The 116649-nt window shown below is 46.3% G+C and overlaps 1 protein-coding gene and 1 long non-coding RNA gene across 6 annotated transcripts; both read right to left on the reverse strand.

The window, feature by feature from the left end:
* Positions 1-48530: 48530 nt before the first annotated feature.
* On the reverse strand, positions 48531-108381 carry LOC131902032 (POTE ankyrin domain family member A-like). 5 transcript variants are annotated; one of them, XM_059253078.1, is made up of 22 exons: positions 107983-108381; positions 96255-96372; positions 95923-96096; positions 91751-91857; positions 90772-90909; positions 89927-89985; positions 83474-83504; positions 80938-81010; positions 74437-74524; positions 72561-72640; positions 70633-70690; positions 68569-68597; positions 68425-68485; positions 65328-65356; positions 65177-65237; positions 63716-63744; positions 63566-63626; positions 61851-61945; positions 54449-54554; positions 53840-53916; positions 49676-49774; positions 48531-48747 (listed from the first exon to the last, which is right to left on the reverse strand). In XM_059253078.1, exons 1-21 carry the CDS (start codon positions 108231-108233, stop codon positions 49700-49702), a joined length of 1800 nt encoding a protein of 599 aa, XP_059109061.1. In that variant the 5' UTR covers positions 108234-108381; the 3' UTR covers positions 48531-48747; positions 49676-49699. The 5 variants fall into 5 exon arrangements, 4 of the variants coding, with proteins under 4 accessions (XP_059109061.1, XP_059109059.1, XP_059109060.1 ...); XM_059253076.1 differs by having other exon boundaries at positions 72561-72643; XM_059253077.1 differs by having other exon boundaries at positions 48531-48801; positions 72561-72643.
* On the reverse strand, positions 76081-79457 carry LOC131902033 (uncharacterized). The gene is made up of 2 exons (XR_009376983.1): positions 79314-79457; positions 76081-76633 (listed from the first exon to the last, which is right to left on the reverse strand). It is a non-coding gene; the product is annotated as an uncharacterized LOC131902033 (long non-coding RNA).
* Positions 108382-116649: the final 8268 nt, after the last annotated feature.

Raw genomic sequence — 116649 nt, forward strand, 5'->3', positions numbered from 1 at the left:
TGCAGGGGGACCGGCGACACTACAGGGGTATAGGGGACTTGCAGAGCCCAGGACCCTGCGGGGGTACCGGGACGCTGCGGGGGAACAGGGGACTAGCAGAGCCCAGGAAGCTACGGGGGGACCGGCGACGCTGCAGGCAGAAGGGGGGACTAGCAGAGCCCAGGACGCTGCGGGGGAGCCGGGGGCTAGCAGAGCCCAGGACGCTGCGGGGGCACCGGGGACGCTGCGGGGGGACGGGGACTACCGAGCCCAGGACACTGCGAGGGGACCCGGGACTGGCAGAGCCCAGGACGCTGCGGGGAGACCTGGGACTAGCAGAGCACAGGACGCTGCAGGGGGACCTGGGACTGGCAGAGCCCAGGAAGCTGCAGGGGGACCTGGGACTAGCAGAGCCCAGGAAGCTGCAGGGGGACCAGCGATTCTGCAGGGGAACAGGGTCTTGCAGAGCCCAGGACGCTGCAGGGGAGCTGGTGGCTAGCAGAGCCCGGGATGCTGCGGGGGACCGGGGACTGTCAGATCCCAGGACGCTCCGGGGGGACCGGGGACTGGCAGAGCCCAGGACGGTGCCTGAGGACCAGGGAAGCTGCGGGGGAAACCAGGGACTAGCGAGCCTAGGACGCTGAGTGGGAACCTGGGACTGGCAGAGCCCAGGACGCTGCGGGGGACCTGGGACTAGCAGAGCCCAGGAAGCTGCGGGGGGACCGGGGACGCTGCAGGGGGACCTGGGACTAGCAGAGCCCAGGACGCTGCGGGAGGACCAGGGACTGGCAGAGCCCAGGACGCTGCGGGGAGACCTGGGACTAGCAGAGCACAGGACGCTGCAGGGGGACCTGGGACTGGCAGAGCCCAGGAAGCTGCAGGGGGACCTGGGACTAGCAGAGCCCAGGAAGCTGCAGGGGGACCAGCGATTCTGCAGGGGAACAGGGTCTTGCAGAGCCCAGGACGCTGCAGGGGAGCCGGTGGCTAGCAGAGCCCGGGATGCTGCGGGGGACCGGGGACTGTCAGATCCCAGGACGCTCCGGGGGGACCGGGGACTGGCAGAGCCCAGGACGGTGCCTGAGGACCAGGGAAGCTGCGGGGGAAACCAGGGACTAGCGAGCCTAGGACGCTGAGTGGGAACCTGGGACTGGCAGAGCCCAGGACGCTGCGGGGGACCTGGGACTAGCAGAGCCCAGGAAGCTGCGGGGGGACCGGGGACGCTGCAGGGGGACCTGGGACTAGCAGAGCCCAGGACGCTGCGGGAGGACCAGGGACTGGCAGAGCCCAGGACGCTCCCTGGAGACCAGGGACTGGCAGAGCCCAGGATGCTGCGGGGGGGGGGGGACCGGCGACTGGCAGAGCCCAGGACCCGGGGGGGTACCGGGGACGCTGCGGGGGAACAGGGGACTAGCGAGCCCAGGACGCTGCTAGGGGACCAGGGACTGGCAGAGCCCAGGACGCTGAGGGGAGACCTGGGACTAGCAGAGCCCAGGACGCTGCGGGGGGATCGGGGACTGGCAGAGCACAGGAAGCTGCGGGGGGGACAGGGGACTAGCAGAGCCCAGGACGCTGCAGGGGGACCAGGGTCTAGCAGAGCCCAGGACGCTGCGGGGGGGACCGGGGACTAGCAGAGCCCAGGATGCTGCGGGGGGACCACGGACGCTGCGGGGGGACCAGGGACTAGCGAGCCCAGGACGCTGCAAGGGGACCCGGGACTGGCAGAGCCCAGGACGCTGCGGGGAGACCTGGGACTAGCAGAGCCCAGGACGCTGCGGGGGGGCCGGGGGCTAGCAGAGCCCAGGACGCTGCAGGGGAGACCATCGACTGGCAGAGCCCAGGAAGCTGCATGGGGACTGGCGACACTGCAGGGGGACAGGGGACTTGCAGAGCCCAGGACGCTGCAGGGGAGCCGGGGGCTAACAGGGCCCTGGATGCTGCGGGGGCATCTGCGACGCTGCCGGGGAACCGGGGGCTAGCAGGGCCCAGGACCCTGGGGGGGGGGTACCGGTGACGTTGCGGGGGAACTGGGGAATGGCAGAGCCCAGGACGCTGCAGGGGGACCAGGGACTAGCAGAGCCCAGCACGCTGCGGGGGCGACCGGGGACTAGCAGAGCCCAGGATGCTGCGGGGGGACCAGGGACGCTGCGGGGGACCGGGGACTAGCGAGCCCAGGACGCTGCGGGGGGGACCGGCGACTGGCAGAGCCCAGGATGCTGCCGGGGTATCGGGGACTAGCAGAGCCCAGGAAGCTATGGGGGACAGGGGACTAGCAGAGCCCAGGAAGCTGCGGGGGGGACCAGGGACGCTTCGGGGGTCCAGGGACTAGCAGAGCCCAGGAAGCTGCAGGGGGACCGGCGACACTACAGGGGGATAGGGGACTTGCAGAGCCCAGGACCCTGCGGGGGTACCGGGGACGCTGCTGGGGAACAGGGGACTAGCGAGCCCAGGACGCTGCTAGGGGACCAGGGACTGGCAGAGCCCAGGACGCTGAGGGGAGACCGGGGACTAGCAGAGCCCAGGACGCTGTGGGGGGATCGGGGACTGGCAGAGCACAGGAAGCTGCGGGGGGGACAGGGGACTAGCAGAGCCCAGGACGCTGCAGGGGGGACCGGGGACTAGCAGAGCCCAGGAAGCTGCAAGGGGACCCGGGACTGGCAGAGCCCAGGACGCTGCGGGGAGACCGGGGACTAGCAGAGTCCAGGACGCTGCAGGGGGATCGGGGACTGGCAGAGCCCAGGACGCTGCGGGGAGACCGGGGACTAGCAGAGTCCAGGATGCTGCGGGGGGACCAGGGACTAGCAGAGCACAGGACGCTGCAGGGGGATCGGGGACTGGCAGAGCCCAGGAAGCTGCGGGGGGACCGGGGACTAGCAGAGCCCAGGAAGCTGCAGGGGGACCAGCGATTCTGCAGGGGAACAGGGGACTTGCAGAGCCCAGGACGCTGCAGGGGAGCCGGGGGTAGCAGAGCCCGGGATGCTGCGGGGGCACCTGCGACGCTGCCGGGGAACCCGGGGCTAGCAGGGCCCAGGACGCTGGGGGGGGACCGATGACGTTGCGGGGGAACCGGGGACTGGCAGAGCCCAGGAAGCTGCTGGGGGACCAGGGACTAGAAGAGCCCATGACGCTGCAGGGGAGCCAGGGGCTAGCAGAGCGCAGGACGCTGCGGGGGGGGGGGGGAGTGGACCAGGGACTAGCCAGGCCCAGGACGCTGGGGGGGACCAGGGACTAGCAGAGCCCAGGACGCAGCGGGGGACCGGGGACTGGCAGAGCCCAGGACGCTGCGGGGGGGGGGGGGGACAGGGGACGCTGCGGGGGGCCCGGGGACTGGCAGAGCCCAGGATGCTGCCGGGGTACCGGGGGACTAGCAGAGCCCAGGAAGCTATGGGGGACCAGGGACTAGCAGAGCCCAGGACGCTGCCGGGGGACCTGGGACTAGCAGAGCCCAGGAAGCTGCGGGGGGGACCAGGGACGCTTCGGGGGTCCAGGGACTAGCAGAGGCCAGGACGCTGCGGGGGGACCAGGGACTGGCAGAGCCCAGGTCGCTCCGTGGAGACCGGGGACTGGCAGAGCCCAGGACGGTGCGGGGGGGGGGGGGGACCGGCGACTGGCAGAGCCCAGGACGCTGCAGGGGTACCGGGGACTAGCAGAGCCCAGGAAGCTACAGGGGACCGGCGACGCTGTGGGGGTAGCAGGGACGCTGCGGGGGTTTTGGGGACTGGCAGAGCCCAGGACACTGCGGGGGGATCGGGAACGCTGTGGGGGGACCGGGGACTGGCAGAGCCCAGGACGCTGCGGGGAGACTGGGGACTAGCAGACCCCAGGACGCTGCGGGGTGACCTGCGACTAGCTGGGCCCAGGACACTGCTGGGGGACCGGGGACTAGCAGAGCCCAGGAAGCTGCAGGGGGACCGGCGACACTACAGGGGTATAGGGGACTTGCAGAGCCCAGGACCCTGCGGGGGTACCGGGGACGCTGCGGGGGAACAGGGGACTAGCAGAGCCCAGGAAGCTACGGGGGGACCGGCGACGCTGCAGGCAGAAGGGGGACTAGCAGAGCCCAGGACGCTGCGGGGGAGCCGGGGGCTAGCAGAGCCCAGGACGCTGCGGGGGCACCGGGGACGCTGCGGGGGGACGGGGACTACCGAGCCCAGGACACTGCGAGGGGACCCGGGACTGGCAGAGCCCAGGACGCTGCGGGGAGACCTGGGACTAGCAGAGCACAGGACGCTGCAGGGGGACCTGGGACTGGCAGAGCCCAGGAAGCTGCAGGGGGACCTGGGACTAGCAGAGCCCAGGAAGCTGCAGGGGGACCAGCGATTCTGCAGGGGAACAGGGTCTTGCAGAGCCCAGGACGCTGCAGGGGAGCTGGTGGCTAGCAGAGCCCGGGATGCTGCGGGGGACCGGGGACTGTCAGATCCCAGGACGCTCCGGGGGGACCGGGGACTGGCAGAGCCCAGGACGGTGCCTGAGGACCAGGGAAGCTGCGGGGGAAACCAGGGACTAGCGAGCCTAGGACGCTGAGTGGGAACCTGGGACTGGCAGAGCCCAGGACGCTGCGGGGGACCTGGGACTAGCAGAGCCCAGGAAGCTGCGGGGGGACCGGGGACGCTGCAGGGGGACCTGGGACTAGCAGAGCCCAGGACGCTGCGGGAGGACCAGGGACTGGCAGAGCCCAGGACGCTGCGGGGAGACCTGGGACTAGCAGAGCACAGGACGCTGCAGGGGGACCTGGGACTGGCAGAGCCCAGGAAGCTGCAGGGGGACCTGGGACTAGCAGAGCCCAGGAAGCTGCAGGGGGACCAGCGATTCTGCAGGGGAACAGGGTCTTGCAGAGCCCAGGACGCTGCAGGGGAGCCGGTGGCTAGCAGAGCCCGGGATGCTGCGGGGGACCGGGGACTGTCAGATCCCAGGACGCTCCGGGGGGACCGGGGACTGGCAGAGCCCAGGACGGTGCCTGAGGACCAGGGAAGCTGCGGGGGAAACCAGGGACTAGCGAGCCTAGGACGCTGAGTGGGAACCTGGGACTGGCAGAGCCCAGGACGCTGCGGGGGACCTGGGACTAGCAGAGCCCAGGAAGCTGCGGGGGGACCGGGGACGCTGCAGGGGGACCTGGGACTAGCAGAGCCCAGGACGCTGCGGGAGGACCAGGGACTGGCAGAGCCCAGGACGCTCCCTGGAGACCAGGGACTGGCAGAGCCCAGGATGCTGCGGGGGGGGGGGGGACCGGCGACTGGCAGAGCCCAGGACCCGGGGGGGTACCGGGGACGCTGCGGGGGAACAGGGGACTAGCGAGCCCAGGACGCTGCTAGGGGACCAGGGACTGGCAGAGCCCAGGACGCTGAGGGGAGACCTGGGACTAGCAGAGCCCAGGACGCTGCGGGGGGATCGGGGACTGGCAGAGCACAGGAAGCTGCGGGGGGGACAGGGGACTAGCAGAGCCCAGGACGCTGCAGGGGGACCAGGGTCTAGCAGAGCCCAGGACGCTGCGGGGGGGACCGGGGACTAGCAGAGCCCAGGATGCTGCGGGGGGACCACGGACGCTGCGGGGGGACCAGGGACTAGCGAGCCCAGGACGCTGCAAGGGGACCCGGGACTGGCAGAGCCCAGGACGCTGCGGGGAGACCTGGGACTAGCAGAGCCCAGGACGCTGCGGGGGGGCCGGGGGCTAGCAGAGCCCAGGACGCTGCAGGGGAGACCATCGACTGGCAGAGCCCAGGAAGCTGCATGGGGACTGGCGACACTGCAGGGGGACAGGGGACTTGCAGAGCCCAGGACGCTGCAGGGGAGCCGGGGGCTAACAGGGCCCTGGATGCTGCGGGGGCATCTGCGACGGCTGCCGGGGAACCGGGGGCTAGCAGGGCCCAGGACCCTGGGGGGGGGGGTACCGGTGACGTTGCGGGGGAACTGGGGAATGGCAGAGCCCAGGACGCTGCAGGGGGACCAGGGACTAGCAGAGCCCAGCACGCTGCGGGGGCGACCGGGGACTAGCAGAGCCCAGGATGCTGCGGGGGGACCAGGGACGCTGCGGGGGACCGGGGACTAGCGAGCCCAGGACGCTGCGGGGGGGACCGGCGACTGGCAGAGCCCAGGATGCTGCCGGGGTATCGGGGACTAGCAGAGCCCAGGAAGCTATGGGGGACAGGGGACTAGCAGAGCCCAGGAAGCTGCGGGGGGGACCAGGGACGCTTCGGGGGTCCAGGGACTAGCAGAGCCCAGGAAGCTGCAGGGGGACCGGCGACACTACAGGGGGATAGGGGACTTGCAGAGCCCAGGACCCTGCGGGGGTACCGGGGACGCTGCTGGGGAACAGGGGACTAGCGAGCCCAGGACGCTGCTAGGGGACCAGGGACTGGCAGAGCCCAGGACGCTGAGGGGAGACCGGGGACTAGCAGAGCCCAGGACGCTGTGGGGGGATCGGGGACTGGCAGAGCACAGGAAGCTGCGGGGGGGACAGGGGACTAGCAGAGCCCAGGACGCTGCAGGGGGGACCGGGGACTAGCAGAGCCCAGGAAGCTGCAAGGGGACCCGGGACTGGCAGAGCCCAGGACGCTGCGGGGAGACCGGGGACTAGCAGAGTCCAGGACGCTGCAGGGGGATCGGGGACTGGCAGAGCCCAGGACGCTGCGGGGAGACCGGGGACTAGCAGAGTCCAGGATGCTGCGGGGGGACCAGGGACTAGCAGAGCACAGGACGCTGCAGGGGGATCGGGGACTGGCAGAGCCCAGGAAGCTGCGGGGGGACCGGGGACTAGCAGAGCCCAGGAAGCTGCAGGGGGACCAGCGATTCTGCAGGGGAACAGGGGACTTGCAGAGCCCAGGACGCTGCAGGGGAGCCGGGGGTAGCAGAGCCCGGGATGCTGCGGGGGCACCTGCGACGCTGCCGGGGAACCCGGGGCTAGCAGGGCCCAGGACGCTGGGGGGGGACCGATGACGTTGCGGGGGAACCGGGGACTGGCAGAGCCCAGGAAGCTGCTGGGGGACCAGGGACTAGAAGAGCCCATGACGCTGCAGGGGAGCCAGGGGCTAGCAGAGCGCAGGACGCTGCGGGGGGGGGGGGGAGTGGACCAGGGACTAGCCAGGCCCAGGACGCTGGGGGGGACCAGGGACTAGCAGAGCCCAGGACGCAGCGGGGGACCGGGGACTGGCAGAGCCCAGGACGCTGCGGGGGGGGGGGGGGGACAGGGGACGCTGCGGGGGGCCCGGGGACTGGCAGAGCCCAGGATGCTGCCGGGGTACCGGGGGACTAGCAGAGCCCAGGAAGCTATGGGGGACCAGGGACTAGCAGAGCCCAGGACGCTGCCGGGGGACCTGGGACTAGCAGAGCCCAGGAAGCTGCGGGGGGGACCAGGGACGCTTCGGGGGTCCAGGGACTAGCAGAGGCCAGGACGCTGCGGGGGGACCAGGGACTGGCAGAGCCCAGGTCGCTCCGTGGAGACCGGGGACTGGCAGAGCCCAGGACGGTGCGGGGGGGGGGGGGACCGGCGACTGGCAGAGCCCAGGACGCTGCAGGGGTACCGGGGACTAGCAGAGCCCAGGAAGCTACAGGGGACCGGCGACGCTGTGGGGGTAGCAGGGACGCTGCGGGGGTTTTGGGGACTGGCAGAGCCCAGGACACTGCGGGGGGATCGGGAACGCTGTGGGGGGACCGGGGACTGGCAGAGCCCAGGACGCTGCGGGGAGACTGGGGACTAGCAGACCCCAGGACGCTGCGGGGTGACCTGCGACTAGCTGGGCCCAGGACACTGCTGGGGGACCGGGGACTAGCAGAGCCCAGGAAGCTGCAGGGGGACCGGCGACACTACAGGGGTATAGGGGACTTGCAGAGCCCAGGACCCTGCGGGGGTACCGGGGACGCTGCGGGGGAACAGGGGACTAGCAGAGCCCAGGAAGCTACGGGGGGACCGGCGACGCTGCAGGCAGAAGGGGGACTAGCAGAGCCCAGGACGCTGCGGGGGAGCCGGGGGCTAGCAGAGCCCAGGACGCTGCGGGGGCACCGGGGACGCTGCGGGGGGACGGGGACTACCGAGCCCAGGACACTGCGAGGGGACCCGGGACTGGCAGAGCCCAGGACGCTGCGGGGAGACCTGGGACTAGCAGAGCACAGGACGCTGCAGGGGGACCTGGGACTGGCAGAGCCCAGGAAGCTGCAGGGGGACCTGGGACTAGCAGAGCCCAGGAAGCTGCAGGGGGACCAGCGATTCTGCAGGGGAACAGGGTCTTGCAGAGCCCAGGACGCTGCAGGGGAGCTGGTGGCTAGCAGAGCCCGGGATGCTGCGGGGGACCGGGGACTGTCAGATCCCAGGACGCTCCGGGGGGACCGGGGACTGGCAGAGCCCAGGACGGTGCCTGAGGACCAGGGAAGCTGCGGGGGAAACCAGGGACTAGCGAGCCTAGGACGCTGAGTGGGAACCTGGGACTGGCAGAGCCCAGGACGCTGCGGGGGACCTGGGACTAGCAGAGCCCAGGAAGCTGCGGGGGGACCGGGGACGCTGCAGGGGGACCTGGGACTAGCAGAGCCCAGGACGCTGCGGGAGGACCAGGGACTGGCAGAGCCCAGGACGCTGCGGGGAGACCTGGGACTAGCAGAGCACAGGACGCTGCAGGGGGACCTGGGACTGGCAGAGCCCAGGAAGCTGCAGGGGGACCTGGGACTAGCAGAGCCCAGGAAGCTGCAGGGGGACCAGCGATTCTGCAGGGGAACAGGGTCTTGCAGAGCCCAGGACGCTGCAGGGGAGCCGGTGGCTAGCAGAGCCCGGGATGCTGCGGGGGACCGGGGACTGTCAGATCCCAGGACGCTCCGGGGGGACCGGGGACTGGCAGAGCCCAGGACGGTGCCTGAGGACCAGGGAAGCTGCGGGGGAAACCAGGGACTAGCGAGCCTAGGACGCTGAGTGGGAACCTGGGACTGGCAGAGCCCAGGACGCTGCGGGGGACCTGGGACTAGCAGAGCCCAGGAAGCTGCGGGGGGACCGGGGACGCTGCAGGGGGACCTGGGACTAGCAGAGCCCAGGACGCTGCGGGAGGACCAGGGACTGGCAGAGCCCAGGACGCTCCCTGGAGACCAGGGACTGGCAGAGCCCAGGATGCTGCGGGGGTGGGGGGGACCGGCGACTGGCAGAGCCCAGGACCCGGGGGGGTACCGGGGACGCTGCGGGGGAACAGGGGACTAGCGAGCCCAGGACGCTGCTAGGGGACCAGGGACTGGCAGAGCCCAGGACGCTGAGGGGAGACCTGGGACTAGCAGAGCCCAGGACGCTGCGGGGGGATCGGGGACTGGCAGAGCACAGGAAGCTGCGGGGGGGACAGGGGACTAGCAGAGCCCAGGACGCTGCAGGGGGACCAGGGTCTAGCAGAGCCCAGGACGCTGCGGGGGGGACCGGGGACTAGCAGAGCCCAGGATGCTGCGGGGGGACCACGGACGCTGCGGGGGGACCAGGGACTAGCGAGCCCAGGACGCTGCAAGGGGACCCGGGACTGGCAGAGCCCAGGACGCTGCGGGGAGACCTGGGACTAGCAGAGCCCAGGACGCTGCGGGGGGGCCGGGGGCTAGCAGAGCCCAGGACGCTGCAGGGGAGACCATCGACTGGCAGAGCCCAGGAAGCTGCATGGGGACTGGCGACACTGCAGGGGGACAGGGGACTTGCAGAGCCCAGGACGCTGCAGGGGAGCCGGGGGCTAACAGGGCCCTGGATGCTGCGGGGGCATCTGCGACGCTGCCGGGGAACCGGGGGCTAGCAGGGCCCAGGACCCTGGGGGGGGGTACCGGTGACGTTGCGGGGGAACTGGGGAATGGCAGAGCCCAGGACGCTGCAGGGGGACCAGGGACTAGCAGAGCCCAGCACGCTGCGGGGGCGACCGGGGACTAGCAGAGCCCAGGATGCTGCGGGGGGACCAGGGACGCTGCGGGGGACCGGGGACTAGCGAGCCCAGGACGCTGCGGGGGGGACCGGCGACTGGCAGAGCCCAGGATGCTGCCGGGGTATCGGGGACTAGCAGAGCCCAGGAAGCTATGGGGGACAGGGGACTAGCAGAGCCCAGGAAGCTGCGGGGGGGACCAGGGACGCTTCGGGGGTCCAGGGACTAGCAGAGCCCAGGAAGCTGCAGGGGGACCGGCGACACTACAGGGGGATAGGGGACTTGCAGAGCCCAGGACCCTGCGGGGGTACCGGGGACGCTGCTGGGGAACAGGGGACTAGCGAGCCCAGGACGCTGCTAGGGGACCAGGGACTGGCAGAGCCCAGGACGCTGAGGGGAGACCGGGGACTAGCAGAGCCCAGGACGCTGTGGGGGGATCGGGGACTGGCAGAGCACAGGAAGCTGCGGGGGGGACAGGGGACTAGCAGAGCCCAGGACGCTGCAGGGGGGACCGGGGACTAGCAGAGCCCAGGAAGCTGCAAGGGGACCCGGGACTGGCAGAGCCCAGGACGCTGCGGGGAGACCGGGGACTAGCAGAGTCCAGGACGCTGCAGGGGGATCGGGGACTGGCAGAGCCCAGGACGCTGCGGGGAGACCGGGGACTAGCAGAGTCCAGGATGCTGCGGGGGGACCAGGGACTAGCAGAGCACAGGACGCTGCAGGGGGATCGGGGACTGGCAGAGCCCAGGAAGCTGCGGGGGGACCGGGGACTAGCAGAGCCCAGGAAGCTGCAGGGGGACCAGCGATTCTGCAGGGGAACAGGGGACTTGCAGAGCCCAGGACGCTGCAGGGGAGCCGGGGGTAGCAGAGCCCGGGATGCTGCGGGGGCACCTGCGACGCTGCCGGGGAACCCGGGGCTAGCAGGGCCCAGGACGCTGGGGGGGGACCGATGACGTTGCGGGGGAACCGGGGACTGGCAGAGCCCAGGAAGCTGCTGGGGGACCAGGGACTAGAAGAGCCCATGACGCTGCAGGGGAGCCAGGTGCTAGCAGAGCGCAGGACGCTGCGGGGGGGGGGGAGTGGACCAGGGACTAGCCAGGCCCAGGACGCTGGGGGGGACCAGGGACTAGCAGAGCCCAGGACGCAGCGGGGGACCGGGGACTGGCAGAGCCCAGGACGCTGCGGGGGGGGGGGACAGGGGACGCTGCGGGGGGCCCGGGGACTGGCAGAGCCCAGGAAGCTGCGGGGGGGACCAGGGACGCTTCGGGGGTCCAGGGACTAGCAGAGGCCAGGACGCTGCGGGGGGACCAGGGACTGGCAGAGCCCAGGTCGCTCCGTGGAGACCGGGGACTGGCAGAGCCCAGGACGCTGCGGGGGGGGGGGGGGACCAGCGACTGGCAGAGCCCAGGACGCTGCAGGGGTACCGGAGACTAGCAGAGCCCAGGAAGCTACAGGGGACCGGCGACGCTGTGGGGGTAGCAGGGACGCTGCGGGGGTTTTGGGGACTGGCAGAGCCCAGGACGCTGCGGGGGGATCGGGAACGCTGTGGGGGGACCGGGGACTGGCAGAGCCCAGGACGCTGCGGGGAGACTGGGGACTAGCAGACCCCAGGACGCTGAGGGGTGACCTGCGACTAGCTGGGCCCAGGACACTGCTGGGGGACCGGGGACTAGCAGAGCCCAGGAAGCTGCAGGGGGACCGGCGACACTACAGGGGTATAGGGGACTTGCAGAGCCCAGGACCCTGCGGGGGTACCGGGGACGCTGCGGGGGAACAGGGGACTAGCAGAGCCCAGGAAGCTACGGGGGGACCGGCGACGCTGCAGGCAGAAGGGGGACTAGCAGAGCCCAGGACGCTGCGGGGGAGCCGGGGGCTAGCAGAGCCCAGGACGCTGCGGGGGCACCGGGGACGCTGCGGGGGGACGGGGACTACCGAGCCCAGGACGCTGCGGGGAGACCCGGGACTAGCAGAGCACTGGACGCTGCAGGGGGACCTGGGACTGGCAGAGCCCAGGAAGCTGCAGGGGGACCTGGGACTAGCAGAGCCCAGGAAGCTGCAGGGGGACCAGCGATTCTGCAGGGGAACAGGGTCTTGCAGAGCCCAGGACGCTGCAGGGGAGCCGGTGGCTAGCAGAGCCCGGGATGCTGCGGGGGACCGGGGACTGTCAGATCCCAGGACGCTCCGGGGGGACCTGGGACTGGCAGAGCCCAGGACGGTGCCTGAGGACCAGGGAAGCTGAGGGGGAAACCAGGGACTAGCGAGCCTAGGACGCTGAGTGGGAACCTGGGACTGGCAGAGCCCAGGACGCTGCGGGGGACCGGGGACTAGCAGAGCCCAGGAAGCTGCGGGGGGACCGGGGACGCTGCAGGGGGACCTGGGACTAGCAGAGCCCAGGACGCTGCGGGAGGACCAGGGACTGGCAGAGCCCAGGACGCTCAATGGAGACCAGGGACTGGCAGAGCCCAGGATGCTGCGGGGGGGGGGGGGGACCGGCGACTGGCAGAGCCCAGGAAGCTGCGGGGGTACCGGGGACGCTGCGGGGGAACAGGGGACTAGCGAGCCCAGGACGCTGCTAGGGGACCAGGGACTGGCAGAGCCCAGGACGCTGAGGGGAGACCGGGGACTAGCAGAGCCCAGGACGCTGCGGGGGGATCGGGGACTGCCAGAGCACAGGAAGCTGAGGGGGGGACAGGGGACTAGCAGAGCCCAGGACGCTGCAGGGGGACCAGGGACTAGCAGAGCCCAGCACGCTGCGGGGGCGACCGGGGACTAGCAGAGTCCAGGATGCTGCGGGGGGACCACGGACGCTGCGGGGGGACCAGGGACGCTGCGGGGGACCGGGGACTAGCGAGCCCAGGACGCTGCAAGGGGACCCGGGACTGGCAGAGCCCAGGACGCTGCGGGGAGACCGGGGACTAGCAGAGCCCAGGACGCTGCAGGGGCGCCGGGGGCTAGCAGAGCCCAGGACGCTGCAGGGGAGACCATCGACTGGCAGAGCCCAGGAAGCTGCAGGGGGACCGGCGACACTGCAGGGGGACAGGGGACTTGCAGAGCCCAGGATGCTGCAGGGGAGCCGGGCGCTAACAGGGCCCTGGATGCTGCGGGGGGACCAGGGACTAGCGATCCCAGGACACAGCTGGGGGACTTGGGACTAGCAGAGCCCAGGACGCTGCAGGGGGGACTGGGGACTAGCAGAGCCCAGGACGCTGCAGGGGGACCAGGGACTAGCAGAGCCCAGGACGCTGCGGGGGGGGGGGACCGGGGACTAGCAGAGCCCAGGACGCTGTGGGGGGACCAGGGACGCTTCAGGGGTAGCGGGGACTAGCGAGCCCAGGACGCTGCAAGGGGACCCGGGACTGGCAGACCCCAGGACGCTGCAGGGAGACCAGGGACTAGCAGAGTCCAGGACGCTGCGGGGGGACCAGGGACTAGCAGAGCCCAGGACGCTGCAGGGGAGCCAGGGACTAGCAGAGCCCAGGACGATGCAGGGGGACCGGGGACACTGAGGGGTGGCCTGGGACTAGCGAGCCCAGGACGCTGCTGGGGGACTTGGGACTAGCAGATCCCAGGAGGCTGCAGGGGGGGGGGACTGGGGACTAGCAGAGCCCAGGACGCTGCGGGGGGGACAGGGACTAGCAGAGCCCAGGACGCTGCAGGGGGGACCAGGGACTAGCAGAGCCCAGGACGCTGCAGGGGGGACAGGGGACTAGCAGAGCCCAGGAAGCTCAGGGGACCAGGGACTAGAGAGCCCAGGACGCTGCAAGGGGACCTGGGACTGGCAGAGCCCAGGATGCTGCAGGGAGACCGGGGACTATCAGAGCCCAGGACGCTGCAGGGGGATCGGGGACTAGCAGAGCCCAGGAAGCTGCGGGGGGACCGGGGACTGGCAGAGCCCAGGAAGCTGCGGAGGGATTGGGGACTGGCAGAGCCCAGGAAGCTGCGGGGGGACCAGGGGACTAGCAGAGGCCAGGAAGCTGCAGGGGGGACCTTCGACACTGCAGGGGGATAGGGGACTTGCAGAGCCCAGGACGCTGCAGGGGAGCCGGGGGCTAACAGGGCCCTGGATGCTGCGGGGAGACCGGGGGACTAGCAGAGCCCAGGACGCTGCAAGGGGATCCAGGACTGGCAGAGCCCAGGACGCTGCGGGGAGACCGGGACTAGCAGAGCCCAGGACTCTGCGGGGGGATCGGGGACTGGCAGAGCCCAGGAAGCTGCGGGGGGACCGGGGACTAGCAGAGCCCAGGAAGCTGCAGGGGGACCGGCGACACTACAGGGGGATAGGGGACTTGCAGAGCCCAGGACCCTGCGGGGGTACCGGGGACGCTGCGGGGGAACAGCGGACTAGCGAGCCCAGGAAGCTGCTAGGGGACCAGGGACTGGCAGAGCCCAGGACGCTGAGGGGAGTCCTGGGACTAGCAGAGCCCAGGACGCTGCGGGGGGATCGGGGACTGGCAGAGCACAGGAAGCTGAGCGGGGGACAGGGGACTAGCAGAGCCCAGGACGCTGCAGGGGGACCAGGGACTAGCAGAGCCCAGGACGCTGCGGGGGGGGGGGGGGACCGGGGACTAGCAGAGCCCAGGATGCTGCGGGGGACCAGGGACGCTGCGGGGGGACCAGGGACTAGCGAGCCCAGGACGCTGCAAGGGGACCCGGGACTGGCAAAGCCCAGGATGCTGCGGGGAGACCTGGGACTAGCAGAGCCCAGCACGCTGCGGGGGGGCCGGGGGCTAGCAGAGCCCAGGATGCTGCAGGGGAGACCATCGACTGGCAGAGCCCAGGAAGCTGCATGGGGACCGGCGACACTGCAGGGGGACAGGGGACTTGCAGAGCCCAGGACGCTGCAGGGGAGCCGGGAGCTAACAGGGCCCTGGATGCTGCAGGGGCTTCTGCGACGCTGCCGGGGAACCGGGGGCTAGCAGGGCCCAGGACCCTGGGGGGGGGTACCGGTGACGTTGCGGGGGAACTGGGGAATGGCAGAGCCCAGGATGCTGCGGGGGTACCGGGGACTAGCAGAGCCCAGGACGCTGCGGTGGGACCGGGGACTAGGAGGCCAGGACGCTGTGGGGGGACAGGGGACTAGCAGAGCCCAGGACGCTGCGGGGGGGGACCGGGGACTAGCAGAGCCCAGGACGCTGCGGAGGGGGGGACCGGGGACTAGCAGAGTCCAGGACGCTGCGGGGGGACCAGGGACGCTGCGGGGGGACTGGGGACTAGGGAGCCCAGGACGCTGCAAGGGGACCCGGGACTGGCAGAGCCCAGGACTTTGCTGGGAGACCAGGGACTAGCAGAGCCCAGGAAGCTACGGGGGGACCGGCGATGCTGCAGGGGGACTGGGGACTAGCAGAGCCCAGGAAGCTGCGGGGGGACCAGGGACTAGCAGAGCCCAGGACGCTGCAATGGGACCAGGGACTGGCAGAGCCCAGGACGCTCCGGGGGGGAATGGGGACGCTGCGGGGGAACCGGGGACTAGCAGAGCTCAGAACGCTGCGGGGACCGGGGACTGGCAGAGCCCAGGACACTCCGGGGGACCGGGAATGGCAGAGCCCAGGACGCTGTGGGGGTACAGGGGACGCTGCGGGGCGACCGGGGACTAGCGAGTCCAGGACGCTGCGGGGGGACTGGTTACTGGCAGAGCCCAGGACGCTGCGGGGAATCGGGGGCTAGCAGAGCCCGGGATGCTGCAGGGGCACAGGCGACGCTGCCGGGGAAAAGGGGGCTAGCAGGGCCCAGGACGCTGGGGGGGGACCGGTGACATTGCGGGGGAACCTGGGACTGGCAGAGCCCAGGAAGCTGCGGGGTACCGGGGACTAGCAGAGCCCAGGATGCTGCGAGGGGACCCATCACTGGCAGAGCCCAGGACGCTGCGGGGAGACCGGCGACTAGCAGAGCCCAGGACGCTGCGGGGGGATCGGGGACTGGCAGAGCACAGGAAGCTGAGGGGGGGACAGGGGACTAGCAGAGCCCAGGACGCTGCAGGGGGACCAGGGACTAGCAGAGCCCAGGACGCTGCGGGGGAGCCAGGGACTAGCAGAGCCCAGGACGATGCGGGGGGGGACCGGGGACACTGAGGGGTGGCCTGGGACTAGCGAGCCCAGGACGCTGCTGGGGGACTTGGGACTAGCAGAGCCCAGGAGGCTGCGGGGGGGGACCGGGGACTAGCAGAGCCCAGGACGCTGCGGGGGGGACAGGGGACTAGCAGAGCCCAGGACGCTGCAGGGGGACCAGGGACTAGCAGAGCCCAGATCGCTGCGGGGGGACAGGGGACTAGCAGAGCCCAGGAAGCTCAGGGGACCAGGGACTAGCGAGCCCAGGACGCTGCAAGGGGACCCGGGACTGGCAGAGCCCAGGATGCTGCAGGGAGACCGGGGACTATCAGAGCCCAGGACGCTGCGGGGGGATCAGGGACTGGCAGAGCCCAGGAAGCTGCGGGGGGACCGGGGACTAGCAGAGCCCAGGAAGCTGCAGGGGGACCGGCGACACTGCAGGGGGACAGGGGACTTGCAGAGCCCAGGACGCTGCAGGGGAGCCAGGGACTAGCAGAGCCCAGGACGCTGCGGGGGGATCGGGGACTGGCAGAGCCCAGGATGCTGCCGGGGTACCTGGGACTAGCAGAGCCCAGGAAGCTACAGTGGGACCGGCGACGCTGCAGGGGGACCAGGGACTAGCAGTGCCCAGGAAGCTGCAGGGTGACTGGCGATGCTGCAGGGGGACAGGGGACTAGCAGAGCCCAGGACGCTGCGGGGGGACCAGGGACTAGCAGAGCCCAGGACGCTGCGGGGGAGCCGGGGGCTAGCAGAGCCCAGGACGCTGCGGGGGGACTTGGGACTAGCAGAGCCCAGGGCGCTGCGGGGGGACTGAGGACTAGCAGAGCCCAGGACGCTGCAGGGGGACCAGGGACTAGCAGAGCCCAGGACGCTGTGGGGGGGGACCGGGGACTAGCAGAGCCCAGGACGCTGCGGGGGGACCAGGGACGCTTCGGTGGGACCGGGGACTAGCGAGCCCAGGACGCTGCAAGGGGACCCTGGACTGGCAGAGCCCAGGACGCTCCGGGGGGACCGGGGTACTGGCAGAGCCCAGGACGGTGCCTGAGGACCAGGGAAGCTGCGGGGGAAACCGGGGACTAGCAAGCCCAGGAAGCTGCGGAGGGATTGGGGACTGGCAGAGCCCAGGAAGCTGCGGGGGGACCAGGGACTAGCAGAGCCCAGGAAGCTGCAGGGGGACCTGCGACACTGCAGGGGGACAGGGGACTTGCAGAGCCCAGGACGCTGCAGGGGAGCCGGGGGCTAACAGGGCCCTGGATGCTGCGGGGAGACCGGGGACTAGCAGAGCCCAGGACGCTGCAAGGGGACCCAGGACTGGCAGAGCCCAGGACGCTGCGGGGAGACCGGGACTAGCAGAGCCCAGGACTCTGCGGGGGGATCGGGGACTGGCAGAGCCCAGGAAACTGCGGGGGGACCAGGGACTAGCAGAGCCCAGGAAGCTGCAGGGGGACCGGCGACACTACAGGGGGATAGGGGACTTGCAGAGCCCAGGACCCTGCGGGGGTACCGGGGACGCTGCGGGGGAACAGGGGACTAGCGAGCCCAGGACGCTGCTAGGGGACCAGGGACTGGCAGAGCCCAGGACGCTGAGGGGAGACCTGGGACTAGCAGAGCCCAGGACGCTGCGGGGGGATCGGGGACTGGCAGAGCACAGGAAGCTGCGGGGGGGACAGGGGACTAGCAGAGCCCAGGACGCTGCAGGGGGACCAGGGTCTAGCAGAGCCCAGGACGCTGCGGGGGGGACCGGGGACTAGCAGAGCCCAGGATGCTGCGGGGGGACCATGGACGCTGCGGGGGGACCAGGGACTAGCGAGCCCAGGACGCTGCAAGGGGACCCGGGACTGGCAGAGCCCAGGACGCTGCGGGGAGACCTGGGACTAGCAGAGCCCAGGACGCTGCGGGGGGGCCGGGGGCTAGCAGAGCCCAGGACGCTGCAGGGGAGACCATCGACTGGCAGAGCCCAGGAAGCTGCATGGGGACTGGCGACACTGCAGGGGGACAGGGGACTTGCAGAGCCCAGGACGCTGCAGGGGAGCCGGGGGCTAACAGGGCCCTGGATGCTGCGGGGGCATCTGCGACGCTGCCGGGGAACCGGGGGCTAGCAGGGCCCAGGACCCTGGGGGGGGGGTACCGGTGACGTTGCGGGGGAACTGGGGAATGGCAGAGCCCAGGATGCTGCGGGGGTACCGGGGACTAGCAGAGCCCAGGACGCTGCGGTGGGACCGGGGACTAGGAGGCCAGGACGCTGGGGGGGGACAGGGGACTAGCAGAGCCCAGGACGCTGCGGGGGGGACCGGGGACTAGCAGAGCCCAGGACGCTGCGGAGGGGGGGGACCGGGGACTAGCAGAGTCCAGGACACTGCGGGGGGACCAGGGACGCTGCGGGGGGACTGGGGACTAGGGAGCCCAGGACGCTGCAAGGGGACCCGGGACTGGCAGAGCCCAGGGCGTTGCTGGGAGACCAGGGACTGGCAGAGCCCAGGGCGTTGCTGGGAGACCAGGGACTAGCAGAGCCCAGGAAGCTACGGGGGGACCGGCGATGCTGCAGGGGGACTGGGGACTAGCAGAGCCCAGGAAGCTGCGGGGGGACCAGGGACTAGCAGAGCCCAGGACGCTGCAATGGGACCAGGGACTGGCAGAGCCCAGGACGCTCCGGGGGGGAATGGGGACGCTGCGGGGGAACCGGGGACTAGCAGAGCTCAGGACGCTGCGGGGACCGGGGACTGGCAGAGCCCAGGACACTCCGGGGGGACCGGGAATGGCAGAGCCCAGGACGCTGTGGGGGTACAGGGGACGCTGCGGGGCGACCGGGGACTAGCGAGTCCAGGACGCTGCGGGGGGACTGGTTACTGGCAGAGCCCAGGACGCTGCGGGGAATCGGGGGCTAGCAGAGCCCGGGATGCTGCAGGGGCACCGGCGACGCTGCCGGGGAACCAGGGGCTAGCAGGGCCCAGGACGCTGGGGGGGGACCGGTGACATTGCGGGGGAACCTGGGACTGGCAGAGCCCAGGAAGCTGCGGGGTACCGGGGACTAGCAGAGCCCAGGATGCTGCGAGGGGACCCATGACTGGCAGAGCCCAGGACGCTGCAGGGAGACCGGCGACTAGCAGAGCCCAGCGACACTGCAGGGGAACAGGGGACTGGCAGAGCCCAAGACGCTGCGGGGGTCCCGGAAACTAGCAGAGCCCAGGAAGCTACAGGGGGACTGGCGACGCTGCAGGGGGACCAGGGACTAGCAGAGCCCAGGACATTGCCAGGGGACCCGGGACTGGCAGAGCCCAGGACGCTGCGGGGGACCGGGGACTAGCAGAGCCCAGGAAGCTGCAGCGGGGACCGGGGACGCTGGGGGGGACCGGGGACTAGCAGAGCCCAGGACGCTGCGGGGGGACCAGGGACTGGCAGAGCCCAGGACGCTCCCTGGAGACGGGAATGGCAGAGCCCAGGATGCTGCGGGGGGGTGGGGGGGGCCCGGCGACTGGCAGAGCCCAGGACGCTGCGGGGGTACTGGGGACTAGCAGAGCCCAGGAAGCTAAGGGGGACCGGCGACGCTGCAGGTGGACGGGGGACTAGCAGAGCCCAGGATGCTGCGGGGGAGCCGGGGGCTAGCAGAGCCCAGGACGCTGCGGGGGCACCGGGGACTGGCAGATCCCAGGACGGTGCCTGAGGACCAGGGAAGCTGCGGGGGAAACCAGGGACTAGCAGAGCCCAGGAAGCTGAGTGGGAACCTGGGACTGGCAGAGCCCAGGACGCTGCGGGGGACCGGGGACTAGCAGAGCCCAGGACGCTGCGGGGGGATCGGGGACTGGCAGAGCACAGGAAGCTGAGCGGGGGACAGGGGACTAGCAGAGCCCAGGACGCTGCAGGGGGACCAGGGACTAGCAGAGCCCAGGACGCTGCGGGGGCGACCGGGGACTAGCAGAGCCCAGGATGCTGCGGGGGACCAGGGACGCTGCGGGGGGACCGGGGACTAGCGAGCCCAGGACGCTGCAAGGGGACCCGGGACTGGCAGAGCCCAGGACGCTGGGGGGAGACCTGGGACTAGCAGAGCCCAGGACGCTGCGGGGGGGCCGGGGTCTAGCAGAGCCCAGGACGCTGCAGGGGAGACCATCGACTGGCAGAGCCCAGGAAGCTGCATGGGGACCGGCGACACTGCAGGGGGACAGGGGACTTGCAGAGTCCAGGACGCTGCAGGGGAGCCGGGGGCTAACAGGGCCCTGGATGCTGCGGGGAGACCGGGGACTAGCAGAGCCCAGGACGCTGCGGCGGACCAGGGACGCTGCGGGGGGACTTGGGACTAGCAGAGCCCAGGACGCTGCAGGGGGATCGGGGACTGGCAGAGCACAGGAAGCTGCCAGGAGACCAGGGACTAGCAGAGCCCAGGAAGCTGCGGGGGGACCAGGGACTAGCAGAGCCCAGGAAGCTGCAGGGGGACCTGCGACACTGCAGGGGGACAGGGAACTTGCAGAGCCCAGGAAGCTGCAGGGGAGCCGGGGGCTAACAGGGCCCTGGATGCTGCGGGGAGACCGGGGACTAGCAGAGCCCAGGACGCTGCAGGGGGACCGGCGACACTGCAGGGGGACAGGGGACTTGCAGAGCCCAGGAAGCTGCAGGGGAGCCGGGGGCTAACAGGGCCCTGGATGCTGCGGGGAGACCGGGGACTAGCAGAGCCCAGGACGCTGCGGGGGGATCGGGGACTGGCAGAGCACAGGAAGCTGCCAGGAGACCAGGGACTAGCAGAGCCCAGGAAGCTGCAGGGGGACCGGCGACACTGCAGGGGGACAGGGGACTTGCAGAGCCCGGGACGCTGCGGGGAGACCAGGGACTAGCAGAGCCCAGGACGCAGCTGGGGGATTTGGGACTAGCAGAGCCCAGGACGCTGCATGGGAGACCAGGGACTAGCAGAGCCCAGGACTCTCCAGGGAGACTGGGGACTAGCAGAGCCCAGGACGCTGCGGGGGGACCAGGGACTAGCAGAGCCCAGGACGCTGCGGGGGGGACAGGGGACTAGCAGAGCCCAGGACGCTGCAGGTGGATTGGGGACTAGCAGAGCCCAGGAAGCTGCTGGGGACCGGCGACTAGCAGAGCCCAGGAAGCTGCAGGGGGACTGGCGACACTGCAGAATTTATCATTTGAATTTTGGGACTTAAGAAATGAAATGAATAGTAGAGATTTCATTGCAATGGGACAATTTTGAGTTTACTTATAGTAATGACCTAGGAACTGTTTTCTGGAATTGGGTTAAAAATGGAACTGTTTAGCCGGGCGGTGGTGGCGCACGCCTTTAATCCCAGCCCTCGGGAGGCAGAGCCAGGCGGATCTCTGTGAGTTCTAGGCCAGCCTGGGCTACCAAGTGAGTCCCAGGAAAGGCGCAAAGCTACACAGAGAAACCCTGTCTCGAAAAACCAAAAAAAAAAAAAAAAATGGAACTGTTTAAATTAAGAAATTTATTATTTCTACCTAGAATCAAGATACAGTTTTGTGTATGCGTATATGCTGGTTATTCATGTATTCCATGTTAAGAATGCAATTGTTTTGTGGAACTGTTTATGTAAAAATGGAATTACATACAGAACTGGTTTTGTGTTACAAATGGAACTGTTTAAATTGAAAAGTTTGGGTTTTCTAACTAGGCTTGAGATTTTGTTAAATTATAAAGAAAGGGGGAAGAGTTAATATTCCTTAGTCTAATTTCAAAAAGTTGTCCTAAGAATAAGAGTTCTTTTCCTGTTAGGAAAGTAACTATTGGGTTCCCATTGACATACATAGTTAATCACGCCCGTGTCTGATCACAACAACTACAGTTCATTGGATGTAATGTAATCTATGGGTCTTCTCATTTTTGTAAGCAGAGTTGAACTAGGTATAACTCGTGTGTATCGGAATGTGTTTCTGATGTTTCCAGAGCAATGAACTTCCTCAGTAGAAAAGAACAGTGCATCCTAAACACATGGCCATATTAATTCAACTCTTCTTAGGAAATGTAGCACAACTGTAGCTTCTCTCCACCCAATGTGCTGTACTTGCTGGCAAAGGACACGAGTGCCATTTCTTATGTGTATCTCAATGGAAGCCCGATAGTGACTTTCTTCACGCGAGAAGAACTGGTGCTCATAACATAAGAGACTGCATGTGATTCAACCCTGTTTATGAAGGGGAATTCAATACTAGGTTGCCTAATGAGGAACACACTCTGCTTTTGAGAAAGGAGCATTGTTCTACTCTACTGTGTTTCCTATAAAGCCAAAACAGTGAGCTTGCTCAGAACAAAAGAACTGTGCTTCCTAAACACACGGGCCATATCTAGTTCAACTCTGCTTAGGAAACTGAGGACAGCAGTAGTTTCTCTTCCATTCAATGCACTGTACTTTCTGGGAACAGACACTAGTGACATTTCTACTGTGTCTCAAAGGGAGTGCAATAGTGACTTTCCTAACCCAAAAAGAACTGTTGCTAGTAGGATAGGAGACTGCATAAGATTCCATTAGTTTTATGAAGAGGAATTCAACACTGGATTGGCTAACGAGAAACATACTCTGCTCTTAAGAAAAGAGCACTCTTCTATTCTACTGTGTCCCATTGAGGCAGAACATGAGCTTACTAAGAACAAAAGAACTGGGCTTCGTAACCATGGGCCATATCAACTTCAACTCTGCTTAGGAAACTTAGCAAAACTGTAGTTTCTATTCCATACAATATGCTGTACTTGCTGGGAACAGACGCGAGTGCCAATTATACTGTGTATCTCAAAGGGAGCCCAATAGTGACTTTCCTTAACCGAAAAGAACTGTTGCTCATAGGATAAGATACTGCATGTGATTCAACTCTTTTTTGAAGGGGAATTCAACACTGGGTTGAATAATGAGAAACACACTCTGCTTTTGAGAAAAGAGCACTCTTCTACTCTACTGTGTTTCCTATAGCGTCAGAACAGTGAGCTTAATCAGAACAAATGAACTGTGCTTCCTACGTACACAGGTCATATGTAGTTCAAATCTGCTTAGAAACTGAGCACAAATAACTCTCTTCCATCCAATGCACTTTACGTGCTCTGAACAGACGCAAGTGCCATTTCCACTGTCTATCCATCCCAATGGGAGCCCAATGGTCTTTCCTTATTCAAAAAAAATTTGATCATAGGACCAGAGACTGCATGTGATTCAACTCTGTTTATAAAGGGGAATTGAACCCTAGATTGCCTTATGAGAAACACACTCTGATTTTGAGAAAGGAGCAATCTTCTACTCCACTGTGTTTCCTCAACAGACAGAACAGTGAACTTACTCAGAACAAAAGAACTGTGCTTACTACACACACACGGGCCATATCTAGTTCAACTCTGCTTAGGAACCTGAGCACAACACTAGCTTTTCTTCCATCCAATGCAATGTACTTGCTGGGAACAGATGCGAGTGCCTTTTCCACTGTGTATGTCAATTGGAGCCCAATAGTGACTTTCCTTAACCGAAAAGAACTGTGGCTCCTATGATAAGAGACTGCATGTGATACAACTCTGTAGCTAGAGTTTTCCTGCCTGACCCACAGTCAGAACAAATCTCTCTCACCTGCTAGTCCCACAGCCACTCAGACCCAACCAAGTAAACACAGAGACGTATATTGGTTACAAACTGTATGGCCATGGCAGGCTTCTTGCTAACTGTTCCTACAGCTCAAATTAACCCATCTCTTTAAATCTATACCTTGCCACGTGGCTAGTGACTTACCGGCATCTTCACATGCTGTTTGTCATTGTGGCAGCTGTCAGTGTCTCTGATTCAGCCTTCTACTTCCCAGCTTTATTCTCCTCTTTGTCCCGCCTATACTTCCTCCTGCATAGCCAATGGCCCATCAGTGTTTTATTTATTGACCAATCAGCAACACATTTGACATACAGAACATCCCACAGCACAACTCGCTTTATGAAGGGGAATTCAACACCAGGTGCTTAAGGAGAAACACATTCTACTTTTGAGGAAAGAGCACTCTTCTGGCTGTTTAGGAAACACAGTAGAGTAGAACACTGAGCTTACTTAGAACAAAAGAACTGTCCTTCTTACACACACAGGCCATATCTAGTTCAACTCTACTTAGGATGCTGAGCACAATAGTAGCTTCTCCTCCATCCAATGCACTGTACTAGCTGGAAACAGACACAAGTGCCATTTCCACTGTGTATGGCAATGGGAGCCCAAAAGTGACTTCCTTACCCAAAAACAACTGTTGCTCATAGGATAAGAGACTGCATGTGATTCAACTCCTTTTTTGAAGGAAAATTCAACACTGGGTTGCCTAATGAGAAAAACATTCTGCTTTTGACAAAAGAATACTCTTCTACTCCAGTGTTTTTCCTCTACAGCCAGAACAGTGAGACTACTCAGAACAATAGAACTGTGCTTCCTACACACACGGTCCATACATAGTTCAACTCTGCTTACGAAACTGAGCACAATAGTAGCTTCTCTTCTGTTTAATGCACTGTACTTCCTAGGAACAGACACGAATGCCATTTCCCCTGTGTATCTCAAAAAGAGCCCAATAGTGATTTTCCTTACCCAAAGAGAACTGTTGCTCGTAGGATAAGAGACTGCATGTGTTTCAACTTTTTTTTTTGAAGGGGAATTCAACATTGGGTCGTCTAACAAGAAACACATTTTGCTTGTGAGAAAAGAGCACTCTTCTACTCTACTGTGTTTCCTATTGAGGCAGAACAGTGAGTTTTCCCAGAACAGAAGAACTTTGCTTCATAAACACATGGGACATATCTAGTTCAACTCTGCTTAGGATACTGAGCACAACAGTAGCATCTATTCCATCCAATGCACTCTACCTTCTGGAAACAGACACGAGTGCCATTTCAACTCTGTATCTCAATGGGATTCTAATAGTGACTTTACTTACGCGAAAAGGACTGTTGCTGGTAGGATAAGAGATTCCATGTGATTCAACTCCGTTTATGAAGGGTAATTCAAAACTGGGTTTTCTAAGGAGAAACACACTCTGCTTTTGAGAAAAGAGGACTCTTCTACTCTACTGTGTTTCCTATAGAGCCAGAACAGTGAGCTTGCTCAGAACAAATGAACTGTGGGTGCTAAACATACAGACCATATCTAGTTCAACTCTGATTAGGAAACTGAGGACAGCACTAGCTTCTCTTCTATCCAATGCACTGTATTTGCGATTAGCAGACGCGAGTGCCATTTTCTGAGTATCTCAATGGGAGCCCAATAGTGACTTTCCTTACACGAAAAGAACTGTTGCTTTTAGGATAAGAGACTGCATGTGTTTCAACTCCCTTTAAAAAGGGGAATTCACCACTGAGTTGCTTAATGAAAAACAAACTCTGCTTTTCAGAAAAGAGCAATCTTATACTCTTCTGTGTTTCCTATTCAGTCAGAACAGAAAGCTTACTCAGAACAATAGTACTGTGCTTCCTACACACACAGGCCATATCTAGTTCAACTCTTCTCAGGAAACAGCAGAAAAAAGCTTCTCTTCCATCCAGTTCACTGTACTTGCTTGGAACAGACTCGAGTACCATTTCCACTGTGTATCTCCATGGGAGCACAATAGTGACTTTCCTTACCCGAAAAGTAGTGTTGCTCATATGATAGGAGACTGCATGTGATTCAACTCTGTTTATGAAGGGGAATTCAACACTGGGTTGCCTAATGAGAAACACACTCTGCTCTTTAGTAAAGAGCACTCTTCTACTCTACTGTGTTCCCTATAGAGGCAGAAAGTGAGCTTACTCAGAACAAAAGAACTGTGCTTCCTATACAAAGGAGCATATCTTGTTCAACTTTGCTTAAGAAACTCAGAGGAACTGTAGCTTCTCTAACTTCCAATGCACTGTGCATGCTGGGAACAGATGCTGGTACTATTTGTACTGTGAATTTCAATGGGAGCCCAATAGTGAATTTCCGTACCCGAAAAAAACTGTTGATGGTAGGAAAAGAGACAGCATGTGATTCAGCTCCGTTTGTTAAAGGGAAGATAACATAGAGTTCTCTTACAAGAAACTCTAGTGGCTTTTAAGAAAATAGCACTCTTCTACTTAACTGTGTTTCCTATAGAGCCAGAACACTGAGATTTCTCAGAACAAAAGAACTGTGCTTCCAACACACGGACAATGTCTAGTTCAACTCTGCTTAGGAAACTGAGCACAACAGTAGCTTCTCTTCCATTATATGCACTGTATTTGCTGTGAACAACAGGAGTGCCACTTTCACTGTGTATCTCAAAGGGAGCACAGTAGTGACTCTCCTTACTCATAAAGAACTGTTGCTCTTAGGATAAGAGACTGCATGTAATTCAACTCTGTTCATGAAGCTGAATTCAACACTGGGTTGCCTAACAAGAAACCCACTCTGCTTTTGAGAAAAGAGCACTCTTCTACTCTATTGTGTTTCCTATAGAGCCAAAATAGTGAGCTTACTAAGAACAATAGAACTGTGCTTCCTACACACATGGGCCATATCTAGTTCAACTCTGCTATGGAAACTGAGCACAACAGTAGCTTCTCTTCCGTCCAGAGCAATGTAGTTGCTGGGAACAGGTGTGAGTGCCATTTTCGCTAGGTAACTCAATGGGGCCCAATAGTGACTTTCCTTACCCAAAAGGAACTGTTGCTCATAGGTTACATGACTGCATTTGATTCAACTCCTTTTTTGATGGGGAATTCAACACTGGGTTGCCTAACGAGAAACACACTCTGCTTTTGAGAAAAGAGCACTCTTCTATTCTACTTTGTTTCTCTAGAGCCAGAACAGTGAGCTTACTCAGAACAAAAGAACTGGGCTTCAAACACACAAGAGCCATATCTAGTTCTGCTCTGCATAAGAAACTGAGCACAACAGTAGCTTCTCTTCCATCCATTGCACTGGACTTGCTGGGAATAGATGCGAGTGCCATTTCTTCTGGGTATTTCAAAGGGAATCCAATAGTGACTTTCCTTACCCGAAAAGAACTGTTGCTCATAGGAAAAGAGATTGCATGTGATTGATTGCACTCCGTTTATGAAGGGGAATTCAACACTGCATTGCCTAACAAGAAACATACTCTGCATTTGAGCAAACAGTACTCTTCTACTCCAATGTGTTTCTGATGTTTCCAGAGCAATGAACTTCCTCAGTAGAAAAGAACGATGCATCCTAAACACATGGCCATATTAATTCAACTCTTCTTAGGAAATGTAGCACAACTGTAGCTTCTCTCCATCCAATGTGCTGTACTTGCTGGCAAAGGACATGAGTGCCATTTCTTATGTGTATCTCATTGGGAGCCCGATAGTGACTTTCTTCACGCGAGAAGAACTGGTGCTCATAACATAAGAGACTGCATGTGATTCAACCCTGTTTATGAAGGGGAATTCAATACTAGGTTGCCTAATGAGGAACACACTCTGCTTTTGAGAAAGGAGCACTGTTCTACTCTACTGTGTTTCCTATATGTCCAGAAGAGTGAGCTTACTCAGAACAAAAGAACTGTGCTTCCTAAACACACGGGCCATATCTAGTTCAACTCTGCTTAGGAAACTGAGGACAGCAGTAGTTTCTCTTCCATTCAATGCACTGTACTTTCTGGGAACAGACACTAGTGACATTTCTGCTGTGTCTCAAAGGGAGCACAATAGTGACTTTCCTACCCCAAAAAGAACTGTTGCTAGTAGGATAGGAGGCTGCATGAGATTCCATTAGTTTTATGAAGAGGAATTCAACACTGGGTTGGCTAACAAGAAATATACTCTGCTCTTAAGAAAAGAGCACTCTTCTACTCTACTGTGTCCAAATTGAGACAGAACATGAGCTTACTAAGAACAAAAGAACTGGGCTTCGTACACATGGGCCATAATAAGTACACCTCTGCTTAGGAAACTGACAAGAACAGTAGCTTCTCTTCTGTCCAATACACTGCACTGGCTGGGAACAGACGCGAGTGCTATTTGAACTGTGTATGTAAATGGGAACACAATAGTGACTTTCCTTACCGGAAAAGAACTGCTGCTCATAGGACCAGAACCTGCATGTGGTACAACTCCGTTTATGAAGGCGAATTCAACACTACCTCTCCTTACAAGAAACATACTCTGCTTTTGAGAAAAGAGCACTCTTCTTGTCTACTGTGATTCCTATAGAGCCAGAACAGTGAGCTTGCTCAGAACAGAAGAACTGTGCCTCCTACACACATGGGCCAAATCTAGTTCAACAAGAACAGTAGCTTTTATTCCGTCCAATACACTGCACTTGGTGGGAACTGACACGAGTGCTATTTGCCCTGTGTATGGCATTGGGAGTACAATAGTGACTTTCCTTACCAGAAAAGAACTGCTGCCTGAGGACCAGAATATGAATGTGATACAACTCCATTTATGAAGGGGAAACACTCTCTGTTTTTGAGAAAGGAGCACTCTTCTACTCTACTGTGTTAGCTGTAGATCCAGAACAGTGAGCTTGCTCAGAAAAAACGAACTGTACTTGCTACACACACAGGCCATATCTAGTTCAACTCTGATTAGGAAACTGACTAGAACAGTAGGGCCTCTTCCTTCCAATACACTGCACTCGCTTGGAACAGACGTGAGTGCTATTTGAACTGTGTTTGGCAATGGAGCTCAATAGTGACTTTCCTTACCAGAAAGCAACTGCTGCACGTAAGACAGAAACTGCATGGGATTCAACTCTGTTTATGAAGGGGAATTCAACACTAGCTCACCTTATGAGAAACAAACTCTGCTTTTGAGAAAGGAGCACACTTCCACTCTACTGGGTTTCAAATAGAGACAGAACACTGAGTTTCTCAGAACAAAAGAACTGTACTTCCTACACACACGGGCCATATCTTGTTCAATTCTGCTTAGGAAACTGTCAAGAACAGTAGCTTCTCTTCTGTCTAATGTACTGCAATTGCTGGGAACAGACACGAGTGCTATTTGCAGTGTTTATCTCAATAGGACTCAATAGTGACTTTCCTTACCAAAAAGGAACTGTTGCTCGTAGGAACAGAAACTGCATGGGACTCAACTCTGTTTATCAATGGGAATTCAGCACCAGCTAGCTTTATGAGAAACACACTCTGCTTTTGAGAAAGGAGCACTCTTCTACTCTACTGTGTTTCCTATTGGGCCACAATACTGTGCTTTCTCAGAACAAAAGACCTGTGCTTTCTACACACATGGAGCATATCTAGTTCAACTCTGCTTAGGAAACTGACAAGAACAGTAGCTTCTCTTACGTCCAACACACTACTCTTGCTGTGAACAGACACGAGTGCTTTTTGTACTGCGTATGGCAATGGGAGCGCAACAGTGACTTTCCTTACCAGAAAAGAACTGTTGCTCTTAAAATAGAAATTGCATGTGATTGAAATCAGTTCATGTAGGGGAATTCAACACTAGCTTGACTTATGAGAAATACACTCTGCTTTTGAGGAAGGAGCACTCTTTTACTCTACTGTGTTTGCTATATGGCCAGAACAGTGAGCTTACTCAGAACAGAAGAACTGGGCTTCCTCCACACACGGGCCATATCTAGTTCAAATCTGCTTAGGAAACTGACAAAAATAGTTGCTTCTCTTCCGTGCAATACACTGCATTTGATGGGAACAGACACGAGTGCTATTTGCACTGTGTATGGCAATGGGAGCATGATAGTGACTTTCCTTACCAGAAAAGAACTGTTGCTCGTAGGACCAGAAACTGAATGTGACTCAACTCCATATATGAAGGGTTATTCAACACTAGCTCGCCTACAAGATACAAACTCTGCTTTTGATTTAGGAGAACTCTTCTACTCTACTGTGTTTCCTATAGAAACAGAACAGTGAGATTGCTCAGAACAAATGAAGTGTACTTCTGACAAACACGGGCCATATCTACTTCAACTCTAGTTAGGAAACTGACAAGAACAGTATCTGCTCTTCCGTCCAATACACTGCACATGCTGGGAACAGAAGCGAGTGCTAATTGCACTGTGCATGTCAATGGGAGCACAATAGTTTCTTTCCTTACCAGAAAAGAACTGTTGCTCATAGGAAAAGAAACTGCATGTGATTCACCTCCCTTTATGAATGGGAATTCAACACTAGCTCACCTTACAAGATACACACTCTGCTTTTGAGAAAAGAGACTCTTCTATGCTACTCTGTTTCCAGTAGAGCCAGAACAGTGAGCTTGCTCAGAACAAAATACTTAGCTTCCTACACACAAAGGCCATATCTAGTTCAACTCTGCTTAGGAAACTAACAAAAACAGTAGCTTCTCTTCCGTCCAATACACTACACTTGCTGGGAACAGACGCCAGTGCTATTTGCACTGTGTATGGCAATAGGAGCGCAACAGTGACTTTCCTTACCAGAAAGAAACTGTTGCTCACAGCACTAGAAACTGCATGTGATTCAACTCCGTTTATGAAAGGGAATTCAACACTAGCTCGCCTTCTGAGAAACACTCTGCTTTTGAGAAAGGAGCACTCAATTACTCTACTGTGTTTCCTATAGGGCCTGAAAATGAGCTTGCTCAAAACCAAAGACTAGTACTTCCTACACACACGGGCCATATCTATATCAACTCTGCTTAGAAAAATGACAAAAACAGTAGGTTTTCTTCTGTCCAATACACTGCACTTGCTGGGAAGAGACACAAGTGCAATTTGCACTGTGTATGGCAGTGGGAGTGCAATAGTGAATTTCCTTACCAGAAAAGATCTGTTGCTCTTAGGACCTGAAACTACATGCGATTCAACTTCGTTTATGAAGGGGAAACCAAGACTAGCTCACCTTAGTAGAAACACACTCTGCTTTTGAGAACGGAGCAGTCTTCTGCTCTACTGTGTTTCCTACACTACCAGAACAGTGAGCTTGCTCAGAAGAAAAGAACTGTGCTTCTACAAACACGGGCCATATCTAGTTGAACTCTGCTTAGCAAACTGACAAGAGCAGTAGCTTCTCTTCTGTCCAATACATTGCACTTGCTGGGAACAGATGTGAGTGCTATTTGCAGTGTGTATGGCAATTGGAGCGCAATAGTGACTTTCCTTACCACCAAAACAGCTCTTGCTCGTAAGACCAGAAACTGCATGTGATTCAACTCCGTTTATGATGCTGAAACCAACACTAGCTTGCCTTACAAGAAACACACTCTGCTTTTGAAAAAGGAGCACTCTTCTTCTCTACTGTGTTTCTTGTAGAGCCAGAACAATGAGCTTGCTCAGAAAATAAAGAACTGTGCTTCCTACAAACACGGGCCATATCTAGTTCAACTCTGCTTACGAAACTGACAAGAACAGTAGCTTCTCTTCCGTCCAAAACACTGCACTTGCTCGGAACAGACGCGAGTGCTGTTTGCACAGGATATGGCAATGGGAGCACAATAGTGACTCTCCTTACCCGAAAACAACTCTTGCTGTTAGGATCAGAAACGGCATTTGATTAAACTCCATTTATGAAGGGGAAACCAACACTAGCTCGCCTTACAAGAACCATACTCTGCTTTTGAGAAAGGAGCACTATTCTACTCTACTGTGGTTCCTATACAGCCAGAACAGTGAGCTTGCTCAGAACAAACGAACTGTGCTTCCTACACACACGGGCCATATCGAGTCCAACTCTGCTTAGGAAACTGACAAGAACACTAGCTTCTCTTCTGTCCAATACACTGTACTTGCTGGGAAGAGACGCGAGTGCTCTTTGCACTGTTTGTCAATGGGAGAGCAAAAGTGACTTTCCTTACCAGAAAACAACTCTTGCTCGTAGGACCACAAACTACATGTGATTCAAATCTGTTTATGAAAGGGAAACCAACACTAGCTCGCCTTACAAGAAACACACTCTGCTTTTGAGAAAGGAGCACTCTTCCAGTCTACTGTGTTTGGTGTACAGCCAGAACAGTGAGGTTGCTCATAAAAAAAAAAAAAACTGGGCTTCCTACACACACAGGCCATATCTAGTTGAACTCTGCTTAGGAAACTGACAAGAACAGTAGCTTCTCTTCCATTCTATATGCTGCATTTGCTGGTAACAGACGCCAGTGCTATTTGCACTGTGTATGGCAATGGGAGCACAACAGTGACTTTTCTTACTAGAAAACAACTCTTGCTCATTCGACCAGATACTTCTTGTGATTTAACTCAGGATATGAAGGGGAAACCAACACTACCTCGCCTTACAAAAAACACACTCTGCTTTTGAGAAAGGAGCACTCTTCTACTCTACTGTGGTTCCTATACAGCCAGAACAGTGACCTTGCTCAGAACAAAAGAACTGTGTTTCCTACACACACAGGCCATATCGAGTTCAACATTGCTTAGGAAACTGACAAGAACAGTTGCTTCTCTTTCGTCCAATACACTGTACTTGTTGGGAAGAGATGCAAGTGCTCTTTGCACTGTGTGTGTCAATGGGAGCGCAAAAGTGACTTTCCTTACCAGAAAACATCTCTTGTTCGTAGGACCACAAACTGCATGTGATTCATATCCATTTATGAAGGGGAAATCAACACTAGCTCGCCTTACAAGAAACACACTCTGCTTTTGAGAAAGGAGCACTCTTCTACTCTACTGTGTCCTATACAGCCAGAACAGTGAGGTTGCTCATAAAAAAAGAACTGGGCTTCCTACACACACGGGCCATATCTAGTTCAACTTGGCTTAGGAAACTGACAGGAACAGTAGCTTCTCTTTCATCCGAAACACTGCACTTGCTAGGAACATACGTGAGTGTTATTTGCAGTGTGTATGGCAATGGGAGCGCAACAGTGACTCTCCTTACCTGAAAACGACTCTTGCTCGTATGACCAGAAACTTCTTGTGATTTAACTCAAGTTATGAAGGGGAAACCAACACTACCTCGGCTTGCAAGAAACACACTCGGCTTTTGAGAAAGGAGCACTTTCCACTCTACTGTGTTTCATATACAGCCAGAACAGTGACCTTGTTCAGAACAAAAGAACTGTACTTCCTACACACATGGGCCATATCTAGTTCACGTCTGCTTAGGAAACTGACAGGAAGAGTAGCTTCTCTTCCGTCCAAAACACTATATTTGCTGGGAACAGAAGCGAGCGCTATTTGTACTGTGTATGGCAATGGTAGTGCAATAGTGACTTTCCTTACCAGAAAACAACTCTTGGTCTTAGGACCAGAAATTGCACGTGATTCAACTCCGTTTATGAAGCAGAAGCCAACACTAGCTCGCCTTACAAGAAACACATTCTGCTTTTGAGAAAGGAGCACTCTTTCTTGGGTCTCTGAGGGAGTTGAAGATTAGTTAGTTGTAGTTTAAGGTTAGTTAGTTATAGTTGAAGATTGATTAGGATAGAAAGTGAATTAGATACATTTTGGACTTACCAAAATAGGATAGATAATGAAATTATTTTCTCTGAAGTTGTCAAGTACAAATGGACTAGACATTGTTTAGACATTTATTACTTGTATATATTGTATATAGTTCTTGTACTTTTGTATATAGTTTTTCTTTTGTTAGTTATAACCTTTTTCTTTTTTTTCTTTTTATTAAAATAGACAAGGGGAAATATGGTGGTATTTTACTTGTACTGAAATATGATTTTAATTGTATGTTAATAAATAAATTTGCCCAGGGATCAGAGCTATTAGAGCCATATCAAGTATGTGGTGGTAGTGGCACATGCCTTTAATCCCAGCACTTGGTAGACAGAGCTAGGTAGATCTCTTTGTGTAAAAGAATACAACCAGCATTGGAGACACACGCCTTTAATCTCCATCCCAAGCATGGAAGACCTGGAAGTCTTTACAGACAGGCAGGGACGAGGCATGGCTTTACAACCAATGAGAAGGCAGAACAGCTAGATTGTATAAAGACATACACACAGAAAGTAGGTCCCTTTTTCGGAGAGCTCTCTTGGCTGAAGAGGATCGCTGAAGCAGGAAGGGTGAGGCTCTTAGCTCCGACCTCTTGGCTTTCTTCTCTGAATCGGTTCTGTGTTTCTTATTTAATAAGATGGTTGGTTACATCTACACCTGTCCTCCCTCCTCCCACTCCCCAAGCCTTCCATCACAACCCACTCTCCCATTCCCACCTCCTCCAAAGCAAAGTCTCCCCTGGGGAGTCAGTAGAACCTGGTATGTTCAGATGAGGCAGGTCCAAGCTCCTCTTCCCTGCTTAATGTCTTTACAATACAATGTGGAGAAGTTATCCAGCCATGGCTGTTGTGGTTCTAAATGTCTTCTCTAGAGCTGGTTCATAAATTTCCTTAGATATGAGGAAATTTCTGCTATTGTTTCACAGAACTTGATTTTTATGCTCTGATTATCTCCACTCTATCTTCAATGCCAGATATTTATATTTAGTCTCTGAGGTGTTTTTGAACAAGAATGTCCCCCACAGGTTTAGATAATTGAACAATTGGTCCCAGATGGCGGTACTAATTGGGGAGGATGTGGAATATCAGGGAGATGGAGCCTTAGTAGATGACATCTGTCCCTGGAGACAGGCCTTGAATGGTCATAGTGTATGCCCTTGTGTTTGCTCTCTGCTTCCTGAGTGTGGTTGAGATGGAACCTCTAAGCTTCCTTTTCCTGCCCCCATGTGGGCCATTTGTGCGAAGTCTCCCCACCATGATAGACTCCCATGCCTTTGGATCTAGAAGCCCAAATACACTCTTCATTCTGTAAGATGCTTCTGGTCATGGTGTTTTATCACAGAAACAGAAAATTAACAAGTGCAATATCTGAATAGCAGCATTCCAGAGATCTTGAATGATGTGTCCATTACATTTAATTTATTAATGCCTTAATATAATAATATGCCCACCTTGATTCCCAGCCCTGATGTTCTTCTGCTTGATTCTCTCTATTGCTGATGCATTTTAAAGTTTCTATACTTATTGTATAGAGATATCCATGTTATTTTTTCCTTTTATCATTAAGAGACTCATTTGAAACAGGAAACAGAGATACAGCAACATCGAAACTAATACACACTCTTTTGATGAGAAAACTGACCCGACACCCGTCTGATACAAACCCAATCAAAACTGGGCTGGACTAGGTTCACTAGCCATGGACACGGACATGGAGGGCTCAGAGTCACCATCCTGTGTAGAGATCTTCTGAAAGAATTTCCCTAGAACTCCTACTGTGAGAGAAAGAAAGGGCAAAAGGGAGTTTATCACTGGAAAGAGATTTCATAGTCAGGCCAGCGATGACAGTCACCTTGATCAGGATGGGTCACCTTAGCTATGGTCCTCTTCCCCTCTGTTTACACTCAGACCTCACTGAACCTCTTTGTTCCTTCCCCCAATGTGGCTACAAGGAACAAATCCCCTTTTTTCTGCTTTTCGTTATCAACTGTGTTTTTAATGGACTCATTGAGGACAGGTGACTTGTTGGGGCCAACTCCGATGGCCTGAACACAAAGCAGGAACATGATTCAGAAAATGTTTTTAAATTTTATATTTTAATTGCATGTTTTTAAACATCTCTCTGAGAATTTGTTAAAAATAATAAAAGAATAAAATTTCTATGAGAAAATCATACTAGTCACACAAAATTTGAAAATCCAGAATGTCAGCAGCTTTTAAGACACTGGGCAGTTTGGGGAGTCCACTCATCTTTGCCCAACATTATGTTCCATTTGTCGTACAAAAGACGCATCACTGCGAATCTGGAAATGTGCTTAAAGCATTTATTGTAATTCAAAACACTGAATTTTTTCAACATCAGAAACACAAGGAATACTCCAGCTGTGCTTCGTGGGGTGTTCTGTACACACGCTGCTTTTCTTTTGTTCTGTTCATGGCCTCCACTCCTGGGGCAGGAGGCTAGCTTACTCACTGTTTTCTGTCCTTGTCCTTTAGCATTTAAGTCAGACATTCGAGCATCATGGACACCTCTGCCACAGACTTCTCAACACCTGTTTCTTAGGTTTCACCCTTGTCCCAATAGGGGCTTCTGGGGTGATAGCCTGTCAGTTACAGCTTGTAGGCATGTGACAGGAAACTAGAGACCAGGATGAGCTACATCAAGGCTAACATATGAAAGAAGTCAGTTGGCCAAGAAAGCCCGTTTCTGCTGGGTTTCATGTAGAAAGGGAGGGTGCCAGATATGACCATGTAAATGGCCTAACATGGGCTCTGCCTAGTAATTTACCTCGAGCTGAAATATCCCCTCCAGATGGAGAGGGGAGGCTCCTGAGATGTCACACATCTGGGAAATATGAAATCTAGAAGATTCATGAGGTCCTTCCCCTAGGTTAGAGAAAAAGTCAGCTATGGCTGGACTTTGAGCATCTGAGCTTCTGGGAGCCACATCCCAACCTGTTGCCCTGCCTTCTGCTCTCCTACAGCAGGGAAGGCCTCTGGTCTCTGAGCCAGGTATTTGGCGCTGGATATGAAAAAGAAAATTTTCTAGCTTCTCAAGAGGGTGAACTGAGATTCCACAACATTCTGAACAGGAAGTCATTGCTAAAAGTCAGATAATGTTGTATGTGCATGCATGTAATTCTCTGTGTGTCGTTTGCATGCACACATGCATGTACATTTCAGCTGTCTGGTAACAGTATACTAAACATGTGCTGTTCACCTAATTTCCCCTGGGCTGCCTCCCCTTGCTTAGACTCTGAGGATATAATTTCTGGAGGATGCAGATGTCTTACAAAAGCCAATTGTCTGAATGACTGCAAAATGCTCAGAATAACATTTGCCACTTTGATAATATGTTCCACTTCTTACTGATTTCTGTTACCTTTTAGGGTCCGTCCTCTTTTGCAAAGATATTCCATGGAAAGAAATTTTACTGTTGACCTATAAATATTAAGGAACACAGGCTTTGATAATAAAAATTCCACTTTATAGATGAATATTTGCATGTCAATATTAATATGAATTTCATAATACTCCATTTTAAGGACAAAACTCCTCAAATTACCATACTCAAATTTTTGAGTAAAATTACTCAAAAATAACATTTTTATTTTCAAGTAATCACAATGTATAGATTGTAGTGTCCTAATTATGAAACTGATTACTTTTGCCCAGGAATTATGAAATATATTTACAATGTAGCAGTGACCCCCAGTGGTCAGAAAAGGGTGGGCAACTGTTCATAGTTTAAAAGGCAGATAGCCTCTTCCTTCCAAACTGAATTTTTACAAAGAGTTAAACCCACACTCATGTTGTTTGATCCAGACAGGAACTAGTATTTGTAACTCTGTAGTTTACCAAGAACTTTGAATGCATGTAGCCAAGTCATAATCACAAGAATATTAAATTACCGCTCAAAGGCATTTAACTGTGCACGAATCAGGATTTTCTTATAAATTTTAGTAGTGTCCTGAAATTCAGAAGTTCCTCTAAACATCCACCTATGATGGAGGGGAAAGTGAGAAATAGACAAGCCACCTGGCCCCATCATATTTTTTACTTAAAGGTCTGAAGGACTCATATTAGATATTTCACTCAAAAATAAATGTCTGAAAGGAATCACCCTCACATCCATGCCTGGAGCATGCTTCATTCCTGCTTCATTTCCTTGTTCTTTTCTTTGAGAAAGGGTCTCACTGTGTAGCCCTGGCTAGCCTGGAACTTGATATGTAGGTCAGGCTGGCCTTGAACTCACAGAGATCCACTTGCCTCTTCTTGAGGCGTGCTGGAATCAAAGGTGTGTGCCACCTCACACCAGCTCTGACTTTGTTTCTTGAACTGATTCCTGCTCATCACAGTTATCCTCTCTTCTGGTCTAGCAGTGTGGCTGACAGCCTCAATGTCTTCCGGTGTCAAGTTGAAGTTGAGACAACATGTTGACCTTACTGATGACCACAACTCAGAGTTAAACCTATCTCTTGGAATGTTTATATGCCATTGTTCTTGTGTGCAGGCCATTTGTTAATAGTTTTCTTCCTGTGCCTGTTCTAAGTTTAAACACTTCTGCAGGGCAGCACCATGTACTGTGTATCTGAGCTCTTGATGCTTCTGTTAAAACCGTGATTCCCTCTTTCTGTGACGGTCTTCAAAACACAGAGGCAGGGAAGGTCAAATTGACTACTTACTAGGAGAACTACTGGAACATCAAGAACAGCTCCAGAGCAAGTGGACGCCAGAGGGATGATGGACACTCTGAGTGAGGCTCAAGGGTGAGAGGGCTGATGGTTAAGGCAACCTAGAATATAAAACACCACTGATGTAGACTCACTAGCATACTACAGACAGGCAGTGCAGTGGTCAGAGAACCTGGAGACAGGTTCATAGACATGTCCCCAGAGAAAGGATAAGTGATGTGGCATCATATTGCTACTGAAGAATTACACAGGTGTAGGAGAAATGGCAGAGGAGGAGGAAGGAGAAGAGGTATTTGTGGTAACAATGCCTGCAGCTTTCTAGTTTCTGACAGAAACCTAACCCTAGTCTCAGGCTGCTGGTGGCCATGCTATGCTGTCTCCTCCTGCTGCACTAGGTCACTTAAGAACAGAAACAGTAAACACACTGACTTCCTTCTCATAGATTCCTTCTGCCATGCTCGTCCTCTCTGCGAATTTCCACACTGTTTTAGCAGTTGCACCCCACTTTTCTCCTCTGCTTGGCTTCTTCACATTGGTCTGCCTTTTGTCGCTTCTAGATACCTAAGGTGTTTCTCCTCCCTGCATTTGTTTTCAAGGTTTCTTCCAGCGTCTTCAGGTTTTAGGATCTGAAGATGGCACTCAGTCTTGAGTGTGTTTATCTGGCCTGGTGTCCTTGAGCATCCTCAGCCTGCCTTGATGTTCACATGACCCATGTCTAGTCTAAGGGATCTTCTGCAGTCTATTCTAAGTCCTCGCTAACCTCAGCCTTTCTTAATACAGTGAGTCCTAAATCTATCAATGATGCATGAACATCTCAAGATTTCCCCCCAAAGCGCATGTGTGACAGTTTCCTCAGCATCTCCACAGAGACAGCCAATAGCATTCTCAAATGTCACATCTGGTCTTTCCCATGTCACGTAACGTCAACTCACTCCTTTGTGCTCCTCAGTACTGCTAGGTTTCAAACCTGGGACAAATGGCTGAGGTGCCTATACCTATATCAAAATAGACTTGACCACCAGGTTCTCCCTGTATCCCTCAGTCCCTATCTGTTAAAGGGTCTTCCTGGCTGGCATACCAGGCCCCCTACCCTGACCTTCTCCAGCCCTGGGGCTAGGCTGCCCTTCTCCTAGCTACCCTTCCTTAATCCAATCATTTTGGTTGAGTGCTATCTGTGTACCTTTGGGCCTCCTGGCTGCTGCATCTGGTTCCCCTCTTTCCTCTCTCCCTTCCCCTCCTCCATCTCCTCACATGACCCACCTCAGTCTGGTCATGTCCATTCTGGGCTCTCCCGGATGTTCTAGCCTCTGGCTATGCTCTCCCACATATCTACAATAAACCTTCTCCTCCATACATACCTAGGAGCAGTCATGTATCCTTTTCCTTTTTTCCATTCAAGTACATACTTCGTTCAACTTAGATGCTACTCTTTGCCTATCTCTCATTCAACAAACACTCATGCTGGGGTGTCCCTCCTACACGCATGCATTCAAGTCTATACTGAAACTACAGCAGTGAGCAACAACTTGACCAAAAAAGGCTTCACGGGGCTTACATACAAGAAGATAGGCTCAGGCAATATGCAACATCAAAATTTATAGGTGGGGATCAAGAGTGCTGTTGGTGTCATTTGACATTTTTAGTGGCATGATGAAAGCTTCACCAGGAAGGTGGCAGCTGAACCTCTTCTTGGAGGGCATGAGAACCCAGGTGTGTGAATATGTAGAGGGGTTTTCCAGGCAGAGGATATGGTAAATGCAAACACTCTGAGTCACCTGGCCCAGAACGATGAGGCCTGTGTGACTGGAGCCCCATGGGAGCTTCAAGACAGGAGGGTGGGGAAACAGAAACAGAGGCAAGTCAGATCTGGCAGGGACTTGACAACCAGTGAAAGATTGGTTTTTACAAGATGAGACGGGAAGCCCCAGTTCTGGACAGAAGAGTCATGACTTGGCTCCTTTTTTTTTTTTTTTTTAAACCAGGGTTCCATTGCCTTTTCTCTGAGAAACCACCGTTTGAAAGTGAAGGTGTGGTCAGTAAAGGAGGTTGGAAATGATATTGACTTCACAGATTCACAGCTACAGGGCTGTCCTATACACCCTATGAACTAGCAAGCTTAACACTTGGGAAGACTCAGAAATGTTTGAGGAATGCCTTAATGGTCTAGAAACCACCATCCAAACAATGTTACAGCAACCCTGAGAAAAGCAGGAGACTGTCCCAGAAATGGATCAATTTTAAGATGAGCTAAGATTCAGGTGTGGGAAAACCTGGAGTTAATTTCCGCTTCTGGTTTCAAATGGGTATCTCTATTTCATCCTATATGGATTTTAGAGTAATCTGTCGTTTACTCATTTTTATTAAGTATCTTGGGTTTTGTTGTTGTTGAATAAACTATAAAAATGTAAGAGCATACCAATGCAATAAAATAGTCTATTGATGTGGTTTTATAGGGGTTGTCTACTTGACAGGACATAGACTCACCTGTGAGGCAAGCCTCTGCCAGGCCTGTAAGGGATTGTCTAGGTTATGTTAATTGAGAGAGAAGACTCACCCTAGGTGTGGAGGACTATTCCTTGGACTAAGCTCCTGGACTGTGTGGAAAGAAAGCTCTCTGAGCATGAACACTCATCTGTCTTCGACTCTGACTGAGGCCGCATCATGATGAACTGCTTCAAGCTCTGGCCTCCCGATTTCTCCACTGTGATAAACTGCACCCTCCAACTTTGAGAGCAGACAACCCTTTCTTCTTCCATTGGTACACTGTATCACAGGAACAGCAAAAGTCACTGAGTGAAGAGTGCCCCAAACCTCCAGAATGTTCATTTGAAGTCTCTTCATGTACTGTGTGCATAGATATATACACATCTGAGACATTTGAGGCTCCACTGCCCAACCTACATGGGGAATTAAAGGCCATGCCCCTGTCCTGGGACACAGTCCATGCAGCCTTTGGTATTCTTTACCCACCTGATATTTAATGAGAGTAAAGAGATGGAATTGCTTTTAAAAGAATGTCTTGTCTCAGCCACTGAGATGGCTTAGCAAAGAGGCTTGTCAACCAAACCTGATGCCCTGAGTTTGATTCTTTGAGACCCAGATGGTGGAAGGAGAGAACCGACTCCCGCAAATTGTCCTCTGGCCTCCACAAGCATGAACAACACATGCACATACACATAGAAAATCAATTAATATATAATATTTAAAAAATAAAATGTGTTTCATTGCATTCAGCATGAGATTGCAAAGAAACCCTACCTTCTCATGACCATGATGTATAAATCACAAAAGGTTTTTCAAAGTCTTTCAGAGAATGGGAGTCTATCCAGAGGCAGCACTTTCTTGTTCCACCAGATCCCTGAAAGGCGCATGCGCAGGCTGCATCACCGGGCTTGTTTCTACAGGCTGGGACGCCACAGCATACCCTGCTTCATGTTCCCTCTGCTTCTCCTCTGGCCTGGCAGAGAATTCCCATGCCGGCCTTCTTCAGCGGACTCAGTAAATCTTTTAGCATCTCAGGAAAGTTCTCCCAGGAGTACAGGATGGCTGCATGTGATGTGCTACCTCCACGGCAGGGTTTGATCACAAAGCCGAATGCAGCTCTGGGCCTGGTTTGTATCTCAGTCATCAGAGGATACAGAAAACCACCATCCCACAGACCTTCGCCTGCCCTGAGAGCTGTGCCGCTTCTGACACCATCAGGATGCCAGATTCTACTGACTTTTCTTCATCCAGTGGCTTCATCCAGCCCAGCGCTTTGCACCAAAGGAAGGCAAAGAGTTACAATGATACACACCCCACCTGAGACTTAGCCACAGATTTGCCTGGAGATAAAGCCGGCTTCCCAGACACCGTCACTCATAATCTTCTTTTTTCTGTTTAGTGTGTCTTTCTTCAGGTCCCTATAGACCAATGTTAAAGGTTTTGATTAGCATGTGCTCCCCAAGACTCAGTCAGAAATGCTATAATAATATCCACCTCAGCTCTTTGGGGGCCACACTACCCCCAATCTTGACTTTTAAAGTACATGTAAGTCCCAAGGGCTTTTAGCAAGAAAGTGGATTTAGGTAGGGTTCTATAATACAATGGCTAATCTTGATGTCAATTTGACACACCTGGGAAGAGGAAATAACAATGGAGGAATTACCTCCAGATTAGCCTATGGCCATGTCTACAGGGCACTTCTTAATTGCTAATTGGTGTAAGAAAGCCCAACCTGACAGGGCTATACCACACCCCTAGGCCTTGGGTCCTGGGATATATAAAGAAGCCAGCTGACCTAGAGCCTGAGGGTAAGCCTGTCAGCAGCTTTCCTCCACAGCTTCTGCTTCAGTTTTTGCCTCCAATTTCCTGTCCTGGCTTCCCTTGACGACGCACTGTAACCTGCAAGCAGCCAAATAAACTCTTTTCTTCCAAAATTGTGTTTGCTCAGTGTTTCGTCACAGCAACAGGAAACCAAATTAGGTCATAGGCTAATCTGGAAAAATGACCATGACATCTTAAACTTAAAAACTTTTAAAGGAGCATTGGATACAAGTCCTTGAAAAAACAAATGTATACATACACACATGTGTTCATGTGCTTCAATATAGGCACAAAGATAGAGCTCTCTGGAAACATATGATGTCACTGCATTGTTTTTTAATCTTGGTTTTTATAAGTCTGCACCTTCAGCTCTGCGCACAGAGGTTTTTGGAAAAGTTGTAATGAGAGGAAGGGCGCACAAGCACATAATATCCTTTCATTATGAACCTAATTAATTTTAATCTTTATGAAAATCTAATAAAGAACTTCTCAGAAGACAGATGGAATAAATTTACATCAGATTTTTAATTTAATATCTAGTATTAATTCACTGAATTAATGTATATTTTACTCAGAATTTTATAACATTATCTAAATTATACAAGATTCAGTATGACAGGCATTTCCATCTGAACTGAACGTTCTTATAACACTGCTGAATGGTTTTTAAGCTACATTAAACAGAGACTCATTTTTTGAATGTAATAAACTTTTGTCACCACGAAGCTTGCCTCAGTGGGAGTTAGTAATGACGTAACAAACAGTATCAGGCTGTGTGTGTCCCATCCCCGCCCGTCTCGTGTGTGTGTGTGTGTGTGTGTGTGTGTGTCCCCACCGGCTATGATGTAAAGACTGTCTCAACTGTCTCAACTGGTTTTTAAGCACCTAGCCTGACCCATGACCACAGAATTACATTGACCTCTGCCTGGACCTAGGAGTCAGTACAAACCGTTCTTTGTAGGAAACTCAATGACCTCAAATACAGTAAATTAATTTTAAAGAAAATATGTACATGCTGGTGCTAAAATACTTTATACGTGTTCACCAAATAGAGGAGAAAGTAAGTCAAGACACATTCAGCCAAGCAGATCCTAGATTTATGTTTTCTAATATGCAAATATAATTCTAGATAGAATTTTGATACAACATTATTCTACACTTGGGGGACATCATGGAATTTGTCTAAAATGTTAAGACCGTTAGCTCTTGTACAGTCACAATAGTTCTGGTTGATGTGATAAATACATTACAAGTGCAAATTAAGGGGGTGCAGATTAATTCCAGCTTACACTGCAAGCAGTATGGTCTGTCCTGGCAGAGAAGTCAGAGAAGCTAACTGGTCACATGACACCTGCAGACTGGAAGCAGAGAGACAGGAATGCATGCATTCAGTTGCTTCTCTTTTAGGTCACCCCGGGACCCTAGCTCATGGGTAGGTGCTGCCTACATTTAGGATGGGTCTTTCCACTTTAATTAACCTAATTTAAAACATTTCTCACAGACAGCTCAGAGGTTTGTTTTCATGGTGACTCTGAATAGTATCAAAGAGAAGAAAGCGACCACCAGGTGGCAAATGGGTACTTGGCTGCAGTGATTATGAGCACTGGGAATGAGACCTTTCTCTATTGTCCTGTGAAAAAGTGAACCTGGGGGTAGGGGTGTAGATAAATGTTGGTCTCTTATCTGGGAAGTAAAAGGCTGGGAATTTAAGGATTATTAGTATAAATAGGGAACATGAAGAGAGAAGACAGATGTCAGATTGATCTCTGCGGTTTGAGCATTCATAGAGATGTCATTCAAAAGAGACCATGCATTCACAAGGTCACAGGGCAGGAGCCACATGCCCCGGCTGGCCCCGAGGATGATCAGTCCTACCAGGAAAGGGAGGCAAGGCTGATTTCTCCTGTCTCCTGGAGGTCCAGATTCAGCACACAGGAAGCCATCATGTCCTCACCTGAAGGCCTGCTGCTCAGAAAGAAACCAGAGAATATTGTCACCAGGGGACCCAACCAAAGAGAGGAAAAGGAAGACACCATTCCCAGTGACTTCTAGCTTCTATTAGTCATGGAAAGGAAAAAAAATTTAGCGAATGGTTGTAAAGAAGCTCCGTCTTTAAGGACAAATCTGCCACCCTGTGGCAGTGGAGAAAAATACACTTAAAAAAACCCCTGCTTGGCGTTTCAGCCTAACCTAGTGGAAGACCCACAGCATGAGATTTCAGGGTTATTATGCCATGTATGCTAAATATTACTTTGTATTTCTGTTGATTCATTTTGGAAACCTTAAGTCATCTTAGAAGGAGAGAACCAAATAGCCTGGTTCAAGAAAAGATGCTTGTCTTTGTCTTAAAGAATATTTATGTATATGTTTATGAATGTCAAGAATGTGTGATAATTTAGACTCAAAAAACAGAGAAAAATATATCCTTCTCAGTTGTTAACATGGTGTTTACACAGATAGCCAAGAAAATACTCTCACTTCTCTTTCATATTTGCTGTCCATCTTCGCAGAAAGCAGCCTTCTACCTAGAGAATTGCATCCCACAGAGAATTCTCACCACAGTGGCATGTGTTGACTGTCTTATCAATAAACAGTGTACAGGGTGGTCCTTGACTTCACTATCAGGACAGAAGTCACCAGAGCACAGTGGAGAGTCACCAAGGGCACCGACTGCAGAGGCAGGCAGAACCTGGAGGTATGGGGAGTGCACAGGACTTGGGGTCTCTTTCTGAGTGGAAATAGCCTTGCCAAGAAAATGAGGTGGACATCTGGATTCCATAAATTTTAAAGGATTAAATACGATGATTTAGCTTAATGACTGTCACAAATTATAAAAAGAGTGGTGGCCAGTGGGTACGGGATATCCAAAGACACTAGGAAATAATTTTTAAATTTTGTAGAGTGGAGTAATAACATACTAGATATGCAGAATAAGTGATCTTGATCTTTGCAAGTGGCTGATCTCTGAGTTTTAAGCCAGTCTGGTCTAGAGACCCAGTTTCAGAAGAGCCAAGCTTAGGCAGTGAAGGACAGAAAGCCAGGAAAGATTTCAATTGAACAAGTGGGTCATGTTCCAGCTCCAGTAAGCAGCAGATCTTGGCAAATTTGGCCATGTGGTTCTGGCTTTAGAGTTAAGGATAGAAGAAATGGCATATGTCAGGATGTCCCTGAATGGAGGCCTAGGAGAGAGGCCATTGTGTGAAGCTGGGAAGTTGAAGCCTGGATTTCCTTGGAGAACCCAGTGTTAGAGATGCCAGTGTCATGGGATACCTGCAGAGGAGAGCTGCTGATGGAGAATGGAACCAGCTCAGGAGAGAGAGAAATGTGTTGCACTCAACAAAGTTGAACAAAGTTGGGCATCTGAAGAACTTTCTAACATCAGACATTGAAATGCAGCATTTGGAGTTTGTCTGGCTGATTTTCAGTCTTGCTTTGATCCAGTTTTCCTCACTATGCTCCCTTCACTACATTTTGGAATGTTAATGTACATCCTGTGCTATTATATGTTGGAAGTATGTGATCTGGTTGTTTTATTTTGATTTTATAGGGGATTACATTTAAGAGACTTATGAATTTCAGAAAAGTCCTTGAACTTTGGACTTTAAAACATTGTTGAGATTGTGATAGACAATGGAGACTTTTGAAGTTGACTGTATTCATTTTGCATTATGATATTTTACAAGTTTATGGGTACAGGGGAGTGGAATGTGGTAGTTTGAATGTAACTGACCCCCATAGTTTCATAGGGAGTGACTATTAGGAGGTATGGTTTAGTTGGAGCGGACATGACCTTTTTTGAGCAAATGTGTCACTGTGAGTGTGGGCTTTGAGGTTTCCCATGCTCAGGACACCACTGAGTGTCTTAGTTGACTTCCCACTGCCTGCAAGATATAGGAGGCTCAGCTACTGCTCCAGCACCATGTCTGTCTGCATGCTGCCATGCTCCCCATCATGATGATAATGGAGTGAACTTCTGAAAGTGTAAGGGAGCTCCATCAATTAAATATTGTCCTTCTAAGAGTTGCTGTGGTCATGGTGTCTCTTTACAGCAATGGAAACCCTAACTAAGGCAAATATGCATGAGGGTGAGGTCTAAAGTGCCATGGACACGCTAGGATGCTGGCGATGCAAGGAATGTGGGATGTATGTAAGCACGCTCACATTTAAAAAGTGGAATGAGCCTGAGAGAGGCCAGATGTACTGCAGGAGTTAAGGCTGAAAAGGGCCTCTCTATGTCCTTTGGAGTTCATTTCTTGTAATCATATTCCACACTTTCTTGTGCTGGAACTGCAAGCTTTGGTATTTTTCTCACTTGTATTTGGTCTCGCTCTTTTTAAGATTTTTGTGTACCATTACCTACATTTTCCTTTTAGAATGCTGGTCTTTAACTTGTGACTTTGTATGTTTAAAGACTCAATATTCATTCTGATTTTGCAAAGGATTAAAGCTTTGAGACTCAGAAGAGCCTTTGGATTTCAGACTTTTGTACATTGTTTGAATTGTGAATCATATGGGGACATTCCAAGTTGCAATAAATGCAGTTTACATTATGAGAAATTCATGAGCCTTATGTATGGAATATTCTTATTTATTTGTGAAGTGTCTTCCAGAGAGCCATCCAATAAATTCCTTCCCCAAAAATAGAGGTGCATTTTTTTTAAAAGTTGTGGGATCTTTAAAAGTTAAGGAATGCCCTGTACAGTAGATCGCTAGAGCCACCCCTTTGAGGGATTATCCTCAATCTTTAGTTTCAGAAGTGCTCAGCTTATAGGTCAACCATAACCGGAACATCTGCCGCCTCACAGTTCAGCCACCTTCCACTGATTTCCTACACCATGCCTTCTTCATTCACATGGACTTAAACTCTCTAAAGTGATGTGCCAAAACCATGCTTTGTTTCTCAAATGGTGTTTGTCACACGACTTAAAGAAGTAATATAGTATCATGGAACAGACAACATTTCATAGTAAATTTTCTTTCTCCTCCTGTCCTTTTCACCAATGAAAGAATGAATTCTACTGAGCAAACACTGTCCAAAATAAATTCCCATCAGGGCTTGGTTCTGAGGCTTAAAGTATCTTAAAAACAAATATTGACATATCACATATATTTTTTCACATATAAGACTGTTTTTGAAACAGAAAATTCCTGCATTTATATTTATCTCAAACTATAAATAAGGACATAGAAAAGTGTTCCAATGCAGCAGTTTAACTAAAGCAGTGCTTCAGTCTTGATGGACAGGGAAGGAGCTTGGCCCTGTCTCAACTTGGCATATCATGCTTTGTTGACTCCCATGGGAGGCTTCATCCTTTCTGAGGAGTGGGTTGGGGAATAGAAATGAGGTTGGAGAGGTAATAGGATGAGAGAGGAAGGGGTGTGTGTGGGAACTGTGGTTGGTATGTAAAATAAACAAAAAAATTAATGAAAAAAAAGCAAAAAACAAAGTAACAAGAGAGGGACCAATATTTGCTGATTGCCTTGTATGGGACACTCAACAGTCAACAGAAAAGGCTTCAGTAGGTTTTATTTTACCCAGAATCACTGGAATGGCAGTAAAAAAGACATTGCAAAAGCAATTAGGATAGCTACTATACATAAAAGGAAGAAGTGTCAGAAAGGGTGTGAGAAATTGTAACCTTTGTGCATTGCTGATAGGTATGGAGAGTGATGTAGGAGCTGGGGGATACAGTATGGCGCCTCCTCACAAACCTAAATGGGGAATTACCATATGATTTTTTTATACATATTTATATTTACTTCACATCTATATTTATTCCCCAAAGAATTTCATGTCAGGCCTCAGATACTCATGTACTTCTGAGAAAACACACTTCTGCATTGCTCATTATAATTGCAAGATACCAAGAAGAAATCCATTCATGGGTAAAAGAATAAACAATAGATAAACTAAAAAAACTAAAACAGTGCTCATTTACATAAAGAAGGTATGGATGAACCATCAATGACCATCATCAAATACTGTATAGCTGCATTAGTAACTAGAAGAGCTAAAGGGAAATATAGCAATCAAATGGACTCGAACAACTTTGAATGGGTAATTAAATTATTATTTAATTATTATTAATTATTAATTATTCAATAACTTTGTACATTCAAAAATGATGTCTTCTAAAAATATATTACAAAGCACATAAACATATATATATATAAACATATATACATATATACATATATACACATATACATGAACTATTTACATCAAGGGAAGGAAGGTAAATATAAAATAAACACTGAAGATAGCATAGCATATTAACATAATATAACATAATCTAATAAAACAAGATAAACATATGGAAATAAAAACTGAAGATAATATAATAGTGTAATATAGTATAACATAATAAAACAAAATAAATAGGTGAAAATAACACTGAAGATTATGTAATATTATTCTAAAACATAAAATAAAAATATGCTTTTTTTTGAAGCAATTATTGGAGAAGAGACAGATTTTCTCCTGAGTTGTCTTATTGTGGATGGTCGGATAAGTTGTCAGGCAATTGTCGAGGCTTGTCCAAGTTCTAGGATGAGAATAATTCATTTTAAATGCACAGTGTTCTCTTCTGCTTTATAAACTATATGGTGAAAAGAGCTAGTTAGAGCATTCATAAAATGCATTTCTAGAACATGTGTGCCAACAGAGACGTTTTTGTAAAGTTCACCTTTCATCCATCATGAACATTCCATTGAATACTTCACTTTCACGACAGATCGATATGCTCTATGACATTTGTGAACCTTAATGCTAACACCTAACTCTAACCTTAAATCTACTCTAACTATATAACAGGAAGCCTAATCGTAAAACTCAACCGAGCCTTAAACTCTAAATTGGGTCCTAACTCTAGTATGTAACAACAGTGAGGAAAACATGGAAGATGGTTAGGAATACCTTTTCTTCTTATGAATGAAACCTTTGTGTTAGAAATCGATTTATGTTCTTTTTACATTTTCAACACCATAGTATTCCTTTTCTAAAGAATTTATTCTCTCCCTGACCACCAGACACACTGCCCCATTTTCCTCCTCTATGTCCAGTATTTGAAACTGTTCATATTCTTTAGCTCCCAGCTTTCTCTCTTCAGCTTTATTTCCTAATATTCCTGAACTTTTTAAATGTGACCAAAACATACACACACACATTCTATCTATCTATCTATCTATCTATCTATCTATCTATCTATCTATCTATCTTACTATCTATATCTATATAATCTATCTAAATAACTGTATATATATGTATATATATATATATATATATATATATATGCGATTGATGACAATCTTGATTTAGCCAGTTGTTGACTCATGAGATAATCATTCCATTGACAGTTAACTCTTTTTATCCCCCATGCTGCACTGAAATACTTATACTCCTGAGCTGGAAAACTGAGTATATATTTTAGATAAACATTCTTTCTAATACATTTAAAAAAATATAACTCTTACCATCACTTTTTTATGTTTTCTCTTCTATTTCTTGTAGTGGGAAGAAGAGCTCCATTTTTTGGTGAAACATGCACAAAAGCATGCTCTTATAGCATCAATCTGAAAGAGATTATGTAAAATAAGGAGTTTTTAAACTGAAAATTAAAACAATGTCACCAAAGATTTGAACCATCCATTCAACTAAAAATGGCAACTATGGCTGATTGCATATTTTACGTACATTCACAATTTTAGAATAAGTTACAATAGTATGAGAATTAAGTACTAGGACTCCTTCAGAAAGGGAGGGACTCTGAGTTCTAGGCTTAGGCTACCTCTGATGTTCCAGAAACTCCAGAACCAGATGAAAGATTCTGACTTCCCTTTAGGACCACATAAGATACCCATGAACTTTGTCCTGGGGCCTGACTTGCATGATCTCCTACAACAACATAAGGTCCAGGGATTTTCCTCCAGAATCCCAGGCAGTATGACTTCCTACACCAAGTGAGGGACCCTGCCTTCTAGATGTTAGGCCCACTGATGAACTAGGCAAACTCCATGACCAGTTGAGAGGCTCTCACTGCTTTGATTCAACCTATGTATTCTGCTCAGGACCATTCCCACAGGTGGCTATGTTTCACCTGCCAGGCACCACCTGTATTGACACATGAACCCTGCTCTAGGCTTAAACAGAGGCTGACTCCCAGAAGAAGGATATCCTTCAAATCACAAACATATTTAAAAATCTCCTTTGAATGTAATTCTAAAATCTAAAAGAAATGGATGTATTTCTAGATTCATTGTATGTAATGAAATTAAGTCAGGAGGAATGATATATATATATATATATATATATATATATATATATATATATATATATATATATATATATGCACTATTGAGATTGAAGAAGGAACAAAATACTTTTCAACTAAAAACTGACCAGGACCAGATGGAGTATTTGAAGAATTTTACTGAATACCAAAGAAAAATGAATATCATTGCTACTTAGATCATTTCATGAAATAGTAAAACAAAGGATTTCTCCAAAATTTTTATGATGCCAGTAATACCTTGATACCCAAACTAGAGAAAGATTCATACGAAAAGAATTAAAACCACAGACTGATTTTCATGATGAGAACAGATACAAAACTTCTAAATGTGAGATTGACAAGCTGGGGTTTGAGAAATGCCCCAGCATTGACAAGCAATGCCTATTCTTCCAGAGAACCCACTTTCAATGCCCAGCATCCACACCATATCTCACAGCTGTCTGTAACTCCAGTTCCAGGGAATTGGATGCTCTTTTCTGGCCTCTGAGTATACCAAGCACACATATCATGCACAAGAATACATGTAGGCAAATAACCATATATATAAAATTAAAAATGATATTGGCAAAGAGAATTTAAGACCATAACAAAAAGATTATCCATGATGGCCCTTTTGGTTTCATCCAAGAATGCAGGGTAAGAAAAATGTATGTAAATCAATCAATACAACAAATCAAATAAATGGAATAAAGAAATTCACATGATCATCCCAATATATGCATGAACGACCACTAACACAATTGAACATTTGGACCTTAATGATAAAAGTCAGGAGAGGCTAGGTATGGGTAGAGAATATGTCACAATTATACAAGCAATAAACAACAAGCCTACCATCTACATATTCTAAAATGGAGAAAAAATATTAATCTAACCATAATGATGAGAAAAAAAGGCAATCATTGTTCACTGTCTCTATTCTTTTTAATAAAGAGCTGAAGTTCTAGACAGACCCAATAAGGTAAGAAGGATATTAAAGCATACAAAGTGTGAGAGAATTCAGAATGCCCCTACTTAAGGATGGTAGGATTTTATCAGCTGTAAAAGGGTTGAGGCTCCACAAAAAGTCTTTCAGCTGATAAACACTACAACAAATTAGCATTTCACAAATTTAACACCAAAATCAGTGATAACAAACTGAATAAAAAAAATCAATGAAAGAATCCCACTCACCTGCCCTAGGATATAGAATCAACCTTGATAGCCATCAGCAGATGAATGGATAGGGAAAATGTGGTATATACACACAATGGAATATTACTCAATAAAGAAAAATAAAATAGTAAAAATTGCAAGTAAATTAATAGAACTAGAAGAAGTTTTACTCAATGAGGACAGCTAGGATTAAAAAAGCAAATGTGATATGCTGCCCTCATGTGTAGATATTAGACTTTTGTATGTTCAAATAGGATTACACGAGGAAACCTAGAAATTAGACGTGGTCTATTATAGATGGACCCATTGAAAGGGAGGTAGTAAAATATATGTAAAATTAAGTCAGAGAAGGAGAATACTGGATGTTGACAGTTTCAATCACGGAAGGATTGGAGGATAAAGGACAGAATGATGAGTGCCAAAGAAAAATGAAGGTCTATGAATAAAGCCTTATAGGAACCAAGATCTTGCAAATTAAGTAAAATATAATTTAAGGGGAGGTAGAACACAGGTGACAAGAAATAACACTGGAGCGATAAGTACTCTGGGCTAAGGTTTAAGTGGCAATGAAGGTAGAAGAGTAAGTCAGAGCAGGGACTAAGGTGTAACTGAACATAAACTAAGGCTGTATGAAGGCTTGTGGAAGCAACTACTTGGTCAAATAGTTTAAAAGACATACTAAAAAGAGTTAGTTCAGAGGTACCTGGAATGTGTTGACTTATCTCATAAGACATGAAATTTATATTGAAACTCCAAAACAAGGGACAGCATACCTCCCTTTGAGTTGTCTGTCAAGTAGGCCTCCATGTCATCTCAAATAACAATCTATTTCTACACATTCTGGTTGTTTGTCATAACTAAATGGTAAGACTCTTTGTTGAAGATACCACACAGTCTGGTTGCAGGGCATTTAGAATTCAATCCCTAGCAGACAAGGAATTTCTGCCTTTCATCATAATAAAAGTTGTAATTCCAGCCACTGGTCATGAAATACATCAAGAGTCTATCCAGTCTTGGACCTTTCCTATGACAACAGTGACCAGCCAGGCAAGCTGTCCACAATGGTTGTGTGGTAGTTATGTAAATAACCAACCTTGTTAGGAATGGATGGGAGACCTGCACCAAGCAATGGATTAAATGTCTGATGCTGTAAACCTTGTCAAAAGCTTATGTCTGGAATAGTCATAAGCTAGTTCAGGAGAATCAACTAGTGCTATTATTATTTACATTTATACTCATAGGTTTGTTCTGCTCTCATTGTTGGTCATATGATATTTTTTTCAGAGGGTAATGGTTAATGTTAATATTAACTAGTTAACATGATAAGGATAAGCCAGTGTGAAGGTTCATCTGCAGATGGGTCATTTGCATTGACCTTCCACTACTGAAAGCTCAAGAAACAATGAGGAAGAATGGTCTGAAAACAATGTAAGAGTTTGAAGTACACTGAAATGTTCTTTTGGGGACATGGCATAACGGATGCACAGATCAACTCAGAACAGTTGTGTCTTATACTAGACTTGCACAAGCTCAAGCCAGTCAAGATGCCAGCATGAGTGAGGAAACATCTCTCAAGGCCCCAGCACTAGATGAGGAGCAATTGGCCATGGCTGGTTGTGAAAGGAGGAGATTAATTTATCTGTGGGCTGTGGCTTAGGACAGATTGCTCATGTCCCAGAAAGTGTCTTCACACACATTCACAGATGGTCAGCCCTACTTGGACTCAGTGGGCTATTAATAGTAATTTTAAGAGCCAGGCAGTGGTGGCACACACCTTTAATCCCAGCACTCAGGAGGCAGAGACAGGCGGATCTCTGTGAGTTCGAGGCCAGCCTGGTTTACAGAGCAAGTTCCAGGATAGGTGCAAAGCTACACAGAGAAACACTGTCTCAGAAAACAAAAACAAAAGTTAATTTTAGGAGACATTAAGCAAAGAAGAGGAAGAAGAAGAAGAAGGAGGAGGAGGAGGAGGAGGAGGAGGAGGAGGAGGAGGAGGAGTTCCACCAGCACAAGATGGAAGGAGTCAGTGGTGAATGTAGTTTTCAAAGAATAAATAATAAGAATACTTAAAAAAAATTTACGTTCTATGTATTAATTCTAGAAGACATACTAAATTTAACCTTATTTGGCCTATGGAACATTACTGTGGAAACAGCATAAATGTGCAATGTAAACTGAAGTATATACTTACAAATGGCCGCTTAGTTTTTCTAGCACTGTGCTGCTTCTGCTCTTCTGAGGCATGCTCTTGGTCTTCCATGACAGATGCTGTTAAGAAGCGCACATATTTCACTAAGCAAAGTACAATGAACATTTAGGGGAAAAGCTGTGCATTGCTATAATGAAGGCACATTAGGGATGATAAAATATTTATTTTCGTTTTCCCAAGCAATAGTTTGAACTAATTATAAACTGCAGTGGAAATATTTAAATTTTCTTCTCTGCTTAATAAAGGATCTCTCTCCAAAACATGTGTCTGGGTGTGGTTTTTCTCTGAACAGAGGTTTAGGAAGCAGCCCCCACTGAATGGGAGTTCCCTTCACTTATATATTCAGATTGATCTCATATATTTCTGAAGATAAAGCAAATGAAATATGGACACCTGAGAGGTGGGAGCAAGGACTCTGTCTTTGACAAACAAAATCTTATCTGTTGCTCAGATTTGATAATGTGTGTGTTATTACCATTCTACTAATCCTTTTGCTTCCTATATGTGTAGTTGTCTGTCTATTACAGATAGTGTTCTGTTCTATACACAATCATTCTATAGAACAAATATATTTTAAAATGTAGTACTTACTTCTCTCCTGATGCATTATTACATTTTTTTCTGCATCATTGTCCATTTTGGATGAGTTGGGACCTGTTGTAGAAGATTCCTGTGGTCCATTAGGGTCAGACACACTCTATCAAAAGGAGTATTGGTAACATATGTTAGAAAGGTCTTATTTGATTTCTAAGAACATACTTGAATTCCTAATTTTATGACACGTGTACTTGAAATTCTATGTAGTGTATATTGAAGACAAAGACATTTTAATAGCAAATCTATTGCGCACAGTAAAGTTTAAATCTATCCTTCATTTTTCATGGCACTTCACTATGTAAGAGGTACAAAGAAAAAAGGAAACACATTCAGAGGGTTTGACCTGATGCACAATATTAACAAAACAAAAGCAACTACTTTTATATAAGAACTGTTAATGCTATTTATATTCCCAAATGAATTTGGAGATATTTATAAAATAAAGAATTGCCTACCCTATTATCAGGAAAATTTCTTTGGACAGTGTGGTACTTTGAATGCAAATGGGCCCCATAAGCTTATAGGAAGTGTCACTATCAGAAGGTTTGGCCTTGTTGGAGGTGGTGTGACCTTGTTGGGGGAAGTTTGTCTCTGTGGGGGCCATTTGAGGTCTCCTGTGCTCAAGTTACACCCAGAGTAGACACAGGCTCTTTTACTGCTTGCTGATCAGGATGAGAACTCTCAGCTCCTTATCCAGGACCATGTCTGCCTGCATGCTGCCATGTCCCACCATGATGATGGTGGACAAAACCTGTGAAACAGGAATCCATCCCAATGAAATGTTTCCCTAATAGGAGTAGCCATGGTCATGGTATCTCTTCCCAGCAATAGAAACCATAACTAATACAAACAGTATTGATTTCTATTCTCCTATTTGTCTCCCTTTAATTTTGTTCTCCTGATTTATTGCTCCAGCTAATAGATTGAGCACAACATTGAAAAGGATTCAAGATGAGAGACAAACCTGTTTCTTATCACCTCAATGCACTGATGTTTTCTTCCATTGAGGATGATGTTGGCTCTGAGTTTCTCCTTATATAATTGTTATGGTGTTGAGGTATTGTCCTTCTTGTCTTACACTCTCTGGATTATTATCATGATGGTATATTGGATTTTGGCAAGGGCCTTATCTACATGTATTGAGAAGTTTAGGTGACTTTTTGTCTAAGTCTGTTTCTGTGCTTTGTTAAATCTGTTTACTTGTGTATTTCAAACCATCTCTGCATCTCTGAGATAAAAACAACTTGTTCATGGTGGATCATTGTACCTAGAGTTTTTCTGCCTGGCCCACAGTCAGGACAAATCTCTCTCACCTGCCAGTCATACAGATGCTAAGACCCAACCAAGTAAACACAGAGACTTATGTTGCTTACAAACTGTATGGCCATACCAGGCTTCTTGCTAACTGTCTTACAGCTTAAATTAATCCATTTCTATAAATCTATACCTTGCCACATGGCTCATGGCTTACCGGCATCTTCACATGCTGTTTGTCATCGTGGCGGCTGGCAGTGTCTCTGACTCAGCCTTACCAACCAATCAGAGCAACACATTTGCCATACAGAACATCCCATAGCACTTCCCCTTTTCTTTCTTTTTTTTTTCAAAAAGGGAGGTTTTAACCTTAACAAAATAAAATTACATATATTTTGGGAATTTGGGTGTAGCTTCTCTTACTACTTCTTGCTGGAGGGGGCACTGTATCTTATGGGGACACAAAGAAAATTTTAGGATTATGGAATAGCCCATGAGGGTGTATCGTCTGAGCCAGTTGCCTTCAAACCATTCTGGATGTTGGATCATTTGGGCCATGGTGTCATCGGAGACCTTTCAGGGGGTCTTGGCTGGTCAAACCTGATATATCTTAATCTGAAACAAATCCATAGCCTCTGGCTTTCTGTGGGAACAAAAGCAGAGCCTCCTTTCCAAAGCAACACATCCTTACATCCAAATTTTGAAGTCAAGGTATCTTTAAAATATACATATTGGTTTAACTCAACATCTTTTACAATCAAATGTTTTTCTGCAGTTAAAAATCCCAAAGACAACACAATCCAGATTCTCTGTGTAATATTCATCTTTACGTGGCTTATTTTTTATATTAATTTTATTGTCTCTTTAAAGACTTTATTTTTTAAAACTATGTATTTGTTTCTATAACTGTATATATCACCTTTTTTGTCTCTTTCAAGCCTAAGTATATTTTACACACATTGTAAACTATTACATCTGAATCTGTCTTATTGTGAATCTATTGCTTTAAACTGCAGCATTTGTAAGACTGAAACGGTGCTAAATGGCTGCTGGCTCTGCCCACCTCAGTTTCCCAACATGGTGGTGGTACATTTACCGCCAGCTCTGGGAGCTATCGTGGTTCTATACTTTCATCCAAGCAGCGTGTAGCCCAGAAACCTCTTTTTTTGTTTTGTACTAGCAAAGGCTAAATCCACCATGCAGCTTAGTGTGCCACTTGCAGAGGCCTCATTCCTGCCATACTGCAGGTCGAGTGGGCATGTCAGGAACCCACAAGTAGCTCAAACGGGCAGGTGCTGCTCATTTAAGAGAGACTATTAGGAAGCTATTTTTAGCTCCATTTTAGAATCTTTTCTCAGGTTTTAGGTGGAAACTCTTGCCAACTTGTTGGGCGCCATTTGTAGCTAGAGTTTTCCTGCCTGGCCCACAGTCAGGACAAATCTGTCTCACCTGCCAGTCCCACTGCCGCTCAGACCCAACCAAGTAAACACAGAGACTTATATTGCTTACAAACTGTATGGCCATACCAGGCTTCTTGCTAACTGTTCTTACAGCTTAAATTAATCCATTTCTATAAATCTATACCTTGCCACGTGGCTCATGGCTTACTGGCATCTTCACATGCTGTTTGTCATCGTGGCGGCTGGCAGTGTCTCTGACTCAGCCTTCCACTTCCCAGCTTTATTCTCCTCCTTGTCCTGCCTATACTTCCTCCTGCCTGACTACTGGCCAATCAGTGTTTTATTTAGCAACCAATCAGAGCAACACATTTGCCATGCAGAACATCCCACAGCAGATCATCATTTTGGTGTGTGTCTATTTTAGCTTTGAAAGTTATTTTATTGAGAATTTTTCAATCTCTATTCAAAGGCTCTTGTAAATTCTGTTGGTTGCTCTCCTGATCTGTAATATCCAGGGCTTAATATCACAGCATATAGTAAATATTCACTACATGTGAATTACAACTTTTTGGTTTTATTTTAAATTTATTTATTTATTTCACATCCCAACCACAGCTTTCCACCCCACCTCTACTTCCTGTGTCTCTCCCTACACTGTCCCCCATGCACTACTCAGTTTCTATTCATGAAAAGGCAGGCTTCCCATGAATATCAACAAAACATGGCATCACAAGTTCCAGTAAGACTAAGCACAAATGCTTGCTTTAAGGCTGGGCAAGGGACCCAAGTATGAAGAATAGATCCCTAAAGCCAGCAAAACAATTAGAGAAAAGTTCTGCTTTCACTTTTAAGAGTACTACAAGAAGGAAGATCTACCCAACTGCCACTTATATGCAGAGGGCCTAGGTCAGTCCATGAAGGCACTCTGGATGTCATTTCAGTCTCAATGAGCTCCTATGAGGCCAGGTTAGTGGATTCTGTGGGTTTTCATGTGATGTCCTTGACCCCTCTGACTCCTATAATCCTTCCTCCCATTATTCAGCAGGATTCCCCCAGGCTAGGCCTAAATTTTGGTTGCAGGTCTCTGTATCTGTTTTCTTCAGGTGTTGGGTGAAGCCTGTCTGATGACAATTGAGCTAGGGCACAATCAAGTTTGTATTCTGGTTCTGGGTACCTCACTCAAGATGATTTTTTCCAGTTCCACGCATTTGCCTGCAAATTTCTTTCCTTTTTCTTTTTTTGGTTTGATTTTGGTTTTTGTTTGTTTTCGATTCTTTTATTTATTTGTTTGTTTGTTTGTTTGTTTTACATCCTAACCACAGTTTCTGCTCTCTCTTCAACTGCCTTTCAGTCCCTCACCTCCATTCACTTTCTGTTCCCACCCCCCATCAACTCCTCCTCTCTTTTGTTTAAGAAAGGGCAAATTTTCCATGAGTATCAACAAAGCATTGCATATCAACATGACATGCCAGTTTAATGATGTCAGTTTTTTAACAGATGAGTAATACTCCATTATGTAAATGTACCACATTTTCTATATCTTTTCTTGTGTTGTTGGACATTTAGCTTGTATTGAGGTCTGGTCTGTTATGAAAAAATAACTCTGATCACAGTTGTGTAAGAGTCCTTGTGGTATGATTAAGTGTGCCTTGGAATATACCCAAGATTGTTATAGCTGCGTCTGGAGGTAGATGGATTCTCAATTTTTTGAGAAATCTCCATAGTGATGTCCAAAGTGGTTGTACAAGTTTCCACTTCCACCACCAAGAGAGAAGTGTTCCTATTGCTCCACATCCTTTCCATCATGAGCTGTCACTTTGGTTTTAGGTCTTAGCCATCTTGATAGGTGTAAGATGGACTCTATTGTAACTGTTTCTTGGCCATTTGAGATTCTTCTACAGAGAATTCTCTGATTAGATCTGTGTCCTGTTTTTAATTGAGTTATTTGGTTTATTGATGTGTAATTTCCTGAGTGTTTGTTTATATATTTTGGAACTATTTTCTCTTTTAGAAGTGAGGTTGGTGAAGATCTTATCTCATTCTGTAGGCTGTCATTTTTTTACCATTGATGGTGCCCTTTGCCTTAGAAAAGATTTTCAGTTTCTTGAGGCTCCATTTGTTAATTATTGACCTTTGTGTCTGCTCTACTGGTATTCTATTCAAAAAGTTGTCTCATGTGCCAATGGATTCAAGATTATTTCCCAATTTCTCTTTTATCAGGTTCAGTGTAACTAGATTTATGTTGAGGTCTTTGATCCACCTGGACTTGAGTTTTGTGCAGGATGATACATAGGAATCTATTTGCATTCTTCTACATGTCAACATTCAGTTATAGCAGCACCATTTGTTGAAGATGCTTTCTTTTTTCCATTGTATTATTTTGGCTTCTTGGTTGAAATTCAATATCCATACATTTATGGATTTACCACTGAGTCTTTGAGTCCATTCCAATCAAATACTGGAGCTAAAAGACATTATGACTCACATGGACCCAACAGATCTCCTGAGACCATTTCATCCAAACACAAATGAAGACATTTCTCAGCACCTCATGGAACACTCTCCAAATTGACAACATATTCAGTCACAAAGCAAGTTTTGTCAGATACAAATAAATTGAAACACACTCCCTGCATCCTATCAAACCACATGGATTAAAGTTGAATTTCAACAACAACAGAAACAAGAGAAAGTCTAAAAATTCATGGAAACAGAACAACTCTCCAGTGAATTACCACTGGGTCAAGGCAGAGATAAGAAAGAAATTAAAGACTTCCTCAAATTCAATAAAAGTTAATGCACAACATATTCACATGTATGGAACACATTGCACGGGTTGTTAAAAGGAAAGTTCATAGCACCAACTGCCTTCATAATGAATTTTGAGAGATCTCATTTTAGAGACTTAAGAGAACACCTGAAAGCTCTGCAACAAGCACACCAAGAGGAGTAGACTGCAGGAAATAACTGAACTGAGGGCACAAACCAATAAAATAGGAAGAACTTATCTAATGAATTCAATTTAGAGGATAGCACTTTCACACCGTCCATTACAGAAACAGACTCAAAAACAAATAGCACATGATTATGTCATTAGATACAGAAAGGGTCTTTGACAATATTGATTGTCACTTTATGATAAAAATCTCAGAGAGCCTAAGAATGAAAAGGACATATTTCTGCATAATAAAGCCGATAAAAAGCAAACACACAACTAACATATTGTTAATACTCAAATCATTCCTTCTAAAATCAGGAACCTGACAAGGATGACCACGCTTCCTCTTTCTGTTCAATATAGTACTAGAAGTCTTAACTAGAAGAGTAAGACAAGACAAGATACATGAAAGAAACCAAGAGGTGAAAATATTTTCATTTGTAATAATATGATTCTATAAAAAAACATATTTTGCCCAGAAAACTCCAATGGCTGATAAATACATTTAGCAAAGTAACTGGTTTTAATCTGAGCCTCCAAATCAGTAGCCTACCTAAAAATACTGCACATACTGAGAATAAAATCAAGAAAACCATGCTATTCCAAATAATCTCAAAGTGTAATGAATTAGGATAAATGTCACCAAAAAGTGAAACTTCAACAATGAAAGCAGTAAGAAAGTGAAAATAAGAAACTGAAGATATTTCGATAACTTGCAAAGACCTTCTGTGATCATTATTGTAGGGTTAATATTGTGAAACTGGTCATCCTAATAAAAGCGATATATGAACACCACATGGTCCACATAAAATTTCCAGTTCAATGTTCATAGAAAATGAAAAAGAAATTTTAAATCCCAAACGGAAACCCAAAAGACCAAGAATAGCTGAAACAATTTTGAACCATGAAACAAAAACAAAGCAAACTAAAAAGAACAAAAACAAAAACTTATGGAAGCATCACCATTCCAGATTTCAAGTTACGATAACCAATTGAAGTAATAAATAGAGTATGGCAGTGGTCCCCAAACAAACATTGATTGGTGGTAGAAAACTAATGACCCACATATAAGCCCACAGTCCTGCAGTCTCTTAATTTTTGTAAAAGAGGCCAATGATTCACATTGTAGAAAACAAATGGTGCCAGTCACATTGGACAGATTGGACTATAGGTGGATGAATGAAGTTAGAGCCTTATCTCTCACCCTGCATAAAACTCAGCTTCCAATGATCCAGGTATCTCAACACAAGGCCCAAATGTTACAGATTAATGATTAATTCTTTGGTATAGCTAAATACTTTCTGAGCAGGTCACTGGTACAGACACTATAAACAAGTAATTACCAAAGTAATAAATGGGATCCCATGAAACTAAAAATCTTCTGTGCAGCAAAGGACACCATAAAGTGATTGACAAGGCAGCATGGAAGAATGGTTAAAAATCTTTACACATTGTACACATGAGAGAGGGTATGTAGAATATAAAGAATGCATTGTTACTTCAAAAACCGATCCATGATATTCACATTGAGTCTTGTCTTTACCCTGGTGTGTAAATACATTAAAAATAGAGCAATTACAATTATCAGAAACTTACTTACTAGACATCAAAGGAAATATTTAGCAATGTCATGGCATTCTAAGAATACTTTGTAATTAAGAATAGATTAAATGTTTTCATTGTATTACTCGATTATTAATTTTTTGACTGAATAACGTGGTTTAAAATGTAGCATGTGAGTCTATGGCAAAGTCATTGAAGCAAACAATAGGAAATGAGAAATTTAAATTTAAATTTTACGTACAAATTCTTGATTTTCTGCACTCTTATCAAAACTTCTCTCATTTTCCACTTTAAATTCTGTTATTTCTTCTTCTAGTTCTTCTGAAAATATTATATCTTTTACATAAAAAATATGAACAACAATTAGGCAAAATAATACTCTATAAAAATAGAAATAATGTAAAGTTAGGGTTTTATTTTTTATATGTTATTTCAATTAACCACATGGTATAGGTGTATATTTACATCCTCAAGAAAACTTGTAATTGTAGACAAATCAACACTTGGACAGGTACTACATATTGGCCAGTTTTGAGTCATATACATGCTTCATATGATTTGTCAGGGAACTCATAAATGACCTCTATGCTTACATCCACATATGAAGGAACTGTGGAAAATAACATTTTCATCCTGTAAACTATCCTTGCCTTGCAAGAGTAACTTAAGTAACTCACTGTTCACTTCCCCCAAATGGTACTTGGTTTACCACACATTTTTCTGTGAACAGGATAACATGCTTTTGCTCTGCACTGAAACTGCTCCTTTTTTTTTTTGGTTTTTTGAGACAGGGTTTCTCTGTGTAGCTTTGGAGCCTTTCCTGGAACTCGCTCTGTAGACCAGGCTGGTGTCGAACTCACAGAGATCTGCCTGCCTCTGCCTCCCAAGTGCTGGGATTAAAGGCACCACCGCCCGACAAATTGCTCTTTTATGACTCACTTTATCACATGGAGTCATTTTGTACTGTACATCCTTTTTTTCCCAAGAAAAATGGGTATTGCTGTAGCTACCCTAGCTTAAGATAATGCTTAAACTCTTCTTTTGGACTTCAACTTGAACCCACTTTGTTACGGTTGTATCCGTTTTTCTCCTTGACATGTAGAAACTATATTAAAGGTTATTCTAAGATCGGAAGATCTCATTTGCTTTTGTTTCCTGTTTTCTTTTAATTACTTTGTGTGATTCTGATAGGTTTTGACTTTTAAGTTTTGAAAGTAAGTAAGCCATGGCAGACATGGTTTCTTTACTGATATAAACACAGAGAGATGAGTTTCAGACAATAGAGTACAGAGAAATGAAAAGGCGTAAAAGCAAACAAGATGTGCATATAAGTAATGAGATTTTCAGTGACTGAACTGCCATATGTGAGTGTACCCTAATTTATTGAAATAGATTATAGATATGGTTTGAAAATGCCATTCCTATTCCTTGTAAATCAATTACAATGCTCTGCAGATGGAGGAAGGCAGTGCACTATGAGTTATAAACAACACAAAAATTGATTTTCTTTTCTGAAGAGGTGGTATATTGCTGTTTGTCCAGCCCAGAACAGAATCTCTGAGCTCAACATGTCTCTGCCCTGACCTTTCAGGGAGCTTTACTATAGGTGTGCGTTTTGAGACCTAGGTGTCCAGAAATGATGTTCAAACTTTAGGGAAGTCACATTAGTCTCATGATTGACTTATAGAAGTCACTAATAAACAGGGAATTTGCACACTGGAAAGGTTAAGGTGAGTGAACCTGGGTATTAAACATTGAAGCTGTGCTTACATTTACTAATAATTCATATTGTCCTTGTGAATGTTTTTGAAGCATGTCTGCCACTAGTAAGATGGCATTGCTTATGTCAAACCCTATCATCACCATCATCAAGATATAATGGGCATCAGGAAGTCTGTGTGCATTTGAAATGTATTAAAATAAACTGATCAGAAGAATATGACATACGAAATTTACCTGGTTGAGATTGGTGTGGTAGAGACTCAGGTTTGGAGATTGGACGTGAATAATCCCTCAGCTGAATGGATTTTCAAATGAGATACTTAATTAATGTTTTGGAATTCAATAAATATTAATCATTTAATATAAATTTTAAAAGTCATTTACCTCTGAGTGAGGACATTTTTCAGCCCACACTAAAAGAAAAAGGATAAATTTATTAATCTCCTACACAATGGGAACTACAAAAGTAACTTTATATAGGCTTTGGATGGCAGTGAGTTCTTATTCCCTTCTTCCTAAATAAACACCTATTAGTTTACTGGTTAGGACAACAGCTGACAGAAATGACTGAAACATTCTAAAAGCAATCTATAGATTTAATGTAATTCTCATCAAAACTACAACATAATTAGTCAGAGAAATTGAAAAAAAATAACCACACCAGCATGAAAAAGCCTTTCAGCTCCACATAGAAATAAAAACAAATGAACAAAGAAAAAACCCTGGAGAGAGGTAAAACAAACTCCAATACAAAAAGAGTTGGAGAAACCACCACCCCAGATTTCATGATTTTTACAGGTCTAGAGTAATAAAAACATCTTGGTTTTAGCATCACAGTATATGTGTTGATCAATGAAATCAAACTGAACACCAAACGTAAGTCCACACACCTTTGGACACTATTTTTGATAAAGAAACTAGAAAGACACGCTGGAAAAAACCAGCTTCAATACATGGTGCTCACCAAACTTTATGGCTTCAAGAAGAATGCACAGAGAACTGTATTTCTAACCCTGAATAAAACTCAACTCCAAGTGGATCAAGGATCTCAAAATGAGACCAGAGACCCTGAGTAAGACAGAAGACAAAGTGTGTAATAGGCTTGAACTGACTGGTACAGGAAAAACACTTTCTGAATAGGACACCTGTGGCACAGGCACTAAGACCTACATTTAATAAATGGGACCACATGAAGCTAAAAGCTTCTTTATGGCAAGATATGTATACCAGTTATGGGATTTTAAATAATCACTCCATCATATGATAGTGTTATTGAAATAAATTATAGATATGAATTCTAAATACATTTCCTATTTCTTGTTACTAAATTACAGTGCAGTACAGATGAAGGTAAGATATACATTATAAATTCTAGAACAAAACAAAACTTGATTTTATTTTCTGAAGATGTGGTATACTGCTGGCTGTCCAGTGCAGAACAGAATCTCTGAGTTCACATATGTTTTTGCTTTGCCCTTTCTGGTAACTTTGGGTACAACAGGTGTTCATTCTGAGACCCAGGTATCAAGAAATCATAGACATTGGAGAAATCTCATTAGTCTCACGATTGACTTCTATAAGTAACTAATAAACAGAGAGCTTGCACACTGGAAAGGATAAGGCCTTAGATCATGAGTATTAAATATTAAAGCTGAGCTTATTTTGCAAATTTTTTATATTTCCAATGTAATATATTTTCCAGCATGTATGCCACTATCAGATGGCATTGCGTATGTCAAAGTCTACCATCACCATCATCAAGATATAATTGGCATCAGGAAGACTGTGTGCTTTTGAAATTTATTAAAATACCTTGATCAGGAGAATGTGACTTACAAAATTTACCTGCTTGAGATTGCTGTGTTTCAGACTTGGGTTTGGAAATTCGATGAGAATAATCCCTCTGCTGAATGGATTTTGAAATGAGATATTTAATCAATATTTTGGACTTCAATCAAGATGTAATTATTCAATATTACTATTAAAAAGCATTTACCTCTGGGTGTGGACATTTTTCAGCCCAAACTGAAAGAGAAAAATGTAGAGTCAGTCTCATGCACAACGAGATCACCAAAACTACCTTTATGTAGGCTTCAGATGGCAGTGAGATTTCATTCCCTTCTTTCATAATAAACTCCTATTATTTTACTGCTTAGGACAAAAACTGACATAAATATACCGAAACTTAGCAAAGCAACTTAAAGATTCAGTGCAAGAGCCATCAAAATTCTAATATAATTTGTCAGAAAAATTGAAAAAAAGAAAAACCAACCACAACAGCGTCTAAACACCTTTCAGGTTCATATGGAAATCCAAAAAATAAAAATAAAAAAATAAAAAACCAAACAAAAGAATGGAGAGACTCCACCAGCTCAGATTGTCCCCGTTCTCCTAGGCGCAGTTACAGGCCAGCAGGCAACACTCCTGCAGGCAGGTCTGATTCCCACCACCCCATCAGATCCTTTAATCACAAGTCCTACTCTGTCCCTCTAAGCCTACCCACTGCACCAAGACTGCAGCTGCTCCCTGAGACACACACTCTGCTAGCTCCAATTGAACCAAGAGGTGAATCATTGTTCTTCCAGCCAGTCACCCAGCCTCTAGGCCTTAGGCCCAGGGGCACAACCCATGCCCCCATTCCCCCACCCATTGCAGCCCCAATTTCAGGCCAGTTGGAAAGTCTCCTGCAGGCAGAACTAACTACCTCCACTCCACATAAGACTCTGTTATCTACAAGTCCCACTTGCTCTCCCAAATCCACCCATCCCCCAAGACCATAGCTGTTCCCTGAGACACAGACTTGGCTGGCTCCCATTGGACCAAGAGGTGACTTACTGTACTCCCAGCCGGTCACCCTGCTTCAGAGGCACAACCCAAGCCCCCTTACCCCCACCCATTGTAGCCCCAGTTGTAGACCAGCAGGCAAGACTCCTGTGGTGAGGTAACCCAGGCTCAGAAAGACAAACATGATATGTAATCACTCATCAGTGGATACCAGATGTAAAGAAAAAAAATAATCAGACTACAACCCACAGCTCCAAAGAAGCTAGGAAACGAGGAGCCTAAGAGGGACACATGGATTGCCATGGGAAGGAGAAACAGAGGAGATCTCCATGAGTAAAGTGGGGATGGGGGGCAATAAAGGGGATGGGATAGAGGAAGAGAACATGAGGGGATGATGGGATGGCTGAGCTGGGAGAGGGACAGAGTGGGAGAGCAATGAAAGTGATATCTTGATAGAGGGAGACATTATGGGGTAAGGGAGAAACCTGGTGCTAGGGAAATTTCTAGGAATCCACAAGGATGACCCCAGATTAGAAGACTGGCAATAGTGGATAGGGTGCCTGAACTGGCCTACCCTGGTATTCAGATTGGTGAATTCCCTAACTGTCATCATAGAGCCTTCATCCAGTAATTGATGGAAGCAGATGCAGAGATCCACAACCAAGCACCAGGCTGAACTCTGGGAGTCCAGTAGAGAAGAGGGAAGAGGATTCTATGAGCAAGGGGGGCGGGGTCAAGATTTGTAGGGAAATCTACAGAGACAACTAAACCATGTTTGTAGGAACTCAGGAACTTTAGACCAACAGCTGTGGAACAAGCATGAGACTGGACTAGGCCCTCTGCATATGGGAGACAGTTGTGTAGCTTGGTCTGTTTGAAGGCCCCCTGGTAATGGGATCAGGATCTATACCTGGTGCATGTGCTGGCAATCTGGAGCCCATTACCTATAGTGGGATGCCTAGCTCAGCCTTGTTGCAGTGTGGAGGTGCTTGATCCTGCCTCAACTGAATGTACCAGGATTTGCTGACTCCCCATGGGAGACCTAACACTTTTTTGGAGGAGGGGCTGGGGGTATACTGGAGGGGAGTCGGAAGAGGGATGAGAGGGGGATCTGTGGTTGGTATGTAAAATAAAATTTTAAATAAAAAAAGAACAAAATAATGAAAGACAACACTGAATAGAGATAAAAGGATACTTAATATGAAAAGAGGATGGAGAAACCACTATCTTAGAGTTCATGTTTTGTTACAGAGGTAGACTAATAAAAACAGCATGGTTCTAGCATCACAATAGACATGTTGATCAGTGAAATCAAAATAAACACCAAATGGAGGTCCACACACCAATGGACACATGATTTTTCATATAGAAACCGGAAATATACACTGGGTAAAAAACATCTTCCACACATGGTAATGAACTAATCTTGATTGCTGCATGGAGAAAACTGCACAGAGATCTGTATTTACTACCCTAAATAAAAACTTAATTCCAAATGAATCAAGGATCTCTAAATAAGACCGGAGACACTGAATATAACAGAAGAGAAAGTGTGTAATAGGCTTGAATTCATTGGTACAGGAAAAGACTTTTTGAATAGGACACCTGTAGCACAGGCACTAAGACCCACACTTAATAAATGGGACCACATGAAGCTGAAAGTTTCCTATGGCAAGATATCTATGTAAGCTTTGGGATTGTCAATGACTGCTCCACTATATGATAGTGTATGCTGTGTTATTGAAATAGACTGTAGATAAGAATTCTAAATGCATTTCCTATTCCTTGTAATTAAATTACAATGCACTATGAGTGAAGTGAAGCAGTGTACTATGAGTTCTAGAGCAACACAAAAATTGATTTTCTTTCCTGAAGATATTGTACATTGCTGTTTGTCCAGTCCAGATCAGAATCTCTGAGCTCAAATAAGTTTCTGCCTTGTCCTTACAGATAGCTATGTGTGTAGGTGTGCATTCTGAGATCCATCAAGAAATTATGGTCACACACTGGGGCAGTCTCATTAGTCTCATGATTGACTTCTACAAGTCACTAATAAACAGAGATTGCACACTGGAAATGATAAGGCAGTCCAACATGAATATTAAACATTGAAGCTGAGCTGACATTTCTAAATGTTTTATGTTGTCAATGTAATAATTTTGAAGCATGTATGCCACTAGTGAGTTGGCATTGCTTATGACAAAACCTTCCAACATTATAGTCAAGATATAATTGGCATCAGAAAGACTGTGTGTATTTGAAATGTATTAGAATAAATTGATCAGGAGAAAGTGACTTACAAAATTTACCTGTTTGAGACTGCTGTGTTTCAGGCTTGGATCTGGAGACTAGATGACAATCATCCCTCAGCTATTTTGAAAAGAGACATTTAATCAATATTTTGGATTTCAACAATATATAAATATTCAATATAAATATTAAAAGGCATTTACCTCTGGATGTGGACATTTTTCAGCCCAAACTGAAAGAAAAAGAAAGTATAGTCAATCTTATGCACAATAAGAATTCCAAACCTACCTTTATGAAGGCTTCAGAGGGCAATGAGTTCTATTCCCTTCTTTCAAAATAACCATCTATTATTTTATTGGTTAGGAAAGCAGCTGACAAGAAATATATTGAAATATATCAAAAGAAATCTATAGATTCAATTTAATTCCCATCAAAATTCAGAGAAATTTAAAAAACAACCACAACAGCATCAAAAAGCCTTTCAGGTTCATATGGAAATACAAAAAAATCTTGGATAGATTTAAGAAGATTCTCAATACTAAAATACGCTGGAGAAATCACTATCCCAGATTGCATGTTTTGTTACAGAACTAGAGTAATAAAAAAATCATGATTCTATCATCAAAATAGACATGTTGATCAATGAAATCAAATTAATGTCAAAACACCTATGAATACATGATTTTTCATAAAGAAACTAGAAATACACACTGGATAAAAAAATAGCCTCCATACATGGAGATTACCAAACTTCATGGATACATGAAGGAGAATACACATACAAAACTCAACTCTAAGTGGATCATGAATCTCAAAATAAGACTAGATACCCTGAATATGACAGAAGAAAAAGTTTTTAACAGGCTTGAACTCACTGGTACAGGAAAGACTTCTGAACAGAACACCTGCAATACAGCACTAAGACCCAAATTTAGTAAATGGGACCACATGAAACCGAAAGCTTCTTTATGGCAAAGGACACCATCATCAGGCTACATAATAGGAAAAGAACTTAATCATTCAAACCTCTAATGTACAGTTAGTATCTAAAATACATAAAGAAGAAAAATTGGACTCCCAGGAAACAACTAACCCAATGATAATGGTGTTCGGGAATACAAAGACAATTTTTAAAAGATAAAACACAAACTGCTGACAAACTTTTAAAGAAATGCTCATCATCTTTCTTTATCAGGAGAATGCAAACCAAAAGTACTTTGAGATTTCATTTTTCTCCTGTCCAAAGGGCAAAGTTCAATTAAGCAAATGACAACTCATGCTTGTGAGGATATGACGAAAATGGAACACTTGCTCATTACTGATGAGAATGTAAACTTTTACAGCCATTAAGGAAATGACTCTGGCATTTTCTCAGGAAGCTGGCTACTAATCCTTCTCTAAAGCCACCTATACATCTATCTGGCATATACCCAAAGGACTCTATATCCTACTACAATAAATACCTGCTCATACATGCTCATTATTGACTATTTACAATAGCCAGATTTAGGGAACAGTTTAGATGTCCTTTAACTGGCAAATATATAATGAAAATATGGTGAACTTACACGATGGGGTGTTTTGCTTCCATCAAAAAAAGGAAATTTACATATAAGTGTAGGAAGCTAGAAAAAAATCATCACCAATGAGGAGACCCAGATCCAAAAGTCAAATACTGTATAATTTCCCTTATATGTTAGTGTTAGCATTTAAGTCTTCAACATGTGTGCTAAAATCCATAGACTCTGCATCAAGTAAGGGACTGCTTGCGAGGATCATTCAAGTAAAGGGAAATAGAATATATAATTGTAAAGAGACAGTGGGGGGAAGGGCGATGCAAGTGAGAGGTTAGGGTAGGAATATGGGGATGGACAATTTACTAAAGTCCACGTGAAAAACCATATGGAAACATACTGCTGTAGAATATTTCTAAATACATATGCATATAAAATAAATCCAAATGGAGTCTCCAAATAAAAGAGGAGATAAAGCCCCAATTAGACATCTTTTGCTAAACATGAAACCTTCAGTTATACCTGGTTGAGTCAATGGACAAAGGGGCAATTTAGGTATCTCAGGTAGAAGAGAACTCAGAGATCCTTCTGGGAGTATCTCAATTTTACACATCGCTCATGCATATTAACATATGGGGCTTATTACCACTTTTGTTGTCTTTTATTTAAGTGTAAATTTATTCAGTGATTTCTTTTGGTAGCACAACATACCAGCATTTGTCTTACATAAAGTCTCTTCATGATGACTCTTACCTTGAATTATTTCATTTTCTTCTAGACCATTTCCTATGTTGGATGACTGGGCAGCTTTCTGCAGTGGATTAGGGTAAAAGACACTCCGTCACGTGATATTAGTAGTGTAATTTCAAAAGGTCTCATTTTCTATTTCTGAACATATCATGATATTGGACTTTAAGAAAATTGTTCATGAGAATATATGCAGTATATATCAAAAACCATGGTATTTGAATGGAGAATCTTATATACACAGTCAAGTTTAAGTCTTTCATTTCCCAATTACATACAAGAAATATAGAATAGAGGAAAAACATCCATAGACAGAGTAATGCCTGATGTGTATGTATCAATAAAAGTAATTATTTTATATTACAATGCATAAAACTAATTTGTTCTTCTTAGTAAAGTTGGAGAATGTTAATGACACAAATGTTCACATCTTTAGTAAGGCCATTCCTCTAGGACACAATTAATATTAATCATGAGGTGTTATACAATGACATTATTTGTGTGGTTAGGCTTGATAGGAGATATGTATTATGTTAAAAAGCATTCATGTTATATCATGCTGATTGTGTAGTGAAGAAGGCAGAATGTGCTTAATTTCGGTAAAAGTGAACGAACAAAACTGACATATTTCGTTAATTTCTTATAGATGGTAAATCTGGATCAAAATGATAAGCAGACAAGTTATTTCCTATGTTACCTTTAGACAATAACATTAGACCATTATGCAGTTTTAATATTTTGCAAATGTTTCTCAATGAACAGAAATCTTCCCCAAACACCATTTCACATTTTTTGCATGTTTAATAGAATCAACAAATCTTGCTTTCTCGTCATTCAAGAATTTTAAAAGTTATGAGAATATGTTGTCCACTATTCTATATGTACAGTAATGCCATCCTATTTGACAGTTACTGAGTGGACACTCCCTCATCTTCTAAAACATGTTAGGCTTCATACTTTGATCTCTGATATCAAAATACCATTCTCACTCCTACCCTGTATTAACGACAATCTTACCTAAATATCTCTCTGTACCATATGTTTTCTTTATGACAAAATGCACCTATCTGAACTAAAACAGTTGCTTTTTACTTGTTTTGTGTTCTATTACTATAGCATATTAGGCTTCCCTCTAAAATTCTCAGTTCTTGATTTCTCAACATAGAGTAGATATTGACTATACAGATTTATGTAGGTTTAAAATATTAAAAATGTCTTCAGAACATACTCATACTTCAGTAAGTACCTAACATTGTGTAAAAGGGAAACTATAGTGTCTTGAATCTATCTGAATTCTCTACATTAACTCAACTCCCAATATATATATTAATTAAGCATATTGGACAATAATGTGGAAATAATTAATTTTCTTCATTGAATTGAGCAAAATAATTGAGTTTTCCTTCACAATGAAGCCTCTTTTATGGAATCAAAAATTCTTTCTGTTGGCAGATTAGTTGATTATATGTCCATATTATCTTCTCAAATGAGGACCTTGAAATAACCCAATGACCATAAGGAAAAAAATTCTCCTTGACATAACTGAGTATAATCATCACATAACAAATTTAGTTTCTGCAGGAAGAATCAACTTTATGAAATAAATCCAACTCTGAAGTCACAATTTTATATCATCCACTATTTTAAATAGAGAGCCATAAGACTCTCCAGCTACGTAAAAAGCTTAACATAAAGCACAAGTAATAATCACATAATTATTTACTAAATTACTTATAAAAGACAATGATTAGCTGTGTGACTGGATTCTAAGAATACCCTGTGTTTTATAATAGGTAAAAGACTTTCACTTCAATGTTAAATCATCATTGATGGACTGAATATAGTAGCCTGAAGTGCAGTTTCTTTTGGCCTATGGTAAGATCATCAAACCAAACAGTAGTAAGTGAGAAATTTAAATTTAAATAGTTACATACCAACTTTTGATAGTCTTCATTCTTATTATAAGTATTTTCATTTTCCAGTTTTAAATCCGGTATTGTTTCTAATTCTAGTTCTTCTGACATATCCACATATTTTATTTAAAAAATAAATATAACAATTAGATACACAATTTTCTATGACAATAGACTGAAATACATTCATAATTAGAATTTAGAAAAAAATTTACTCTTATCAAATATTTCAATTAAATGTACTTTATACATGAATATTTACATGCTTAGATAAATGCCCAAGTTGTAGAAATACCTGTATATCACTTGTACAGAAACTGCATGTTGCCAGCTTCAAGACATCCAAATACTTGACTAATTCATCTAGTAGTAACACACCTCTCATAAATGACCAAGCTCTCTAAAATCTACATTTTCAGATGTCATCCATTTTTCAGAACATTTATCATGTGCTCACACCCACAAGCACATTCAAAAATGTACAAATTAAAGAAATTGGAGGATTATGAAACAACTTTTTTTATTGAAACTGGCAAAATAGTTTTAGTTGTAAGGCCCTATTGCTCAAGACTCCACACTTTAGACACAGAATTTGGAGTAATTTAGCTGGACCTGACATAGAAACCTGCTCTCCTACTATGAGAACATGCTATGCAAAGTGCCAAGGGAGATAAGCAATCAGTAATCCCACCACCAAGATGTTGAAAGGCCTGGCAAGATAACGCTCATGGTAGGATAGCGACACTTTTATTTTTGGGGTAACCAACAGCTGTCCTATCGGTCCGGAGACCCACTCAATGAGAAATTCATTCCTGGTACTGGGAAACTAATCAACTATCCATGGATGGAGAAATCATAAACACTAGGAGTCATCAATTATTCCAGTTTTCTTATAACAGTATACTTACTGTGTTCTAAATATGGTTTTTATAGTCACGGTTATACCACAGAAGAATGTAGCTGTCATTTCTCCTCAAAGAATTTACTTTACACAGTACATAAAAGTATTACAGTATATACAATTAATCAGACTCCAAGGAGTGACCATAATATGCCGCAACTCCACTTACAAAGTCCTAAATCTAAAGATCAGGAAAAATAGCAAGAATTGGGTAGATAGATTGTAAAATCAAAGTACCAGCACTCTTGAAGCTACACAGCATCTTCTATGCATGACTTAGATATTGCTACCACGAAATTTCAAAAGTATGATATCTGAAAAGACACCTATATAAGGACAACACTTGATGAAATGCTACTGTGGGTGAAGTGAATCTCACAATGCACAACCCCTAGATGAAGATCTGTAGGCAATCAGTGACTGATAAACAAAGAAAAATCAGGTGATTTTCCAGAGATGAGCTCATCCTAGTAGGATAATAGGTTGTGCAATTCCAGTGATCAGTCCTAAACACATGTACATACAAGCAACACACTAAACAAATACACACAAGCATGCATGCACTTACACACACTCACACACGCACAGAGACACAAACACACATGCACACACATATTCACGCGTGTACGCACGCATACACACACACACACAAAAAAAAATAGTGTGTCTTTACTAATAGTATAGAAGTCACACACATAGTTACTAAGGACTTGAGCACAGGAAAGGTTGTAGGAATAGCCAGACACCTGAAAATGATGTAAATATAGTACACAAGCATGAAATTATCAAAAGCTAAATAAAATAAAAGGCAACTCTTTTACTGACATTCTTATTTCAACCTTTGGATGAAAGTTTTTCTTGTCTACTATTACATTTTTACTTTTGTTTGATTTAATATGTATTACGTGGGTTATTTTATTTGGCTAAGGTATTTGTTGCCATGTTTTAAGCAAACCTCTCTGCCAAGTGATCTTACAAGTTAAGCATGTGCATTACCTTCTTGTTCTTCTACATTTTCATATTGTTTGGAAGCTATTGGTAAGTCATCCACACCACTTTTCAGACTATTCTCAGGAATATCTTGCTAAAATAATGAAAATAATAATGAGAATATAGTTGAATTTCCTATTTTGAATTCAACTAAACTTAAAAATAGGATAAAATATTTTCATAGATAACCTTTTGCATGCTCTTGAGATCAACCTGTCTTTTTACCCCATACAGTCACATATTCTAAAATCAAGCCTTGTAGCAGAAATAGAAAAATATTATCTGCAGAATTCAATAAAGAACTAAACTCATAATATGAAACTTACATTCCTCACCAAAAATTAAACAGTTAAAGGATACATTTAAGTAATAATAACTGTTAATGTGCTTGCCATATCAAAGTATTTGATTTAAAAATCAATTCCTTGAGAAAATCATTTTAATATTATAATAAGGCCCTTTGGTTAGTATGAAAATACAAAATACGCCAGGTGGAGAAGAATTGAAATATTTTAGAATTAGTTTTGTTTATGAAAAGAAGGATGTACAAAAAATAGTTTTGTTAAAATCTTAGATAGAGAGAAAATAGTTTCATAAAATTAAAAAGCAATTAGTGATTCTTCTTTGTTTACATAATGCATGTAATCTTTCAATGAAATCTTAAACTCTTTCACAGTAAAAAATGGGTATCATTAGAGCATAACAAGCATTAACATGAAGGGAAGCATCAGAACATTCATTCTATGTCTGGAATGTTCCTGGTGCTTATTTATACTTGAAATAGTAGAGAGGTCCTTATGCAATTACACACTCAGCATTTTTAGTCATTTACTTGTGAGATAGGTAAGAAAATTTAAAGTTCACATAGATTCACTATTCTCTAAATGGCATAACACTAATGGTTATCACTTCATATTTAAGTCATATGAACTGGTAGTTTTAATTCAGAAAGATTCTGTGATGAAACATCAATGCCATTATGTCAGCTGAGGATTTGTAAGTCTTCAAATACTGTTGAAATATATGTCAGTCTGGTCCCAACATTCATAAAACACATGAAGAAAGGAATAAAAAGCCCTATTGACTGTATGCTGAAATCCACATTTGAAGAATTTATGTATAGCTTATCACAACAAGACTTGAAGGACTGGGTGTGTGGTTGAGTGGTAAAGAATTTGCCTTGCATTCACTAATTTCATAGTTGATGTAATAAACGAAAAAACAAAAAAGAAAACTACAAAACTCTAATCACAAGTGATCTAGGACACCCAGAAACAGGAAGCCTAACCTCAGAGTGATTTTGGAGATTTAAATGAGCAATGAAACCACTGTGTAGACATCCTTTAAAATTTGAAGTGTTACATATGATGCAAAGAATTTCAGGTTACTTTTAAAGATTTTGAGTGCAAAAATAAGATGAAATTGAAATTTTGCCTTTAGCATTGGTTATCAAAGACCTTATTCTAGAACTTTCTACAATTAGGGGGAAACATGTATACCTCAATTATATGAAGTTTTTTCTTCCATTTTTGATTTAAAAATTTGCATGTACAATATATTTTGAACATATTTTCCCAACCAAAATACTCCCAGATTATTCCCCATCTACCTACCCCCCAAGTTTATAATCTTTCTCTCTTAAATCTACCCCCAAATTGAAAATACAAACTTACAACCAATAAGACAAACATGCCACAAGAGAACAATCAGCCCCCAACAATACCACAAACACAAAATTGAACACTGCTTCCTTTGTGTTGATCAACTTCCCCTGGTCATAGTGTCTTCTCTGGAGTGCCTTTGATATACCCAGTGATGCTTCAAGTAGAACACTGACTTTTCCTTTTGCCAACAGCTATCAATTACAAACTGTGTCCTGGTTATGGATGGCAGCCTGTGTCTTCTTCTGCCTCTTAGTGCTGGCACCCTGTCTTGTTGGAACCTGGGCAAATCATCTGTGTATGGGCGTAGTCTCTGAGTTCATATGTGCATTGGTCTTGGTCCTGTTGTGTCTGGAAGCCAAAGTTTCCTTGACCTTATCCATAAGCACTGGCTCTTATAATCATTCTGCTTCCTTTTCTACATAAACACTGAGCCTTGATGGAGGAGGTTTGATGAAGACATCCAATTTATGACTAGGTGGTCCAAAGTCTCTCACTCTGCATTTTGACCAGTTGTTGATCTCTGTGTTGATTCCCATCTACTGCAAGAGAAAACTTCTATAAGGAGGATCGGGAAAGGTATAGTGACATGTCTCTAGGACTCATTTTCTTGCTGTATTCATTCAGAAGAAGAGTAGCATTGGGTTTATCCATAGGCCCATACCCTACATTATCACGTTATTGGCCCCTTTGGCAGTGTTAGGTTTGTATTCCACCTTATGCAGTCTCTAAGTCCAATGAAAAAGTTATTTGTTATTCCCATAACATTTATGCTACTATGGGACCAGCATATGTTTCCGACAGGTCACTGTTGTAGGTCACAGGGTTGTAGTTGGTGATATCGATGATTACCTTTCTCCTCTGTGAGCAGGAGGTGTATCTTCTAGCACCACGAACATTAGTTAGAAGGTGTAATGATTCTATTTGGGCACAAATCCATCTACTCTATGTTTGGGTATTTAATATGTGGTTTTTTCACCAATAGGGTCTTTCTATTTGGTTGTGGAGTGAGACCAAAGGCCTTCACCATAGCCTGTTATGTTTGGATAATTCTATGTGCCTGTAGAATCATCAACAAATGGTTCAGGTCAAACTGGATGGCCACATGCAGAAGAACTAAGTAGATCCATATCTATCACCCTGCATACATCTCAACTACGAATGGATCAAAGACTTCAACATAAGACCATAAACTCTGATTAAGATAGAAGAAAATGTCTGGAAAGGGCTTGAATTCATTGTTACAGTCAATGACTGACTTTCTGAACCAGATACCAATAACACAGGCATTAGAACCAAAACTAGCAAGTGTAACTTCATGAAGATGAAAAGCTTCTCCTTAGAATAGAACAGCATCATGTAAAAATTTATGGCATGGAAAATGAATAAACCATTGCCAATTATACATCTGATAGGGGATTAGCATCTAAACCACAAAGAACTAATAAACTGAAAATCAAGAAAACAAATAACATGTTCTAAAAAATGGGGTACAGAACAAAGCAGAGATACACAAATGCCTGTGAAACACTTCAGTAAATGTTCAACATCCTTAGTCATCAACGGAAATGTAAATCAATACCCCTCTGAGATTTCATTTTACCTAAGTCAAAATGGTCAAGATCAATAAAACAAATGACAGCTCAGCTGGGGAGTATGCAAGGAAAGGGAAACACTTGTTCCTTCCTGAAGGAAGTGCAAACTTATACTAGGATGTGAAGAGCCTTCAAACATTCTTTTTGTACCTCATTATATACCCATTGGCAGCCTGAGACAGAACTCATTAGGAACATCCTTGAACTCTTGGAAAGTTCAACCTGCCTCTGTCATCTGAATTTTAGGATAAAGACTGTGCCATGATGACTGGATCCAATATTTTATGAGAATGAATAATGCAAAGCTACAATTATACTTATTTTGAGAGAAAGATTTTGTATTTCTACATTTTAATCACTTTAAATAATACTTTTTTCTAGATAAAGTACCAAAATGCTGTGGGATGGTCTTTCTGTATGCTGTGAATATATGTTGCTCCCATGGGTTAATAAATAATGCTGTACTGGGCTATGGCAGGTCAGGATGGAGCCAGGCAGGAAAACCAAGAGAGACAGAGAAAGAAGAAGGGTGGAGTCAAGGAAGATGCTGCAAGCTGTCGGGGGGAGCAAGATGTAATAAAATACAGGTAAAGCCACGAGGCACATAGACTAATAGAAATGGGTTAATTTAAGATATAATAGCAATAAGCCTGAGCCATATATCAAACAGTTTATAATTAATATAAACCTCTGTGTTTTTATTTGGGACCAAGTGGCTGCAGGACACAGGAAAACTTCCATCTACACCAGACTTGAAAAATTGTTTTTAAATGTTAGTGTCCTGAGTAAGAGGGTGTTTTTTTTGATATTTTTATTATTAAGAAATTTTCTATTCAGGTTACATAATAACCACAGATTCCCCTGTCCTCCCTCCTTGCACCCCCAGCCTTCCTCCCCAACCCACCCCCCATTCCCATCTCCTCCAAGGCAAGGTCTCCCATGGGGACTCAGCAGAGCCTGGTATATTTGGTTGAGGCAGGCCTAAGCCCCTCCCTCATGCACCAAGGCTGCTCAGGGTGTCCCACCACAGGCACTGGGTTCCAAAAAACACACTCACACACCAGGGACAGATCCCAATTCCACTGCCTGGGGGTCTGCTAACCAGTTCAAGGCAAACAACTGTCTCACCTATCCAGAGGGCCTAGTCCAGTCCCATGGGCCTCGACAGCTATTGGTGCACACTTCATGAATTTCCACTAGTTTGGCTGGCTCTCTCTGTACATTTTCCCATCGTGATCTCAATGTCCCTTGCTCATAGAATTCCTTCTCTCTCTTATCAATTGAACTACTGGAGCTTGGTCTGGTGCTTGGCCATGGATCTCTGCATCTGCTTCCATCAGTTACTGGATGAAGGCTCTATGATGACAGTTATGGTATTCACTAATCTGATTATCAGAGTAGGCCAGATCAGGCACACTCTCAACTATTGCTAGTAGTCTAAGGTGGGGTCATCCTTGTGGATTCCTGGGAACTTCCCTAGCACTCTGTTTCTCCCTGTTCCCATGATGTCTTCATTTATCATGGTATCCCTTTCCTTGCTATCCCATTCTGTCCCTGTTCCAGCTCAAACCTCCCATTGCCTTATGTTCTCATCCCCCATTACTTGCCCTCCATTACTCCCCCTCACCCTCAGTTTGCTCATGTTGATCTCATCTATTTCGCCTTCACTGTTTGATCTATAGGGTCTTCCTTGTTAGCCAGCTTCTTTGGAGTTGTGGGTTGTAGTCTGGTTATTCTTTGCTTTACATTTAATATCCATTTATGAGTGAGTACATACCATATTTTTCCTCTTGAGTCTGGGTTTTCATCCATTTGCCTGCAAATTTAATAATATCATTGTTTTTACTGCTGACTAGTACTCCATTGTGTGTATGTACCACATTTTCTTTATCCATTCTTCACCTGAGGGGCATTTAGATTGTTTCCAGTTTCTGGCTATTATGAATAATGATGCTATGAACATAGTTGAGCTTGTGTCCTTGTGGTATGATTGAGCATTCCTTGGGTATATGCCCAAGAGTGGTATAGCTGGGTATTGAAGAAGACTGACTCCCAATTTTCTAAGAAACCACCATACTGATTTCCAAAGTGGCTGTACCAGTTTGCACTCCCACCAACAGTGGAGGAGTGTTCCCCTTCCTCCACATCCTCTCCAACATAAGCTGTCTTCAGTGTTTTTTATCATAGCCATTCTGACAGGTGTAAGATGGTATCTCAGAGTTATTTTGATTTGTATTTCCCTGATGGCTAAGGATGTTGAACAATTTCTTAAAAGTCCTTTGGCCATTTGAGATTCTTCTGTTGAGAATTCTCTGTTTAGGCCTGTAGCCCATGTATTTGGATTGTTTGGAATTTTGATGTCTAGTTTATTGAATTCTTTTATATACTTTGGAGATCAGCCCTCTGTCAGATGTCAGGTGGGGTTGGTAAAGATCTTTTCCCATTCTGTAGGCTGTCGTTTTGTCTTATTGACTGTGTCCTTTGCCCTACAAAAGCTTCTCAGTTTCAGGAAGTCCCATTTATTAATTGTTTCTCTCAGTGTCTGTGTTATATTTAGGAAGTGGTCTCCTGTGCCAATGCATTCTAGGCTACTTCCTACTTTCTCTTCTCAAGTTCAGTGTAACTGGATTTATGTTGAGGTCTTGGATCCACTTGGATTTGATTTCAGTGCATGGCGACAGATAGGGATCTATATGCAGTCTTCTGCATGTTGACATCCAGTTAACATGTAGTTGACATCCAGTTAACAGTTTTTAAAAGTTAGTATCATGAGTAAAAGATTTTTTAAAAGGTACTTTAAAAACTAATGCTAATTTCTGTGCCCTTCAATACATGGGTTGGATATGTAAGCTACCTTAAGTAACATAATGAATAGGTTAGTCTACATATTTAGAGAAGCCTGAAAATTATGTAAGTCATGCTATAAGAAATAAAAATAAAACTACTAATGTTTATTTGTCCAAATATTCCCAAATTTCAAATTCCCTCCACTGTGGTAAAACTATACAAACTAATTTTTCTGTGATTACTTATTTCTTATCTCATTTTTGGCTTTCAGAACCTTAAAGTAATTATTATGTTTTGGTACTTTTCACCATCAATATAGTAATATTGTCATAATTTTATAAAAAAATTCTAGCCAATTTTTCATCTAAAGTGATGACATTTTGACAACTGCTCTATTATACCATTTCAAACTCCACAAAGAAGAAATTCAGCACAAGAATTTACCTCAAGAAGGCATTGATTACCTGAGTTTTCAAATTAGCTGTGTCCTCCATTGTTGCACACACGGAAATCAGTGACTCAGATTCAAAGTGATGTCTTTGAAGCAAAACACACAACAACAAATAAGTGAGTAGTGGACACAAGCATTTGTCCTGAATGTTTAGTTATTTGAATAGCAGATGGTGTTTCTGTTGTTATTAGACATCTGTTTTATAAAATTTGTTCAGCTGTTAATTTCTGTCTCCACTTCTCCTAATCTCTGCATTTGTCAAGAAAGAGTTACACATAGTTCCACATCAAATAGTGTCAGTCAATATATTTGTGGAACCTGAAAATCATTTGTTTTGAAAACTGTCCTGATGATTGCATGCAAATTACAATGAATTGCTCACATACTCTTTAATCATTAATTTAAATAAAGGTAATAGCCCCAAATAAAGCAAAACAATAGTGTCCTCATTCTACTCTATTAATAAAGCATAAAACTATATAACTACTAAATGGCAACCTTCATTCTTGAGCATGGAAAATACCCATTGAAAGGAAACCATCACATCCATTCATTGTAAAACAACTAATAAAGTCATGAAAAAGATGTGAAATCCTTGAACATTAAAGTTATAAGTGAACAAACAAATGTGCACATTGAGGTTTGAAATCCTCTTATCATGGGTGTTCAAACATTAAAATGTAATAATTCAGTTATTACATTGGTAGAGGCTGATTCAAAAACTACCAAGCACTTAAAAACCTTCATATGTGCTCGGTTGATGGCAGAGACTTCTGGAAAAGCAGATCCCTGGGACTTTTGCCTCTGTTTCCCTCTATGTTCTCTAGATGTCTTCCTTATATAGGATACCACTCCTCGTTCCCTCTTTTGCAGTCTTCAGTGATGCTCTCTGGCCTTTAAATATTCATCCCAGGAAGGTGCAGATTCCTGAAAGTACAGGCTCAAAGAACCTGAAAGACAGCTAGTTCCCTGGTTCAGGCAAATAAGCTAAATGGAGGGTCAGCAACACACATCCCAAGCCTAGATATGTTACAAAATTCTATGATTATGTTCTGCAATTCCAATCTGAAAAGGACAGGAATTTGGCAAAGGTAACAGGAAAAGAAGCAGTGGCAGTGGATCACAGATATTTTTCATTTCAGCCCTTGGTTCTGAACATTCTCTAGCCCACCCTCTGTGATACCACATTCCCATTTTCTATAAAGACTTCAGGTTGCTCAAGTAAGTTTCAACAGAAGAATCTATTTGTCATTTCTATCAATTAAGCACAAAAGGTAATATAGTTTCCAAATTACGTTCAACCCTATCCATTCCTAGATGATTTTCACCATCCTGTGTCTATGTAAATAACTTTATTGTCTTTAAAAAACTAATCACGAGGCCAAACTCTTAGTCCTATTGGCCTCCATGATTTTCCTTTCGAAATTGCCCTTCCCCTGTTAATGTCATTCAAATCATCCACCATTAGGCTACTTTTAATGCCATTCTTGGAACACTTGACTCATTCCCATATTTTCCTACAGAAATTCTCAATCAAATACTGGTCAGTAAGGACTGGTCTTTTAGTGAAGGAATGCATGGGAATCTAAATTGGGCCATTTGTATTTCCACCTCCATAGAATACTGTGTTTTAGTTTTGGCTTCTCCCTCAGAGCAACTGTTTATGTATAACGTTGGATCTAGTTTTCTGTGCTCAGGATATTTTTATTAGTTTTCAAAATTCCTTAAAAACTACAAATTTTTCAGATCTGAGATTTTCTAATAAAACAAGAAGCAGTACCTGGCAGTCAAAAATTCTAAACTATAGGTCAAGAAACATGAGGAAAAATAAATGTACAATAAAAAATTTCAAAATTCTTAGTGTCATGGGGAAACAAAGACTTGATGAAATGAGAAAAAAAACTCTCCTGTACCCAGGCAGTCCAGTAGTTTGAAGAGAAAACAAAACTGAGTATAAGTTCATAACGTCTCTTAAATAGATGCTCACTTGTATCAACATAACATGGTATATGTGCACATGGACTACCATTCCAATAATGTAATTCCAAGCCTTCTGTCATCTTGCTCATTTCAAACCTATGGCACTACAGACACAATAAAGAGAGGTTTCCCCCTCCAATCTTGATAGCAATGTAGTGTCTAAGAACAACTTTCAAAAGAAAAACTATGGAGGTTTTAGATAGGTTTCTCAGGAAAACTCTAATCCAGAGTTGACACATAAGGAAAACTGGCTTTCTACACGAGATCATCTCAATGTAGTCACAGGAACAAGAGAGTGCACAGGCTGACAGTTCAGTCAAGAGATGGCAACTTGTTACCTATGGGATTCATAGAATTAATCAAACTCTCTGGATGACCTTTGCTAAAGTAGTAAGACACTTAGTCACAAGGATATGAAAGCTTTAAAACATATGATTATATTAATGCATCATGGACACTAAATAAATCAGATGGAATCAGTGAAGAACACAATATTCAATAAACATTAGTTCTTTTCCCTGGTTCTAATTATAAGTTAACATTCATATTCAAAGACCTTAAAATCTTACCCCGATAAAAAGACATCTTCAGGCTGATTTCCTATAATTGAATGAAAAGTAGACATATTTCAGTCGATTATATTAGTCTATAAAATACCGTAGGGTAAATCTTCTAGAGTAAAAAATCTTCTAGGGTAAATAATAACTATGGTACTGGAATATAACAAATGCATCAGGAAATCTTCACCTCCTTTGGATTTATTGAATAAAAGAATGAAAGAAATTATCAGCATTTGATACCTCAAAGTAGGTGACCATGTATACTGACAACAAGTCCAACTAATGGCAAATAGTGCCGTTGCCAGAATCAGTGCCTATCATCAATAAATAGCAAAGAGAGTAGTTTTCTGGAAGAATGGTACCAGGATCAATTTGAAGACAGCATAAATATTTTGTTATAACACAACAAATATTCCCCAGATGCACGACTGCAATCCTTTAGGTAGGGATGAAACAACCTATCAGAGAGAACCTGAGGCAATGATCATTGTACTTATCAATCTCCCCTAAAATTATGGAAACCTATCTGGACAAGGTTTCTCATAAAGACTTGCAAGGTATCAGAAAAGAGAGGTAAGGTGAAATCAATGCTGCCCACCCTCCTGATCTCCTCTGTGGTTAGGTTCTAATGAGCTCTTTTAGATCTGGCTATAGTTTTCATTCTTACCTATGATACAATAAGGTAGAACCACAATTGCTATTGTCACCTTTGGACATAACTACTGGTAAGATCCCCTCTTAAAGAATATATCTATTCTGCACATGGCTAAAATACAGAAAATTAAAAGTATGTACTAGGAAGGCTAGGTCCGAGAAAGTTGCTTTGGAGGTTTGTTTATTATAAAACTATAAATCCATATGTAGGTATCTACATATATATCACTTAATAACTCACTTAAGATCTTTCTACTGGGATAGAAACCTAGTTCCCTATGGTGGTATTTTATTTGTGCTGAAATGCGATTTTATTTGTATGTTAATAAAGATGCCTGGAGGTCAGAAGTAAAACCGAGCCACTAAGCAGAAGTCAGGTGGTGGTGGCACATACCCTTAATCCAATCCCATGGCAAGTAGAGTCTCTGTGTGGTCAAGGACACAGCCAAGGAGTGGTGACCTGAACCTTTAATCCCAGTACCAACCATAGAGACCTGGAGGTCTGTATAGACAGGCAGTGACAGGGAAGTCATGTGGTTGGGTTTAGAGCCAATGAGAAGGCAGAACAGAAAGGCAATAAAAAGACAAGTCACACAGGAAGAAGGTCTCTCTCTCTAGAGAAGAGACAGCAGCCAGGTATTAAGATAAGGCTGTCTGGGCTCTTCACTAGTGCTCTCATCTCTTGGACTTTTAACTCTGTAGTTGGCTCTGTGTTTCTTATTTACTAAGACCATTTAGAATTTTGTCTACAGTTCTCCTTTTATATAAAATAAGAAAGACCACACATGGTGAGATCCTATTGACATTACCCTTGAGAAAGTATCTTCCCATGGAAAATGAAGACTAGAAATGTGCCCAAGTGGCAGAGCACCTGTCTTGCAAAAATAGGGTAAAAGATAAAATGGGATTGTGGATGGATAGTCAAGTATTCTCTGGTGTATGAGTGGCTTCATATTTACTGATAAGCACTATAGATATTAACGACTCACAATAAAAACAGAATTTAAATCTGGAATTAGTAGACTAGTTTCTTCTTTTTTCCCCCAAAGAAGAGGTTCATTATTTACTTCATCTACAGTATTCACATTCTAAAGGTTACTGCATATGGGAAAAAGCCATGTGAAAGACTTGACTACAGTTTGGAAAAGTATGACCTCTGGAGATTGCCTTTTGGCAGTCAAGAGTCAGTTTGGCAACACAAAGCAGGAAGACAAAAATAAACAAAAATAAAAATAAAAATAGGGTCATTGGAGTAGCAAACACATAGAGCACCTCCTTCTTAAAGTATGAAACCTTGAGTTCAACACCTCACAGATAAGAATATTAATTTCTAATTATACATTTAGGAACCAGACCATTGCCATACAGTAGAGCCAGAAGTAATCACCGTGTATATAAACATTTCAGTAACACTATGTGATATATTTGTTTAAATGGAAGAATTTGAATACAAAATTACCATTATTTTAGGTTTTGTGCCACCTTTATTGAATACGTCTCTTTTTGTCTGTCACCCCCCAAAAACTGCCATCAGTAAACTCACACCTGGTCCAGATCCAAGCTGACAACCCTCTTTGTTTGTGAGCCACCATTGTTGGGCAATTCTCTTTTTCCATTTCCCATCCTATTATCCCCTACTACTATCTCCAAACCCACATGCCTTGCTTAAGAAATGCAGCAGGCATGGCCTCCATGTTTCCTAGCTACCTTTGCTAGCTAGGTGGCTACTTCATTTTCTCTGGAAGCCAACAATCCTATTCCAGACCCAAAGCTGTGAACCCTCTGTTGCAGGAATCCTAAATGTTATTTTAATTAAAAAATGGAGCCAGATATTGGGGAAAATGCTGAAAGATCAGAGAGACAAAGAAACAAGTCATAGCCAAGTCTAACTTCGCCAACTCCAGGAATCCTCTGACTGAATGCCTCTGAGTACTCAGCTGAAAGCGCTCCAGCTGAAAAGCCTCTAGACAAAAGGGGTTCCAGCCAAAAAGCCTTTAGTTCCTGTCTCCTCATGCCTTATATACCTTTCTCCACCCAGCCATCACTTCCTTCCTAGTGTTGGGATTAAAGGCATGTGACATCCCAGTAATGGGATTAAGGGTTGGTGCCACCACTGCTTGCCTCTGTTTCTCTCCTAGACTGATTAAATGTCATGTAGTCCAAGGTGGATATAACTCACAGAGATCCAGATGGGTCTCTGCCTCCCGAGTGCTAGGATTAAAGATGTGTGGCACCACTGCCTGGCCTCTATATTTAATCTAGTGGCTTGTTCTGTCCTCTTATCTTCAAGCAAATTTTATTAGAGTACACAATATATCACAACCTTTTCTGGGTAAGTCACTTCTTCCCTGTTCTGCCCCCACATTTTTTGTTTGTGGCTGTCACCATACACAGAAGACTAGGTCCAGATCAATGGCTGCAATAGATATAATACTGAAAATTTCAGCATGCCAATTAGAAAGTTCAGAGAAAAACCTTACCAATATAACAAATCAAACAAAAGATAGAATATGAGAATGTAAAGAAAAAGTAGAAAAATCTATAATTAATTAGCAAATAATATAAAAAAAACCATGCTAGAAGACCAGGAAAGAAATTTGAGATACTATCAAAGGCTCAAATCTTTGAATTCTATTGGCATACATGAGGAAACAGTATTCTCAATCAATAGCATAGACAAGATTAATAGAAAGATCACAGAGGAATTCTTCATCCAAGTAAGGAAATATATACACACACTGATACAAGAATCAAACAAAACCCCAACCAGACAAGATCAGAAAGAAAACTCCAAAGCATATAATAGTAACACCACCAAATATACAGGACTAGGAAAAAATATTGAAAGCTTAAGAAAAGAAAGTATACAAGTCATTTGGAAATGAACGTGCCCAGGGCAACAGCTGAATTATCAAATAAAACTCTGAAAAGCAGAAGAGCCTGAAGCAATGAACTTCAAATACTACAAGTCCATGCATGTCAACCAGGACTCGTGTGCCCAGTGAATCTGTCTGCCATAGCTGAAGAGGAAACACTTCCATGATACAAGCAGCCTGAAACAGTTATAGCAAATAATAAATTCTAAACAGACTACTAAATGTAATACTTCTAACTGAAGAGAGGAGTAAGTGTGAGAGGAGACTTTTAGAAAGAAAACAAGCAACGCTATAATTTAAGGAAATACAAAGGGCATCTAACAACACAAAACAACAGGAAAATAAAACACTGCAATCTAGGTACAACTTTCAATAACGAATCCAGATATCAATGGCCTCAACACTCCAGTCAAAAGACAAAGGCTACCTAAACAAATTAAGAAACAAAATCCAACTATCTATTGTCTATGAAAAATCTCATCTTAGTTTAAAAGTCAAGCACCCTCTTACAATGAATGGATGCAAAATGTATTCTCAAAATGTATTCTAAGCAAACACTGTCAGGAAGCAAGCAGGTATCGGCATCCTAGTACCTGAAAAATCATTTTCAAACTAAAATGAAGCAGAAGAGACAAAGATGTGCACTTCATACTAATTAAAGTGTCAACAAATACAAAATAGAATACTTACACACACACACACACACACACACACACACACACACACACACACACACACATGCAGGTGCACCCAACTTCACAAGAAACCTAATGGAACAAAAGGCACAGATCAACACAGACCCGATAACATTATGTGATTGCAAACACTGATTTTTCCAATTGATTGGTCATCCAGCCCAAGTACATACAATCTCAGAATTAAATGACATCTTCATTCAATTGACCTAACCAATAATTAAATATTCCACCTCAATACCAAAGAATATATATTCCACTCAGCAGCATAAAGAGGCTCCTCTTAAATAGAGCATATGCCTAGAGACAAAGGAAACTTTAAGAAATACAGAAAATTGAAATAATGCCATGTACAGTATGCAACCACTGAGTCATAAAAGTTAAAATTGGCAGCAAAATAAACTCCAGTATGCATATAAACAAATAAATGACCTAATGATCCAAGTCAAGAATTTGAAGAAAAAAGAACAAGAACAAACCAAACCCCCAAACAGTAGATAGTACGAAATAATAAAAAGTAAATGAATTAAATAGAAAAAAAGAAAACTGTACAAAGAACTAATGAATCTAATAGCTATTTTTCTGAGAAGATAAAGATGACTCCTTCATCAAGATTCTCTTGAGTCTCACACCAGAATGTAGACATGAAGCAGAGATCAGCAGAGTCTAGGGATCCCAGTCTCAGTTGATAAATCAACATTACAACTCCAGCATCTCTAGCTCAGGGAACATCACAGAACAGGCAGAGGGAAAGACTGCAAACATCAGGAAGTCTGCTGTGAAACAGTCTCTCATGGAAATGGCTATATTAACAAGATCTGAACAGAGACAATATCAATAGACATGCTAAGGAAGAAGTAGGGAGGAATCTCCGAGGGCCATGCTCCTGGACAAGGAACTGCAGGAAACTAATGACTGCTGAGATAGGGATAGTGAGTCTCTCTCAGACAGGAACCCCTAATTGCTTGACTGATGAAATTGTAGTCAGCACTGAAACCATGTAACTACAAACAAGAAAACTGAACTCAGTAGGTTGTAGTTACACATTTGTGTCTCTGTGTGTGAATGTGTGCATTGAAGAGTAATTATAAGGGAAGAAGAGACTATCAATTTGAGACCTGCGGGGACATGGAAGAAGCGGGAGCGTGGGGAGAGTGCTGGAGGGAAGAAAGGGAAGTGGGAAAGTGATCTAATTGTACTTTAGTTAAAATCTATAGAAAAGAAAACATTCCTTTAATAACATACACAGGAAAGGAAATCATAAAAGGATTGAATATTGTGTCTTGTTTAGCCATACAAATCATGTTTTCTATGATATGTATAACAAAGTAATTGTGTTCACTTACTGCAATGCATTCATTTTTACTGTGAGAAAATAATGTGTTTTTTTTATAATGTGTGTGGATAGCTAAGAAGACAACTTAGAAGTTAACAGCATGCATTGCTCTTCAAGAGGACCTGTGTTCTGCTCTCAGAACCAATGTGGTATTTTACAATCACCTGTAACTCCAGTTCCAAAGAATACAACACCATCTTCTCTCTCCCACAAGCACCAGACATGAACATGATGCACATGCCTGGTGTACATGCAGGCAAAAACACTCACACATAAAATAAAATAAACAAATAAAATGAATTACAATACAGTGTAGTGGAACTATTAATGAAGTAGACACTATGTTAACATTTTTAGAAAAAAAATGTATGAAGTACACTAAAATGTGCTGTGGGCTGGGGAGAGGCTGGCATCTCATCACAGTATGGTAATTAAAAAAATATTTTTACATGCAAGTATGTAATTCCGGTGTAAAACTGAGAAACTTTTTAACAAAGCAGTTTCATACAACTAATTTCTTAAACAATTCAGCCGTCAATAGACACTTGGTTTTTAAAACTGCCTAGGAGGAGCTGGAGAGAGGAATGTAAAGGAGGAAAGGATATTAATTCTATCATAATTTAAATGCATTTTAAAAATAAAAACTGCTCTTTGCGAGTGAAGGGGAAGGGGAACACTCATCCACTCACCCAATGGTAAGGGCAGTACAAACATATAACCACTATGGAAATCTGTTTGGCCATTATTCAAGAAGCTGGTTATGGATCCACCTCAAGATCCAGCTACACTATTCTTGGGTATGTACCCAAATAATATCTAATTACAGAGAATTGAAAAATTCTAAATGCAACATTTTTAATCTAAAGAAGGGCTACAGAGAAGGAAACTTCAAAAGACTTACGTGTGAAGGTATTTTGTTGTCTCCAGAGGAATAAGTCGTGCTGAATAATCACCATTTTTCTGCCAAGTATGGAAATGGTGGTAAACAACGTTATTATTTTAATATGGATGGAAAATCATTTATCAATATATTAAATATTTAAGATATTTCAAAGACAATATAAGATTCCATCAAGTCATCTGGACATACCCTTCAAATTTATTAGTTCTAAAAGATTTTACAAAGTGTCTCATTTTAGAGGGAAAGAACAGAGTGAGATGGTGTAGATTTACTATGGTTCAAATCATCTGGATTATCTTGACAGGATGGAAAGTGCCCTAATATAGGTAGGAGTCCTAAGTATACTCGCTCTGGGAAAGTGTTTCCTTAGGCTCCAACTTAAGTTTCCAAAACTCAGGATTTCCCTACTTTAGTTTAAAAGTTTGCTATGAAAATTTCACCACCTAAAAACAGGCACAGAAATAGTAAAGCAGTATCTAACTTGCTTCTCAGTCTTGATCTGATTAGAATCCTAAATGAAAGCACTCTATAATTCATGAATGGACCTATTATCAAATGCTACAGAATTCAGAATTTGATATTACTGAAATAAAGAGTAAGCCCATGGTGAGAACACTAATGAATTCCAAGACATAGGTTGCTCTATTGCTGGTCTTCCTTTAGCCAAGAAGGAAACAATGATCTGAGTTTTGTCATAATGATCCTGAATCGCAAGTGGAGTTGACTAAAATGCTTCCATTCCAAAAGCATTTAAATAATGAAGTTACGCTTGGTTAAAATACAACATTGGTAAATATTTCATGTCTAAATTTAGTTTCAATTAGCGTTTTAACTTCTGGACTTACGTTTTGCGTTTCCCCATAATGGCATAATAAAGAGCACTCCATCCAAATGTGTCCTTTAACTGGTGATCAACACCTTTCTTCAGTAAAATTTCAACCATATTTTCACAATCCCATCTAACAGCATACATGAGTGTTGTTCTAGAATGACAGAGGCAATTCAATTACTTAAATGGTGAACTGTATACATTTTACCATATAAGTATAAGGCCTTTGTGTGTAGAATGGACCATTAACTAAGTAGCCTTAAGCATCCTGAAAGCAGAGTTCAGATTCCTAAAATATGTCCAAGGCTAAAACTAGAAAACAAGCAGAAAACTTCTTAGCCCACTATGATACTTTATAGAGTAGAATTTGTATTTTAAATTGTTTATGGTGAATAACTGTTTGGAGAAAATTGACCAGAAGTACAGAAAGCTTTATATGAAAAAGAACACCATTTCCTTCCTATTCTATTAAATACAATTCACTATTATATATGGAATTGAAATTTGCGTAAAATGATAGTAATAATGTTATCAAATAATTTTAATGTTAAAAATGAATGTTTTCAAATCCTGATACTAATATCACGCCATATATGTAAGTTTACAACTACCATTCATGTATCATCCTTCTCTGCACACCACCAAAAGTATTTGAAGATTAAAGGGTGTTCACAAGGTTGTGTGATTGCAAACTTGAAAACACTGGGACTGACACTGTAAATGTACAATCTAATATAAATGCTATCAACTCATAGAAGATCATATGGCAGTCAAAATAAAAATCAAAATAAAAACCTCTCATTATGAAAGGGAATATGAACCTGACTGTCATTCTTTGGCATAACCATTTCATGTAATAGATATTTTTAGATATGTAACTGATGTTTTATTGACTTTTTCTAATCTAGTCCCATAACACATATGAAATGAATGATTTTTACTATTCTAGACTATTTTCAACACAAGTAGTGTTTTAAAAATGCAAAGTGTAGTACCTTAGATATTGATCAGATACGTGAAGATTCGCACCGTGTGTGATTAGGTATGCTGCCATGCGGGGTTTCCTTTCTCGGAGTGCTAGCAGCAGAGGGGTCAACCCATCCTGTAATGATATCAATTAATCATTCGCAATACCGCCTATTTCACAACTGAACTGAAAATCATATATGTAGCCCGTGATCGTAATGTTTACCATAGACTTGACCACAGTAGTCTTTTCCTTATTAGCCTAATGCACCTGCTAATGATCCTCAAGATTGCAATATTCTAACCATGGCTGCAGTTGTCACAAAGTCCTCTAGTCCATTACAGAACTCATGTGACACCCATGGACCTGTGGTTCCTGTCACAGAAGTTGTCATGGTACTTTGAAGCCATGGCACTCTCCCCTCAGAGTTTATCTGAAGAGACACACACCGACACACAGTGGCAAAGGTGTTAGATCCTAAGTTGCATGGATGAGCAAAATTGTCTTTTCTATGTCAGAAATTCTCCTGTATTTCAAAAGACAGTTATGTGGCAGATGTAGCATTTCCCAACAGAAAAATTCAATTAAGGACAATGACAAAACTATGGAATTGTCCAGTATTTAAAACCTGATTTCTGAAGTACTGTTTGGCAAATCTTCTGTGGGGCAAATATCAGCAACAGCAGAAGTTGTTTCACAGGCACAATTCTCAGAGTATTGTAATGATGTGGTATTTGCTGAGGACACAGAGGAAGCTCTTCTTGATTCTCCATTCAGGAAGGGCCAAGGGTAACAATGTCTGCCTCTTGCTCTGAACAGGTCACCAAAGAAATGACCTCAAAATGAGTAAGAAATCAAAGAATCTTTTTTTTTTTGAACTCACAAAGATCCGCCTGTCTCTGCCTCCCGAGTGCTGGAATTAAAGGCGTGTGCCACCACCGCCCAACTCAAAGAATCTTTGATTGCTTACCTTGAAATGTATTCTGTCCTGTTACAAGTTGAAAACTGTCTTAGTGTTTAGAAAATCCAGTACATTTTTAAAATGTTTTTATTTATATTATTTTTAGACAGTTTCCTACATGAGATCTGTATTTACATAGTTTCTACACCCTCACTCCTCCAACTCCCCCTAACTCCCTCTGAAATTCAGGACCTGTTTTTTATTACTGTCACACACACATGTGTATTATGTACAACCTACTGGTTCCATGTAATGTGAGCAGACTCTCTGTGTGCCTCTTTTTTATGTCTCTGCCTCTCCTTTTCTCTTTCCCTCCCCCTCTGTCTCTCTCTCTTCCTGTATGTGTGTTGGTTTGTGTGTGTGTCTGTGTGTGTCTGTGTGTCCATGTGTGTGCATGTGCATGTGTGTAAGTGTGTGTGTTTAAGCATGGCCACTGTGGTTAGATAAACTATTGAGGAGTTTAGAGTGTATCCCTGGAGAAAATTGAATTCTACTCTCAGCAGTTATGGATAATTGGCAACTCTTTATTTACGAGTGTAGTTTTGAAGTTTCCCCTATCAAGTGTTTGCATGTCAACTGGTGTTTTCCTTGTGCATGTCTTATTTAGGCAACCATATTATTGAGATTTCATAGATGAATTATCCCTTTTGTATCTAGAAGACACTTTTCTGCAACAGTCATCCTGGTCACTGGAACTCAGAGTTTGTTTGTTTGTTTGTTTTTTCAGAACTTTCTTTCTCAGTGTCACCCGAAACTTAAGTGTGGGTGTTGTATTGTAGATGTAGGATTGTGGTAGGCACCCATGGTCCTTTGGTCTTTGCATTTTCACTAGTTGTGGATCTCTGTTATACTCTGTATTTGCTGCATTTTAATCATCATTGCATCTAACTCCAATTTACTGAGTGACTGTACTGTACTATAGCTAGTGCATACAGATCTGTGTAATGGAAGTTTTAGAGATGGGCAAGGCATTGCTTTCTTTCTGGTTTATATTTTGCTTAGAAAACAACCTAAGCAGGAATCAAAATAGAGCAATAATTTAAAAGTATTTTAAACATTAGAATTCAGAAATGAAGGCACAACTGTAATCCCATCAACAGAGTGCAGGGTATTATTGCAGGAGGATCGTGACTTCTAGCAGAGTCTGGGCTACATAGTGAAACCCTATCTAAAAAATTAATATTGGAAGTCTATGATGATTTTAGGATTATCAATATCAGTGAGATTAAGACGATGTATTGTAATTTACATGAAGTTATGCAACAAGGGGTGGAAAAGCCTTGCCCAACTCCACAGCTAACAAAATACACAGTGCCAGGCAGGTAAAAATTCCCTAGACTTTTTGGGAGTTCCAGAGATTTCCCAAACAATATGAGCTACTGCCAGTGTTCTTGGTTGCCTCCAGTCACTTAAGTGTAAGATCTTGCTACAGAAGACACCAAATCCTTTGGAGAAAAGACTAGCAGGAATAAAGCTGGAACTAACCCAGTGATTCCTATCCAAGTACTAGCTTCCTGTGGTGCTCTGCAAACTGCCAAGGGAGAAAAGGAATCTTCAGACATCCTAAATTTATATCAAACACTAAGAAATAAGGCTAGTAGACTGAAACACCTGTATCGGCAAAGCAGGTGAAATGGGATTTGTTAGCAAATAAAACACACTTGGAGGTTGGATTGTGGAAGTACCTGCAGGGAACCGTTCCATCATAGGGGCTCAAAAGCAAAATGATTTGATTTGTTATAGTCAGGATGAAGCATAGTTTTTAAAATTCTCTTAGAGATTGAGCATGCACTGCATTCCTGGAGAAAATGGAGGTTATGAATGGACTGCGCTGTTCCATAGCCCTTTGGTTTGTTTACTAAAATTTTAACCTCTGCTGCATGCATACTAATGGATGTGTGGAAATCAAGTGCTTGTAGTGCAATGTACCATGCTTCAGTTGCAAATATTCAGTCTGTGATAGCATTTTGAAGGTGAAGTATCACCCACAGCCTGAAGTGATTTATATCCCAGCACAGCTTGTCAATATTTTGGGTAGGTGTTGAAGCTTTTGGAATTGGATATTTGATGGGTGTGATATTGGTATGTAGGCAGTTTTGTGGTACACCTATTCTGAGTTTTTCAAGAGGCCACTGATTCTGTTTCTGTGGAGATATGAGGAGGAAGGAAGGATTACAAGTTCCTGATACCACAGACAAAGTTATATCCAGCTGCCTATAGGAAGTTATCTTGATGGCTAACCAATGAAGAGAACCCAGCCCCTGGTGGGTGGCACCACAGCCTTGTTTCAGAACATGGCTGTGTAAGACTTTACAGAGATAGCTGCAGAGTAAGCAAACAGGCATCCTGGACTCATTCATTTCTCCCTCTCTTGAGGATAGATGATATGTCAACAGCTTTCTCAAGATCCTGATTCTGTGCTTTGCCCAGTAATACACAGTAACTTGGAAATGTAAGTCAAATAATCCTTTTAGTCCATTATCTATTTTTATAAATATTTTCCATGGCTCCATAAAAGTAAGCTAAATTCTCTAATGTTGATTTCAATAAATTAACATTTACTTCTCCCCCTTTGGAAATAATTTTGAGAGCTATATTCAGTGCAATTTAATCATATTCACCCCTTCCCTTTCACTACTTTCCAAATGCACCCCTCTTCTGTACCCACCCATCTTTCTAACCTTATTGATATAAACCTCCTCTCAAGTCTCTGGGGTCACTGTAGAAGATCAGGTTAAAGCTTGTAAGAGCCAGGTCCACTGGATGACCAAAAGCAAAGAGTGTCTCATGGGCACACCAGCGTAGATGTTCATATGACATCACAGTCACTGTGAAAACATTCAGAAGATGATGGTTGGAAGCTCAAGTGACACAAAATGTCATTATGCAAGCAGGAATTTAGCATGAAGTTCTGCTCTGAGCTGAGAACTTCTTGACAGTTATAGCTGCTAGGACTGGATAGTCATTTTCATTTAAAGGTGTGGCCTGGGTGGACTGAGCATGCTCCAGTGGATGGTCACATACCCAAGAGTATGTGGGCAGCACGAATTGGACTCAATGGGGTAAAAAACAAACTATAACAACATATCAATACTTAGATGGATACCGATCAAGTTATTTCAAAGTGCCAGTCAAGTAATACTTCAACTTCTAAACGTGAATAAATTGGACCAAGATATGACAACTGTTAAAGCATATAGTTTTCAAATACTTGGGGATTCAATTTAGAAAATTTTTACCTTTGTAGTATCTTCAATGTTTCCCCCAAATTCAAGAAGACTGCTGGCAATATCTGGCCTGTCTACATACACTGCATGGTGAATTGCTGCTTCTCCATTGCAATCTTTAATATTGGGATCTGCTCCACGATCAAGTAGGACAGACACGATCTCTGTCTCCCAGCTTTGTACAGCCTGTGGATATCGTTACCAGGAAAACACTGTCAATTTAAAGAACACACAAGAAACTTCCCCCAACTTTCACCATGATTTATATTTAAGTGACTTTAATTTTACTTTCATTCTAAACACTTAGATCAACTTAATTACTGAAATTGAAGTCTTTGAAATACCTTCATTAGTGGTGTGGACATTTGATTGTCAAGGGCATTAATCTCACAGGCCTTAAATCTTAACAGAAAATGAACCAGATTGATATGGCCATAGAAGCATGCAAAGTGGAGCGCAGTTCTGTGGGAATGAGAGACATTTTGAAGGAAAACTGTAAGGCACTATTATCAACATACACAATCACTCTGGCATTTATAAATATTATATAGTATTTAAGTCCATAGACCCATAAAAATATTTAACTTCATTCAAAATTTATTTTTATTTGCTCTTATAATTTACTGTATTTAAAAATTTATTGCAACTATCATTTATCGCAGTGTGAATAATACACACAGCTGTTGCAGCCTAGATAAGTGCTCTATTAGTGAACTACGTAGTAAAGAGCAGCCTATTTGAGCAAAAAGAACATGACTATTGGGTGAACTCATTTTCAGTTTGAATCCTACTCTAGACACTACCATCAACCAACTACTTCTCAGCCTTCCTGTGTTGTGAATTCTTGTCCAGAAAATGGGTGTTAAAAGGAATACTTCTATCAAATTAGGATGACTCAATTAGATTCTTTGCAACTATTCAGAAAATATTCTTCAACAACAACTTAACAATCTTTTCGGTATTTAAGTTATGAATGTTAACACTGTAATAAACATATTTCAAGTCAATGTTAGTTCCATTATCTCTATTTTGTAAATATATTAAGGAGTATAAATTTTAGAGTCTAAGGATATCTCTTCAAAACTTGAGACAAGTTCTGCAATAAACTTATGCTTCTGCTGCCTCAGCCTGCAAAGAGCTTGGATTGTAGATATGACACACCACTGAGCTTGAGATTTGGTTTTTCACGCATTTTAACTCAGCTAAAATTGAAATGTCATTTACAATTCATAATGTACAACAGTGACTGCCAAAACTTAAAGACAATTTTTAATACATAAGATAGCATGTCATTGTGCCATGCATGGTGTCTCTACTAAGTGAAATGTGATATATAATGTGATATACATATACATACATATATACATATCCATAAATATAAAACATTTCTAGACTTTTACTGGATTTTTTAAAGAAAGCTATGAAATGTACTATTAATAAAAACTGAAAATTATCAACAGCAAAATTTAAATGCACAGCAAACTTGGCTTTGATTTTTAAGGAACTTTAATTCAAAGGAAGTAAGTATGGAACTTCAAGTCAAATACATAAGAATGCCCATTTTTGATAATAGTTAAATTCATAGCATACAGAGAAATTAGATGTATGCTATGTCTAACGTCAGTATCTAATATCAATTTCACGAGGGAGATTTAGGACACTGTGGGCCATCTAGTAAACCCAAAATTGGGAAAGCAAGACAGTTTGTTGATTTGTAAATCACGAAATTCATTGCAAGTTCCATTCACCTCTATCAGAAGTAAGTAAAGATGTCAGAAGTAACTTTCAGAGAACTTGGAGCTTGTCAGCACATTGTGTTATTAAAATGGTGGCTGATCAAGGCCACACTGAATAAACTTTCAGAAACATATGAAGTAATGAGTGAAGGAACTTAAGAGAAATTTACAGAGATGGGAGAGTGATATCCCCAGGAAACTAGTGAGAAACAACAAGAAAATGAAGGAGCAGCAGGAAAAGGAGCACACACCCATCTGTCAAGTTTAGATTATTTCTGTTATTTTCAGTGAGGAATATAAATGTTAGTACACACAGATAAAAGATCCATATTGAATGTTTTTGGGTGATTTTAGGTGGGAGGAAGACATTATGAGGAACACTACTTGATCTCTGTAGTTTCTACAGTTTATACAACATTGTGTTTATTAGGTACATTGAAATTAATTCCCATTTCTTTATAGTTTGTTAGATTATTCTATTGTGTATTCGATGCTCCATAAGAAAATGCTCCATAGGGGAATTACGGGGTGACAGTAAACCTGCTGGAGCTTTGGTCTTATGGTTCTCCTCCAGAAGAAGAAGATCTGGACACTGGAACTTTGTGATCACAGGTACCAAGGAGACTGTAGTCCAGAAAGCACAGCTGGTCTCTCCTCACCCCTATTGCCCTCAACAGAGCTAGGAAAGGTAGGTTTCTCCCATCACCCGATTTCCTCAAGGCCCCTCATCCTTATCTTCCAAGTGTTCTTACCGTTTCCCTTCATCCTCATCGTTCACATGAAATTGGTTCTTCCTGAGGAGACGCACCATCACTTTGCGCTTTCCCATGCATACTGCCTCATGAATTTGGTTTTCAGGGTCATAAGGCTGGCGGTACCTGTCTTCAGTTCCACAGTGAAAGCAGGACAAGTATCCCGTTCCCCTGCTTGGGCCGTCACAAAACCCCAAGGGGGTTTTCGGCTCCTTCTTAAAGAAGAAGAGCTTCCTCAGAGTGGACAACATAGCTGTGACCACCTTTCTATCAACTCAACACTAAGTAATTTTAGGAAATGATGAACTTTTAACCACTGACCGTCTAACAACCAGAGCCTAACTCTGCGACTCTCACAAGTGCGAGGCTATGGTTTGACCAGTCAAACCGAAGCAGGCAGTTATAGAACAGTCGTTGCTAAGCAACACTGGTAAACAAAAGCATGCTCGTTCTTCCTTAGGCATAACTGACAGTTTATGGAGCAAATAGTGCTCACTGCGCATGTGCAATATAAGTGTGGCGGTCTCCTGGGCTTTAGTTTGTGTATATCCTGCAAGATCTCGATCTCTTTATTTCTTTATTCCCCACAACAATCTTGCTTGGTACTTACTTTCTTTGTGGGTGTAATTACTCATTATGATATCTTTTTTTGGTTTTGTTCTTGTTTTGCTGAGTGTTTGTTTTTTTATTTCCTTTTTCACTAAGAGGTCAAGGATGGGCTTGTCTTTGTAAGGAAATTTCTGTCTTGAAGCTTCTCCCTGATATTTTTGGTTCAGTGTTCTTTGAATTTTCAGTGTAGTGAAAAGCTGTAAAATTACTATTTTCTGAGCTCAGAAGTGATGGTACACACCTTAATCCCAGCCTTTGGCAGGAGGCAGAGACAAATGGATTTCTGTGAGTTTGAGGTCAGTCTGGTCTAGTGAGCCAGAGCTGCATAGTGAGAACCTCCTTAAGAAAATGAAATGAAAAAATGTTTTTAATTTCACATGATTTCAATACTAAGTGGAGAAGTTTTTATCCAGTCATGTCTGTTTTGATTCTAAATGTATTCTGTGTACTTGGGTCTATTTATTTCTCTTGATATGAGGAAATTTCTGCTGTTGTTTCATAGAACATATTTTCTATCCCTGAATATCTCCACACATTATCTGTAGTGTTAGATACATATAATTGCTTTGTGAGGTACTTTTGAAAGAGAATGTACCCACAGGTTTAGATAATTGAACACTTGTTCCCAGAGGGTAGTGCTAATTGGGGAGGATGTGGAACGTCTGGGAGATGGAGCCTTGTTAGATGACATCCATCCCTGGAGACAGGCCTTGAATGGTCATAGTCTCCGCCCATTGTGTTTGCTCTCTGCTTCCTGAGTGTGGTTGGGATGGAACCTCTAAGCTTCCTTTTCCTGCCCCCAGGTTGACCATTTGTGCTAAGTCTCCCCACCATGATAGACTCCTATGCTTCTGGAACTGAAAGCCTAAATACACTCTTCCTTCTGTAAGATGCTGCTGGTCATGATGTTTTATCACAGAAACAGAAAATTAACAAATGCAATCTCTGAACAGTAGCATCTCAGAGATCATAAAAGATGTGCTCATTACTTTTAATTTATTAGTGTCTAAATATAATAATACACATACCTTAGTATCCCTGATGTTTTTGTACTGGATTTTCACTCTATTGCTGACTCTTTTGAAAGAATTTCTATGCTTTGTGTATAGAGATATATTTCCATTAAAAAAAAACCTGTAAAAGTGAAATTCCCAATAGCCAGCCACTCCAGTGAGTACATGAGCAACACAAATTGTACTTGGTGTATTTGGAGCTGGGTCACAAATGTTGGATGGTGGACCTGGGAGAACTGGGAAGCTAGTGTGATTGTTACACATTTTTTGAAATTCCCAATAAGCAATACAAATATTATGTTGGAAAAATTACTGTGATAGTTTTCACATTCTTTCTCCTGAATTTCACATCCAAGTTGTGTATTAATTTTCTTATACATTCAGTTGTTTTATGTGTATCTTCACTGTAGTAATGGATGTTTCATTTCTAATTATTTTAAATTTTATTTATATAGTAGTTATTCTTCCCACAGCTCCAGAGAAGCTAGGAAACAAGGCGAATCCTAAGAGAGACACATGGATCACCTTGAGAAGGGGAAATAAATGAGTTCTCCATGTGTAAACTGGTGATGCGGGGGCAATATAGGGGAGGGGATGGGAGATGAAAACATATGGGAACAGGATAGTCAAGTGGGGGGAGGGATGGAGTGGGAGAGCAATGAAAGAGATATTTTGATAGAGAGAGAAATTATGGGGTTAAGGAGAAACCTGGTGCTAGGGAAATTCCCAGGAATCCACAAAGACAACCTCAGATTAGACTACTAGAAATAGTGGAGAGAATGCCTGTATTACCCTACCCTAGTAATCAGATTAGTGAATACCATAACTATCATCATTATGATGGAAGCAGATGCAGAGATCCACAGCCAAGCACCAGGCCAACCTCAGGGAGTCCAGTCAAGGAGAGGAAAGAGGGATTATACGAGCAAGAGGGTCAAGATCATGGTGGGGAAATATACAGAGACTACTGAACCAAGCTCATAGGAACTCATAAACTTTAGACAGCTGTGGAACCCACATGGGACTGGACTAGGCCCTCTGCACACAGGAGACAGTTGTGTAGCTGGGTCTACTTGAAGGGACCCTAGCAATGGGATCAGGATCTATTCCTGGTACATGAGCTGGCTTTCTGATCCTATTACCGATGGTGGGACCCCTTGCTCAGCCATGATGCAAGGGGGAGGGGCTTGGTCCTGCCTCAACTGAATGTACCAGGCTTTGCTGATTCCCCATGGAAGGCCTTTCCCTTTCAGAGGAGGGGATGGGGGTTGGGTCAGGGGGAGGAAGGCTGTGGGGGAGTGGAAGGAGGTATGAGAGGAGGATCTGTCACTGGTATGTAAAATGGATAAAAAAAAATTCTTAAATTAAAAAAATTAAATTTTTCAAATGGCTGAAAGACATTTAAAGAATTGCTCAACATCCTTAGCCATCAGGGAAATGCAAATGCAAATGACTCTGAGATACCATCTTACACCTGTCCAAACGGCTAAGATCAAAAACACTGAAGACAGCTTATGTTGGAGAGAATGTAGAGCAAGGGGAACACTCTTCCTTTGTTGGTAGGAGTGCAAACTTATACAGCCACTTTGGAAATCAATATGGCAGTTTTTCAGAAAACTGGGAGTCAATCTTCCTCAAGACCCAGCTATACCACTCTTGGGCATATACCCAAGAAATGTTCAATCACACCACAAGGACACATGCTCAACTATATTCACAGCAGCATTATTTGTAATAGCCAGAACCTGGAAACAACCTAAATGCCCCTCAACTGAAAAATGGATTAAGAAAACATGGTACATATACACAGTGGAGTACTACTCAGCAGTGAAAAACAATGACATCATGAAATTTTCAGGCAAATGGATAGAACTAGAAAATATCATCCTAAGTGAGGTAACCCAGACTCAGAAGGATAAACATGATATGTACTCGCTCAAACATGGTATGTACTCACCCAGACTACAACCCACAGCTCCAGAAAAGCTAGCTAACAAGGAGGACCCAAAGAGGGACACATGGATTGTCCTGGGAAGGGGAAATAGATGATCTCCATGAGTAAACTGGGCATGAGGGGTGGGCAATGGAGGGGAGGGGATCGGGGATGGATGAGAACATAAGGGAACTGGATGGTTCAGCTGGAACAAGGGTGGAGTGGGAAAGCAATGAAAATGAAAGAGATACCGTGATAAGGGAGATATCATGGGGATAGAGAGAAACTGGGTGCTAGGGAAGTTGCCAGGAATCCCCAAGGTTGACCCCAGCTTAGACTACTAGCAATAGTGGAGAGGGTGCCTGAACTGGCTTACCCTGGTAATCAGATCGGTGAATACCTTTCATCATAGAGCCTTTCTCCAGTAACTGATGAAGCAGGATGCAGAGATCCACAACCATGCATCAGGCCGAGCTCCAGGAGTCCAGTGGAAGAGAGAGAAGAGGGATTGTATGAGCAAGTGCATCAGGATCATGATAGGGAAACCCTGCAGAGATGACCAAACCAACTAGTGGGAACTCATAAAATTTGGATCAACAGCTGTGGAGCCTGCATGGGACTGAACTAGGCCCTCTGCATCATGAGACAGTTTGTGTAGCTTGATCTTCTTAAGGGGCCCCATAGCAGTAGGATCAGAATCCATCCCAAGTGCATGAGAGGCTTTTTTGGAGAGCACTACCTATGATGGGACACCTTGCATAGCCTTGGTTCAGGGGGTGGGGCTTGGTTGGACCTGCCTCTACTAACTTACCTCCCCATGGGAGCCCTTACCTTCTTGTAGGGAGGGAATGAAGGGTGGGTTGGGAAGAGGAGGCTGGAGGGGCAGAGGAGGGAAGAGAAGATCTTTGATTGGTATGTAAAATGAATAAAAAAATTCTAAAGAAAAAAATAAAATAAAATACAAATATATGAAAAAATAAATTTCTCTGTCTCTGTCTCTCTGTGTATTTCTATGTGTTATGTGTGGTGAAGGGTGCTTGAGGTGGCTAGAATAAGGTGTTGTATTCCCTGGAGTTGAAGTAACAGGCAGTTGTGACCCACTTGAACTGCATTCTAAGAACTAAACTTTAGTTCTAATGGAGAGTAAGAAACACTTTAAGCACTACACAGTATCTCCAGTTCTGATTTTTCAATTCCATGTTATATTTTGATTAACATATAAATTATATCACTTTACCTTTTTCTTTCCTTCCTTGATCTCTTCCAATGTTTTCACCTTCCAAATTATTCTGTTTTTCCATTACCTCTAAACTGATAGCCTCTTTTTAAAATTATTACTGTTACACACACACACACACACACAGACACACACACACACACACACAGAGAGAGAGAGAGAGAGAGAGAGAGAGAGAGAGAGAGAGAGAGAGATTAATGCAACCTGCTGAGTCCACTCATGTTGCTTTTGTAAATATGTACCACATTTTCATTATCCATCTATCAATTGAACTACATTAAGATTTTTTCCATTTCCTAGCTATTGTTAAAAGAGCAAGAATGGACATGATTGAAAAGGCATGGATGAGGAGAGGGTATGTACATGAAGGGCATGGGAAACTCACTGAGCCAGAGCCTTAGGTTCCTTACCTAAGTTGGAGTTCTGGCTATTTAGAGTGTGTGATTAAATACTGTTACATGACGACTAGGGGACTTACCCCTGGAAAAGACTAATTTTCCCTCTTTCAGTAGTTGTTAGCTGTCTATTGTTCCTTTTAAAAATTATTTTTTTAATGTTTAAAATGTTTCTTTTTTAGATTCATATTTTTAGCAATTACAAGATTACTGGTTTTCAAAATTTCATGCAAGATATTTTGACCATGCTTTCCCTTCCCCAAACTCACTCCAGATCCTCCCTTCCACATTATGAACCTAAGCCTTTTGTTTTCTCTTTTCTTTTTCTTTTGCAATAATACCACAAAACAAATGTAAAAACAAAAATGAGGAAAACACAAATTCCCCCTGACACATACACAAAGATCCTGGAATTCATTTTTGTTGGCCAACTACTCCTTGGCCGTGGGATTTTGTATACACAGAGTCACTCCGTTACAGAAAAAAGGTTTTCCCTTTCTGGCAGGTATAAATTTCAGATACCTTCTTTATTAGGGATGGGAACCCTACTTCATTTTCTACCTCCTCAATGCTGGAACTCCATGTAGTTGAACCTGTGCAAGTTTTTGTGTGTACTGCACAGTCTTTATGAATTCACTTGTGCATCAGATCCATTCTGTCTAGAAGACATCATTTCCATGGTGTTTTTTTTCATTTCATGACAGAAACTCATGTTTAAAATTTTGTCACGAATGATGTATTCTTTTTATGTAGCAAGATTCTCTATTCTCATTTTAAGACATATAACACATGAACAAGAAAGCATGATCTAGGTAGATTTGCACTCTGGAGAAATAGTTACCACATTGGATAATGCAGTTACATGATAGAGAAGAAAATGAAACACTGTTCTTTTCCAAAACTAAAGTTTAAGAATGGTGCATTCTTCACTATAATGAAGAAGCTGTGTGAAAAGTATACACTAACTATCGCATTTTTAAATCTTATAGCACTATGGACAAGAAGAATGTTAGAATTTTTTTGAAATTGGTTACATAAAAGTTTGGAAGACACTTCACGTTCATCCAGTATTTGATAATTGAAATGTAGTCTATGAGGCATGATTAACACAGAATGAGTAGATTCTATTTTGTGAGCACATCTTTACAACTGTACAATATTGAGCTACTTGCAAACTTATGCAAAACATGTAGGAGAGCATTTAAATTATGTAACTGATAAGAATGTGGCTAATTTCTCAATCCACAATGAAAGTTTTGTCAAATGCTGTGAAGTGGTCTTTCAGAACCCTGCGAATAGGTGTTGCTCTTATGGGTTGATGAATGAAGCTCTTTGGCCTATGGCAAGACAGCTTAGAGCCAGGTGGGAAATCCAAGGAGACATACAGGAAGAAGAAAGACAGAGTCAGGGATGACAATGCATGCCTCTGGAGGAGCAAGATGTAATAGAACACAGATAAACACATGCAATACATAGATTAATAGAAATGGGCTAATTTAAGAGGTAAGAGCTAGCTAGCAATAAGCCTGAGCCATACACAAAACAGTTTGTAATTGATAATAAGCCTCCGACTGATTATTTGGAAATAGGCAGGTGGGAGAGATTCATATGTCTATAGTCAATATTTCTTCTATATCACACAGGTCCCATTTTATAAGCCCACATTTCCTCCAGCTCATTATAGGAATGTAAGTGTTATGGAAAATATCTTTGGCATTACTCCTATTACAATATACAGAAGGAAGAAAATAAGAACTGTCTATTTAATTTGAAAAATTATATTTGAGGATCTATCATCTAGAATAAAGAAATCTATTTTCCAAGAACATACTCTCCTTACATGATTATCAATCAAATGCACTGTTCTGGAAGACTTATAGATGATTACTAAACAGAAGGTGTAAAGATGTGGCATTTTTTCAGGCCATGAGAGAACTCCTATGATGAATACCTCATAAAGATTCTATTTCAGAGGAAGACATTTCTCTGGTCATTATAGGTCTATATCATTTTATTATAAATACCTTATTAGAGAACTTGTGAAATGCATTTCTAACCAGGGTGCATGAGAATGTACATTCCGTCCCATTCCTTTAGACAAGCATTTATATAATGCATCACTAACCTGGGAGAAACAGATTCCTTTTATGAGTGCACGAACCCTGTAGCTCTTTAGACTATTTGGATTAGTGTGAAGAAGAATAATGTTTCTCAAATCCAGTAACAGAGAGTGGAGAAATTAGAGTAGAACTTTTCATTTCACATAGGAAATTTTATGATTTGCCCTGGAGAAGATGGGAATGGGGGGTGGGCTGCAGGAAGGCGGGGGTTGGGGGGGCAGGAGGGGGGAGGACAAGGGAATCCGTGGCTGATATGTAAAATTAAATTAAATTATAAAATAAAAGGAAAAAAGAAGCATAAAAAAGAAATTTTATGATTAATCTTTCACCTAGAAAAATAAAAATCCGTCTTAAATGCACATATAATGGATAGCTCTTTATAGGTCTGTACACACTGGTATAAGGTTCTAGTTAGAGTACTCATAAATTGCATTTGTATTTACATATTTACAAAATTCGGGCTGAAACATCTACATCACAACTCTTACATCTCCAGATTTCAGGGAACATCACTGAAAAAGAGGTGGAAAGATGATAAGAGTTGGAGTATTAGTATATCTGTTAAAAGATTGTGTCTTCCAGCTATGGCAGGGAAGCTATACCTATGAAATCTCAATAATATGGCTGCTTAAATGAGATCTGAAAAATGAAACGATCAGTTGAAATGCTAGTTTGGATTAGGAAAATCTCATGAGAGCTCATCACTGGATGGTCTGTAAGAAATATTTAATGACCTCTGGCAGAGAAAGAATTAGTCTTTTCCAGAGATGTGTACCAGGAAAGATTATCCCATCCCATGTATTTAGACATAAAACATATACATAAAGAAATATTGAATGTACAGAGCAAGTATATATTTTCAAGTCTAAGGTGATCTCTTCAAAACTTGAGACTTGTTCTGCTGTAAACGTATGGTCCTGCTGCCTCAGCCTCCAGGGAGCCTGGGTTGTAGATATGGCACAGCACTGAGTTTGAGATTTGATTTTTCTCACATTTTAATTAAGCTAAAGTTAAATGTCATTTACAATTCATAATGTACAACAATGATTGGCAACACTTAAAAGCAATTCTTAATACATAAGGTAACATGTCATTGTGCCATGCATGATGTCTCTACTAAGTGAAATGTGATATATGATATACATATACATATATATTACACACGCATCATTATTAGTCTTTATACTGTTTTTAACATAGTTATGAAGTGTACTATTGAGAAAAAGTGAAAAGTGTCAACAGCAAAATCTAAATGCACAGCAAAATTGGCTTTGCTTTTTAAGGAACTTTAATTCAAAGGAAGTAAGTATGGAACCTCAAGTTAAATATGTAAGAATGGCCGGCCATTTTTGACAACAGTTAAATTCACAGCATACATATGAATTAGATGTATGCTATGCCTAACGTCAGTATCTAATATCAATTTCATGAGGATTTAGGACACTGTGGGCCACCTCGAGTAAACCCAAAATTGGGAAAGCAAGATAGTTTGTTGATTTGTAAATCATGAAATTCACAGCAAGCTCCATTCACCTCTATCAGAAATAAGTAAAGATGTCAGAAGTAACTTTCAGAGAACTTGGAGCTTGTCAGCACATTGTGTTATTAAAATGGTGGCTGACCAAGGCCACACTGAATAAACTTTCAGAAACACATGAAGTAATGAGTGAAGGAACTTAAGAGAAATCTACGGAGAAGGGAGAGTGATATCCCCAGGAAACTAGTGAGAAACAACAAGAAAATGAAGGAGCAGCAGGAAGAGGAGCACACACCCATCTATCAAGTTTAGATTATTTCTGTTATTTTCAGTGAGGAATATAAATGTTAGTACACACAGATAAAAGATCCATATTGAATGTTTTTGGGTGATTTTAGGTGGGAGGAAGACATTATGAGGAACAACACTACTTGATCTCTGTAGTTTCTACAGTTTACACAACATTGTGTTTATTAGGTACATTGAAATTAATTCCTATTTCTTTATAATTTGTTAGATTATTCTATTGTGTATTCGATGCTCCATAAGAAAATGCTCCATAGGGGAATTACGGGGTGACAGTAAACCTGCTGGAGCTTTAGTCTTATGGTTCTCCTCCTCCAGAAGAAGATCTGGACACTGGACCTGTGTGATCACGGGTACCAAGGAGACTGTAAGTCCAGAAAGCACAGTTGGTCTCTCCTCACCCCTATTGCCCTCAATAGAGCTAGGAAAGGTAGGTTTCTCCCATCACCCGATTTCCTCAAGGCCCCTCATCCTTATCTTCCAAGTGTTCTTACCGTTTCCCTTCATCCTCATCATTCACATGAAATTGGTTCTTCCTGAGGAGACGCACCATCACTTTGCGCTTTCCCATGCATACTGCCTCATGAAATTGGTTTTCAGGGTCATAAGGCTGGCGGTACCTGTCTTCAGTTCCACAGTGAAAGCAGGACAAGTATCCCGTTCCCCTGCTTGGGCCGTCACAAAACCCCAAGGGGGTTTTCGGCTCCTTCTTAAAGCAGAAGAGCTTCCTCAGGGTGGACAGCATAGCAGTGACCACCTTTCTATCAACTCAACACTAAGTAATTTTAGGAAATGATGAACTTTTAACCACTGACCATCTAACAACCAGAGCCTAACTCTGCGACTCTCACAAGTGCGAGGCTACGGTTTGACCAGTCAAACCGAAGCAGGCAGTTATAGAACAGTCGTTGCTAAGCAACACTGGTAAACAAAAGCATGCTCGTTCTTCCTTAGGCATAACTGACAGTTTATGGAGCAAATGGTGCTCACTGCGCATGTGTAATGTAAATGTGGCGGTCTCCTGCACTCATTTGCACATATCCTCAATCTCTTCCTCAGGTTTGGTGGATCCTTTCCTCCCCACTGTAATCTTGCTTGGTGCTTCTTTTCTTTTGGGACTGCAATTATTCATTATAAAATTTCTTCTTGGGTTTGTGGCTTGTTTTTATTTACATTTTTACTAAGAAGTCATGGATGGATTGCTTTCGTAAGGACATGGAATTTCTTGAAACTTCTCTCTGGTGTTTTTGGTTCTGTGTTTTTGCAATTTTCAGTGAGGTGAAAAGCTGTAAAATAACGATTTTTGTGTGCTTGGGAGTGATGGTACACACCTTTAATCCCAGTCCTTGGCAGGAGACAGAGACAAATGGATTTCTGTGAGTTTGAGGTCAGCCTGGACAAGTGAGCCAGAGCTGCATAGTGAGAACCTCCTCAAAAATGGCAAATTTTCTTTCTTTCTTTCTTTCTTTCTTTCTTTCTTTCTTTCTTTCTTTCTTTCTTTCTTTCTTTCTTTCTTTCTTTCTTTCTTTCTTTCATTAAGAGATTTTTCTATTCATTTTACATATCCACCAGGGATTCCCCTGTCCTCCCTCCTCCCACTCCCCGAGCCTTCCCTCACAACCCCCTCTCCCATTCCCACCTCCTCCAAAGCAAAGTCTCCCCTGGGGAGTCAGTAGAACCTGGTATGTTCAGATTAGGCAGGTCCAAGCTCCTCTTCCCAGTTTAATGTCTTTACAATACAATGTGGAGAAGTTATTATCCAGCCATGGCTGTTGTGGTTCTAAATGTCTTCTGTAGAGCTGGTTCATAAATTTCCTTAGATATGAGGAAATTTCTGCTATTGTTTCACAGAACTTGATTTTTATGCTCTGATTATCTCCACTCTATCTGCAATACCAGATATTTATATTTAGTCTCTGAGGTGTTTTTGAACAAGAATGTCCCCCACAGGTTTAGATAATTGAACATTTGGTCCCAGATGGCGGTACTAATTGGGGAGGATGTGGAACATCTGGGAGATGGAGCCTTAATAGATGACATCTGTCCCTGGAGACAGGCCTTGAATGGTCATACTCTATGCTTTCTGAGTGTGGTTGAGATGGAACCCCTAAGCTTCCTTTTCCTGCCCCCATGTGAGCCATTTGTGCTAAGTCTCCCCACCATGAAAGACTCCTATGCCTTTGGATCTGGAAGCCCAAATACACTCTTCATTCTGTAAGATGCTTCTGGTCATGGTGTTTTATCACAGAAACAGAAAATTAACAAGTACAATATCTGAATAGCAGCATCCCAGAGATCTTGAATGATGTGTCCATTACATTTAATTTATTAATGCCTTAATATAATAATATGCCCACCTTGATTCCCAGCCCTGATGTTCTTCTGCTTGATTCTCCATATTGCTGATGCATTTTAAAGTTTCTACACTTATTACACAGAGATATCCATGCAGAGAGTCCCCCGGTCGCCCCCTCAGCATTCCGAGCTCTGCTAGCACCCGGCTCCCCCGCAGCGTCCTGGACTCTGCCAGTCCCCGTTCCCCCCCCCCCCGCAGCGTCCTGGCCTCTGCCAGTCCCCGGTCCCCCCCAGCGTCCTGGGCTCCGCCCGTCCCCGGTCGCCCCGCAGCGTCCCCAGTCCCCCCGCAGCATCCTGGACTCTGCCAGTCCCAGGTCTCCCGGCCGCGTCCTGGGCTCTGCCAGTCCCCGGTCCCCCCGCAGCGTCCCCGGGCCCCCCGCAGCGTCCTGGGCTCTTCTAGTCCCAGGTCTACCCGCAGAGTCCTGTGCTCTGCCAGTCCCCGGTCCCCCCGCACCGTCCTGGGCTCTGCTAGTCCCAGGTCTCCCCGCAGCGTCCTGGGCTCTGCTAGTCCCCGGTTCCCCCTGCAGCTTCCCGGTCCCCCAGCAGCGTCCTGGGCTCTGCCAGTCCCTGGTCCCCCTGCAGCGTCCTGGGCTCTGCTAGTCCCCGGTCCCCCCGCAGCGTCCTGGGCTCTGCCCGTCCCTGGTCCCCCAGCAGCGTCCTGGGTCCAGATAGTCCCCGGTCCCACCGCAGTGTCCTGGGCTCTGCTAGTCCCCGGTCTCCCCGCAGCGTCCTGGGCTCTGCTAGTCCCCGGTGCCCCCGCAGCGTCCTGGGCTCTGCCAGTCCCCGGTGCCCCCGCACCATCCTGGGCCCGGCTAGTCCCCGGTCCCCCTGCAGCGTCCTGGGCTCTGTTAGTCCCTGGTCCCCCTGCAGCGTCGCCGGTCCCCCGAGAGCTTCCTGGGCTCTGCTAGTCCCCCGTCCCCCCGCAGCGTCCTGGGCTCTGCCATTCGCCGGTCCCCCCCCCGCCGAAGCGTCCTGGGCTCTGCCATTCCCGGTCCCCCCGGAGCGTCCTGGGCTTTGCCAGTCCCTGGTCCCCCCGCAGCGTCCAGGGCCCCGCTAGTCCCCGGTCCCCCCGCAGCGTCCTGGGCTCTGCTAGTCCCCGGTCCATGGCAGCATCCTGGGTTCTGCTAGTCCTCAGTCCCCCCCCCGCAGCGTCCCCGGACCCCCCGCAGCGTCCTGGGCTCTGCTAGTCCCAGGTCTCCCCACAGCGTCCTGGGCTCTGCTAGTCCCCGGTCCCCCCCGCAGCGTCCCCGGGCCCCCCGCAGCGTCCTGGGCTCTGCTAGTCCCAGGTCTACCACAGCGTCCTGGGCTCTGCCAGTCCCCGGTCCCCCCGCACCGTCCTAGGCTGGGCTAGTCCCAGGTCTCCCCGCAGCGTCCTGGGCTCTGCCAGTCCCGGGTCCCCTTGCAGCGTCCTGGGCTCTGCCAGTCCCTGGTCCCCCCGCAGCGTCCTGGGCTCTGCTAGTCCCAGGTCACCCGCAGCGCCCCCGGTCCCCCCGCAGCTTCCTGGGCTCTGCTAGTCCCTGGTCCCCCAGCAGTGTCCTGGGCTCTGCTAGTCCCCCGACCCCCCGCAGCGTCCCCGGTCCCCACCCCCCCGCAGCTTCCTGGGCTCTGCATGTCCCCGGTCCCACCGCAGCTTCCTGGGCTCTACTAGTCCCCGGTCCCCAGCAGCGTCCTGGGCTCTGCCAGTCCCTGGTCCCCCGAGCGTCCTGGGATCCGCCTGTCCCTGGTCGCCCCGCAGCGTCCCCAGTCCCCCCGCAGCGTCCTGGACTCTGCCAGTCCCAGGTCTCCTGGCCACGTCCTGGGCTCTGCCAGTCCCCGGTCCCCGCACTGTCCTGGGCTCTGCTAGTCCAAGGTCTCCCAGCAGCGTCCTGGGCTCTGCCAGTCCCTGGTCCCCCAGCAGCGTCCTGGGCTTGGCCAGTCCCCGGTCACCCCGCAATGTCCTGGGCTCTGCCAGTCCCCGGGCCCCTGCAGCGTCCTGGGCTCTGCTAGTCCCCGGTCCCCCGCAGCGTCCTGGGCTCTGCCATTCGCCGGTCCCCCCCCCCCCCCGATGCGTCCTGGGCTCTGCCATTCCCGGTCCCCCGGAGCGTCCTGAGCTTTGCCAGTCCCTGGTCCCCCCGCAGCGTCCTGGGCTCTTCTAGTCCCCGGTCCCCCCCACAGCTTCCTGGACCTGGCTAGTCCCCGATCCCCCCGCAGCGTCCTGGGCTCTGCTAGTCCCCGGTCCCCCCGCAGCGTCCTGGGCTCTGCCAGTCCCCGGTCCCCCCCCCCCCGAAGCGTCCTGGGCTCTGCTAGTCCCCGGTCTCCCCGCAGTGTCCTGGGCCCTGCTAGTCCCCGGTCCCCCCGCAGCGTCCTGGGCTCTGCTAGTCCCAGGTCCCTGGCAGCGTCCTGGGTTCTGCTAGTCCCCAGTCCCCCCCGCAGCGTCCCCGGACCCCCCGCAGCGTCCTGGGCTCTGCTAGTCCCAGGTCTCCCCACAGCGTCCTGGGCTCTCCTAGTCCCCTGTCCCCAGGCTGCGTCCTGGGCCCCACTAGTCCCCGGTCCCCCAGCAGCGTCCTGGGCTCTGCTAGTTCCCGGTCCCCGCAGCGTCCTGGGCTGGGCTAGTCCCAGGTCCCCCCGCAGCGTCCTGGGCTCGGCCAGTCCCCGGTCCCCCTGCAGCGGCCTGGGCTCTGCTTGTCCCCGGTCCCCCCGCAGCGTCCTGGGCTCTGCCCGTCCCTGGTCCCCCAGCAGCGTCCTGGGCTCGGCCAGTCCCCGGTCACCCCGCAACGTCCTGGGCTCTGCCAGTCCCCGGGCCCCTGCAACGTCCTGGGCTCTGCTAGTCCCCGGTCCCCCGCAGCGTCCTGGGCTCTGCCATTCGCCGGTCCCCCCCCCCCCGAAGCGTCCTGGGCTCTGCCATTCCCGGTCCCCCCGGAGCGTCCTGGGCTTTGCCAGTCCCTGGTCCTCCCGCAGCGTCCTGGGCTCTTCTAGTCCCCGGTCCCCCCCACAGCTTCCTGGACCTGGCTAGTCCCCGGTCCCCCGGCAGCGTCCTGGGCTCTGCTAGTCCCAGGTCTCCCCACAGCGTCCTGGGCTCTGCTAGTCCCAGGTCCCCCCCGCAGCGTCCCCGGACCCCCCGCAGCGTCCTGGGCTCTGCCAGTCCCCGGTCCCCCCACAGCGTCCTGGGCTCTGCTAGTCCCCGGTCCCTGGCAGTGTCCTGGGTTCTGCTAGTCCCCAGTCCCCCCTGCAGCGTCCCCGGACCCCCCGCAGCGTCCTGGGCTCTGCTAGTCCCAGGTCTCCCCACAGCGTCCTGGGCTCTGCTAGTCCCCTGTCCCCCTGCAGCGTCTTGGGCCCCACTAGTCCCCGGTCCCCCAGCAGCGTCCTGGGCTCTGCTAGTCCCTGGTCCCCCTGCAGCGTCGCCGGTCCCCCGAGAGCTTCCTGGGCTCTGCTAGTCCCCGGTCCCCCCCGCAGCGTCCTGGGCTCTACTAGTCCCTGGCACCCCCCGCAGCGTCCTGGGCTCTGCTAGTCCCCGATCTCCCCACAGCGTCCTGGGCTCTGCTAGTCCCTGGTCCCCCTGCAGCGTCGCCAGGCCCCCAGCAGCTTCCTGGGCTCTGCCAGTCCCAGGTCCACCCGCAGCGTCCCCGGGCCCCCCGCAGCGTCCTGGGCTCTGCTAGTCCGAGGTCTACCGCAGCGTCCTGGGCTCTGCCAGTCCCCGGTCCCCCCGCACCGTCCTGGGCTCTGCTAGTCCCAGGTCTCCCCGCAGCGTCCTGGGCTCTGCCAGTCCCCGGTGCCCCCGCACCATCCTGGGCCCAGCTAGTCCCCGGTCCCCCAGCAGCGTCCTGGGCTCTGCTAGTCCCCGGTTCCCCCTGCAGCTTCCCGGTCCCCCAGCAGCGTCCTGGGCTCTGCCAGTCCCCGGTCCCCCTGCAGCGTCCTGGGCTCTGCTAGTCCCCGGTCCCCCCGCAGCGTCCTGGGCTCTGCCCGTCCCTGGTCCCCCAGCAGCGTCCTGGGTCCAGATAGTCCCCGGTCCCACCGCAGTGTCCTGGGCTCTGCTAGTCCCCGGTCTCCCCGCAGCGTCCTGGGCTCTGCTAGTCCCCGGTGCCCCCGCAGCGTCCTGGGCTCTGCCAGTCCCCGGGTGCCCCCGCACCATCCTGGGCCCGGCTAGTCCCCGGTCCCCCTGCAGCGTCCTGGGCTCTGCTAGTCCCTGGTCCCCCTGCAGCGTCGCCGGTCCCCCGAGAGCTTCCTGGGCTCTGCTAGTCCCCGGTCCCCCCCGCAGCGTCCTGGGCTCTGCCATTCGCCGGTCCCCCCCCCCCCCAGCAGCGTCCTGGGCTCTGCCAGTCCCCGGTCCCCCTGCAGCGTCCTGGGCTCTGCTAGTCTCCGGTCCCCCCGCAGCGTCCTGGGCTCTGCCCGTCCCTGGTCCCCCAGCAGCGTCCTGGGTCCAGATAGTCCCCGGTCCCACCGCAGTGTCCTGGGCTCTGCTAGTCCCCAGTCTCCCCGCAGAGTCCTGGGCTCTGCTAGTCCCCGGTGCCCCCGCAGCGTCCTGGGCTCTGCCAGTCCCCGGTCCCCCCGCACCATCCTGGGCCCGGCTAGTCCCCGGTCCCCCTGCAGCGTCCTGGGCTCTGCTAGTCCCTGGTCCCCCTGCAGCGTCGCCGGTCCCCCAAGAGCTTTCTGGGCTCTGCTAGTCCCCGGTCCCCCCGCAGCGTTCAGGGCTCTGCCATTCGCCGGTCCCCCCCCCCCCCGAAGCGTCCTGGGCTCTGCCATTCCCGGTCCCCCCGGAGCGTCCTGGGCTTTGCCAGTCCCTGGTCCCCCCGCAGCGTCCTGGGCCCCGCTAGTCCCCGGTCCCCCCCGCAGCGTGCTGGGCTCTGCTAGTCCCCGGTCCATGGCAGCGACCTGGGTTCTGCTAGTCCCCAGTCCCCCCCCCCCGCAGCGTCCCCGGACCCCCCGCAGCGTCCTGGGCTCTGCTAGTCTCAGGTCTCCCCACAGCGTCCTGGGCTCTGCTATTCCCCGGTCCCCCCCGCAGCGTCCCCGGGCCCCCCGCAGCGTCCTGGGCTCTGCTATTCCCAGGTCTACGGCAGCGTCCAGGGCTCTGCCAGTCCCCGGTCCACCCGCACCATCCTGGGCTCTGCTAGTCCCAGGTCTCCCCGCAGCGTCCTGGGCTCTGCTAGTCCCAGGTCTCCCCGCAGCGTCCTGGGCTCTGCCATTCCCCGGTCCCCGCAGCGTCCTGGGCTGGGCTAGTCCCAGGTCCCCCCGCAGCGTCCTGGGCTCGGCCAGTCCCCGGTCAACCCGCAACGTCCTGGGCTCTGCCAGTCCCCTGTCCCCCTGCAGCGTCCTGGGCTCTGCTAGTCCCCGGTCCCCCCACAGCGTCCTGGGCTCTGCCATCGCCGGTCCCCCCCCCCGAAGCGTCCTGGGCTCTGCCATTCCCGGTCCCCCCGGAGCGTCCTGGGCTTTGCCAGTCCCTGGTCCCCCCGCAGCGTCCTGGGCTCTGCTAGTCCCCGGTCCCCCCCACAGCTTCCTGGGCCCGGCTAGTCCCAGGTCCCCCCGCAGCGTCCTGGGCTCTGCTAGTCCCCGGTCCCCCCGCAGCGTCCTGGGCTCTGCCAGTCCCTGGTCCCCCCGAAGCGTCCTAGGCTCTGCTAGTCCCCGGTCTCCCCGCAGCGTCCTGGGCCCCGCTAGTCCCCGGTCCCCCCGCAGCGTCCTGGGCTCTGCTAGTCCCAGGTCCCTGGCAGCGTCCTGGGATCTGCTAGTCCCCAGTCCCCCCCGCAGCGTCCCCGGACCCCCCGCAGCGTCCTGGGCTCTGCTAGTCCCAGGTCTCCCCACAGCGTCCTGGGCTCTGCTAGTCCCCTGTCCCCCTGCAGCGTCCTGGGCCCCACTAGTCCCCGGTCCCCCAGCAGCGTCCTGGGCTCTGCTAATCCCCGGTCCCTGCAGGGTCCTGGGCTGGGCTAGTCCCAGGTCCCCCCGCAGCGTCCTGGGCTCGGCCAGTCCCCGGTCACCCCGCAACGTCCTGGGCTCTGCCAGTCCCCGGTCCCCCTGCAGCCTCCTGGGCTCTGCTAGTCCCTGGTCCCCCCGCAGCGTCCCCGGGCCCCCCGCAGCGTCCTGAGCTCTGCTTGTCCCCAGTCCCCCTGCAGCGTCGCCAGTCCCCTGTAGCTTCCTGGACTCTGCTAGTCCCTGGTCCCCCCGAAGCGTCCTGGGCTCTGCCAGTCGCCGGTCCCCCCCCCCCCCGCAGCGTCCTGGGCTCTGCCAGTCCCCGGTCTCCACGGAGCGTACTGGGCTCTGCCATCCCTGGTCCCCCCGCAGCATCATGGGCTCTGCTAGTCCCCCGACCCCCCGCAGCGTCCTGGGCTCTGCCAGTCCCCGGTACCCCCCGCAGCTTCCTGGGCTCTGCTAGTCCCCGGTCCCCCAGCAGTGTCCTGGGCTCTGCTAGTCCCCCGACCCCCCGCAGCGTCCCCGGTCCCCCCACCCCTGCAGCTTCCTGGGCTCTTCAAGTCCCCGGTCCCCCCGCAGAGTCCTGGGCTCTACTAGTCCCCGGTCCCCAGCAGCGTCCTGGGCTCTGCCAGTCCCCGGTCCCCCTGCAGCGTCCTGGGCTCTGCCAGTCCCTGGCACCCCCCGCAACGTCCTGATCTGCTAGTCCGAGATCTCCCCGCAGCGTCCTGGGCTCTGCCAGTCCCCGGTCCCCCAGCAGCGTCCTGGGCTCTGCCAGTCCCCGGTCCCCCTGCAGCGTCCTGGGCTCTGCCAGTCCCCGGTCCCCCCGCACCGTCCTGGGCTCTGCTAGTCCCAGGTCTCCCCGCAGCGTCCTGGGCTCTGCCAGTCCCCGGTGCCCCCGCACCATCCTGGGCCCAGCTAGTCCCCGGTCC

Source organism: Peromyscus eremicus, unplaced genomic scaffold (genome assembly GCF_949786415.1).
Source record: "Peromyscus eremicus unplaced genomic scaffold, PerEre_H2_v1 PerEre#2#unplaced_1338, whole genome shotgun sequence".
NCBI classification, from domain to species: domain Eukaryota; kingdom Metazoa; phylum Chordata; class Mammalia; order Rodentia; family Cricetidae; genus Peromyscus; species Peromyscus eremicus.

What these genes read in the sequence shown, in the direction of transcription:
- LOC131902032 (XM_059253076.1), bottom strand. Translation starts at nt 108,233, where the DNA reads ATGCTGTCCACCCTGAGGAAGCTCTTCTGCTTTAAGAAGGAGCCGAAA. An exon ending in AAAAATGTCCTCACTCAGAG is followed by an intron (nt 63,627 to 63,715) that starts GTAAATGACTTT and finishes AAATCCATTCAG; the next exon opens with CTGAGGGATTATTCACGTCC. An exon ending in ACCACACCAATCTCAACCAG is followed by an intron (nt 61,946 to 63,565) that starts GTAAATTTCGTA and finishes TTTATGTAAAAG; the next exon opens with ATATAATATTTTCAGAAGAA.